This window comes from Hemitrygon akajei, chromosome 15 (assembly GCF_048418815.1).
Source record: "Hemitrygon akajei chromosome 15, sHemAka1.3, whole genome shotgun sequence".
Taxonomy (NCBI): Eukaryota; Metazoa; Chordata; class Chondrichthyes; order Myliobatiformes; family Dasyatidae; genus Hemitrygon; species Hemitrygon akajei.
Window position 1 is genome coordinate 55,912,692 of NC_133138.1, and position 121,896 is coordinate 56,034,587.

Here is a 121,896-nt window from a genome sequence, read left to right on the forward strand (position 1 = left end):
GTTTGTTGATGGGTAGATCTCCACAAGTAAAATATCAGAGGCAAATGCCTGATGCTTCTTGGTGGGAACCTGGTTCAGGGATGAGTAAGAGAAGGCATCTGATGCTTGCCATCTGGCATCTGCAAGGTAGTAATCAGTCCACCAGACAACAACAGCAGCACCCTTGTCAGTGGGTTTGGTGGTGAGTTTGGCATTACTTTGGAAAGAGTGAAGGGCAGTGCATTCAGAAAGTGTAAGGCCAGGATAGGTGAGGGGGGTGGTAAAATTGAGACAGTTAATGTCCTGTCAACTGTTAGAGATGAAAATATCCAGAGCAGGCAGAAGGCCAGACAAGAGTGTCCAAGAGGAAGAAGAGGATTTAAGGTGGGTCATCAGTAGAGGTGAGGAATGCTTGCCAAAAAGGTAGGCCTGGAGATGTAGGTGATGAATGAAGAACTTGGCATCATGGCTGGCACAGAAATCATTGTGGTGTGAGCACAGGCAAAGTAAGGCCCTTGTGAAAAACAGAGAGGGGATGATGAAGACATGGCAGCTGTTGGAGCTGGAGTCAGGGGAGGATAGTGTGACAAAAGGCCTAGGCAAGGATGGTAACGACCCAAATGCTGGAGTATCCAAGACAAGAATCGAGACACAATTTTGAGACTGAGACAAGAACAGAGTTCTTGACAGGACCATAGACAAGAACCTGACTAAACTAGACAAGAATCCAACAAGACAGAAATCCTAAACACAATCGCAGACTGAACCAAAGTTGAGCTGATGATTGAGCACCAAACCCAAGTTCAGGGGCTCTTTAAATATCCAAATCTTGATGCCAAAACATAGCCGCCAATTAGCAGAGCTGGCCAGAATCTTTAAAGGGACGGCAGCAGCTAATGACATTTCAGAGAATCGGAGCATAAACAGGTGCATACTGTAACAGACAGAGAACTGGGAGTGGGGGGAGGAGGGCAGGGAAAGTGGGGAAGAAGGGAGATTCAGGCATTGAGAAGTGTAGGAGGACAGGTTGAGGGACAGAGAAGCTTGAGAGACTCTCAGCCTGGAGGCAGTTGGGGCTGAGGTCAGAACCAGAGCCTCTAGTCTGTGTGTGTTGCTCCAAAATGCAGAGCATCTTGGAAAAAGCTAAACAGAATATCTACAATATCTGAAGCCTAAAGATAGCATCAGAGTGCAATTTCTCCCAGTTCATCCACAAAACAGCTTAAATTCCTCTCTTTAATGTATTTCATTTCCTTTTCATGGTGGCTGTGGTCCTGTCAGAGTCTGTGATCTACAGCTGCACTCAAATTGCAGTTCTTCATGACAATGGGTTCCCACACTTGGAGGTCACTGAGTGGCAATTCTCAATACCTCCAGGAGTGGCCTGGAAGATGTGTGCCTTTAGGGTGCAGCCTTGTGTGACCCAGTGAGCGACCAATTCCTTGCAGGTGTTGCCAACTGAAGCATTGTGGGAGATTAGAACATCAAGACAGTGGACATGGCTGTTGGAAGCCTCTGCACACAAGCAATTGCTATCTCTCTCTCTCTAGATGGTGAGAGAGAGTTTGCTGGTGACTCTTGAGTCAAGGAACTTGAAATAAAAGCATCGCTGTGTGGACTGTAACATTGAAACAGTGAGCTGGCAGTCTCTCCTCTCGCTGTGGCAGAAGAGCCTGTGGCATGTCGCACTGTTGGGTGAAGTGGTTTTTGATGGACTCTTTGGGAGATTTGATATTGTTTTCATGCCTGGTGGTGCGTGCTGATGCTTTTGCTGAGGCAGGTGGTGGTGGGGGGGGGGGGATGGTCGATGCTTTGCAGCTGCTTGTGCATGGGGTGGAGGGGGGGCTTTGGGTTTCTACAATTTTCCTGCCATTCATTCTTTGGAGTTTTTTTTAATTCTGGTTTTGTGGATGTCAGCAGAGAGTAAGAATTTCAAGTTGTATATTGTTTACATTCTCTAATATTAAATAGAAACACTGAACCTCCTTTAAAACTCTGGGATGTACTGTGGGTCAACAGGTTTTTGAGATTTATCAGAGTTCAGGCTCACCATCTAGTTCTATGTTTTATCAGTTCTCTAATTTATCTGGCAAGATTTCCATGAAGACTGATATAAAATCATTGCTTAATTTCCTTACTTCCCATTATAATTGCTCTGCACTGAGCCAATAATTGCACTTGCAAGTATATTATTTATTATGTATTTATAAAAGCATTTAAAACGCGTTTTTGCTTCTCACCTATCTATACTCACGTTCTTTCTTGGCCTTCCTGGTCCTTCTCTGTTGAGTTCTAAAATGCCCCCAATCACAGCTGATGACGAGTCAGCATATAGAAGAGATTGAAAATCTGATTGAATGGTATCACAACAACAACCTCTCACTGAACGTCAGCATAGCCAAAGAGATGTTTATTGACTTGAGTGGTGGATACAACCAGTCTATCACAGGTGAAGCCCTCCCCAAAAGTGAGCACATCTGCATAGAGTGCTAGCAGAAGAAAGCAGAACCCATCATCAAACTGCTCAATCCCATCACCTGGGCTATGTCCTCATCTCGCTTCTAGAAGTTCAGAAGCCTTAGACACCACAACACCAGTTATTACACTACAACCATCAAGCTCCTGGATAACTTCACTCACAACTCTGAACAGATTCTAAAGCCTACAGACTCACTTTCAAGGACTCTTTACAACTTCTGTTTTCAGTTTGTTTTATCTGCAAGATTTATCTTCTTGTCAACCTTTGTTTATGTATAATTTTTCATTAATTCCATTGTATTTATTTTTTCCAGTAAATGCCTGCAAGCAAATGAATTTCAAGATAGTATATGGTAACATATACCGCATGGACTTGATAATAAATTTTACATTGCTACTTCTGGCATCTTTGTAAGCCTCCTCTTTTTATTGAATATGATGTTTAATTTATTTTGTTAGCCATGTTGTATTGCCATTTCTTGTGTGTTTTTTGTTCTTTAAAAGATTTATTTTTGCAACTCGGGCAATAAGTCTGGTGTCCTCATTAATTTTGCATTCTCAATAAATGTGAATCAGGTTGTGATCTACTGTGTTACTTACATCGGTTATTCAAATAAGTAGTGGAGGCACCAGCACTGATCCTAGTCACACCCCACTAGTTACAACCTGTAAATGTGAAAATGACTCAATTATTCTGACTTGACTTTCATTAATCTCTCTAATCATGCTAATATCTCACAACCATCTCCCCCTCCCCACATGGCTGTCTATTTCACCTATATATATTTTTTTTTACAATATTTACTCAGTTGCTAAGATCTTGTTTCCATGGTGAAACTTCAAAACTTAACCAAAGCAGGCTGCTTAACCAGGACTTGTGATATGCATCAGCAACTCATATGACCATTTACTACCTGCTCCCATGACTTCATGTGACCCTAATTTGGGGTGGGGGGGGGGGAATTGCGTGGGGAGGACTAAGCAGCTGCTGCACCTTACCCAAGGTGCCATGCGCCTTACACCTCCTTTGGTGGAGACATATTTTCAGCCTGCCACCCCCTACATATAAATACATACTTCCATAATAAATTTACTTTTAACTTTATTTATGTGTTGCCTGCGTGTTGGCCTCTAGTCCACAAAAATAATTCCTTCTCTTTCCCTTTTTGGTGCCAGCACTCCGTTTGTTTTCTTAGTATACATACAGTATATTACAACACGTTGGGGTCTATAATATATTACCTTCTCACCTTTCTCATGTGCTACTTTTATGTGTTTATCTCAGACAAGCAAATCTGTTGCAAAATTTCAAACTGCTTTTCTCTGTTGGGGTTACATGGTGAACATCCAGCAATATAACAGCTAATTTTCTGATCTGTAATTACTGAAATCTTATACATTGGATGCATGACAGCTGTCACAGACTTTGCATGCCATTACTTTCTATAAGGTGAAACCAAACAACGTAAATGGCTGAGATGTTTCGCACCTTTTATGCACACTTTGAAAGGGAGGATAACACTGCATCTGTGCAAATCCCCACAGCATCTGGCTGTTCTGCCTCAGAGGCCAATATCAGAACATCCTTCAAGAGGATGAACCCTTGCAAAGTGTCAGGCCCCCAATGGCGTACCTGGCAGGGTACAGAAAACCTGTGCCGACCAACTGGCTGCAGGGTTCAAAGATATCTTCAACCTCTCACTATTGCAGTAGGAATTTTCCACCTGCATCAACAGAGCATAAATCACACCGAGAAGAGAAGGGTAAACTGTCTCAATGACCATCACCCGGTGGCACGCACATCTAATGTGATGAAGTGCTTTGAAAAATTGGTCACGGCTTGAATTAATTCTTGCCTGAACTAGGACCTGAACCTCCTATACAATATACCTACCACCACAACAGGTCTATAGCAGATGCAATATCACTGACCCTCTACTCAGATAACTGTAATACCTACGTATGTTAGACTGCTGTTCAACAATTACAGCTCAGCATTCAGCACCATCGAAGAGGCATGCTTAACCCACTGATCTACTCTCTCTACATTCATAATTGTGTGGTTAGGCACAGCTCAAGTGCCATCTATAAATTCACCAATGACACCACTGCTATTAGCAGAAACTCAGATGGGCAACAAGGAGACGTACTGGAGCAAAACAGATTGGCTGCCTAAGTGGGGTCACAACAACAATCTTGCACTCAATGTTAGAAAGAGTAAGAAACTAAATGTGGACTTCAAGAAGGGGAAGTCATGAGAAAACACACCAGTCCTTCCTCATTGAGGACTCAGTGGTGAGGGTGAGCAACTTCAGGTTTCTGTGCTTCAAGAAACTATCGTAGGTCCAGTATATTGATGCAATCACAAAGGGCTCACCAGTGGCTATACTTCAACAGGCATTTGAGGAGACTTGGTGTGTCACCAAAGACTAGCACATCTCCACATATGTACCATGGAGAGTATTATGAATGATTGCATCACCCCCTAGTGCAAAGGCTCCAATGCACAGGATCTTAAGAGGCTGCAGAGGGTTTCAGACACAGCCAGCTCCATTATGGGCACAGGCCTCCCCGCTATTGAAGTCATTTTCAAAAGATGGTGCCTCAAGAAGGCAGGACCCATCATTAAGGACCGTCACCATCCAGGACATGCCCTATTCTTATTAATACCATCAGAGAAGAGGTACAGGAGCCAAAGGACAAACACTCAATGTTTTAGGAACAGATTCTTCCCCTCTGTCACTAGATTTCTGAATGATCCGTTAACCCATTAACAATATCTCACTATTCCTCTTTTCTGCTATTCATTTATTTTATTTTTTTATTGTAATTTATAGTTTTTTATGTCCTGCACTGTACTGCTGCTACAAAATAACACATCTCTTGACATATATCAGCGGTAGTAAACCTGATTCTGATTCCGATTCATCCTTTTTATTATTCTTGATCAATAACAGTATCAAATGAAGTCTAATTATCATTCAAACCATACATGGACACAGTCGAACGAGACAGCGTTCCTCTGGAACCAAAGTGCAAAACTATACAACTGCATTCAAAATAGTGAGAAAGGGGAAAAAAGAATATATCACATAGTCACATTTTAAGTCAAGACCCTGAGCGACAAGTCCCACAAATTGATGATTCCTAGCAGACAGCCTGCAATTCCACTGATCCAATACTGGAGGGCAGCACCAACAGGAGTGGGCACCCCAACCACATCCTGATGTCATGCTACAAGCCCATGGCTTGAGCCTAGTCTTCACTACAACCGAGATGACACTGCTGCCTCATTGCCTGTCTTTCCACCAAATAAGGGAAGCAGACCTGTGGCAATCAATGCCCAACGGGGTCTTGCAATTGCAAAAGAAATGTCCAAGATAGTCCCCTCATAGGTTTCAATACATGTCACCTTTGCGCCAACTTGAAGGCACCAACTAGCGGGCAGCAGCTTGGACTGCACCCAAGTCAGCTCTTCCAAACCCAATCCAGAGAATCCCTCCACCCAACAGCCCGACTCTCCTTTTCTGAAATGCCGGCCAGCTCTTACGACACCCCAGCTGGATACTCCGAACAATGAACTGATGCGGTAGACCTACTGTATACAAAGTTATTGGAGTCAGGAATAGTCTCACTATATATAAAAACACATTTCACAAAGGGAAAAAGGCACCTTCAGTTGGCCCATGAGAGGCTGCAGAATGTATATATGGAGCCATCCAACTGGAAGCTCAACTATAGTTTCTTCATTGCTTTTGCCAAACACATTGCATTTAGCCTCCTTCTTTAAACTAGGCTTAAGTTACAGTAACTGAGTCATAATCCAGACTAACAACTTGCACTCATATTAATCACCCTCATTTGCAGATCTTAGATTAATGCACTTCCATTCAAGCACGCCAATTTACTCCGTTTGTTTCCACCTTCATCTGTACAGTTCCAAAGTCATTTTTAAGTTTGCTGAAGACACCACTGTTGTAGGCCAAATCAAAGTGGGAAAACTGAAAACCTGGCTGGACGGTAGCACAACAACAGCCTGTCACTCAATGTCAGCAAAACCGAAGAGCTGATTATGGACTACAGGAAAAAGAAACTGGAGGTCCTTGAGCTAGTCCTCATCAGGATATCAGAAGTGGAGACGGTCAGTCATGTTAAATTCCTCAATGTTATCATTTCAGAGGATATGTCCTGGGTCCAGCACGTAATTCCATTAGAAGTAAGGCACAGCAATGCCTTGACCTTGTTAGAAAGTTTGCAAAGATTTGGCTTGTTTCCTAAAATTTTGGCAAACTTCTATAGATGCATGGTGGAGAGTATACAATCTGGTTGCATCATAGCTTGGTACAGAAACACCAATGCCCTTGAAAAGCATTGAAAAATGCTGCAATAATTGACAAATTCAAAGCAGATCATGCATTGCTTACCTGACTGGTTACTTCTCTCCTATGTAACCTTTTGCTTGGGAACAATTAATCACTTGTATCTGGTTTCTGTCTTATTATGTGTAGAAGCCTAATAAAGTATTTGCTAGTCCTTTCAAAGAGCACATCTGGGCCAAAATAATCCCACCCTTCAATAACTTTTATTCATTTGGGTGGCTGGCAATAAAGCACCATCTTATTAAAGTGTTGACCATTGTGCTCTCTCTACCACTATTTCACAGGAATTACCCAACACAGCATTGGATAGAAACTAAAGAGCTTAAACTTTTGCAATACCATGAAAAGAAGCAGATAAGTAATACAAACTTAGATATGGATCCATGATTATCATGATTATTTCACACAACAAACAATATATAACAGTATATAATTATTATATTCATTAAAGGACTCTAAGGTGGATCCGGTGAATCATGACGACATGTTGTGAGCTGCTTACAAAACTTTGAAATGTACTTCTTCTGAATTACTCTCACCGTAACCTGTAGCCTCTAATTTCCCTTCGAGCAATGTACTTTTGACTCATCTTAATGAACTAGTGATTTTGCAGTCTTTTGAAGGACTGAGCAGATTTAACTCTCAATCGTGCAAGTACAGAACCTTTAATTGGATGAAGGTACCTCATTGTGGCCAGATTAAAGGGAGGGAGGACTCCAAACCAGACTGAATGGCCAAGCAATGGAAGCTCCGCCACCCAGCATCTTGTTAGCAGATGCACAGTTGCTGGAAAACAAGACTGAGGACCTAAGGGCAAGATTGCTGTATCAGAGGAAACTGAGGAATTACTTTGTCCTGTGTTTCATAAGGACATGGCTCACTCTGGATTTGTCAGTAAGACCCAAAGGCTTCTCCATTCACAGGATAGAATGGACTGCTAATTCAGAGAAGGAAAAAGGTGGGGGTACATGTTTCATAATAAGCTCATTATTGTGCTTGAGTGTCGCAGTTTTGTCACACTCTTGCTCCACTGAGCTGGAGCACCTAATGATTAAGTGCCAATCATTCCATTTACCAAGAGAGTTCTCCGTGATCCTGACTGTGGTTTACATAACCCCAAAAGCCAACGTTAATCAGGCGCTCAAGGTATTGAATGGTGCCACCACCAAACAAGATACAGCCCACCCTGACACATTCGCCACCAAACTATAATCAGCTTATAACCTGCAGCACCAGGGGTTCCAACAAATCCGATGACAACTACACCACAATAAGTAATGCCGGCTGTTCCATGCCGAGACCACACTTTGGGAAATATGATCACTTTGTGGTCCTTCTCTTACTTGCATACAGGAAGAGGCTAAAGAGCAAGGATCCAGAGATAAGGACAACAAAGGGGTGGCAGCAGAAGGCAGAGGAATAGCTATGGGATTGCTTCAAGTCAATGTTCAAGGACTCATCAGAGGATCTGAATGAATAAATCACAGTTGTCATAGACTGTTTATAAAGACTGTTGTCGATGAGTGTGTCCCCACATAATCATCCAGAGTCTTCCACAACCAGAAGCGTGAATACATCAGGATGCACTTTAACAATTACAGCTCGACATTCAAAACCATCATCCCCTCAACACTAATCAATAAGTTCCAAGACCTTGGCCTCAATACTACCTTATACAGTTGGATCCAAGGCTGATCCAAGTGCTTAGCCCCCTGCTCTACTCACTTTATACTTATGACTATGAAGCTAAGTACAGCTCCAATGCCATACTTAACTTTGCTGTCATTGGCCGAATCAGCACGAGGATGGAGATGGAAAACAACACACACAAAATGCTGGTGGAACGCAGCAGACCAGGCAGCATCTATAGGAAGAAGTACTGTCGAGGTTTCCGGCCGAGACCCTTCGTCAGGGAGATGGAAAATCTGGCTTGGCGATGCAACAACAACCCCTTACTCAGTATCAGCAGGAGCTAATTATTGACTTCAGGAGGAGGCAACTGGGGGTCCACTACCAGTCCTCATAGGAGGAATCAAGGAATCAGAGGTGGAGAGGGTCAGCAACTTTAACTTCCCCAGATTTATCATTTCAGAGGATCTGTCCTGGACCCAGCACATAAATGCTTTTATGAAGAAAGCACAGCAGCATCTTTATTTCCTTAGAAATTTGCAAAGATTTGGCATGGCATCTAAAATTTAGACTAATTTCTATAGATATGCAGTGGAAGTATGTTGACTATTTGCATCACAGTCTGGTATGGAAACACCAATGCCCTTGAACAGAAAATCTTACAAAAAGTAGTGGATACGGCCCAGTCCACCATGGTTAAAACCCTCCCCACCATTAAGCACATCTACACGGAGCACTTTTGCAGGAAAGCAGCAACCATCAAGGACCCCTCACCATCCTGGCCACACTCTTTTCTTGCCGCTGCCATCAGAAAGAATGTACAGAAGCCTCAGGGCCCACATCACCAGATTGAGGAACAATTATTACCCTCAGTTATCAGGGCCTTGAAACTTCACTCACCTCGTCACTGAACTCACCCCACAACCTATGCACTTACTTTCAAGGATTCTTCATCTCACGTTCTCAATATGTATTGCTTATTAATTTATATTATCATCTTGTTTTCTCTTAGCACAGTTTGTTGTCTTTTGCACATTGTTTTTTTTCTTCCATCCTGTTGGATGCAGTCTTTCATTGATTCTATTGTGTTTCTTGGACTTACTGCATATGCCCACAAGAAAATGAATCTCATTGTTGTATATAGTGACGTATGTACTTTGATAATAAATTAACTTTAAACTTTGAACTTAAAGGTAATTGTTATGTTTTAGAGAGAATGTAAGTGTTTTGCAATTCTCTGAGTTAGTTGACCTCACAAAGGCAACCTGACCTCATTAAACTTATCAAAAGCTTTTATTTGGGAGATACTCAACCTATAAAACTACTGTTCTCCCTCCCAGCATTTATCCAAGCAAGCGGCCAAAGTGCTACACCTGCCCTATCATCTCATGCCTCACCTCCATTCAGGGCTCCAAACAGTCCTTCCAGGTGAGGCAACACTTCACCCGCATATCTGTTGGGGTCGTCTATATGTCCCTTGCTCCCGATGTGGCCGCCTCCACATTGGTGAGACCCATTGTAAGTTGGAGGAATGCTTCATCGAACTCCTTCACTCCATCCACCAAAAGCAAAACCTCCCAGTGGCCAAACATTTTAATTCCGATTCCCAATCCCATGCCGACATGTCAGTCCATGGCCTCCTCTTGTACCTGACCTGATGGCATATTGAATTTTCCTTCTGGTTAAAAAAAACCCTCCCCCTCTCCTCTTCTCTATCCCCCACTAGCCTATCACCTCCCGCCAGGACCCTTCCTCCTTCCCTTTCTCTGATCAGATTCCTTCCTCTCCAGCACTTCACTTTTCCTACCCACTTGGCTACACCTGTCACCTCTTAACTATCCTCTAACCCCTCCCCCAAACTTTTTATCCTGGCATCTTCCCACTTCCTTTCCATTCCAGAAGCAGGGTCTCAACTCGAAATGCTGATTGGTTGCTTCCATGGATAGCTCCTGACCTGCTGAGTTCCTCCAGTGATTTGTATGTGTTGCTTTGCATTTTCAGCAGCTGCAGAATTTCTTGTGTTTATAATCAATTTTCTTTATATCTTATCGTTGTTTCACTTTCAAGAGCAGGGACATCAGTTTTTGGTCAAGATGCTGCTTACTCCAAGCACAGATTGTAATTTAAAGTAAATGTAAAGAATAGATGTGCTGAAAGCAGTTTGCAGAGCATCGACACACTCCAGCAACATTCTGGAAGACAAATCATCATCATCATGCTACTAAAAGTCAAAAATTCCATTCAGTAGCACAAACAATGCATGTGAGATAAACAACTTGTCCTTTTTCAAACTGTATTGTCTAGATAAGATACCACAAGTTTTTCAGTTAATCTCAGTCCAATATATAGAACATAATTAAATGCTTGGAATTTTCTCACCTCCATTTAAGATCTGAGCTGGTGCTTTTCAACAGCATTATGTAGTAAGCATTTGTTTAATGCGTAGCATGGTACGTGAGTATCTCATCTTGGATTACTAAAACTTGCCCGGAACTATTCAGTTCTGATTGATGGCATTAAAAATGTGACACAAACCATTATTCATATTTGTAGACTTCTTATATTTTATTTAAGCTCAAGAGCACAGCACATGACCATTTTTCAGGCACGTTAACTGAGTCAATCAAATTTTTGCGTTAGAGAATTTGTTAAAATGGCCTTCCCATTCCTTACTCCTATTGTCAGTGACAGGAATTTCAAGATGACTATTTGTTATCCCAAAATCAGATTCAGGTTTAATATTACCAGCATATGTTGTGAAATTTGTTAACTTTGCAGCAACAGTACAATGTTTCAGATTTCAGGATAATTGGGACCTCGTCTGCAGCAGGTGGGACCTGTACAAGAGAGACGGGTTACACCTGAACTACAAGGGGACCAATATCCTTGCAGGGAGGTTTGTTAGTGCTATTGGGGAGGATTTAAACTAGATTTGCAGGGGAATGGGAACCAGAGTGCCAGAGCAGATAGTGGAGCAGCAGTGGAAATAAATGATGTTTAAAGTTCATGCAAAGTTGGGTGTGGTGGTAATAATCTTCTGAGATGTGTCTATTTCAATGCAAGGAATATTGTGGAGAAGACTGACGAGCGGAGTGCGTGGATTCACACATGGAATTATGACATTATAGCCATTAGTGAAACTTGGCTACAGGTGGGGCAGGACCGGCAGCTTAATATTCCAGGGTTCCGATGTTTCAGACGTGATAGAGGCAGGGGGTTGAAGGGTGAGGGGGTGGCATTGCTGGTCAGGGAAAATGTTACAGCAGTGCTCAGACAGGACAGATTAGAGGGCTTGTCTACCGAGGCCATATGGGTGGAGCTGAGAAGCAGGAAAGGTATGACCACATTAATGGGGTTGTATTATAGACCACCCAATAGTCAGCGAGAATTGGAGGAGCAAATATGCATAGAGATAGCAGACAACTGCAGGAAACATAAAGTTGTGATAGTAGGGGTTTTTAATTTTCTGCATATTGATTGGGACTCCCATACTGTTAAAGTTCTAGACAGGTTAGAGTTTGTAAAATGTGTTCAGGAATGTTTTCTAGATAAATAGAGAGGATGCAATATTAGATCTTCTATTAGGAAACGAGTTAGGACAGGTGATGGAAATGTGTGTAGGGGAACACTTTGGTTCCAGTGATCATAATGCCATTAGTTTCAACTTGATCATAGATAAAGATAGATCTGGTCCTGGGGTTGAGGTTCTAAACTGGAAAAAGACTAAATTTGAAGAAATGAGAAAGGATCTAAAAACCGTGGATTGGGACAGGTTTTTCTGTGGCAAAGATATGATTGGTAAGTGGGAGGCCTTCAAAGGAGAAATTTTGAGAGTGCAGAGTTTGTATGTTCCTGTCAGGATTAAAGGCAAAGTGAATAAGAATAAGGAACCTTGGTTCTCAAGGGATATTGGAACTCTGATAAAGAAGAGAGAGATGTATGACATGTATAGGAAACAGGGAGCAAATAAGGTACTTGAAGAGTATAAAAAGTGCAAAAAATACTTAAGAAAGAAATCAGGAGGGCTAAAAGAAGATATGAGGTTGCTTTGGCAGTCAACGTGAAGGATAATCCAAAGAGCTTCTACAGGTATATTAAGAGCAAAAGGATAGTAAGGGATAAAATTGGTCCTCTTGAAGATCAGAGTGGTTGGCTATGTATGGAACCAAAAGAAATGGGGGAGATCTTAAATGGGTTTTTTGCATCTGTATTTACTAAGGAAACTAACATGGAGTCAATGGTAATAAGGCAACCTATACAGATTGAAGAGGAGGAGGTGCTTGCTATCTTGAGGCAAATCAGAGTAGATAAATCCCCAGGACCTGACAGGGTATTCCCTTGGACCTTGAAGGAGACTAGTGTTGAAATTGCAGGGGCCCTGGCAGATATATTTAAAATGCTGGTATATACGGGTGAGGTGTCGGAGGATTGTTGCTCATGTTGTTCCGTTGTTTAAAAAAGGCTATAAACATAATCCGGGAAATTATAGGCCAGTAAATTTGATGTTGGTAGTAGGTAAATTATTGGAAAGAGTACTAAGAGATAGGATCTACAAGTATTTGGATAGACAGGGACTTATTAGGGAAAGTCAACATGGCTTTGTGTGTGGTAGGTCATGTTTAACAAATCTATTAAGAGTTTTTTGAGGAGGTTACCAGGAACGTGGATGAAGGAAGGCAGTGGATGTTGTCTACATGGACTTCAGTAAGGCCTTTGAGAAGGTCCAGCATGGGAGGTTAGTTAGGAAGATTCAGTCACTAGGTATACATGGTGAGGTAGTAAATTGGATTAGACATTGGCTCAATGGGAGAAGCCAGAGAGCGGTAGTGGAGGATTGCTTCTCTGAGTGGAGGCCTGTGACTAGTGGTGTGCCACAGGGATCAGTGCTGAGTTCATTGTTATTTGTCATCTATATCAATGATCTGGATGATAATGTGCTAAATTGGATCAGCAAATTTGCTGATGATACAAAGATTGAAGGTGTAGTGGACAGTAAGGAAGGTTTTCAAAGCTTGCAGAGGGATTTGAACCAGCTGGAAAAATGGGCTGAAAAATGGCAGATGGAGATTAATACAGACAAGTGTGAGGTATTGCACTTTGGAAGGACAAACCAAGGTAGAACATACAAGGTTAATGGGTAGGGCACTGAGGGGTGCAGTAGAACAGAAGGATCTGGGAATACAGATACAAAATTCCCTAAAAGTGGCATCACAGGTAGATAGGGTCGTAAAGAGAGCTTTTGGTACATTGGCCTTTATAAATCAAAGTATTGAATATAAGAGTTGGAATGAGATGGTGAGGTTGTATAAGACATTGGTGAGGCCGAATTTGGAGTATTGTGTGCAGTTTTGGTCACCAAATTACAGGAAGGATATTAATAAGGTTGAAAGAGAAGGTTTACAAGGATGTTGCTGGGACTTGAGAAACTGAGGGGCTTCTTCACACAGATAGTGGTGGAAGTGTTGTATGAGCTGCCAGATGAAGTGATAAATACGGGCTCACTTTTAACATTTAAGAAAACCTTGGACAGGTACATGGATGAGAGGTGTATGGAGGGATATGGTCCAGGTGCAGATCAGTGGGACTAGGCAGAAAAATGGTTCGGCACAGCCAAGAAGGGCCAAAAGACCTGTTTCTGTGCTGTAATGTTCTATGGTTCTAATGCAATACATGATAACTATTGGGGTATAGAATTACAATAAGTATATTTGTATATTAAATAGTTAAAGATAAGTGGTGCAAAAACAGAAATTTAAAAGAAGTAGTGAACTAGTGTTCATACAAACTGTAGGTTCAATATCCATTTAGAAACTGGATGGCAGAGAGGAAGAAGCTGTTCCTGAATCACTGAGTGTGTGCCTTCAGGCTTCTGTACCTCATTCCTGATGGTAACAATGAGAAGAGGACATGTATGAATGTCATCATTTCAAATGCTTTTGACTTTAGAACACAGAATAGTACAGCACAGTACAGGCCCTTTGGCCCACAAGGTTGTGCCGACCCTTAAACCCTGCCTCCCATATATCCCCCCACATTAAATTCCTCCATATAAGTGTCTAGTAATCTCTTAAATTTCATTAGTGTATCTGCCTCCACCACAGACTCAGGCAGTGCATTCCACGCACCAACTACTCTCTGAGTTCAAAGAAGATTCACTAGGATGATTCCTGGAATGCAGAGACTAACATATTTGGAGTATTTATCGGCTCTTGGATTGTATTCATTAGAGTATAGAAGAATGAGAGGGGATCTCATAGAAACATTTCGAATATTGAAAGGGTTGGAGAGAGTAGGTGTGGAAAGGCTGTTTCCCTTGGTGGATGAGTCCAGGACAAGAGGACACAGTCTTAGAATTAGAGGGTACCCATTTAAAACAGAGATGAGGAGAATTTTTTTTAGCCAGAAGATCGTGGATTTATGGAATTTGTTGCCACATACAGCTGTGGAGGCCCAATCATTGAAGGTTTTTAAGGAGGAGATTGACAGGTATCTGATTAGTCAGGGTATTAAGGGATATGGGAAAAAAGCTGCTAATTGGAACTAGACGGGAGAATAGTTTAGCTCATGGTGGAGTGGTGGAGCAGACTCAATGGGCCGAATGGCCTACTTCTGCTCCAATGTCTTGTGATCTTGTGAGTAAAAAACCTTCCTCTAATATTCCCCTTGAACTTCCCACCCCTTACCTTAAAGCCATATCCTCTTGTATTGAGCAGTGGTGCCCTGGGGAAGATGTGCTGGCTGTCCACTCTATCTATTCCTCTTAATATCTTGTATACCTCTATCATGTCTCCTCTCATCCTCCTCCTCTCCAAAGAGTAAAGCCCTAGCTCCCTTAATCTCGGATCATAATGCATACTCTCTAAACCAGGCAGCATCCTGGTAGATCTCCTCTGTACCCTCTCCAATGTTTCCACATCCTTCCTATAGTGAGGCGACCAGAACTGGACACAGTACTCCAAGTGTGGCCTAACCAGAGTTTTCTAGAGCTGCATAATTACCCCACGACTCTTAAACTCTATTCCTCGACTTATGAAAGCTAACACCCCATAAGCTTTCTTAACTACCCTATCTACCTGTGAGGCAACTTTCAGGAATCTGTGGATATGTACCTCCAGATCCCTCTGCTCCTCCACACTACCAAGTATCCTGCCACTTACTTTGTACTCTGCCTTGGAGTTTGTCCTTCCAAAGTGTACCACCTCACACTTCTCCGGGTTTAACTCCATCTGCCACTTTTCAACACACTTCTGCATCCTATCAATGTTTCTCTGCAATCTTCAACAATCCTCTACACTATCCAGAACACCACCAACCTTTGTGTCATCTGCAAACTTGCCAACACACCCTTCTACCCCCACATCCAGGTCGTTAATAAAAATCATGAAAAGTAGAGGTCCCAGAACTGATCCTTGTGGGACACCAGTAGTCACAACCCTCCAATCTGAATGTACTCCCTCCACCACGACCCTCTGCCTTCTGCAGGCAAGCCAATTCTGAATCTACCTGGCCAAACCTCCCTGGATCCCATGCCTTCTGACTTTCTGAATAAGCCTACCATGTAGAACCTTATCAAATGTCTTACTAAAATCCATGTAGATCACATCCGCTGCATAAACCCTCATCTATATGCCTGGTCACCTCCTCAAAGAACTCTAACAGGCTTATTAGACACGCTCTGCCCTTCACAAAGCCATGCTGACCGTCCCTGATCAGACCATGATTCTCTAAATGCCCATAGATCCTATCTCTAATAATTGTTTCCAACAGCTTTCCCACCACAGACATAAGGCTCACTGGTCTGTAATTACCCGGACTAACCCTACTACCTTTTTTGAACAAGGGGAGAACATTTGCCTCCCTCCAATCCTCCAGTACCATTCCTGTGGACAGCGAGGACATAAAGTTCCTAGCCAGAGGCTCAGCAATCTCTTCCCTCGCCTCGTGGAGAAGCCTGAGGAATATTCCGTCAGGTCCTGAGGACTTATCCGTCCTAATGTCTTTTAACAACTCCAACACCGCCTCTCCCTTAATATTGTTATGAATATACCACAGCTCTGAGGGGCCGAAGGGTGCGGGACCAGCCCCCTCCTTCCGGAGAATCGCAAGATCGCTATTAATTCGGGTCTTGGACCCAGGAAATGAGAGACAATGCAACGGATTTGACCATTGTTCTTAGAGGCACCTGTGTGAATTGCAACTCTATAGTACATGCCAGCTATCAGGGACATGGACACCCTCGGACAATGTGGGGGTGGGGATTGTATCACCCTACCTTGATTGACATTTACAAATCTGCCAGTCATGATAAAAAGGAGACTGCAGGAGGCGGTACTCCAGCGACGTACCAGACGGAGACACCATCGCTCATCGTTCCCGTAAGAACGGGAAGCTGCTCGGGAGCCACATGTGATTTGGATCCCCTAGCTAAGGAATCGAGTGGCTAATAACCCCGAAAAGGATTCCCAACTGACAACGGGGAACTGCCGTTCCCGATTCCACGCTTCGAGTCCAGAAGGCTGGCAAGTTTATTTTCTCTCTCCAACCCGTGAAGACCCAGCGGTCCCTCAAACGGCTAAAAGCCTTCATGAACTGGCGAGACTTTTATATTTCCATCGGACAATAGTTTTACCCCTAGACAAACGATAGAGCTACTTCGAATTGTTGATTATTACTATACCCGTGCTTTAGATTGGGTATTGACAACGTATATTATCTGAATGTTTGTAATAACCTTACTTTTGTGCCCCTTTATAAATAAAAATGTTTAAAAAATGGTACCATCAGACTTCAGCGGACCTCTCTATCTTTGCTGGTAAGTGACCCAGTTATGGGGTTCATAACAATACCAACATGCTCCAGAACTTCAACCTCACTCATATTGTCCTGTCATCAGGTTCCTCTCATTGGTGAATATTGAAGAGAAGTATTCATTGAGGACCTCGCTCACTTCCACAGCCTCCAGGCACATCTTTCCACCTTTATCATTAATCGGTCCTACCTTCACTCCTGTCATCCTTTTATTCTTCACATAATTGAAGAATGCCTTGGGGTTTTCCTTTACCCTACTCACCAAGGCCTTCTCATGACCCTTCTTAAGCTCCTTTCTTGCTTCCCTATATTCCTCAATAGCTCCATCTGATCCTTGCTTCCTAAATCTCATGTATGCTGCCTTCTTCCACCTGACTAGATTTTACACCTGACTTGTCACCCATGGTTCCTTCACCCTACCATTCTTTTTCTTCCTCACTGGGACAAATTTATCCCTAACATCCTGCAAGAGATCCCTAAACATCGCCCACGTGTCCATGGTACATTTCCCTGCAAAAACATCATCCCAATTCACACCCGCAAGTTCTAGCCTTATAGCCTCATAATTTGCCCTTCCCCAATTCAAATTTTCCTGTCCTCTCTGATTCTATCCTTTTCCATAATAATGCTAAAGGCCAGGGAGCGGTGATCACTGTCCCCCAGATGCTCACCCACTGAGAGAACTGTGACCTGACCCAATTCGTTACCTAATACTAGATCCAGTACGACATTCCCCCTAGTCAGCCTATCAACATACTGTGACAGGAATCTGTCCTGGACACACTTAACAAACTCTGCCCCTTCTAAACCATTGGAACTAATCAGGTGCCAATCAATATTAAGGAAGTTAAAGTCACCCATGGTAACAACCCTGTTATTTTTGCACCCTTCCAAGACCTGCCTCTCAGTCTGCCTGCTACCAGGGGGCCTAAAGAATACTTCCAATAAAGTAACCGCTCCCTTCCTGTTCCTGACTGCCACCCATACTGACTCAAAAGAGGATCCTGCTACATTACCCACCCTTTCTGTAGCTGTAATAGTATCCTTGATCAGTAATGCCACCCCTCTATCCCTTTTAAAACACTGAAATAATCATACAATAAAACAATTTCAAGTGTTTGGGCAGGTCCAATTTAATGTGGAAGACAAAATGAAGAGAAAGAGAGTGGAAGATTTACAGCTTGAACAATGCAGCGTAATTCCATAGCATGCATGTGTAGAAGTGGAATAAAGCTACTGCTAATTTATCATGATATTGGTCTCTCTGAAACAAAAGATTTGTCTGTCCTGGTCTATTTTTCTAAAAATACATGATAGATGGATATAGCATAAATCCTTGATAGGTTATCCATAAAATATTCCTGTGTTCCTTTTTACTACATGATCACTGAAGATTTAAAACTCTATTCTCAAATGTTGAACTGAGAGTTTTGACTAATCCTATGGATCTTGAAATTCACTTTCAGAATAAAGCATTCCATTGCCTTTGTCAAATATATTACCTTTTGTTCATTGGACATTTGCCTGCTAATGCCACTGGAGTTCATTTAACCTAAATTACTTCACAGAGGAACTTGACCTAATTTCTCAAACCAAAGCCCTGCCACTGCATGAAATCTGAAGAGTTATACACTCAGTGCTGGGAAAACTGAGTGAGTTAGGAAGCAGCTGGGGAGAGAGAAACAGTGTCAGTGTTTCAGATCAGTGACTTCTTGACAGTGCCCAAAAGGGGTTCTTTTGCGTTTTTAATGCAATTTCACATCACTGTTACTAAAGTGAATTCCAATTTTATAAAAAGTAACTTGAAAAACAAATTTAAAGGTCAAATTTGACTCTTTGATTATGCACTTCAGCTACCACCAATTAAAAAAACATGCAAATCCATCCTGCTGATGGATGGGTGGATCTGAAAAGCCTCAGTCTAACTAATTTATTAAATAAAACTTTGGAACATTTTTAAACAGTATGTTTCAGTGTGAAAGGTTCCACAGAGCATACTTGGATTCAAGCACTGTGAAAATCAGTTAAATGAAACCAAAAGAAACAGAAGCAAGAGAAGGCCTCCCGGGCAGTCAAATCTTCTCCACAATGCAATATGGTTATGGCTGATCTGATTTGGGTATCAGCTCCACTTTTCTGCATGTCCCCCATAACCCCCCAGTTACTCATACAGCAAAGATTTGTCTACGTCAATCTTGAATGTTGGACTGATTTCAAAAGCTCTCTTAACTTTCCAAAATTTCATAACCCAACAAGAGAAAATATTCTTCAATGAATTTTGCTTAATTAGATAGCCCCAATTTCCAAATCAATTACCCCTAATTTTAAATCCCTGGTGAGGGAAAACATCCTTTCAGTATAATAGACAAAATGCTGGAGGAACTCAGCAAATCAGGCTGCATCTATAGAGGGGAATAAACAATCAACATTTCAGGGCAAGCCCCTGTTTATCCTCTCAGCATTTACTTGTCGTACCCCCTCAGAATCTGTTTCAATGAGACCATATCACATTCTTCTAAATTTCAGTGAGTCCAGAATCAGTCTATCTAACCTCAAACCGAGTGGACAATTGTTAATTTTTTTTCCATTGTCTTAATCTTTTGTGGTGAACCTATTTAAGATAAAATCAAAAAAGTAGCAGCAAAGGTATGTGAGGGAACTCACAGAGGAGCAAAGATAGGCCAATCAGCCCATCAAGTCTCCTCTGTCATTCCATCATGGCTGATCCCAGATCCCACTCAACCCCATACACCTGTCTTCTTGCCATTTCCTTTGATGCCCTGACCGAACAGGAAACGATCAACTTCTCCTTTAAATATATGCACAGACTTGGCCTCCACCACAGGCTGTGGCAGAGCAATCCACAGATTTACTTCTCCCTGGTTAAAAAAATTCCCCCTTACCTCTGATCTAAAGGGTTGCCCCTCAATCATGAGGCTGTGCCTTCTAGTTCTGGAAACCCCACCATAGGTAATGTCCTTTCTTCATCCACCCTATCTAGTCTTATCAACATTCAGTAGCTTTCAATGAGAGCTCCCCGCATTCTTCTAAATTCCGGTGAGTACAGGCCTAAAGTTGCCAAAAGCTCCACATATGTTAACCCCTTCATTCCTGGAATCATCCTCATGAACCTCCCTGGATTCTCTCCAATATGAACACATCCTTTCTGAGATACGGGGCCCAAAACTGTTGACAATACTCCTGACTAGTGTCTTATAATAGGTCAGCATTAGCTCTTAGTTCATCCCATGTTCTGGAACACAGGTGTTGGGAAATATATGATAATGCATTTTGGAGAAGGACTATTATCTAAATGGGGAGAAAATTCAAACATCAGAGAGACAGAGGGCCCTAGGAGTCCTTGTGCAAGACTCCCAAAAGATTAATTCACAGGTTGAGTCTGTGGTAAAGGCAGCAAATTCAATGTTGCCATTTATTTCAAGGGAAATTAAATATAAAGACAAGAAGACTGAGGCTTTAAAAGACACCAGTCACTAGTTTGGTGAGTTGTAATCCAGTAACTCCTGAAAATTCAATAAAAGTGAGCTACAAAGATGAATGAATGAAAATTAAAATTGCATATGCTGAAAATCTGCGCTAGCAGAAAGTGCTAGAAAGACTCAGATGAGGCCACATCTGCAGAAAAACGATGTCCAAGTACTTACTTAAAACTAAAAACAATTTACTAAAAGTACATACTAAAAATAATTCTTGGTTAGAATTGGAAATAAAGAATACAAATCTATTAGTAAGGAGGTAGCGGCAGGGTAGGTAGAATATAGAGACATCTCAAACCATGAAACCAAATGAGTTAGCGAGCAGTTAGATTCACATTACACTTCCGATGAATGAGTGTGACTCCCGACTGATTCTAAGCTACCTGTTATATAATTAAAAAACTGGAAAAAATAGGAGCATGAAAAGATCAATCATACCTTAGAGCCTGCTCCCATACAGTACCATTATGGATGATCCCATGACCCATTGCTGCTCTCCCCTTATATCCATTGGAGTCAAAGTCGAGTTTATTACCATATACACAAGCACATGTATACACAGGTGAAATTAAAAACTTGCAGCAGCATTACTGGCATATGGCATCATAGAAGTAGCATTAAAAAAAAGCATACAGTAAATTCAAGACTGCAATTAGGGCACAAGTCAGATTTCTGGATCATTGGGACCTCTTTTGGGGCAGGAGTGACCTGTACAAAGGACGGGTTGCACTTGAAACACAATATCCTGGCGGGGAGGTTTGCTAAGGCTGTTGAGGAGAGTTTAAAATAGGATTCCTGGGGGTTGGGAACCAAACTGAAGAGACGGAGGAAGAGGCAGTTGGCTTACAAATAGAGAAAGCTTGGAGACTGTGCGAGAGGGAGGATAGGCAGGTGATAGAGAAGGGATGTTCTTAGACCAATGGTTTGAGATGTGTCTATTTTAATACAAGGGGTATTTATTATGAACAAACTGGATGAGCTTAGAGCGTGGATCAGTACTTGGAGCTATGAAGTTGTGGCCATTTCAGAGACTTGGATGGCTCAGGGGCAGGAATAGTTTCTTAGAGTGCCAGGCTTTAGATGTTTCAGAAAGGACTGGGAGGGAGGCAAAAGAGATGGGGTGTGACACTGCAGATCAGAGATAGTGTCTTGACTGCAGAAAAGGAGGAAGTTATTGGAGGGATTGTCCACTGAGTCCCTGTGGGTGGAAGTTAGGAACTGGAAGGGGTCAATAACTCTACTGGGTGTTTTTTTATAGACCACCCAATAGTAACAGGGATATCGAGGAGCAGATAGGGAGGCAGATTCTGGAAAGGTGTAATAACAACAGGGTTGTTGTAGTGGGAGATTTTAATTTCCCAATTATCAATTGGTACGCCACTAGAGCAAGGGGTTTAGATGGGGTGGAATTCGTTAGGTGCATTCAAGAAGGTTGTAGATAAGCCTACAAGAGGAGAGGCTGTACTTGATCTGGTATTGAGAAATGAACGTGCTCAGGTGTCAGATCTCTCTGTGGGAGAGCACTTTGGAGATAGTGATCACAACTTTATCTCCTTTACCATAGCACTGGAGAGGCATAGGAACGGACAAGTTAGAAAAGCGTTTAATTGGAATAAGGGGAAATGTGAGGCTATCCGGCAGGAACTTTGAAGCATAAATTGGGAACGGATGTTCTCAGGGAAATGTACGGAAAAAATGTGGCAAATGATCAGCGGATATTTGCGTGGAGTTCTGCATTGGTACGTTCCAATGAGACAGGGAAAGGGTGGTAGGGTACAGGAACCATGGTGTACAAAGGCTGGTGTAAATCTAGTCAAGAAGAAAAGAAGAGCTTATGAAAGGTTCAAAAAGCTAAGTAATGATAGAGAGCTAGAAGATTATAAGGCTAACAGGAAGGTGCTCAAGAAAGTAATTAGGAGAGCCAGAAAGGGCCATGAGAAGGCCTTGGTGGCCAGGATCAAGGAAAACCCCAAGGCATTCTACAAGTATGTTAAGAGCAAGAGGATAAGATGTGAGTGAACAGGACCAATCAAGTGTGACAGTGGAAAAGTGTGTATGGAACCGAAGGAAACAGCAGAGGTACTTAATGAGTACTTTGCTTCAGGATTCACTACGGAAAAGGATCTTGGCAATTGTAGGGATGACTTACAGCGAACTGAAAAGTTTGAGCATGTAGATATTAAGAAAGAGAATGTTCAGGAACTTTTGGAAACCATCAAGTTGGATAAATCACCGGGACCGGACAAATGTACCACAGGCTACTGTGGGAGGCAAGGGAGGAGATTGCTGAACCTCTGGCGATGATCTATGCATCATCAATGGGGACAGGAGAGGTCACAGAGGACTGGAGGGTTTGGATGTTGTTCTATTATTCAAGAAAGGGAATAGAGATAGCCCAGGAAATTATAGACCAGTGAGTCTTACTTCAGTGGTTGGTAAGTTGATGGAGACGATCCTGAGAGGCAGGATTTATGAACATTTAGGAAGGCATAATATGATTCAGAATTGTCAGGATGGCTTTGTCAAGGGCAGGTTGTGCCTTACAAGCCTGATTGAATTCTTTGAGGATGTGACTAAACACATTGATGATGGTAGTGCAGTAAATGCAGTGTATATGGATTTCAGCAAGGCATTTGATAAGGTACCCCATTGCAAGGCTTATTGAGAAAGTATGGAGGCATGGGATCCAAAGAGAAATTGCTTTGTGGATCCAGAACTGGCCTGCCCACAGAAGGCAAAGACTGGTTGTAGACGGGTCATATTCTGCATGGAGGTTGGTCTCCAGTGGTGTGCCTTAGAGATCTGTTCTGGGATCCCTGCTCTTCATGATTTTTATAAATGACCTGGATGAAGAAGTGGAGGGATGCATTAGTAAATTTGCTGATGACACAAAAGTTGAAGGTGTTCTGGATAATGTCAAGAGCTGTCAGAGGTTACAGCAGGACATTAATAGGATGCAAAATTGAGCTGAGAAGTGGCAGATGGAGTTCAACCCAGATAAGTATGAGGTGATTCATTTTGGTAGGTCAAGTATGATGACAGAATATAGTATTAATGTGAAGACTCTTGGAAGTTTGGAGGATCAGAGGATCTTGGGGTCCGAGCCCATAGGACACTCAAATCTGCTGTGCAGTTTGACACTGTGGTTGAGAAAGCATATGGTGCATTGACCTTCATCAATTGTGGGACTGAGTTTAGAAGCCGAGAAGTAATGTTGCTGCTATATAGGACCCTGGTCAGACCCCATTTGGAGTACAGTGCTCAGTTCTGGTCATCTCACTACAGGAAGGATGTGGAAACCATAGAAAGGGTGCAGAGGAGATTGACAAGTATGTTACCTAGATTGGGGAGCATGGCTTATGAGATTAGGTTGAGTGAACTTAGTCTTTTTTCATTGGATCAACAGAGGATGAGAGGTGACTTGATAGAGGTGTATAAGATGATGAGAGGCATTGATTGTGTGGATAGTCAGAGGCTTTTTTCCCAGGGCTGAAATAGCTAGCATGAGAGGGCATGCTTTTAAAGTGCTTGGAAGTAGGTACAGAGAAGATATCAGGAGTATTTTTTTTTTACGCAAAGAGTTTTGGGTGCATGGAATGGGCTGCCAGCGACAGTGGTAGCGGCAGATACGATAGGGTCTTTTAAGAGATTCCTGGACAGGTACATGGAGCTCAGAAAAATAGAGGGCTATGGGTAGCCCTTGGTAATTTCTCAGGTAAGGACGTGTTCGGCACAGCTTTGTGCACTGAAGGGCCTGTATTGTGCTGTAGGTTTTCATTGAATTCTAAAAAGTCCATTTAGTGCAAAGTGATCAATGTAGTTCTGTTGCCAAAGTGTAGTGGGTAGGGTTGCACCACTTAGTTCAATAACTGAATGATTGGAAGGAAATAGCTTTTTTATGGGATTTCATACTTCTGTACCTCCTGCCTAATGGTAGCTACTAGAAAACGTGGGGATCTTTGATGATAAATAAACATACTCAGTAAACTGCCTTCTAATCTTTTGTGGTAGAGAATTCCACAAGATCACTATTCTCTAAGCAAAGAAATTTCTGATCCCAAACCTAACTTCCTTACTTTGTATCCTGGAGTAATGCTGTGATTTCTGGCTTGAAAAACTGCTGACTTTTCTGCCAGGGGAAAGCATTCGTCCTATATCCAGCCTGACAAGCCCTGAAAGAATTATCTACATTTCAATGATATCACTTGTTCTTAACCCTAGTGAATGCAAGCTTCATCAACCCAATGTCACCTCATCTGCAAGTCCTGCATTCCCAGGCATCAGTGTGATAAACCTTTCCTCCACATCCTCCAAGGAAAGGATAGGCTTTCTCCAGGCAAGGAGACTAAAGGAACACACAATACTCCAGATGTGGTCTCACCAAGACTCTCCACAATTCCAGCAAGTTATCTTTCCTCCTGCTCTTAAAACCTCCTACAGTAAAGTTTAGCATCAATTTGTCTGATTCATGATATTTTCCATTTGCATGCTTGTTTTCAGTGAGTAATGTGCAAGAAAATCCAGTCACTTTGCACATCAATATTTCCCAAGCTAATACTATTTAAATAATATTGTACATTTCTTTTTTTCCTCTCTATCAAAGTAACTTCACATTGAATGGCGTAAAAACTTGCATCTGCAATGTTTTTGGAAACTGAAATGAACTTAACTAAATCTTGAATCCTCTTTGCACCTTCCTTATAGCTCAAAATCCAATCAGTTCCATGTCATCTGTAAATGTAGAGCTGTTATATCACCATAGAATTTAGGAGCAGAATCAGGACACTTGGTCTATTTAGTCTGCTCTGGCATTTCATCATGGCTGATCCAATTTGCCTCTCAGACCCAATTTCCTGCCTTCTCTCTGTATCCCTTCATGCCCTGACTAATCAAAAAGCTAACAACTTCTCTCTTAAATACATCCAAAGACTTGGCCCCCACCGACCCCTGTGGCAACAAATTCCACATGTTACAACACACACTAAATGCTGGTGGAACACAGCAGGCCAGGCAGCATCTATAGGGAGAAGCACTGTCAACGTTTCGGGCTGAGACCCTTCATCAGGAATTCCACAGGTTCACCACTCTATTGGCAAAAGGAGTTCTTCCTTATCTCTGTTCTAAAAGCACATCCCTCTACTCTGAGGTTCGGTCCTCTGGTCTTAAGACTCTCCCACCACAGGAAACATCCACTCTATCAAGATCTTTCAACATTTGATAAGTTTCAATGAGGTCATGCCTCATTCTTCTGAATTCCAATGAGTAGAGGCGCAGAGCAATCAAACGCTCCTCATATGATAAGCCTTTCAATCCTGGACCACTTTCATGAACTTCCTTTGAACCCTCTCCACTATCAGCATATTATTTCTCAAATAAAGTCCAAAACTGCTCTTAATACTCCAAGTGAGGCCTCACCAGCATTTTAAAGTCTCAACATTACATCCTTGCTTTTATTTCTAGTTCTCTAGAAATGAATACTAACATCACATTTGTCTTCCTCACTACTTACTCAACCCATACCTTAACCCTTAAGGAATCCTGCTTGAAGACTTGCAAGTCCCTTTGCACATCAGTTTTTTTTTAAATTTTCTCTCTATTTAAAAAAAAGTCTTCCAATCAATTTTGGCCAGCTCCTCTCTCATGCCTCTGTAACTCTCTTTACTCCACTGCAATATTGATATATCTGACTTTAGCTTCTCCTTCTCAAACTGTAGGGAGAATTCTGTCATATTATGAACATGGGTTTCTTTACTTTAAGCTTGCTAATCAATTCTGGTTCATTGCACAACACCCAATCCAGAATAACTGATCCTCTAGTGGGCTCAACCATGAACTGCTCTAAAAAGCCATCTCATAAGCATTCTAGAAAATCCCCCCCTCTTGGGATCCAGCACCAACAAGTTTTTCCCCAATCTACTTGCACATTGAAGACCCCCAAGACTATTGTAACACTGCCCTTTTGCATTTTCTATCTCCTGTTGTAATTTATATACCACATCTTTACAACCATATGGAGTTCTGTATACAACTCCCATCAGGGTCTTTTCACCTTTACAGTTTCTTAGCTCCATCCACAACAATTCTGCACCTTCCAATCCTGTGTCATCTCTTTCCAATGATTTAATTTCACTTTACCAACAGAGCCACCCCACCTTCTGCCTATCCTTTTGATACAATGTGTACCCTTGGACGTTAAGCTCCCAGCTACAATCTTCTTTCAGCCATGATTCAATGATGCCCACAATAACATAGAAACATAGAAACCCTACAACACAATACAGGCCCTTCGGTCCATAAAGTTGTGCCGAACATGTCCCTACCTTAGAAATTACTAGGCTTTCCTAAAGCCCTCTATTTTACTAAGCTCCATGTACCTATGTAAAGTCCTCTTAAAAGACCCTATCGAATCTGCCTCCACCACTGTTGCTGGCAGCCCATTCCACGCACTCACCACTCTGAGTAAAAATCTTACCCCTGACATCTCCTCTGTAACTACTCCCCAGCACCTTAAACCTGTGTCCTCTTGTGGCAAACATTTCAGCCCTGGGAAAAAGCCTCTGACTATCCACACATTCAATGCCTCTCATCATCTTATACATCTCTATCAGGTCACCTCTCATCCTCCTTCACTCCAAGGAGAAAAGGCCGAGTTCACTCAACCTATTCTCATAAGGCATGCTCCCCAATCCAGGCAACATCCTTGTAAATCTCCTCTGCACCCTTTCTATGGCTTCCACATCCTTCCTGTAATGAGGCAACCAGAACTGAGCACAGTACTCCAAGTGGGGTCTGACCAGGGTCCTCTATAGCTCCAACATTACCTCTCGGCTCCTAAATTCAATTCCACAATTGATGAAGGCCAGTACACCATACGCCTTCTTAAGCACTAAGTCAACCTGCGCAGCTGCTTTGAGTGTCCTATGGACTCGGACCCCAAGATTCCTCTGATCCTCCACACTGCCAAGAGTCTTACCATTAATACTATAATTTGCCATCATATTTGACCTACCAAAATGAACCCACTTCACACTCATTTGGGTTGAACTCCATCTGCCACATCTCAGCCCAGTTTTGCATCCTATCAATGTCCCGCTGTAACCTCTGACAGCCCTCCACACTATTCATCACACCTCCAACCTTTGTGTCATCAGCAAACTTACTAACCCATCTCTCCACTTCCTCATCCAGGTCATTTATAAAAATCACAAAGAATAAGGGTTCCAGAACAGATCCCTGAGGCCCTCCACTGGTGACCAACCTCCATGCAGAATATGACCCATCTACAACCACTCTTTGCCTTCTGTGGGCAAGCCAGTTCTGGATCCACAAAGCAATGTCCCCTTGGATCCCATGCCTCCCATGGCGTACCTTATCAAATGCCTTGCTGAAATCCATATACACTACATCTACTGCTCTTCCTTCATCAATGTGTTTAGTCACATCCTCAAAAAATTCAATCAGGCTCATAAAACACGACCTGCCCTTGACAAAGCCATGCTGACTACTCCTACTCCTAATCATATTATAAGTCTCCAAATATTCATAAATCCTGCCTCTCAGGATCTTCTCCATCAACTTACCAACCACTGAGGTAAGACTCACTGATCTATAATTTCCTAGGCTATCTCTACTCCCCTTCTTGAATAAAAGAACAACATCTGCAACCCTCCAATCTTCCAGAACCTCTCCCATTCCCATTGATGATGCAAAGATCATCGCCAGAGGCTCAGCAATCTCCTTCCTTGCCTCCCACAGTAGCCTGGGGTACATTTTGTCCGGTCCTGGCGACTTATCCAACTTGAAGGCTTCCAAAAGCTACAGTACATCCTCTTTCTTAATATCTGCATCCTCAAGCTTTCTAGTCTGCTGCAAGTCATCACTACAATCACTGAGATCCCTTTCCATAGTGAATACTGAAGTTAAGTACCTCTGCTAACTCCTCCGGTTCCATACACACTTTCCCACTATCGCACTTGATAGGTCATATATGCCAATCTGTAACAGTGCTACAAATTCATTTACCTTATTCCAGATACTGTGTGCATTCAAATGTAATACCTTCAATTTTGTATTCACCATTTTCGATTTGATCCGCCTTATTGCATCCTGTTGACTGCAATTTTGCCATATCATCAGCCTCTCCTTGCTAGCAGTCTCTCTACACACTCTCAACCACCCCATCCTGAGCACTATCACTCTGGTTCCCAACCCTTTGCCATATTAGTTTAAACCCTCCTGAAAAGCTCTAGCAAGGCTGTCCACAAGGATATTGGTACCCCTTGAGTTCAGGTGTGACCCATCCCTTTTGTACAGGTCACATCTTCCCCAGAAGAGATCCCAATGGTCCATAAATCTGACACACTGCCCCCGCATCAGTTCCTTAATCATGCATTCATTTGCCAAATCATCCTATTCTTGCCCTCACTGGCACGTGACGTGGGCAGCAATCCAGAGATTACTACCTTGGAAGTCTTGGTTTTCAGCTATTACCCAACTCCCTAAAATCTATCTTCTGGACCTTCTCACCTTTCCAATGTTATTGGTGCCAATATGTTCCAAGATTTCTGACTGCTCATCCTCCCCCTTTAGAATGCCATGGACTCAGTCTGATATTTCCCTGACCCTGGCTCCTGGGAGACAACACACCATCCAAGTGTCTCTATCGCACCCACAGAATCCCATCTCTCTTTCTCTGACTACAGAATCTTCTATCACCACTGCAGTCTGCTTTAGCTCTCTTCTCTTCTGAGTCACAGCACCAGACTCAGTGCCAGAGACCGAGTCACTTCAGCTCACGCGAGTAAGTAAGTAAGTCATCCCCCTCAACAGTATCCAAAGTGGTATATTTATTATTGAGGGGAACAGCCACTCTGCACTGGCTACCCATTTCCCTTCCCTCTCCTGACAGTCACCTGCCTCCTGCAACCCAGGGGTGACTATTTCCCTTTAGCTCCTATTTATCACTTCCTCTGTGCGCTTCATGAGCCAAAGATCATTGAGCAGCAGCTGCAGTTCCTTAATACATTTGCTGAGGAGCTGCAGCTTGGCTCACCTGGTGTAGCTATGGTGATCCAGCAGGCTGGCGATCCCTCAGAATTACCACATCTCACTTATACAACAACACTGCACCTGGAACCATTCTCACTGCACTAACTGTGCCCTAACAGTCAAGGAATGAAGAAGAATGAAAAAAACTTACCAGAAATCTACTTTGCCCAAGCTTGATCCTGCCAAAGGCTGATGAGCCAAAGCTTCCCCAGTCTAACACTTGTCCGCTCAGAACAATGGCCACTCCGCTTGCCACTGCCTTATTTTTATTCGCCCTTTCCAATGAATCCCACTCACCGATTGGGCACAGTCCAAATCCGAAAAACTGCTAAGTGCTGCCTTTTCAATCCTTTGAGTACAACAGAGTGAAAACGTAGCTCTCTTCTTGTGCTCCCACTCATTTAATGGGCACGGTCCAAATCCGAAAACATCCAACACATCATTTTGATGTGCATTAATCATATGAAAGACTATTTTGTTTCCATTCTTCAGTCTGTTAAAGCAAATAATCTACGGGCATTAGCATTCTATTGATGTGAACAGATCTGTGTGCAGTGTATTCCTGGAGACATAACAGATTCCGTGCATTATTTTAGGAACAACTACATATGCTGTAATTATCTTTAACAGAAGCATGGCGGTTTTAGGAAAGAAAATCTCTACCCTTGCTCTGCACTCAAAATCATAGCAACTTGCTGAGTGAAAATAGACTAATTGCCATTTTTTTGTTTTCAATTTGTGAAAAATTTACAGTACTGTGCAAAAGTCTTAGGTACATATATATATAACTAGGATGCCTAATGTATAGTAATGTAGTTATTTTATGTATTGTACTTTACTGCTAAAAACAATAATCATGACATATGTAAATGATGATAAACCTGATTATGATATGGGTCTCTATTGTGGACTGAGAATGAGAAAGGGGGCAGGGAGAGAGAAATCATGGTTGGAAAAAGGAGGGTATGGGAGAATTTCTTAATTGTGTAAGACAGATTTCCTTACTTTCACCTAACTGATGTAATATATACCAGCTACAATTTGATTGCCATTGGAACTTTCAATACGATGACAAAATTGTCAGGCATTATTGCATGTGTTTATTTACCCCATCTGCCCTATCTTTAGAGGTTGTATTAAACTACTTAGCTTCCTCTTTCTTCTGAGAAGGAAAGAGCAGCACATACAGAGCTGGGGTCAGAGACAGAATAACATCCAATTTATCACCGTATATCAATTGTACTACCATTTCCAAACTGTAGATGAGCTTTCTTATTGTGAGCACAGTCACATTTCTGCTCACAGTATCCTTACTACTGCTCTGCGAAAACCTCAATGTTCAAGGTTAATTTTATCCATATGCACACAAACTATACATAAGGTTAATAGTGCATCAGCTAACTCATCCCAAGTTGTTAAGAAGCGGTATGTCCCAGGAGCAGTACTGTGAGAATGCTGCATTATCAGAGAACTGGTACTAACTGAATAATTGATATTCTTCCACTGGAAGCAGTGCAGTGATTCCCTGATTTTCCAAAAAAAAGTTAAGTGATCTTACTGAAACACGTTTGATTCTGATGGACATTGACAGGATAGGTGTTGAGAAGATATCTTACCTAGTGTGGGTATCTAGAACCAGGGGTCGTAATTCGAGAATTAAGGATTACCAATTTAAGATAGAAATGTGAAAGATTATTTTCCTCTCTGGAGCACATAATGCCCTGCAAGTCCCTCTCCCGGATCTGTAGCTCTGGAGTTGTTGACCATATTCAAAGTGGAAGCTAGATTTGAGCTGCAGGAGAATCAAGAGATATGAAGAAGAGAGCAGCAAAATGGAGCTGAGCTCAGAATTGGATCAACCATGATCCTGATGAAAGATGAGGCAGGCCGGCCCCACTACTGCTTCCTATGTTCATTCAAACTGACTTGATTCCACATACGTGAATACTTGAATGCCCTTCTTATAGGAGATTCACACTCTCTAATTAATGTGCTTTTAAAACTAAATAATTTGCACCATTTAAAGTAATAGAATTCCTAGTGATTATCAATCATGGACAATATTTACTCTAGATGGCTCTTACTTGTTGTTGTGAAGGGGAAAAAGCTCAATTTCTACCAGAAAAGCTCATTAAAATTCTATTCAGTGAAAGACTCTGATGCTGAGAAGTGTTACCATCTGTCAAGCTGCTAAACCATGTCTTCAGTAAAGTGTTTTGTCATTTTTGACTGGGCTTGACATCATTTTCATTCCAACATTTTGGTTTTGCATAAGGAACATCAGGATTCTAAATTTAGTATTTCAAGAAACAAAAAATAAATCACAGAACTAAAAGCATAGTTATCATACACAATAAGAATTATGCATCATGGTAGTAAATTGTGCTTTCTTCAGACAGATCTTTCTAAATGTTGTGCTCAGTGAAATACAGGATAACGGCATTATACATTGAAAGGTTTTCCTACTAAACGTTGATTAACAGCATCAGACGTTTTTGAATCACAAATAACTCAGCTCAGTTGCAATCTAGAACTCACTCTTGTAATGTGCTTGCACAACCTCAACAGTAAGTCTATTTGCAGGAAATATATAAGAGTATAATGCAAGTCAAGTGAACATTGAATTCTCCAACTTCCGGTAATTCCCTCCCCCTCCCTTCCCCATCCCAGTTTCACTCTGCCGCCTCCTCTAGCTGCCTATCACCTCCCTCATGGTTCTGCCTTCTTCTACTACCCATAGTGCTTTCCCCTTACATTCCTTCTTCACCTTTCCTGCCTATCCCCTCCCCGCTTCCCCTCCCCTTGATCTTTCCCCTTACTGATTCTTTACCTGGCATCTACCAGCCTTCTCCTTCCCACCCTCCCCCCACCTCCTTTATGGGGCTCCTGTCCCCTCCCTCTTCAGTCCTGACGAAGGGTCTCAACCCGAAACATTGACTGTTCATTTCCACGGATGCTGCCCAACCTGCTGAGTTCCTCCAGCTTGTTGTGTTTGTTGACATGATGAAGGTGATGTTCATGGGATACTCAATTAAAACATTCTAGATCTGCAAATGTAACTTAGTTTAATATAAATTATATTTGAATAACAGCAAGAATGTTTGATTGTTAAGTGTCTGAATCTGAATCAGATATGGTATCACATGATATTTCTTGTTTTGCAGTAGCAGTACTGTGTAAAGACAAAAATCTATAACTTACAAAAAGAACATTGTGTAAAAATGAAAGGAATAACAAGGTAACATTCATGGGCCATTCAGAAAACTGATGGCAGAATGGAAGAAGCTGTTCTGAAATTACTGAGTATGGATCTTGAGGCTCATGCACCTCCTCCCTGATGGTAGCAACAAGAGAATGCGAGTTTGCAAGTCTGTTGGGGGTCATCTGTTGTATCTGATGTGGCCTCCTTTACATCGGTGAGATCCGACAGACAGCTTCATTGGAAACCTTCACTCCATCTGCCACAAATTGTGGGCTTTTCCCTAGTGGCCACCCATTTTAATTCTACTTCCCAATTCCATTCTGTCATGTCAGTCTATGGCCTCCTCTACTGGCACGATGAGGCCACTCTCAGGTTGGAGGAGCAACATCTCAAATTCCATCTGAGTAGCCTCCAACCTGACTGCATAAACAACAATTTCACCCCCTCTCTCCCTTTTTCCTTTCCCTATCTGGCTCTCCCCTTACACCTTCTCCTCTCTTCACCTGTCCATCACTTGCCTCTCCTCTACTTCCCTTTCTCCCATGGTCCACCTCCCTTTCTTATTAGATTCCTTCTTCTTCAGCCATTTACCTTTTGCATCTATCCCAGCTTCTCACTTCATTCCCTCTCCCTCACCAAATATACCTTCCCTCCCAGCTGGCTTTATCTATCACATGCCATTTTGTACTCCTTCCACTCCTCCTATATTCCTATTCTGGCTCCTTCGAATTTCCTTTCTTATCCTGATGAAGGGTTTGGCCCAAAACATCAACTGTTTCTTCCTCTCCATAGATACTGCCTGGCCTGCTGTGCTTCTCCAGCATTTTGTTATTTATTGCTCTGCATTTCCAGCATCTGCAGAATCGCTTGCCTTTAAGAAAAGGACATCTCCCAAGGATGAGCATCCTTAATAATGGATGCCACCTTCTTGAGGCACTAGCACTCGAAGGTGGCGAGGTTTGTTTGTGATGGAACTGGCTAAGACTATAACCCCTGCAGCTTCTCGCAATCCTACATATTGGAGACTCCACACCAGGCTGTGATGTAACCACAATATTCTCCAACTGTACATCTATAAAAAAATTGTAAGAGGTTTTTGTGGCATACGAAGTCTCCTGAAACTCCTGTGCAGTGTTGGAATCACCTCACTGCAATTCATTTACTTGTAAGTTAAATTCCCACAAATTTAAATATATTGTTTATTACTTCTATGTTGAGGATGAAATCATTCTGTTTCCCTCATAATGAATTTATTTCCATGAATGCAGAATTTAATTAATCACATTTGTATTTGTTAGCACAAAAAGGAAATTTTTTGACTATTCCAACACACTGAGTTGATCTTCAAACTTCTGCACTTCATAAATTTAAACTCTGCCACCAAATTCCCATTCATCTGTACTCACTGATGTATATTAGTTTGACTTAAGAACTCAAAATGTTGTTTCCACGTTCCTCTAAAACTTAGTCCTTTCTTATCTCTTTAAGCTATTAAAGCCGCACATTCACTGAGGTCTCAACATTCCCCTAAGTTTGCCTTCTTGTATATCCCCAATTGTAATTATTCTACCACTTGTCACCTTCAGCTATCAACGTCCTAGGCTTTCCAAATGTCATCACCTTTCAGCACTTTCCTCCAAAAGGATGTTCCTTAAAACACAATTTAATCTTCCTTTATGAAATAATATCAAACTTAACTTGATAATAATTCCATGAAATGTCCTGGGATGTTCTACTACATTAAAGAGCTGCATATATGTAAAATAATTGCATTATATCTAATTGAAAAATGCAGGTCAGTATGTATCAACAAAATATTAAATCTCAGACAATAAAAACAAAAGAACAGAGGTTAGTGTGGTGTCTTCTAAAAATGCTGTTGCTTCATAAAAATATCAACTGCTTGTATAATAGGCATCCCATGCTTATTAAACTGGAAGATGCATGTTTATTGTAATTTTATGAAAATCCATGTGCAATGTCCTTCAGAATTTATGGGAATTTCCTGTTGATTTCCACCATCTTGCCATCTTACAAGGTGTTACATTAATTCAAATTAATAGATGGAAGTTTATTTCCCTGAATTTCTTGCTGCTCTTTTATACTTTGCCTACCTGACAAGTATTCATGTTTACAAACAGGCTGTAAAGGAATATCAAGCCATTCTATCACCCAAATGTACACTTTTAAAGGCTGCCTGATAACAATTGAAAACAGAAACCCTGATAGATTTTCCCTCCCCATATTAAAAGCTAGAATCATTATATATCTCCTCCCGTATTTCATTACAAGACATGAATGATAATTATTTCACCCCTGGTGCAGACTTAATTCTACAGATTTATTTGCATGCAGGTTTTGTTTCTTACGGTGAAATGCTGATCCCTAAGCTTAGGGATACATTGGTTTTTACTTGACATGGCAGATCTTATTTTAAAGGAATTCTATTTTCAGTGAATCAAATGCACAGCTGACAGGAGCATCAGGACATGTTCTAAAAAGCAATATTGGAGGGGGAGAAGCCTACCTTCAAACTCTTTCAATGGCTGTTTCCATGGCACCTCAAGACAATTCTAAAGATTCAGCAAGCAATCTATAAAATAAAACATGGTAACAGATTCATGCAGCACGCAATTAGACTTTGTCAGTTTTTGAGGAAGTAAAGGAATACTTGCAGCCGAATGCTAAGAATATAAAAGTTGGGCAGCTTGCTCACTCCAGAGCTTCGATAATTGTAATTTTTCTTATTTTAACAAAGGGTGTGAGAGGTTATCAGCAGCAGTTGACATTTTTTTTCTGGTGCAGCTAAGCAAGGTACTTTTCATTCCTTTTCTCTTGCCTGCCCTAGTAATGACACAAACGTTTTTGCAGGAAAGAGCTGCGAAATGCATACTGGTTTCACCAGCGGACAGCTTATTAGCCCGAAACACGATTTAGCAAAAATAACTGGAAATAACTCTCCAAATGTAAATCAGAACAATGGGAGAGATTCAGTGATGAGTGAACATTCAAATAAAATATGTATTAAATACAGAGAGAGAATTCTCAAATCCAGACTCTCTAGAGATTTTAGTATACAAAATAAGTTAAGCAAAAAGAATTGAGAGCTCAACACTACAGGATGCTATGAGATGAAAATACAATGAAAATTCAGAAGGAAAAGAATATAACAAATATTGGTAGGTTGAAGGAAATTCCTAATGTGCTTTACAGACACAGAAGAAAATAGAATAACAAAGGAAATAATAGAGCCAATTAAAGGCCAAAACAGAAACTTGATAGTGGAGGGTGAAGACGTGTGTTCAGTTCCAAATGAATACTAGCAATTGCCTTCGCAGAACAGGGAGATAATACTGTCATCAATTTAAGGAGGAACAAAAGCGAACATGATTAATTTAGTACTGGGGAGGGTGTTATTGTAATAGAGGGAAGATTATATAGCCTAACACCTTTAAAAGCGAATACATCAGCTAGTTCAGATAAAATGTATCTCAGGCTCTTTAGAGAGGCAAGGAAGAAAACAGTGGTGACTCTAATCCATTTTGGCTGCAGTCTAAAGTTGTATAGAAGTAAGAAAGGGATGACTAATTGCAAGCCAGTCACCCCAGTTAGGCAAAATATTCATCAAGGTCTGGATAAATCAACATGAAGAGAGATAGTTTAATCAAGGTCAGTACAGATCTGTTGAGGAAAATTTGCTTCCTTTTAACTTGAGCAACATACACAAAGGGCTGGAGGAACTCAGCACATTAGGCAGCATATATGGAGGAACATGAACAGTTGGCTGTTCATTTTCTGTGTGCTGCTCAAGATTTTCAGCATTTACAGAATCTTTTGTGTCTCTTTCCAAATTGTTTCAATATTTTGAGGAAGTAAAGAATTGATGAGTGTTAAGCATTTGATATAATTCATATGTATTGACAACAACGTAGCCATGCAGGGTTCAGAATCATCTCATTGTAAAAATGTAAAGGGGCATGTTTACATGCCCATTCCAGACCCGAGATTCTCTTCATAAACTTCAACAAGTAGAGGGCTGATAAAAAATTTTGCAGATAATACCAAAATTGACAAAGATAAAAAGAGAGAATGTTGTAGGCTGCTAGAGGAAATTAATAAACTGAATAGGTTGACTCAAAAGTATCAAATTAAATTTCATTCAGAAGCATCTTGTAATATACATGGGAAGGACAAACAAGACAAAGAAATATTAAACGAATAGTAGAATACTACACCATACTATGTGTAGAAAAACAAAGATATGTTGGAATACATAGACAAATCTGTGTAGATAGCAGAACAAGTAGGTAATTTCATTAAGGTGCAGGGAGATCATTGTACAACTCCATAAATGACTAGTTATATAGATTATAGCACTGTACTGTGTCAATCTGCAGTCAACACACTACTGTACATGGGTATGATAGGATGGAAGAAATCCAAGATGATTGATAAAGATATTGTCAGAGTGTAGATTTATGGTTATGAGGATTGAATGGTTCTCTCTTTGGAACAAGAGACAGGAAATTTGATTGATGTGTACAGCACTGTGAGAGGCACTTTAAAAATGAATGAAAAAGGCACATTTCCTTTAATAGAGTGCTCATTGACTAGAAGACTTCAATATGTTAAACTTTGTAAGAATTAAAGTAAAAGAAATTCACCCAAAGAGTACAAGGAGCATGTGGGTGTTGGGTGAATGAGTTGGGGGTAGCAATGGGTAACCTTGAGCACAAGACTATGGATTGAGTGCTAAAGTGGGGACTTACATAAATAGCTACCTTGTGGACTGGCTAAAGATCTTCTTTCCTTTGATGTAATTTTCTATGATTTGCAATATACCCTTCACTCCTCTATTGATTTGTTTTTTTATAAATTACAAATTTCATGGCATAGTTTTATCAGAACTCCCCTGCAATAGAAGGTCCACAATGGCTACCAACAAACATTAACGAAACTTCCACATTTGCCCATTTCCCAAAGGACATTTGCAGCAATATGGAGAAGTACTGTGATAAAGTTCAAAAAATATTATTCTGCCTTTGGATTTAACTATTGATGCAAGTAAAGTTGACAGGTTGCAAGCATTTTAATTAAGATTGGTATTAATTTGCCTTCTTTAAGAAGCAAGTCTGCTGCAAAAACAAAATGCTCTGATCTTATGAATTTCAATCATTCAGGAAGCTGGTTTAGACAAGGCAAGGTATATCACAGTACTTTATTGGGAGTCAAAATATGCATCGGTATCAGCTCTTATTGAAATTGAGCATTGCAATGCTTACAATCTGTCCAATCCTTTCTCCAATAAATATTCTCATACCTTGATTAAATAACTTTGTGGCTTGGCATGTAATCACCAAAGGAACCAGTTATTGCTTTCTGTAAAATAGATAGATGCTTTATTATTCAACTGATCCAGCCTACTTAGAATACTAGAAGATTGGCTAAAATAAAGCAGAAAATGAAAATGTCACAATAACCTGGCTCTGATTTCCCCAAAAAGAAATTATTGCAAATAAATAAATAAATGCTAAAATCAATACAGTTAGTTTACAAGAACTCCTTTTGACAGTGAAGCACAGAAGGATTTTATATTCTTCTTTGATAGAAGAATTAACAAATAAAATATGACAATATTTTAAGGTAGACAAGCAAACCACAAGGAAAGCGGTGTATCATTCAGAAAAGGATTAAGCAGGGAAATTGTTCGATGAAGGTACGGCTGTCAATATTGGAGAGATTAAAAATGGGAAATACCTTTAGAAATTTTAAAACAAGAATTAGTATTTTAAAATTGAGTTCATACTTAACAAAGAGTAAAGTTGGGACAGTGAGTACAAGTTTAATAGCTGAAAAGAGTTTGGTGCAAGTTAAATCAAAGATGAAAAGCAGCAACTTCTATTAATGTCACATAATTCACATGACACAAACTCAAGATGGCACAATTTTTAAAAATGACTTTGAGCTCCATTAGAAAAGACCATAGATTCCAGTTAATTGTTCCATCAGTTAATGAAGGAAAACTAATCAAGTAAATTGCTGGGAATCCCTTCATTTATTTGGAATATTATGCTGCTTAATTGGTACAGGAGACTATTACTGAACAGTTTCTAACAGTGTTGGTGGTGTGAACTTATGTGGCTGCTAGAAACTATTAGAAACAACACCATACTTAAAGCATAGAGTTCTGAAAGTAGCATTAGTTGTATGTGTTTGTGTTCAAAAAGCTGCTAGTTGCTGAAAGATAAGCATAAAGAAAATTTAGAATTGTTTTGCTCATTGCGGTTTCAAGCAATCAGGTTTGGATGTGCAAGAAAGAGTTGGGAGCAAAAATAAAATGATTTCACTACTCCTACAAGTTATGATCTACGAAGAATTTGAAGGTATCGACAATCAGCTTTAATGTTACAATGAAAATAAAGATTTGGAGTTTGTAATCTTCAAAAGCGCTGCATGAAGGCAATGCATTATGTGCACGAGGGGTCTGCACTAATTTTGTTCATTCAGTCAATCAAAAGAACATGGCAACATGTTGGTTGTCTAACAAATCCAATGATGACAGAGAAATCTGTGTGGGAGAATTGTTGCGTGTGGATAACCACAACTTCTGTGCCTTACTATGCCTTTCACTCTCCATGAAGCATTGCAGAACTACATTTTTGGCCATTAGATCTTACTGTTGATCTCATCCACCCAGTCTGACGTTTACCCTTCAGCAGGTTAGCCCACTTGTCGAGGTGGTGTAACAGGTTGTGGCCGCTGTCGCATGCAAACAACTGCTTGGAACGGCGGGTGAGAGTTGAGTGTCTAGTGGGGATCACAGGTGAATGAGCTGCCCCAGAATGGACATGACACCAGAAGTGCACCCCTCCCTGAACACCGGATGAATTTCACTGTGGGTAACTATTAGGAAGTAATACAGTTTTATAGTTTTATGTAATACAGTTTTGACAGCTGAGATCAGCCCCGTGGTTTGTTCATCCTGCTGCATGTGGGAAATCAGGGATACTTCAAGTGTCCCTGACGACTATGTGTGCAGGAAGTGTGTCCAACTGCAGCTTCTGGCAGACTGCATTGAGCGTCTGGAGCTGCGATTGGATTCATACTGGAGCATCCACGATGCTGAGAAAGTCGTGAATAGCACATTCAGTGAGTTGGCCACACCGCAGGTAAAGGCTACACAGGAAGAAAGGGAAGTGGTGGCCACTATTCAGCGTAGCAGTAGGTAGGTAGTGCAGGAGTCCCCTGAGGTCATCTCCCTCCTAAACAGATATACTGTTTTGGATACTGTTGGGGGAGATGTCTCATCGGGGAAGGCAGCAGCAGCCGAGTTCATTGCACCATGGGTGGCTCTGCGGCACAGGAGGGAAGGAAAAGGAGTGGGAGAGCTATAGTGATAGGGGATTCAATTGTAAGGGGAATAGATAGGCGTTTCTGTGGCCGCAAACAAGACTCCAGGATGGTATGTTGCCTCCCTGGTGCAAGGGTCAAGGATATTTCTGAGCGGCTGCAGGACATTCTGGAATGGGAGGGTGAACAGCCAGTGGTCGTGGTGCACATAGGTACCAACGATATAGGTAAAAAACGGGATGAGGTCCTACAAGGTGAATTTAGGGATTTAGGAGGTAAACTAAAAAGTAGGACCACAAAGGTAATAATCTCTGGATTACTACCAGTGCCACGTGCTAGTCAGAGTAGAAATAGGAGGATATTTCAGATGAATACATGGCTTGAAAAATGGTGCAAGGGGGAGGGATTCAAATTTCTGGGGCATTGGAACCAGTTCTGGGAGAGGTGGGACCGGTATAAACAGGACGGTCTGCACCTGGAACCAATGTCCTAGGGGGAGCGTTTGCTACTGCTGTTCAGAAGGATTTAAACTAATGAGGCAGGGGGATGGGAACAAGTGCAGAGAGACAGAGGGGTGTAAAATGAGGGTAGAAGCAAAAAGTAGTAAGGTGAAAAGTAAAAGAGGCAGGCAGGCAAATCCAGGGCAAAAAGCAAAAAGAGCCACTTTTCAACATAATTGTATAAGGACTAAGAATGTTGTAAAAACAAACCTGAAGACTTTGTGCGTCAATGCGAGGAGCATTCGTAACAAGGTGGATGAATTGAATGTGCAGATAGTTATTAATGAATATGATATAGTTGGGATCACAGAGAGATGGCTCCAGGGTGACCAAGGATGGGAGCTCAACATCCAGGGATATTCAATATTCAGGAGGGATAGACAGGAAAGAAAAGCAGGTGGGGTAGCATTGCTGGTTAGAGAGGAGATTAACGTAATAGAAAGGAAGGACATTAGCCTGGAGGATGTGGAATCGATATGGGTAGAGCTGCATAACACTAAGGGGCAGAAAACATTGGTGGGAGTTGTGTACAGGCCACCTAACAGTGGTAGTGAGGTTGGGGATGGCATTAAACAGGAAATTAGAAATGCGTACAATAAAGGAACAGTAGTTATAATGGGTGACTTCAATCTACATATAGATTGGGTGAACCAAATTGGTAAGGGTGCTGAGAAAGAGGATTTCTTGGAATGTATGCGGGATGGTTTTCTGAACCAACATGTCGAGGAACCAACTAGAGAGCAGGCCATTCTAGATTGGGTATTGAGCAATGAGGAAGGGTTAGTGAACAATCTTGTCATGCGAGGCCCCTTGGGTAAGAGTGACCATAATATGGTGGAATTCTTCATTAAGATGGAGAGTGACATAGTTAATTCAGAAACAAAGGTTCTCAACTTAAAGAAGGGTAACTTTGAAGGTACGAGACGTGATTAGCTAAGATAGACTGGCAAATGATACTTAAAGGGTTGACGGTGGATATGCAATGGCAAGCATTTAAAGATCGCATGGATGAACTACAACAATTGTTCATCTCAGTTTGGCAAAAGAATAAACCAGGGAAGGTAGTGCACCCGTGGTTGACAAGGGAAATTAGGGATAGTATCAAGTCCAAAGAAGAAACATATAAATTAGCAAAAAAAAGCGGCACACCTGAGGACTGGGAGAAATTCAGAGATCAGCAGAGGAGGACAAAGGGCTTAATTAGGAAAGGGGGAAAAGATTATGAGAAAAAGCTGATAGGGAACATAAAAACTGACTGTAAAAGCTTTTATAGATATGTGAAAAGAAAAAGATTGGTCAAGACAAATGTAGGTCCTTTACAGTCAGAAACAGGTGAATTGATCATAGGGAACAAAGACATGGCAGACTAATTGAATAACTACTTTGGTTCTGTCTTCACTAAGGAGGACATAAATAATCTTCCGGAAATAGTAAGGGACCGAGGATCCAGTGAGATGGAGGGACTGAGGGAAATACATGTTAGTAGGGAAGTAGTGTTAGGTAAATTGAAGAGATTAAAGGCAGATAAATCCCCAAGGCCAGATGGTCAACATCCCAGAGTGCTTAAGGAAGTAGTCCAAGAAATAGTGGATGCATTAGTGATAATTTTTCAAAACTCCTTAGATTCTGGATTCGTTCCTGAGGATTGGAGGGTGGCTAATGTAACCCCACTTTTTAAAAAAGGGAGAGAGAAATGGGGGAATTATAGACTGGTGAGTCTGACGTCAGTGGTGGGGAAAATGCTAGAGTCGGTTATCAAAGATGTGATAACAGCACATTTGGAAAGAGGTGAAATCATCGGACAAAGTCAGCATGGATTTGTGAAAGGAAAATCATGTCTGACGAATCTTATAGAATTTTTTGAAGATGTAACTAGTAGAGTGGATAGGGGAAAGCCAGTGGATGTGGTATATTTAGATTTTCAAAAGGCTTTTGACAAGGTCCCACACAGGAGATTAGTGTGCAAACTTAAAGCACACAGTATTGGGGTATGGTATTGATGTGGATAGAGAATTGGTTGGCCAACAGGAAGCAAAGAGTGGGAGTAAACGGGACCTTTTCAGAATGACAGGCAGTGACTAGTGGGGTACCGCAAGGCTCAGTGCTGGGACCCCAGTTGTTTACAATATATATTAACGATTTAGACGAGGGAATTAAATGCAACATCTCCAAGTTTGCGGATGACACGAAGCTGGGCGGCAGTGTCAGCTGTGAGGAGGATGCTAAGAGGATGCAGGGTGACTTGGATAGGTTAGGTGAGTGGGCAAATTCATGGCAGTTGCAATTTAATGTGGATAAATGTGAGGTTATCCACTTTGGTTGCAAGAACAGGAAAACAGTTTATTATCTGAACGGTGGCCGATTAGGAAAAGGGGAGGTGCAACGAGACCTGGGTGTCATTGTACACCAGTCATTGAAGGTGGGCATGCAGGTACAGCAGGCGGTGAAAAAGGCAAATGGTATGTTGGCATTCATAGCAAAAGGATTTGAGTACAGGAGCAGGGAGGTTCTACTGCAGTTGTACAAGGCCTTGGTGAGACCGCACCTAGAAAGTTGTGTGCAGTTTTGGTCCCCTAATCTGAGGAAAGACATTCTTGCCATAGAGGCAGTACAAAGAAGGTTCACCAGATTGATTCCTGGGATGGCAGGACTTTCATATGAAGTAAGACTGGATCGACTAGGCTTATACTCGCTGGAATTTAGAAGATTGAGAGGGGATCTTATTGAAACATATAAAATTCTAAAGGAATTGGACAGGCTAGATGCAGGAAGATTGTTTCCGATGTTGGGGAAGTCCAGAACGAGGGGTCACAGTTTAAGGATAAAGGGGAAGCCTTTTAGGACCGAGATGAGGAAAAACTTCTTCACACAGAGAGTGGTGAATCTGTGGAATTCTCTGCCATAGGAAACAGTTGAGGCCGGTTCATTGGCTATACTTAAGAGGAAGTTAAGATACGGTCCTTGTGGCTAAAGGGATCAGGGGTATGGAGAGAAAGCAGGTACAGGGTTCTGAGTTGGATGATCAGCCATGATCATACTGAATGGCGGTGCAGGCTCGAATGGCCTACTCCTGCACCTATTTTCTATGTTTCTATAGCACTGTAGTAGGAGTGATAGTCTTCTAATCTGTTGAAATTTCATTTCAGTACATAATTCAAGATTCAAAGATTTAAGATTCAGTTATTATCAAAGAATGCGTAAATTATACAACCTTGCTCACGGGTAGCAGCAAAGTTAGAAACCTGAAAGAACCCAATTAAAGAAAAACTTAATGAAAATAAAAATAAAAGACCAACACTTGATGTGCAAGAGGAAAAAAAAGCCTTGCAAACAATTCAAGCGAACAACAGCATTCTGAACTAAAATTGAGTCCACAGATCTGAACCCCGAAGCAGGCCTAAAGCTTTGCTCATCAGCACATTATATTAGCAGGCAGGGAGCACAGCAGCCAGTGCAGTCTTCATAGCCTCAACACCATAGAGATTTGTGTGGTGAACTAGATATACCTGTCTGACTGCTCCTGTGGCTCCTCCCACAGACCCTGCTGACTGCTCCTGTGGCTCCTCCCAAAGACCCCTGTATAAAGGCGACTGTGGTCTGCTGCTCTCCCTCATTTTCCCAGGATGTAGTGTTGTTCTTCCAGTCAATTAAAGCCGATATCTCACTTCCTAAGTCTCAGCGTGAGTTATTGATGGTGCATCAATTTGTTACTCAGTTAATCTGTAGTATGCCTTTTTTTTAATATATACCCTCTTAACTATTGCCATGAAATTTCAGCTAATTGGGGCAGCTGCCTAAATGAGCCAAAATGTACTGGTCCTGATAAGCAGAATCCACTGTATTAGGAAATGGCTAAAAACTTGGTTACAGAGATCAGCTTAAAACAAAGAAGGCTTGGAAGATCAGATAGGTTTAGGGAGTGAATTCTAGAGCTTTAAACACAAAGTACACTGCAGATGCTGTGGTCAAATCAGCACGTACAAACAAACTGGAGGAACTCGTTTATACGTCTAGAGCTTTAAGTCGGGTGGCTGAAGGACCTTGCAGTAATGTGCAGCAGTTCTGCCTTCTCAACATTCAGCTAATTTTGTTTAACATTAGGTGAAGGTCATTTCTTTTCGATGTCAGTCATGAGGTCTTACGGTAAGCAGAGTTACTGATTACATCAATATTATTAACCATCATAACTAGCAATACCACCCTTCAGCTTTTGATGCATCGCTCCCTTAAAAACAGTGTTTTAAAAAGTAAGTTACTGTATAAGATAGTCACAATAGAAGATATAATTGGCATACAATTGAAGATCAAAAAACAATCGCACTATGGAACCAAGAAAACTGATGAATACTGCTGAAGTCCAATGAAACTCTTACAATGAATGAGAAACAGACAACATTCAATATAACAAATTAGTTGTAGTAAATCAATAACTTGGTTGAGTGGTGAAACATTGGTATATAGCATATTTTCAATGTTAAAATATAGTAGTCGTAAGTAGACACTACTATTTAAGCAATGAAACAAAGAGCCCTTAAAAAGCTTGAAGACATCCAAAATCAACAAGAGACAAGTTTGTTTAATTCTGTTGGATGTAGCAGAGGGGTTAAGGTTCAGTGATGAAAAAACCTCAGATTCTAATACCACTGAAGACACCTTCAAAAGGCTGTGCCTCAAGAAGGCAACATTAATCATTAAGGACCTTCACCATTCGGGACACATCCTCGTCTTATTATTACCAATGGGAAGGAAGTACAGGAGCCTGAAGACTCACATTCAACGTTTTAGAAACAGCTTCTGTGTGGTATAGAAACTGCAAGGCATCGAAGCACAAAATGCTATAGAGGACAGTATAATCTGCCGAGAGGATCACCAGGGTCTCCATCCCCCCCAACCTTTGCGTCATTTATCAGAGTGCTGTAGGCAAAGGGTCCAAAGGATTGTCAAGGAACTCTACCACTCATCCCCCAATCGTTCTGAGTACTCGTATCTTTCAGTACCATGACTGTCAGGAAGGAGGTAGAGAAGAATCAGGACTAGAACTACCAGACAATGTAAGGACTTCTTCCTTCAGGTTATGAGGCTAATGAATACCCTGCCACCACCAATGTCTCAGCACCAAGACAACGAGCTGTTAATTGTACACTTTACAACATGCATTTTTAATCATATGTGATTAACTTACAGCATAATATTGTGTTTTATGTGTGTGTGACACATGTTGTGTGGGTGTACCATGATCCAGAGGAACATTATTTTGTTTAGTTGTATATATGTAGAGTCAGATTACAAACTTGAACTTCTTCACCTCTGCAATCAGATTTCCTCTTTTGAACCGTTTCTTTTTCGGTAACGTAATAGTAATTTTAACTTTTGTAATGAACTGCTGGTACAAAATAACAAATTTCATAACATATGTCAGGGAAAATAAACCAGAATCTCATTCTGGAATCACTGTAACTTTAATTGAATATTAGTAAGTAATGAATTAAGGAGTCACTGGCCTGCACAATATTTTTTTTTAAAGTACACATTTGAAAACCTGTCACTCCTTCATGAGGAATCTGGATTACATTTAGTTTGAATAGTTAGAATAAAATCCTCCATTATGCCTCTTTGAAAAAGTTCTTGGGTTTCATTGGTGAAATGATTTCTGTCAGTATTAATCCTGTCTTCGGTAGATGTCATTTTACAGTGGAAACTCTCCCATATTTACCGTTACCTTAGCACACAAATACCTAGAAACAACTAAACGGATACACCAGTTCAAATAAAAGGAAACACAAATTCTTTATCTGAAAGTCCAGTTATTCAGTTAACTGTAATATATGCAAACAATATTTCAGGTGGGTGAGGCAGTTTTGAAAGGCAAAACCATTTCATACAATAATAGCAGCTGGCAAAGTATAGTAATGGTGTTATATTTTACCTTGATGAATGCGAAGAATAAATTTATAATGTTTGTCTCAGCCTCAGATTTTTGCCTAATAAAGCACAGTCCAAAATACTTCCAAAATGGTTCAAAGATCCTACAGCACAATATGAACTTGTATTATAAAATGTAACCATTCTAATAGAAGGATTAAGTGCAAACATGGCAAAAGGAAATTACAACTAGAAGACAGATGTAGTAAAACGTCTTTGAATCCTTCAAGTAGTAAGACAAATTAAACCTGCAACATAGTAAAGATCCATTGTGATGGTAACAAATGTGAATAAAACATCACTAACAAATACACAAATAACTTTCTAACTTTAATATAACATGACTGCCCTATGAGATTGCTGTTTGATTGAAACAAAAACCTAATTTAGAATGATAATTTGGTTGTCTCCAAATGAAACTCAAATATATTTAATTAACCTCCTTAATGTAATTTAGGACTTAAAACCACTTAGACATGTTTGTTAATCTAAAACCTTAATAACATTGTGCAATACAGTTAATTCGATTAGCTTCAGACCTTTCACAAGGATTTAAAAAATAAAAAGAAATAAACTCTTAGTTCAATCTATTCTCTCTTGACACTACAAGATGCAAATTTTGAAATAACTTGGGTTCTGGGGCCATCTGTTGGACATGGCAGAGAGTACACAAGCTTTCTCATGAAACATAACCACATTAATGAGAAGGATTTTTGAGACATGGATAAGTGGTTTCCCCCCACAAAGTAGTCACTAAGAAATTTACCATAAGAGATGACTGGGTCAGCTAAATTTGTGTTAGCTTTTTGCCAGAACGATCTATTGAGACCCTTGAATTTCCTGTAGCTCAGCATATACTGATTTCATATTTTATCCTTGAGCTGCAGTTATCCTAACTGTACATTACAATTTTCCAAAAATATAATCATTTTATAAACCATCGCCACTCCCTTTTGAAAAATGATCTCAACAGATGACTACCATCTCAAAGAAAAAAATTATTTCTTATTCATAATTATTGCAATAAAGGATGGTACAGAAATTTCCTAACTTGTATGCTGCAACAACATCAATCATAGCATCTCATTGTTTGTCCTAAACATGATTTCTTATCTCTAGTTCTAATTTTCTTTGGGAATACATTTTTAAACACATTCAAAAATCTTTTTTCATTTAAGGTATTTAATAAAAATTATGCTCATTTAAGATCATTTGATTTCTATTGGTAAAATTACAGTGAAAGAACCCAAGATAATGCATAGGACAATTCAATGTAGTTTTTATTCTATATTTTCACATAAACATTGGGTTGTTATTCAAGTGAAATAAATCTTACAATTTTAAGACACTTTCACCATTAATTGTGCAGCTAATGATAAATTATGACTTTTAGATGAAGTTTCAAAAATGTTAAAACTTGAATTAAAAAAGTATCAGTGTTGTGCAACTGAGGAATTTGTCTTCTGGAGTATAAACAGACCTTTTTTTAAATCAATTTTAAATGCAATATAAATTTTCATAAGGTGATTTAAGATGAAAACTTGGAAATAATAAAAATAGTCCTTCATCTTTTTATTTTGCTTAGATAGCTCAAAAGGTAAGTGTTTTGTTAATCAAAATTGGATGGCGCCAGTTTGGAGTCAATCAGCCCATGACGCAAGGAAGTAGGGCTACTTTTCTAAACAATGTTTTTTCTTTGCATTTCCCTGGGCAATTCACTCCATGCTTGGGCCACATTGAGTGAGTGGCAGTTGCACTTTGGAAGCTGCACCACATGGATTATCTCTAAGGTGTGCAACTGTGGAACAGAACTGGCACGATGACTTTTCCTCACCTGACTGGAAATATGATGCCAGCAAAGTTGCAAAATAGCTAAGAATAATGGAAAACCCAACCAACTTTTTCTGCTTTAATCCAGGGTCATAGAAGACAAACTTTGGAACTCATGTGCTGCAAGATCTAAAATCATTTGGCTCAATAAAGAACAGGGATGAAACTTAGGATCTTCTTCATCTGGATAATTAACTAGTAAAAATCATTGTAACTGCTGATAAAACACAAAGGAAAATATAACTAGCCAGGATATTTTGCATATTATTTTTGATTTTAGTCTGTTATTTATTATTGTCACAAGGTGTAAATTTCATAATTTTTAAAGTACTTTTTGATTGGTGTCTTTTCCAGTTTCTCCTTTTATGCTGTAATTAAATTGCTCTTTCCATTCACGTCGCTGTCTGTGATATTCCTGCTGGTAGGCATAAAAGATTCAACTGCTCTCATCTTCATCTAATACACAAGATTCATCCTGCCCATGTACATTAATTTAACTGTGATAGCTCATAGGAAAGAGCTTGTACTGTAATATTTCCACCAATTGAAATTGCATGACAAAAGCTGATAATTATTCATTGTTTAAAACCCAGAAAGTGATAGCACAGGTTTCACCAGCATCAGCTCCACTCCTCCCATTACTACTTTTTTTTTGCTATTTCTTCACTTACAGGATAAAGGAAATAGCAAGAGCTGCTTCAATAATCACTAAACAGATTAAGAACAGATGCACATATTCATATTGTGCTTATCAACGCAGCCCTCCAGAAATGGTGAACTTCAAATTCTGACCTTACTTTTTTTTTTACATACATTATTTTCCACTATTTTAGGATTTTGCTCAGATGTAATGTTCATGTTTCCCCATTTTTTGTGCATTCAAATGTATTCACAATCATAACTGCATCATTCCACTCCCAGAAAAATGCCTTTACTCCCCTGAAGCAGGTCCACATTTAGCAATAAACGTCCAATATCTCTATTACTGATGGAGTTCAATTTTGCCCTTTTTAAAAATCAGGTACACTATTTAATGAAATTGGTACAGTAGGCAATGGAAAGAATAAGAATATTATATATTATCTGTATCAGTATTCTTTTGAGATTAAGAAAATATCCAACTGAAAATCGCCAATGAGGTCCAACCATGGATCAGCAAACTTTGCAGGTACTTGCATCCAGTACATAGTTTCAATTCTTTAGCTGCTTTTTAATAGACCAGTATTTACTTTGATCGCATCTTAATGAGAATATCACTATACGACATTGTAGTTTTAATCTAGTGCCTTTTATACCCAAGAACAACTATAATGACACTTGAGGTATCCAAAGTCTACATATGAAATCAGTATTTACAGGTATTTCCAGCTGGTTTCAGCTGTTGAACACATGGCTTAGCTCATATCTTACAATGATGTATTGCATCTTAAGTACAAGAGAGTTACTGGTGAGGTTACACCTCCACAAAGTGTTAATTGCAAATAAAACTTCTTCCATCTGTTCAATTTTAAATAATGTTCTAGCATTTAATTAATTTGCATCTATTGGAATTGAAATTGCTTATTTCTCCATTTTTTTATGCTTAGGTTATTCACGTACAATTCTTTTCAGTGGGTGAAGAAAATTTATACTGGACCAGTCACTGGTTCTGATTCACTGTTCAGACTCTCTGCCTCTAGTCCTTACTCATTCAGACTCAGCTTTTACAAATGAAAAGGGCTAAATAAGGCAGTGCAGGCACGATACAATGAGGAGAGAAGCAGTGAACAATTGAGGTTCCACCAAATAATGTCTTGCCCCCTTTGACAGTTTGCTATATTACAAGCTTCTGTACCATTTTAAATACCTGATTCTCAGAGACAATTAAAGACTATTTAAATCAGCTAATATTTTTAGAAAAAGATGAACAATCGTAAAATAAATTTAATTTCAAACATTCTATGAAACTAAAAATAAAGTGCAATTAAAAGTAATTCAAACACTCTGCCATGAATTCATTGTGTTAATGTCAGTCAACCCTGGGATAAAAGCAAGAGATCAGATTATCAATGGTCTGACCGAATAGCGAGTCCAGGTGCATTATCTGACCTACAAACCACCAGCTGCCAGTCAGTTCATTTCAGCCCAGTACTCTGTGAAATAATCATGGAATAAAACTGAGTAGTGCAAAATGAGTGCCAATGAGAATGCCAGTAATACAAAATTTACAGGATCTGCCATCCAGTTTGTGCTTGGCTAGAAAAGAGTGCACATGAATGGACCTTAACCCCATCAAATGGCTCAAATTATTTTCAAGCTTTTTATATGAAATATTGGATTGGATGAAGGGGGAAAGAGAATGACAGGCAAAAAAGAAAGATAAAGCTGTTGTCAATTTGTCACAACAGAATCTGGCAAAGCTCCACTCCCATTATGAGAGGTTTAAACGGAAATAATAAGACAGTAGAAGTGAAAACAAACCCTTTCTTTCCCTACCGAAACTCTTTAAACTTGTAACATTTGTAAATTGCAGTGCATTGAAGAGTGGTAGCGTTATTCAGATTGTAACAGAGGCCAATGTTGTACGGTATGCTCTTACAAGGCATCTTAGGAATTCAAATTCTAGCATTATACACTATAAATTACCTGATAGAAGTGCAACTTTGATGCTTCCTGTGATGAAGTGACTCATTTGGCTATGTTTGTAACAGTGCAAGCAGTATACATCACTCCTCAAAAACTGTGGAATCCAACACAATTTCAAGATTCATTCTCACAATACTTCCTGTGTGGAATAATTAATAGGACTGAATTAAATCCAACATTTAACTTTACCTTAATAACAGATTATTTCTTTGATGCCCAACTACCATAAAAACTTGCATTTATTTAACACCTTATCAAAAAAATATTGCAAGACACTTTGGGATAGGCCCCAATCTTACACAAAATACATATATTCACCTAAGTGACCAATTAAAGTGCATAATCACATGATTACTATTTTGAACCAAGATAAATCTGAAATTTTTCAACTGAAAATGATAAAAACTTTACCATAAATATTTAATCGCGTTAAATATAAATAGTTAAAATCAGCTTCAACATTGACTAAACCTTACAGTGAATAGCCTTTTACCCAATCACTCAAAATTCACAGCATTAAATATTACTTCAAGGTATATACCCCGTACTTCGTCAGCATTTTCAAAATAAAAGGTAGTCTCCTTAAAAGAAAAATACAAAAAGAGCTGAGTTTGGTGAAAGCCTTTGTTTCTCACTGAAACAATCTTGGATGTGCACCATCTCGGATCCAAAGACCCTGCAGTGGATAGTGAGGTCAGCTGAGAAGATCATTGGGGTCTCTCTTCCCGCCATTACAGACATTTACATCACACGCTGCATCCACAAAGCAAAGGCATTATGAAAGACCCCACGCACTCCTCATACAAACTCTTCTCCCTCCTGCCATCTGGGAAAAGGCACCGAAACATTCGGGCTCTCACAACCAGACTACGCAACAGTTTCTTCCCCCAAGCCATTAGACTCCTCAATACCCAGAGCCTGGGCTGACACCAACTTACTGCCCTCTAGCCATGCCTATTGTCTTGTTTATTATGTATTGTAATGCCTGCACTGTTTTATGCACTTTATGCAGTCCTGGGTAGGTCTGTAGTCTAGTGTAGTTTTTTTTGTGTTGTTTTTACGTAGTTCAGTGTGGGTTTTTGTACTGTTTCATGTAGCACCATGGTCCTGAAAAATGTTGTCTCGTTTTTACTGTGTACTGTACCAGCAGTTATGGTTGAAATGACAATAAAAGGTGACTTGACTTGACTTGAAATAAGTGATCCTTCAGAAGGTCAGGTTCGAAATACTAGAGAATTATTACTTGAAAAGTAATGCACTAACTGATGAATTCCTGATCAGCGAATCAGAATATTCTTGCATTTCTCCTGCTGAATAGATTCAGATGCACCGAAAAGGTAAAAGAAAACCATTAAACAAAACACGATCCACAAATTAATCAACCTCCTAGAGCACAAACTTTAACTGCAGAAGTTACAGAAAACCACAAAATACTTTCAATAATCTCAACTATAACTCATCTATCTTCTATAATTTGAGACAAACCCTGTCTCAAACTCATCCAGCTACTTGTTCTATTTAAAAATAAAAGGATTTTGCCATTGGAATTAAAAAATGATGGAAAATATCTACGTCTATTAAGATTCTTTCAATGGTTCAAGCTGACAGGAAGACAATAGTAACTCTAATAACCATGTGTTACAACAGTGGTGTACAGAAGAGCATCTCCAAATGCACAAAACATTGAACCTTGAAATGGATGGACAATGAACATACACTCAGCCGTCACTTTATTAGGTACCTCCTGTGTTTTAACAGTTGGAAAGCAGCACTGTGGAGACCAAAAGATAACAAACTAGCTCACTTCTGACAAAGTTTCATAGATGTCATTTGTTCATTTCTCTCAATACACATTGAGAGAATACACTAACTGATGAATTCCTGATCAATGCACAAATCACACTGCTGACTTCCAGCACTTTGTATATGTTGCCTTAAATTTCTAGATCTGCAGTTTCTCATGTCCCCTTGTAGGCAATATTCATTTCCCAGTTTGTCCAGTAGGTGGTGCAACCTCAATCACATACTTACAATTACCCTTTGTTCACTACTTTCAATGTCAAAGTGTTTGCTTAAAGCAATCAGGCTATGTCTCAGGGATGTCCACAAGGGTTCGAACCTTACTGTCCTGAACTTCTCACTGAGGAATGGAAATTGCTGTACATGATTACTTTTATTGTAGGGTTACCATTGAAAGTCATGCCAGGTGGCAGATTGGAGACCAGGTTCTACTGTCTGAACGTCAACAAGCACACATTCACCCTCAAATACTTGCTTCCTTCAGATCTCCTCCTCCCAATCATTAAAGCACCTCCCTCACATTTTCACCTATTTGTACTACTCCTATCCCTGGTCAGAGCACTCCTACTGCAAACTTGGTGATTAGCATATTCAACTAGATTAAATTCACCCATATTAGTTGCAGTATGCATAAAGGAATACACCCATAAAAGATTTCGACCAGCTTTGTTGTAGAACTCAAGCCATGAGCGGAGATGCTTTACCTTCAATCACTTGCATTAAAGTAAATTTTTTCTGAAATAATTTTTCATGGTCCTGAAGTTCCTTCTGTTAAAAGTTTGAACTCTTTATTGCAGGGGTTCCCAAACTGGGGCTCATGGACCCCTCAGTTAATGGTAGGGGTCCATGTCATTATAAAAAGGTTGGGAACCCCTGCTTTATAGGGTGAATGGCCCAGAACTGAGAGGCAGACAGACCATCAAAGTGCAGCAGAAATCAAATGATTTATTGAAGGCTCTGCTTGTGGGAAATATAATGGCACCCATGGCCCAAGCAATTAAGCACTAATGAACAAGCCTTACTTACAGAAAGGTCATTCCTTTAAGTGCATTGACACTGGAGAGCTCGCAAAGGAATCTGTTAAGTTGCTGGAGATGGCAGGTTGCAAACCATGGGGAAAGAGAAGCACTGGAGTTAGCAAACAGAGAGTGGTGGGCAAGGGCTAGATATTCAAAGCTCATTGAGCTGAGCCAAAGGTGAATGGGACATTAAGTTGGCCAAGAGGTCAGAGCAAGGGTAGTTTGATAGGAGTAAGGAGAGTGGCAGTCATTTCTGCAAGACTCTATCAAGTCACCAGATAAGTGCTGAGGGTTGGGGGAGAAGCTGTGGAATTCCAAGCTTTCCAGGAATATACTTATCTATTTCTCCCTGGGTCCTGAACATGCTCGATATATTCCTCAAGGAGACATATACAAGGGAGGTTTATAGCAAGAAATTCCACTGGCTGGTTCATACCTCCACAGGTCCCCTTTGAGTATTACTAAAGAAAGACTTCACAAGCAGCATCATTTCCTACTTTAACTAATGACAGCACAGACCATCCATGGACATAGAACCTAGATATGGCATCCCAGGTGATGCCTACATGACAATGAGTGGCACTCCACATCTAGATTCCTGCATCAGATCGACAGGAGCAAAAGGAAATTTTATGAACCACACAGCTCAGTTAGGCCCCGATTTTCCTCTTGCCTTTTATTGTCACTCTCTCAAGGCAACCAAGTTTCATCATGCAAACTTCAAAGTAGTTTTCTGCATTGAATATGATAACAGTGAGATCAGTTCCATGATTTTCTCATATGCAATTAACTAATCTGCCTCTTAAACAAATCTAGAACTTCTATTGTTTAGCTAAACTAAAGCCTTTGCTTTATTGCATAGAAGATGCACTTGCACAGTTTGCTTTCTGGCAAAGATGTACCCGGTAAGTGGGAGGCCTGCAGAACTGAAATTTTGAGAGTACTGAATTTGTAAATTCCTGTCAGAATAAAAGGTAAGGCTTGGTTCTTGAGAGATATTGGAGGAGGCACATACCAGGTTTGGGCAGCAAAGAACAAACGAGGTACAAAAAATGCAAAAAAAACAAGGGAAGTGAGGAGGGCTAGAAGAAATGAGGGTGCTTTAACAGACTAAGTGAAGGAGGATCACAAGGGCTTTTACAGATATATTAAGAGCAAAAGGATAGCAAAGGACAAAATTGGTCCTTTTAAAGATCGGCGTGGTCATTGCTGCATACAGCCAAAAGAGATCAGGGAGATCTTAAATGGATTCTTTGTATCTGTATTTACTTGGGAAATAGACACAAAGTCTACAGAACTGAGGCAAAACAGCAGTGAGGTCATAGACTGCATATGACTTACAGAGGAATAAGTGCTTTCTGTTTTGAGGCAAATTAGAGTGGATAAATCCTCAGTGTCTGATAAGATGTTCCCTCAGATCTTGTCGGAGGATAGTCCAGTTAATTCCAGGGGCCCTAGCAGAAGTTTTTGAAATATCCTTAACGGCAGACGAGATGCCAAAGGACAGCTAATGTTGTTCCTAAGGGACCAGATATACAATTATTTGGATAGACGGGACTAATTAGGTATAGTCTATTTGGCTTTATGCATGGTAGGTCACGTTGAACCAGTCTTATCTAGGTGACCAGGAAAGACCATGGATGTTGTCTACATGGATTTTAGCAAGGCCTTTGACAAGGTCTTGTATGGGAGTTTTGTCAAGAAATTTGTCACTTGGTATTTAGAATGAGGTAGCAAATTAGATTTGATATTGAATACGTACACAACGCTGGAAGAACTCAGCAGGTCAGGCAGCATCCCTGAGAAAAGAGTAGCCAACATTTCGGGCCAAGACCCTTCATCAGGAACATTGGCTACTCTTTTCTCACGGATACTGCCTGACCTGCTGATTTCTTCTAGTGTTGTGTACGTATTTTCTGATCCACGGCATCTGCAGTTGTATTTTTGTGTTTAGATTTGATATTAGTTTCGCAGAAGCTAGTCTGACTGGAGGACTGTGACTCGTGGTGTGCCGCAGGGATTGGAGCTGGGTCTGTTGTTGTTTATCAGCTACAATAATAACCTGGATAATAGTGTAGTAAACTGGATCAGCAAAGTGGTGGATGGCCCCAAGATTGGCTATAGTGGACAGTGAGGAAGGCTGAAGACTGGATCTGGACCAGCTGGAAAAATAAGTTGAAACATGGTAGATGAAATCTAACACAAATGAGCATTAGATGTTGCAATTTGGAAGAACAAACAGGGTAGGAATTACAGAGAATGGTGGGACATTGAGAAGCGTGGTACACCAGAGGGATCTGGAAATATAGATCCATAATTCCCTGAAGGTGGTGCATCAGGTAGACAGGGTCATAAAGAGAGCTCTTGGCACATTGGCCTTCATTACAGAAGTTGGGGTGTTATGTTGAAGTTAAGTAAGAAATTGGTGAGACCTAATTTGGAGTATTGTGTGCTGTTCTGGTCACCTACCTAAAGGAAATATGTCAGTAAGATTGAAAGAGTACAGAGAAAATTTATAAGGATGTTGCCAGGAATTGAGAACCTGAGTTATAGGGAAAGGTTGAATTGGTTAGGACTTTATTTCCTTGACTGGAGGAGAACAAGGGGAGATTTGATAGGATGATAAATTATTGGGGCATGACTATCACAATAACCTGACTTATCTCTTGGTTTTGCTTTGACATTTTTGAATTTCAGAAAATAATTTGCTCAAAATAACAGCTATAGAAAAAGTATTCATTTTCTGTGTGTGGCTTATTTACAGGTCATCTATCAACTTACCACCACTTAAAACTGGATGTAAAATGTCTCCCTCTTCAGGCAAATGACAGCAAGAGTTTATAAAACATTGTTTGTTAGGTCTGTTCATTTTATACATTGAGTGAAGACATACAAATGATATTCTGTATTGTTTTTCCCTCAGATCTATAACAAAACACTCAGTGATGCCAGCAGAGCCACAGCCTGAAGCAGCAGAGACCCAGGTTCGATCCTGGCCTGGGGTGGTGCCTGCACCTTGAGACCGCATGGGTTTTCTCCAACATCCCAAAAGTTGTGTGGGTTGCTAGGCTGTTTATATTTCCGCTAGTGTTAGGTGACTGGTAAAATCTGTGGGGAGATTAAAAATCAGTTAAGTATTAGTGAAAGTAGGTGGTTAATGTTCAGCATGACTTTGGTAGGCAGAAAGCTGTTTCCACACTATAACCTCTCGATGGTTAACTTAACAGTTTTACTACATTGGCCTTCACTTCTCTGAAAATAAAAGTAAATGCAAATTTCGAGGCCGGAAAAACATAAATAAATGTGCTCCTCAGCATCCTGCAACTTTTAAAAATAACACAAAAGTGCTAAAAGTGTAAAGGCTGAATTATATTTCTGTGTAGGCTCTACGCCCTAGCCTACGCAAGTGGCCTATGCCATTGTGAGTATTTATACTTCTGCGTTGGTGTGTCTGCATCGCTCTGCAATTCACCACCAAAATGCTGGTTGGCGGTGGGGTTTCTATGCCAGTGTTGAGTTTTTCTGTGTACTTCAAACAATGGCAACTGAAACTGAGCGCATTATGTTGGAGTTGGAGCTAATAAATTTTGAACAAGTGTCACTTTTATCGAAATTACTGCAACGCAGAAAAGAAAGAAGCCAGAGGAGATGGTTTGTACGACCATTGAATAGATTGAGGCAGAAGGAGGGTGTATTTTCTGTGCTTGTCCGGCCACTGAGAGACATGGACGAGGAAATGCATTTCAAATATTTTCGGATATCGGCAGGTAGATTTGACTATTTGGTTCATCGTTCAGAAGCAACCGGAAATGCATAGGAGGAAATGTGATTCGACCAAGCTGATCAATCACAGTTGCTGTGGTCTGTGTCGCCGTGATGTGTAGTTACATTTTTGGGGAGGTGTGTGACAGGCTACAGCATAGGGTACGCAGCTAGGCCGTACCTACAGTGTAGATTCGACGCAGAAGTACAAATTGGCCTTAAGGTAACAGCTGAGTTGGGAGCCAGCCTGGGCTGGGAAGAGGTTTCACCTGCCAGATATTGGAGGAGAGACATAGCTAATTTACTTGACCAGTAGGCCTGGTCAAACCACTGGTGTCATTTTTGTTTGAAAACAGTACTGTAAAATCACTTGAATCAAAGATTCAATCCTCAGACCTTATCTGCCAGATTTCCTGAGTGCATACAATCCTAATTAAATTTACCCACCACAGAAAATTTCCAGGGCAGGAAAATACCTTAGACGCAAATTACCTATCCGTCCAAGCTGTTCTAGCACATGTAAAAACAAGAGATAACAATAAATTTCTTTGAGAGATCACCTCGACAATACCAATGCCTGTCAGGATGTAGTTTATTGACTACAGCTCAGCGTTTTACACCACTACAACTCTGATCAAAAAACTCCAGAACCTGGGTCTCTGTACTTCCCTTTGCAACTGGATCCTCGATTTTCTAACCAGAAGACCACAATCTGTGCAGATTGGAAGTAACATCTCCACCTTGCTGGCAGCCAACACTGGGACATCTCAGAGATGTGTGCTGAGCCTACTGCTCTAATCTCTCTATGCCCATGACTATATGGCTAGGCACAGCTCAAACAGTATAAATTTTCTGACAATACAACCGTTGTTGGCAGAATCTCAGATGGTGATGAGAGGGCATATACCAGCTAGTTGAGTGGTGTCACAGCAATAACTTTGCACTCAAATTCTATAAGATCAAAGAGCTGATTGTGGACTTCAGAAAGGGCAAGGCAAGGGAACCAGTCCTCACAGAAAGATCAGGTGGAAAGAATGAGCAATATCCCTCAGGACCTAACCTGGACTCAACATATTGAAGCAGCCAAAAAGAAGGCATGACTGCAGCCATGTTTCATTAGGAGTTTGTGGAGATTTGGCATGTCACCTACAACACTTGCAACAAAGGCACCGTGAAGAGCATTCTAACTGTTTGCATCATCGTCCAGTATGGGGGAGGGGGCATTACTGTACAGGATCAAAGCAAGCTGCAAACAGTTGTAAACCTAAGTAGCCTCCATAGTATGCAGCTCATCTTAGAGGAGTGATGCCTTAAAAAGGTGCCATCCATTAAGGATCCTTATCACCCAGGACATGCCCATTGCTACCATCAGGAAGAAGGTACAGAAGCCTGAAGGTACACACTTATTGATTCAGGAACAGCTTCTTCCCCTCTGCCATCCGATTCCTAAATGGACATTGAAGCTCTGGATACTACCTCACTACTTTTTTTTAAATATCTATGTTTGCACTGCTTATTTTAACTAATTGGAGAGGGGCAGATATACAACCACTGACACACTCAAAACAACTTGCCAGCCTGAGCAGCTGATCATACTCAACATCTATATCATCCATTTTGGATACAGAAGGCTAACCAAATGAAGTCCCTAGCAAAAAGACATTTTTCAAGGCAAAACAGAAATGAGGCCTGGAACTCTTGCAAAAGAAGCAAAGTGCTTCTTGTTTAATTTACAAGCTCATTTTTCCCCATCACATAATCTTCGTTAAAGTAATTGGAAATGAGCCAAGAGCCCTTTGTAGCATTCTTGTTATCTTTGCCACTTAACTTTCATAACAATATTAGTTTCAGAAACCGTTAGCAATCATACCTTCGATATATTTAAATGGTGAAGCCCCAGTACTGACCCATCATACACTGATTACATAATGCTTTCCAGAAAAATAATCATTAATATTTACTCTTCATTTCCTGTTGCCATCCACTCTAATACATTACCAACTACTGAATTAATTTTAATTTCCTTAATTACCTCTTTTTAAGAGCACCTTATCAAATTTCTCTGGAATATTTATACCTTACATCCACTGTTTCTCGACATCTGCAGCTTTATTTAGACATAGAACAGCACAGCCCTTTGGCCCACAATTTTGTGCCATCTTTTATTGATATTCTCACGACCCTCCATTGTTTTCTTACATCCATGTACCCAAGAGCTTCTCAAACGTCCCATTCTATCAGCATCTACTACCCCCCATCGTTGTGTTCCAGACATCCAAGACCCTTAAAAAAAAACCTCAACATTTCCCTCAGGTTTTCCTCCATACATGGATGTTTCTCTGTCATCACCACCTGCGGAAAAGCTGCTGGCTGTCCACTCTGTGCTTCTTATTATCTTACACGTCTTTATCGAGTCACCTCTCATAGAGCTGTAGCATAACCTCAGAGCTCCGAAACTCAGTCCACTAATTAACATAGGCCAGTACACCATATGCCTTCTTAACCACCCCATCAACTTGTGCTTCAACATTGAGGGATCTGGTGACATGGATCACAAGATTCCTCAATTCCTCCACATTTTTATGAATCATGCCATTTACCTTGCATTCCACTTCCAAGCTTGAACTTCCAGTGTGCATCACCCCAGTTTTCCAAATTGAACTGCCATCTGCCACTTCTCCACCCAACTCCACATCTTGTCTATATTCTGTTGTAATGCACAACCATCACCAAAGCCATTCACAACACCTCCAGCCTTTGTGCCATCTGTAAACTTGGGAATCCACCCTTCCACTTCCTCATTCAAATCATAGAACACTACAGCACAGAAACAGGCCCTTTGGTCCTTTTTTTTTTAAATGACTATCTACCTCTGACACCACTTTCAAGGAATTGTGGATCTGTATTCCCATATCCCTGTTTTACCACACTCCTCAGTGCCCTACTGTTCACCATATAAGATCTAAACTGGTTGGTCCTCCCAAAGTGCAAAATTTCAGACTTATCTTGGTTAAACTCCACCTGCCATTTTTCAGCCTATTTTTCCAGCTGGTCTACATACCTCTGCAAGCTTTGATATTCTCCCTTCTTCACTGAAGCCAATGTCTAATCCAATTTACGACCTTTGACTACCAAGCAACTGAACCTTCTCCACCAACCACACAAGCAGGACCTTATCAAAAGCTTTGCTGAAGTTCATGTAGTCAACATCCACTGCACTGCCTTCATCACCTTTCCTGGTAACTTCTTTGAAAAACACTATAAGATTAGTTAGATACAACTTACAACTCAAAAAGCCATATTGACTAATCCTAATCATTTCCTGTCTATCCAAATACTTATATATCCCAGTCCCTTAGAATTCTTCCAAAAACTTTCCCAGTACTAATGTCAGGCTCACCAGCCTATAATTTCCTGGTTTATTCTTAAGGCCTTTCTTAGTAACTGAACAATATTTGCTATACTCCAATCCTCCAGCACCTCACCCCTGGCTAAAGCTGTTTTAAATATCTCTGCTAGAGCCTCTGCCATTTGTGCACGAGCCTCACACAAGGTCCAAGGGAACACCTTGTCAGGCCCTGGGGACTTATCCTCCCTAATTTGCCTCAAGACAGCAAACACCATTTCATCTAATTTGTATAGGGTTCATGACCTCGCTACTGCATTTCCTCACATCTGTGGATTGTGTTGGTCACCTGGGTAAACACAGATGCAAAAAAAATCCATTTAAGTTCTCTCCCATCGTTTTCAGTTCCATGCCTAGATTACCACTCTGATCTTCCAGAGGAGCTATTGTATCCCTTGCTTTCCTTTTGTTCTTAATATATCTGTAGGAGCCCTCAAGATTCACATTCACTTTGTCCACTAGAGCAACCTCATGTCTTTAGTCCTCCTGATTTTCTTCTCAGGTGCTCTCTTGCTTTTCATATACTCAAGAACCTCATTTGTTCCTGCTTGCCTATACCTCTTTCGTACCTCCTCCTTTTTTCTTAATCAAGACCTCAAAAGCCAATGTTTTCTAAACCTGTTATCCTTGCCTTTTATTCTGACAGGAACATACAAACACTACTTCAAAATTTCACTTTCGAAGGCCTCCCATTTATTAAATATACCTTTGCCAGAAAGCAGTGAATCCCAATCCACCCTTGCCAGATACTTTCTGATACCATCAAAATTGGCTTTTCTCCTATTTAGAATCTCAATCCTAGCTCCAAACCTATCCTTTTCCATGATTACAGTTAAATTAATGTTTACTAATTTTTAAATGTTTAATGAAAACTAATTTAGTTTAACTGTAATCATGATCACTAGATGCAAAGTGTGTCTCTACACAAACATCTGCAACCTGCCCTGTCTCATTCACTAATAGGAGATCTAGTATAGCATTCTCTCTGTTGGGGCTTTTGTGTACTGATTAAGGAAGCTTTTAGTGATCATATTTGACAAATTCTTTCCCATCCAGCCCTTTTACAGTATGGGAGACCCAGTCTATAAGCGGAAAGTTAAAAGCACCTACTATAACAATCTTATGTTTCATGTAACAGTCTATGATCTCTCTACAAATTTGCTCCTCTAAATCCTATGGACTGCTGGGTGGTCTATAACCTCATTACAGTGATCATACCTTTCTTATTCCTCAATTCTTCCCATAAAGCCTTACTGTATGAGCTCTCCAGCCTGATTTGACTAAGCACTGCCATGATATTTTCCCTAACTAGTAATACCACACTTCCCGCTCTATCATGTCTAAAGCAACAGAAGTCTGAAGCACTGAGCCGCCAGCCCTGCCCCTCCTACAAGCAAGTCCCACTAATGGCTATAATGGCATAATTCCACATGCTGATCCATGTCCCAAGCTCATCCGCCTTTTCTACAATACTCCTTGCATTGAAACATATGCAGGTCAGAACATTAGTCCCACCATGCTCAATCTTTCGATTCCCAACCCTGTATGGAGGCTTAACATCATCTTTCTCCACAACCTCTTCGCTACCTGTACTGGCATTCTGGTTCCCATACTCTTGCAACTCTAGTTTAACACCACCACCCTCCCCACCCCCGTCCCCCATTTGCGGCACTAGCAAAGCTTCCCACTGGAATATCAGCCATCCTCCAGCTTGGTGCAAGCTATCCCTTCATTACAAATCCTACCATCAATGGAAGAGAGCCCAATAATCCAAAAATCTGAATCCCTCCCTCTCCTGCACCAGCACCTTAGCCTGTATGATTTTCCTATTTCTGGCCTCACTAGCACATGGCACTCGTAAAGAAACCTTCCGCAAGGACATCGGTGCCTCTCGAGTTCACGTATAACCCGCCCCTTTGTACAGATCTAGAAGAGATCCCAATGATCCACAGATCTGAAACTATGCAACTCCCCTCCAACTAACTCTTCAGCCAGTCATTCATCTGTCATATTCTTTTCCTCAATGGCAGTTGCACAGGAAGCAATCCATAGATTACTGCCCTTCAGGTTGTGCTGCTTAGCTTCCTTCCCAACTCCCTATATTCCCTCTTCAGGACCTCATTTCTTATCCTATCTAGGTCAGTGAAAGCAATGTGTACCAGAACTTTGGCTGCTCACACTCCCCTTCAGGATGCTGTGAACTCAGACATCTCTGACACTGGCATCTAGGAGGCAACTTAGCATCTGGGAATCATGTTCATATTCACAGAATCTCATCCATTCCCCTTTAAGTAAAGCTGTATCATTACCACTGTTTTCTTCCTTCTGAGCTAGAGCCTAACTCAGTGTTAGAGGCTTGACCACTGTAGCTTTCCTCTCCTAGGCTGTTCACTCCACCCTCCTCCCCCTGCCCCCCACACAACACTATCCAAAATTATACACTTGTCATTGAGGGGAATGGGGAAAGGCCACAGAGGTAACCTGCACTGATGGTCTATTCCCCTTCCTCTCCTGACAGTCGTCAGTGTCCCGCAACTTAGGATCCTGAGTTTATCCAGATCCAACATGGTCTGTACTTCTCACAGGTGTAGTCATCAGGGACACCAAAGTTCTCCCTGACTTCCACTGCCCTGTCTGCCATTTCACAGCTCTAACTTTGAAATAAGCAAAAAAAAATACAAAGAGGCCTTACCTTGGCTTTTGCTCACTGAAACCTTTTGAACTAAACCAAAGGCAACACAAAATAAAACCCTACTTGTGCCTCGTCTCTGAAGCCTTTTTTACCCCCTGAACAGCTGCTCTCAGGCCACTTATTCCACCTCCTCACACTGAAGCCTCAAGCTCTCCACTCTAATTACTGGTCCATTGTGGGAATGGCCACCTTACTTGACCTTATCTTTTTACGGGTTGCTGCCAAATAAGTAATTAACCAATCAAATATCATTTAATAATTTACAAATGTGCCTCCTTTAGTATCCTGCTTAACAGAAGTACAATAAATTGATGAAAGTTTTGGTTTCACAAAACCATAGTTACTTTGCTTAATCACCTTGAATGTTTTTAGTGCCCTACTTTAACATCTTTAATTATACTTCCAACATTATCTATATTAGCAAATGTTAAGCAAATTGGCCTGCAGTTACCCGCTTTGTCTCCTTTTTGACTTGGAGTTTTATTTCAGAGTTGATTTCTTTTTTAATTCAACTGAACTTTTCTATTAATCGGTGGAATCTGGAAAATGAAAACAAATGCAATTATTCTGTTAATCACTTTTAAGATCCTAAGGTGAAGCTCATCAGATTTTCCTTCCCAAATCTCACTCATAAAGCTTACAATTCATCTGTATAATTTGAAGCTTCAGCTTCAATGGAAAATGTCAACACTGGGTGTTCCTTAATGAAATACCTCATCCAATCATCCTGTTTTGCATCTTTTATATGTTAGCGCACTGAAAGGCCAACTCTCAAACAAAAATATCCAATTAAATTTTGACTTTCACCAATATTAGCATTATCAATATTTCACAAATGTCAAACTTCATACCCGTAACTTTTGATATTTTCATTCTTATGTGATTCACTGTTAAGTGTCTGTGACTGGATTTTTAAACAAAATATTAATTCAAATCAGTGTATTTTTTTAGTCCATACAAAGGACAGATTTCCCAGTTATTATTCTGGAATCAATTATCAGAAGCAAACTTGAAGTATATTCCCAGTATAGAAGGAACAAGAGCATGAGATATAAATGGGAAGTTAGAACAATTTTTCATCAAGTCAAGTGAAGTCACTTTTTATTTTCATTTCGACCATAACTGCTGGTACGGTACATAGTAAAAACGAGACAATGGTTTTCAGGACCATGGTGCTACATGAAACAATACAAAAACCACACTGAACTATGTAAAACAACACAAAAACTACACTGGACTACAGACCTACCCAGGACTGCATAAAGTGCACAAAACAGTGCAGGCATTACAATAAATAATAAACAAGACAATAGGCACAGTAGAGGGCAGTAAGTTGGTGACAGTCCAGACTCTGGGTATTGAGGAGTCTGATGACTTAGGGGAAGAAACTGTCACATAGTGGTTGTGAAAGCCCAAATGCTTCGGTGCCTTTACCCAGATGGCAGGAGGGAGAAGGGATTGTATGAGGGATGCGTGGGGTCCTTCATAATGCTGAGCGCTTTGAGGATGCAGCGTGTGATGTAAATGTCTGTAATGGCGGGAAGAGACCCCGATGATCTTCTCAGCTGACCTCACTATCCGCTGCAGGGTCTTGCAATCCGAGATGATGCATTTTCCAAAACAGGCAGTAGGCAGTGATGCAGCTGCTCAGGATGCTGTCAATACAACCTTTGTAGAATGTGATGCAGAATTGGGTGTGTGGGGGGGGGGGGGGGGGGGGGGGGAGAGAATGGACTTTCCTCAGCCTTCGCAAATTTATACTCTTAGCAAATTGTAACACTTCCAATCTAATATGCCAAAGCTGCCAAAAATAAAATCTGTTAAATACTGTGATCAGAGTTTTTCCAATATGGACACATATTCTGGGTGTGGAGCTAAAAATAGTGCCAGAGGGCAACAGAGGGCAGATGGCGCCAGTTCACCCGGCGAACAGTTAAATTCTTCCTATTCTAGTTTCTCTATTTTACTTTTCAGGGTGGCTGGGAGCCTTTCAGTATCTTTGATCTACAATGGCACTCAAACTGCAGTTCTGCACTCAATATTCTTTGAGTTTGCCTATCGGCCACGTTTCAGTATGCCCAGGTCTGGCTTGAAGTCAGCGACTTTGAAGCGCTGCCAAGCCCCACGGATACAACTTCTCACTGGTGTTGCAAACTAAAGAGTAGCAGGAGCCGGAGCATCGTAAACAGTGAGAGTAGCTGTCAGAGAGCTCTGCACTCAGTAATCGATCAATCCATCTTTCTCTCAATGGTGAGGAAGAGTTTGCTGTTGATACTGTAACAACAAAATAGCAAATGTCAAAAGAGATTGCAAAAATGTTGGAGTGAAGAGCTAGTTTTCGATGTATTTAGATAATGGTCTCTCTTTGGGAGCTTTGTTGTTGTTTGCACAGTGGGTGGTGGTAATATGCCTTACACTGGAATAAGTGGGGAAGTGGGAGGGTTTGATGCTGCTTGTGCATGGGAGGGGGTATGAAGCTTTGGGGTTCTGTAAGTTTTTTTTCCTGTCATTCATTCTTTGGAGTTGTTCTTCTGTTTTGAGGATGTCTGCAGGCAGTGAGAATTTCAGGTTGTATATTGTACACATTCTCTGATATTACATGGAACTATTGAACTATAATGGCTTAAAAGACTCTAGTATTAAACACCAATTAGTAATTAGAGAAGCCATGTCATAGTTCTTGTAAGTCAGCTTTTTCTCTGTAATGGATTTTACTGCTGCCCCAAAATCAACAAATTTCATGACATAAGCCAGTGATATTAAACCTGATTCTGATTGGAGTACCAAAGGTAAAACACTGAGACTTTAGTGGTTAGAGTGACAAGTCAAATCAATATTAAAAATCAAACTTGAATGGTATACTAATTAGGGAAGGTTAATTACAGTATTGCAGAATCAGAGATTGCTAGAGAAGTACTCATTACATTCTAATGGGAAATTACAGAAAATGATTTATCTTCTCAATGCCCATATTTTAAGTTTAACCAAGTACCAAGAAAAGACACAAAGATGGTTAGCAATAACACAAAGTAAATAATAACAGAACTTTATTGTAATCCTGATACCTCAATGATCACAAACAATGTGCAATGCATGTTTACAACTCTGATTTTCAAAAAGTTTAATACTGTGCAAAAACAATGTAACACAGCTATTTGCAAATCACACGTTGAGATCTACTTAAATCAGACAACCTTTGAAATAATTTATCTGGATACTCCACACAAAATAAGAATGGACAACATAAACACTGCTTACAGAATTAATTTCTGTGAGAAAAAAAGCCAAAATCTTGCAATTATTAGAAGTTTTCTGAAAGCCTCAAAAATCAATACTTTGAACAAAATGTACATCACATGGAAATACCCAAAGTAACCAGCAAAAAAAGAGAACAACTGCATTGGATTCTGTTTACTGACTACAACCATTTTAACTCAATTTGACTCAAGTACCAATTAGAATGTAAAATGAAAACAAAGTTGTAGAAAAAAAAATTACACTCCATAAATTTACCACTTAGAAATCCAGGTATACAATATTCCAAAGGGACTCTGAGGCAGCTCTAGCAAACTGCATTAACATCATCAACACTGAGTCAGAGTACATTCTACAATGATTGTGAAAAGTGCAAGTATGAAGACTAATCTTGCAAAAGAGTAATAGCAAGGTTTTGCCACAGAAGAGCAAACAGCATGTTTTGGTCTGATTTACTTGTAATATTGCTGTGATGTATATAAAACTGAAAATTTTACCATCATAAAAAGTTTTTTAAACAGTAGTTGTAAAGTAGAAAGAGCTTAAAAATTACAACTAGGTTCAAAACCTGAAATGAATTGGCACAAGTTATTTCCACTTATAATCTATTCATGAAAAAGAATATCAATTTACATCAATTTTAGAAGATAGTTGTAATAGCTTTAAACAAATCTTGGATAACATGAAATGTATGGTGGAACAGTGCATGTTATTTTACTTCATGTCAGAATAATGACAGCTTATAATAATGTAAAATCATGTATTTAGTAGTGTATTTAAAATAATCTATTTACATTTAGACTAAATCAATTGGGTTTAATCTCTACTGGACTGCATGGCAATGAACAAAACGTACCAGTGCAGAAATGTTCCATAAATATTTGATGCAATGAGACTGACCATGAGAAAGCATAACATATGATATACAAATCGCAGTATTGTCATAGCATTAGTTTAAAATTCCAGCACATAACACTGAGTAAATTCATACAGAAATGAATATAAAAGGCATGTTCAAATTAATCAATTACTTTTGTCAAAAAAAACCCCAGACTGAGGAAATTTCCTATATTAATATCTAATCTGGTTTGGTTTTAAACGTATATCCAAAATGTAAAGTACATGGAACCAGTTATTTTTGTGACTAATGTGCATGAATTATGGTTTGATGGATAAGACATTAGCTTTCGTGTCTAAAGTAATTAACTAATAACAAATTAGTCAATGAATACCTCATCAATATTTGCCCACATCACAACCACACCCCCAAGTTTTTTTAAACAGATTTTACTTCCCAGCATTTACTCAGGAGAAGTTTAGGAATAGTCATAGACTAATCAAATTCTGTCTCTACATACCAAAACTAAAAGCTTGTAGTGACAGCAACAAGAAATGTTCTTACAAGTTAAAGGCCAGTTGTTAAAAATAGCAGCAGACCAGTGTTTGCATATTCACCCCTTTGCAGTCTTGTGAAACTAAATACAACCGTGCAGCATTTAATAACGTACTAAATAAAACAGTAAATTTCCTGAGTTTACCAGTTTGCACCACCAATTTAAATGACATTTTAGTGCAATAAACGTGTTAATGTTATTTAAAGAAACAAAGTAACACTTACATATTTACCACCTATAAATTTATTTTACAAGCACTTGACACTGTTGACTTTCTCACAGTCTTTCTTCAAAATAAGCAAGTTATGTCAGAACTTGAGGAAATAAAAAAATCTGTAATAACCCAAGTTGGAGCACTGCCATGATAAACGACTCTTTTTTTTTCTCTATCAAAGAGGCATCATTAAAAGTGTTGCCATTTATGTTCACTGTCTGAAATACATATAAACATGTCAATCTGTATTCATTAATCTAATCTTTAGATCTGCATATACTAATTACTATCTTTTTAATACTAATATCACAAAGATTCCAAATTTTCTGCAAAGTAGCCAGGGCTAGACTACTTAATAGCCCAAAACTATTTAGTTATTTTCAAGTGGGTCAGCAGTTGTAGCAAATCATTTTTCCTCCCCTTAGAAAACATTTTAATCACACCATCTTTAACAGTAAGAAACTTTACATTCATGGTACTTTACATCAAAGACATGCAACTTTTCAAAATACTCATTAACTAAAAATTGTTCAAGTTCCCTTTAAAATAATGGAGCTTCAAATTTTGTTTACTTACTGTCATTGTAAAAAAAATTCAACTGCTTAATAGCAGCCACATAGTTAATATCCACAGGTCTTGGAGCATTAAGAGATTAACAAATACTCTACAGGTGACATTCATCCAATGTGCTTTTTACAAATGTGCTTTCAACAGCTCTATCAATCAAACATAATTAACTTCAGTGAAATTTTACCAATTGGCTTTGACAGCTTTAATGTCAGTGACCAGATTCTGTGCCAGGCAAATTCCAAATATCTGCAAAAGGAAAATAAATTTGTGAACTTTAAACACATTTGTAATACTATTAAAACAGATTTGACCAACATACTCTGATACATAAAATGTTTGTACACCAAGATTAAAAAAAACAAAAACTGTTGAAAACATTCACTGTTAAAACTATAAGCTGATCTTTGCTGAATAACCAGTCATATACTCTTCTGTGTCTTTCATTTTTCCATACTGATTTTGTTTGGATTTGGCATTTTCTATATAAATTGCTTACCTGCAGTAAAGCAATAGCAATGAAAATTCCAGCAACCACAATCAAATTTTCCTGCAGCCACTTCTCAAACTGGCCAACGCATCCTTTGGTATATATATAATCTTGTTGATCTATTTCCTAAAACAATCAGGAATTTTATTTACTGATTTTTATAAAACAGACCAAGCTTCATTGCCATTACAAGACAGTCCATTTTGCAAGTAATCAGAATAGGATTGAAGAGAATTATGGATGTATTTTGCTCAATTTCTATGAGTTAGAAATGACACCATTTTATATAATTAACATTTAGCTAGATGGCATAGATTAGAATCCATTGTAAACATCGCATTATAGATCAATAAAATCCACCACCACACATGAACATTAACTGCTGGCCATAATCTATAATTCGTGCCACTACAAGTCTGTAATATTGTGAACAGAAACGCAAAAATCTGAACATGTTTTGCAATCAAAAAATGTTCATTACAAAATTCACATTTTAGTTTTACATATTCCACGATTGTTGTAAATGAGTCATTTCAATTTAATTCTTGAAATCTTTTCAGCATACTCGCACCAGTCTTCTTGCATCAGTCATCACAGAGGGAGGCACCAGAGGCACGCCAGGAATTTCAGCGTGTCGGGCAGAAGTGAGTGCAATCATTATTACTAAGGAGGTGTTTGGGAAGCTGAAAGGTCTGAAGGTAGATAAATCATACAACCAGATGGGCTCCTCCCCAGGGTTCCAAAAGAGATAGCTGAAGAAATTCTGGAGGCATTAGTAACGATCTTCCAAGTATCACTAGCTCCTGGAATAGTTTGAGGACTGGAACACTGCAATTGTCACTCCAAGAAGGGAAGGAAGTGAGTAACAGGAAGTAGGCTAGTTAGCTTGAATTCAGTGGTTGGCTAGATGTACATTATTGAAGATGAGGTTTTGGGGTACTTGGAGGCATGTGACAAAACAGGCCAAAGTCAGTATGGTTTCCTTAAGGGGAAATTTTGCCTGACATATCTGTTAGCATACTTTGAGGAAGTATAGACGAAGAAGAGTCAGTGGATGCTGTTTACTTGTATTTTCAGAAGATCTTTGACAAGGTAGTGCACATGAGGCTGATAAACAACACAAGAGCCCATGGTACAACAGGAAAGAAACTAGCATAGACAGAAGATTGGTTAACTGTCAGGAAGCAAAGAGTGGGAATACAGGGGGGTTTGTTCGCTGGCTGCTGGTGACTCATGGTATTCCACAGGGGTCAGTGTAACGATGTTTTTCTTCATATTATATGTCAATGATCTGGAAGATGGAATTGATGGTTTTGTGGCCAAGTTTGTGGATGATATGAAGATTGCTGGAGAGACAGTTGGTGTTAAGGAGGCAGGGAGTCTACAGAAGGATTTGGACAGATTAGGAGAATGAGAAAAGGAATGTCAGATGGAATAAAGTGTAGGGAAGTGCATGGTCATGCAGTTTGGTAAAAGAAATAAAAGGCATAGACTATTTTCTAAATGGGAAGCTTATTCAGAAATTAGAAGTACAAAAGGAACTTGGTAGTCCTAACGCAGGATTCCCTAAAGGTAACTTGCAAGTTAAGTCAGTAGTAAGGAAGATAAATACAATGTTAATATTCATTTTGAGGGGACTAGGATATAAAAGGATGTAATGCTGAGGCTTGAGAGATATTCAGACCACATTTTTGGGTCCCTTATCCCCAAGAAAGGGTGTGCTGGCATTGGAGAGCATCCAGAGGTGGTTTACGAGAATCATCCTGGAAATGAAAGGGTTAATGCATTAGGAGCATTTAATAGCTCTGGGCCTGTACTCACTGGGGTTCAGAAGTACAAAGGGGGGAATCTCTTCAAAACCTATCAAATACTGAAAGGCCTAGATAAGAGTGGACATGGAGAAGATGTTTCCTATAGTGGGGGAATCTAGGATGCATCCTCAGAATACACAGATTGAGAACAGAGTTGAAAAGAAATTTCTTTAGCCAGATGGCAACGAACTTGTGGAACATTCCCACAAATGAATATGGAGGACAAGTCAATGGGTATATTTAAAGTTTTCTTAATTAGTAATGGTATCAAAGGTCACGGGGAGAAGGTAGGGAGTGGGGTTGAGACGAGTAATAAATCAGCTATGATCAAATGGCAGAGCAGACTCAATTGGCTGAATTGCCCAAGTCTGCTCCTATGTCTTATGGTCTAAAAACTTATAAATATAATAAAACCTGAGTCTGCTTAGAAGAATAAGTTATTTATATACAATGAGCCAAGACCAAAAATTCTTCCTGTAAAGCTAAAACAACGTAGGCATCAGGTTCTCCAAATATCAAGAAATACCGTTTATTCAACTGCAATAATAGCAACAGCAAATTACACCCTCTCTTCCTTCAACAAGCAATGAATTATTTACACTTACCATTTTCGACCTGACATCATATCCACACTGTGTGTTAATGACATCCTCCTGCAAAAAAAAAGGTGACATATCAAAGTAAAGCATTCAGCCACAATATTCCTAAAGTAACGAGTTTCATACATTCATTCTAAAACTTAGTGATAAGTTTACAATGGCAACAAACTTCACCCATTAGGTGCTGAATATAGGTTGCCCAATAAAAGAAGGCATTAATCTCAAATATCTGAAGCAGGAATTGCCTGCAATGGTGCAATTCATGTCATAATTTACTGCAACCAGTTTGACAGATTTGCCAGAATTCCCTGACAATCTTATTTACATTTAACATTTTAAAAAAAGGCACAAGGCAAATGTAATGTTAAGCAATCGGAGCTCTAACAGAAGTGCCAAAATAAACAAATTTTGCTTTTTTAAAAATCTCCTAACAACAGTAATATGACTGGAAGCACTTAAGAATAAATTCGCAATCCTTTCAGAATTACTTCACTCATGAATTTCATGCTACATATTGGGATTGAATAGATATGATAATCATTGAAAGTTGGTAATACAATGGCAGTTAAGTGAGCAGTAGAGGATTCTGCCACAGGTTACACAGATTCAAAATAAAGAACTTCAGGCAGTATTTATATAGAATCAGAATATGAAAATCAGGTTTAATATCACGGGCAATATGTTGAGAAATTTGTTATTTGCAGCAACAGCACATTGCAATACATAATAAAAAAAACTAAATTTATATAGATGTAATAACCTAAGTATTCCAAAAGGAGGGGGGGAAAAGTAAAGTAGTGTTCACAGATTCATTGTCCATTCAGAAATCTGATGTCAGAGGGGAAGAAGCCATTCCTAAAATAATGAGTCTCTCTCTTCCGGCCACTGTACCTCCTCCCTGATGGTAGCAATGAGAAGAGAGAATATACTGGGAGATGGGGGTCATTAATGATGGATGCCATCTTTTTGAGGCATTGTCTTTTGAAAATGTCTATGATGCTGGGGAGGCTAGGAGCCCATGATGGAGCTGAGTTTACAACTTTCTGCAGCAACCCCTCCATAACATGTGGTGATTCGACTAGTTAGAATGCTCTCTACAGTACATCTTTAGAAATTTGCAAGAGTCTTTGATAACATGTAATTGTGTCAATATGCTGGGCCCAGGGTAGATCTTCAAGTTCCTGGGTGTCAACATCTTTGAAACTGCTCACCTTGCCTGATCCCTCGATATATGTCTTCCCTCGACTTCCCCTTCCTGAAATCCACAATCAATTCTTTGGTCTTACTGACATTGAATGCAAGATTGTTTTTGCAACACCACTCAACCAGCAAACCTATCTCACTCCTGCAAACATCCCTGTCACCATCTGAAATTCTGCAAATAGTTGTGTAATCAGCAAATTTATAGATGCCATTTAAGTTGTGTCTCGGCACAGTCATGGGTGCAGAGAGAGTAGAACAGTGGGCTAACCATGCATCCTTCAGGTGCGCCAGTGCTGACTGTCAGCGAGAAGTTATTTCCAATCTGCACTGACTGTGCTCTCCCAGTGAGAAAGTAAGGATCCAGTTACAGAGGGAGGTATAGAGGCCCAGGCTTTGGAGGCTGTTGATTAGAACTGAAGGTATGATGGTGTTGAATGCTGAACTGTAATCAATAAGCAGCAGCCTGATGTAGGTATTGCTATTGTCAAGGTGATCCAAGGCCAAAAGCAGAGCCAGTGAGATTGCAGCAGCTCCAGATCGTTGCTTGGGCAGAAGTTGATACTGGCCGGGACCAATCTCACAATGAACTTCATCACAGTAGAGCGAGTGCAACTGGATGATAGTTGTTGAGGCAGCTGATCCTGCTCTTCTTAGACACTGGTGTGATTTTCACCCTTTGAAGTGTGTGGGAACCTCCGACTGCAGCAGTGAGAGATTGAAGATGCCTTTAAACACACCCACCAGTTGGTTGACAAAGTTTTTCAGTGCCCTACCCCAGATACACCATCATGGCCTGATGCCTTGAGAGGGGTTCACTCTCTTAAAAGATATTCTGATGTTAGCCTCCGAGTAAAAGATCCCAGGTGCTGCAGGGATTCGCACAAGGTTACTTTTTATTCTCCCTTTCAAAGCGTGCATAAAAGGCATTGAGCTCATCTGGGAGTGAAGCATCACTGCCATTTATGATGTTAGGTTTAGTTTTGTAGGAAATAATGACCTGCAAACCCTGCCAGAGATGACATGCATCCGATTCTATCTCTACCTTCAATCACAGTTATTTTTTCACTCTTAAAATACCCTTCCATGGGTCATACCTGGGCTTCTTGTAAAGTTCTAGATCACGGGTCTTGAATGCTAAAGATCTAGCCCCCAGCAGACTATAAATCTCCTGGTCCATCCAAGACTTTTGGTTTGAGTACGTCTAGTATGTTCTCATAGGAACACACTCATCCTCACAGATCTTGATGAAGTCAGTGACAATCTGGCATATTCATTCAGATTTGAAGATGAATCCCAGAATTGTCCAGTCCACTGGCTCAAAGCAGTCCTGTAAGCGCTTCTCTACTCATTTGACAATACCTTCTTGGTCCTCAGCACTGGTGTTGCGGTCTTTAGTCTCTGCCTATATGTTAGGAGTAGAGGCACAACTAGGTGATCGGATAAAGTGTGGGTGTGGGATAGCACAGTAAGCATGTTTGATGGTGGTTCATGTCAAAATACTTCTTCAAACTGACCCGATTGAAGTCCCCCACAATGATAGGGAAGGCAGCAGGAAACACTGTTTTGTGATTGCTGATCATGATGCTCAGTACCTCCAGTGCCTGTCTGACATTGGCCTGAGGTGGAATGTACACCAATACCAAGATGATGGTGGAAAATCCCCTCGGCAGATAAAATGGATGACCTTTGACTGCTAAATGTTTCATGCACAGGCAAGCGGAATTGAGACAACTGCCACATCTGTGCACAATGATGAGTTAATCATAAAGCATATTCCACCTCATCTAGCTTTAAAAGACTGAGCTGTCCTGTCCTTGCACTGAAGTCATCAGGCTGCTGCGCTGCATCCAGTATGGGGGGTCCTGGACGTCTCCCCTGTACTGCCATCTTGCTCTGAGGTCTTCAATTTTATTTTCCAGACACTGTATATTTGCCAGCAGGATAGTCAGGAATGGGAGTCCAAATCCTCTGTGTTTCCATTGTACCTGTGGATCTGTACATCTTCCTGCATTTATTTCCTTAAAGTGGAACAGCACTCATGACTCGAGTCTGTCATCTGGAATCTACCGATTTTGAGTATTGATAGAACTTTTAAAAATTTTTTTTAAATAAAAGTCTTAAACCAATATTGCTTTCTGATATACCCATGGCTGTGACTGTGAATTTCAGCTTTGAGTAGTCCTGAACAGGAACAATCGATTGCCATCTGACCTGCTCGCAAAGCATTGCCACTATCGGTGCCAAATAACACAAGCTTTGAAAAATATCCTATTTGCTGATTAGCCAAACACACTTCACAATGCTATTCCTTCACATGAATAATTTTGTCTAACTTGAAACTTTGTTAAGAGCTAAACAGATTATAATATATTAAAAATGTGTGCTATTACCCTAACAAATTACATCACATATCAGCTTGAGGAGACTGAAGAAAAATTGAATTTTATCAAACAGGGCACTTCTACCTAAATATTTGACAGCGACCGTTTCACCAGTTAAAGCTTCACCAGTTTATATTTTATTCCTGATTGGAGCTATTCAAATTGAGTCCTTAAAAACACCAAAACAAAATTGGTAGCCTTCTTTCCAGTACTTAAGCTCCAAAAAAAAAATCAAAATGGTTAGAGAATATAAAATACACTAATACAGAATCTTGTCAGCAACAAAACATTTCAGAATATTATCAAAATGTATGCATATAAGAGAAAATAGAAGGTAACAACATCAAGAGGTGAAATAAGTATGTTAGTCAGAAACATTTTGTCACAGAAGATGTTAAGTCCACCTTGGATGAAAGTTAACGAGTAATCAAAGAAAACATTAGTCAAAGCGATGTCTAGCTCTCAAACAATAACCATCCTGCACGAAAGGGTAAAATTCAACAAAGGCACACAAAAAGTGTAATGCATTAATAAACTGAGATATTGATCCAATTTGCATGAAGATTAATCAAGCTGGAAAGTTAGATCTACGAACAAATGCACAGAAAGCATTCAGGGTAGATGTCTTTAGCACTCCATTATGGAGTCAATGAACCAGCACTCTTGGTGAAAGGTTTAACAAATGACCTCAATAAATTAGGAAAATTATTGCGGAAAAAGTAACAGAGAAAAATAACTGACAATAAGAATTTTTTTATAAGTAACTGGAAAGAGGTCCAAGTGAACATTGGCTTGCTAGAGAATGAAGAAGAGAATGGTAATGGGAACAAAGAAATAACTAAAGAGTTGAACTCATATTTCATATCAGTCTTTATGACAATAAATACTTTGAACATCACATTGATAAGAAGTAATGCTGGAGAGAAATTAAGCATTACCACCACGGAGAACTAATACTAGTACACTAATGGGGAATCCTAAAAGTTGTTACTAAGATTCACTATAATCGTCCAAGAATGTTTTAGCTCTGGAGAAGTGCCAGCCCACTGGAAAACAACCAACGTGACACATCTGGTTTAAAAAAAAAATCATCTTCAGCTCAGCATCTCCTACTGGAACGATGTCTTAGAATCAATTATTAAATAATAGCACAGATGGAATATTGTAATTAAATCAGGCAGAGTCAGTATGCCATTATGATGGGAAAATCGTGTCTGATTGGTATTTTCTTTAGGAAAGTCTTGACCAAAACCTTAGGCTTATTATTATTTGATTTGACAATACCATTCAAGTTGCTTCTCATTGGTCAAGTCACATAGCGTTGGAGACAGCAATGTGGCTTACACACACCCAACAGACTGGAAGCAGCAAATAGGAATAAGGGGTGAGAATTTCAAGGTGACAATCTTTGATCAATAGTAAGCTACCAAAATATGGGCTGGGACCATGACTGTTTATAGTATTGATAACTTGAAGGAAGAGGATATATTGTAGTTTCATTTACAGAAAACAAAAGTGGATGGAACGTAAAGTTGTGAGAATACAAATTGCTTGAAAGGTTAAGAAAGCAGTAATAAATTGTTAAATAGGGCATATTGTGAGAAAATATAAAGTGGTTCACTTTGGACAGAACAAAAAACTGAACAGCTGCACACAAATGGGTTCAGGCATCCTTGAGCTTGAACAACAGAAAGCACATGTGTAGTAGGTTCTAGGAAAGACTAATGGAATATTGGCTTTTATTTCAAGAGACTGGAGCATAAAGATACGGAAGTTTTACTGCAGTTGTATTAATCAATAATGAAACTAGTACTATGAGCAATTTTGGCACCTGTTTAATGAAACATTATTTAATTCAAAGCAGTTTGGAGAATGATTCAGAGCAAGAAGGGGTTGTCCTACAAGGAAAAGTTAAACAGACTGGGATGTCACTTACTGGATTTAAGAAAGACACACTTATTGAAACACAAGATTATTAGGGGGTAGATAATGTTATTAAGATACTTCTTCAGAAGACAATCTCAGCAAAAAAAAGAGATAGACATAGAAGGAAGAACTTCTCAGAGGATTTAGGTTCTTTGGAATTCTTTGACAGAGCTGTAGGAAGTTTTGCATATATTTCAGAGTGGTTTTGACCGATTTCGAATCGGCAAGAGATCCATTATTGGGAGAAGTTAGGAAAGAGCTCAGAGCTGTCACATCAGCCATAACCACAAGAATGGGGAAAGCAGACTCAAGAATAGGCTATTTTTATTCCTACTTCATATGGCCTCACTCACATCCCATAATCAACTTTCAAAGTCAGAGTTCTCAAGCTTACATCATGTAAAAATATTTTGTCTCTAGTTGTATTCCAATTCAAGGAAGCAAAGTCTACTCAATTAAAGTTATAATGTACATGTAAAAGATTTAATTTATAAAGTATATTCATACCGCAGGGTCTTTTATACAGCAAGAAAATGGAACACCACATCGCTCTCGGCTTGGGTTGAAATCTGTACAGTTGAAGTAAATATTTAGGTCCCAGTCGATGGGCCCTCGAGCACCACAGCACAACCACTGTTATAATAAAAAAACAACAAAAATATCAGAGCTATGCAAACACAGACTATAACACCATCACCTTTCATGTAATATTAAAATGCAGATGCAAGATAAATAAACCTTTGTAAATTTTAACAAACACAAGGGCTGACTCAGACAGAAAATATTTTTCTAGGAAAAAGTTGCTCCAAAATATTTGGTGCTCCTCACTCTACGGTAGAGAATTGCTTCAAGATGTTTCACATTCACAGAGTCAAATAAAATCCAATTATATTATGTCATCATTGTACAAAAGGATAATGCCACATGCAAAGTGTGGACATAAAAGATATTTCAATTAAAAGTAATATTAACAAAGTTAGCTAGTGCTCAAACTCTTCAATATACATAAAGGATACACATCATTTAAAATCCAATGTAGTGCAGGCAGCAGGTGGCACTCTTCAAGAAATCTTACTCTTCACTTGCACAATAGCTAACTTATAAAGGTCAAGGGATCCTATTTCCATCTCTCTAACAACGTCACTTGAAGTACAGATATCTGAATACGGAGCAGGCTGATTGTTGCTGCAAAGTCCCAACTCTATTCACCAACTTTTACCATAGTTAATGCTGTAATTAATGTAGAAATTCATGATGCAGAATATTGTTTTCAGAGTGCTGATACCAACATGTTCCAGCAGCCCTTTACCAGAGTGCTTTTGTTTACAAGTAAAAGAATCTGAATTAAAAAGTTACACACCACTCTTGCTCAAAATACCTCATCTTCAGTGTAGTAAATTATACATACAAGCATCTTCAACTCCAAAAGAAAACTCCATCAAGACTTTTTGTCAGGTACTAATGTCAAATCCAGGAACAGATCACATCAGTGAATGTGAAAGCATGACTATCAAAAGGAAAAACTAATGCTACATTCTCCCTCACCACTAAGAACCATCTTGAAGAAACATGAAATACATCTTATAAACTACTAAATGTCCCATGCTCTGTCTGTCTGTGACCTCCAATTAGTGCAAACTGTGCATTACAGAGGCAAATTTGGCTAAGTCGACTTAAAATGCACTAACTTACAGAATGCAGGCAAAGTTCAGGGTTATATATTCCTATAAAATTGCTCACTCGCCATAATCAACCCCAGCTTTCACCTGAGAGCCGACCCAACATCATGGAAATCATGACGAGATGACGCATGCGCACGGCCAGCCTCAGCAGCAACACCAACCGGAGCAGAACAGGGCAGCTCTATTTCGAGCGGTCACATATCACCATCAGAATGTGCATGATTGGGACAGATCTAACTGCCACCCAACAGCAAGAGATCATTAAATCTTATTGTAATGACGTACTTCAAGACACCCATAAAACCCTTTGCTGCAGTCAAAGGACAGCGGTGACTATATCACGTCCATTTAGGAGAGCGCCAACCACATCATCAAGAATAATCAGCTTCCTGGAGGCTTTGGTGTTACTGCTTCATATCTTCTATCCAGCATTAGGGTAAAAACAAATATGGTCAGCCTCATTTTGCCATGTGGAAAGAGAAGGGGGAAATTATGGTCAAGAGATGACACCAAACATTAGATCAGTTAGATCTGTCCCAATCCTCCACATGCTGATGGTGATTAGCAGAATGTGACCACTCATTGCCTTGCTACGCGTCTTTCTTCATTAATAAACTGAGTTTTTCTTCTTCAATTTCCAAAGCAAAGCAATACCAATAGCATTCAGGAAAATTTAATGTTCATTCTGGTCACATCAGGCTGCACTACCTTTCTCTCAAAAGGTGCCCCAACGGTTCACCCCATTGTCTAGTTCTATTATAAATACCATGTTCCTGAACAAAGTCTGACTAAATACCTAACCCAGATTCCCAATATTACAGAATGATTAATATGTGGATCTACAGATACAGAGAACAAGAACTTTGTGGACTAACGAGTGAACTAGATGGCGATCTGTTAGGATTTTAAAACAATCAGAAACCAGATTCGGAGCTTTACTTTTGTTTAAAGTTGCTTGCCCAATTATATCTAGAATTGTAAGGAAATACTACGTACCAAAGCTCAGCACACCCTTTCACCTTCTTGCAAACTACTGCACTGCATTGATATTTACAGAAGATATCTAAACATTGCTTGTAAAATAATATTCTTGCCCTTGTAATGCAAATGCTTCTGACACTTCCAAACTCGCTCCTTGTTAAACACATAAAGCTCCATCACATTTATACTGTGATCTGCAGAACCAAATCAATTTCAATTCTACAACAAACGGTTATTTAAAAAAGGAGTTTTTAGATGTCTAAGAGAAATATAACCCTCAAGGCTTTAAGAGATTTATCCTAGGATGCAATAAAAGATATGGGAGGAAAATACTGGTGTTCTGACAGATATTTTCAAGTCTATACTGGCCACAGAAGAGGCGCCACTTGACGAGAGGACAACAAATATGGTACCTTTACTTCAGTGCATTATGCAACTATGAGCTGTTAAGTCTAATAAACTAATAGGTTTGACAGTCAAGATTAAGTAATTAGGAAAAATATTGAGGGAACGGATCAATCTGCACTGATCAGGCACTTAAGAAAATTTGCCTCTTAACTACTTTAAGCCTTCCACCTCATCTTAAAGCTATAATATTCAATACTTCCACCCAAGGAAACAGATTAGATAGTTCAGCCAATCTTCTCATGACCTTATAAACTTCTATCAGATCTCTCCCCAGCAACTGAAAGCACTAATGGAAAAAAAAATCCAATTTACTCAACCACTCCATATAGCTATTACTGTGAACTCCTTCTGCACCCTCTCCAAAGCCTCCACTTCCTTTCTGTAACAGAGCAATCAGAACTGCACAAGGTACTGCGAATATGCCCTAATCAATTTTTTTTATATATAAAGTTGCAACGTAACTTCTTGACTTTTACACTCAATTACTTGATCAATGAAGGAAAGCATACTGTATGCCATTTTTACTACCCACATTACACTTATTTCATATTTCACTATACCCTGTAATGACAAATTCCTAAAAGATCCCATAAAACAAATTAAAATTAAAATAGAAAAATAAAAAGTATTATTTGAGAAGTATTGACTGCCATCTGGGAGAATGAGGATGTAAAACAGTAACTCCACTTAATATTGCTAAACTATTTTATTCCACCAAAACATATATTTCACTACCATTAGCCATGAAAATGCATCTGGGATCACCCAGTTTTAATAGATTAAAAGTGGATTAATAATTTACTCAAGGAAATAAGAAAAACTTTTTGCTTTTAAAACAGCTGATGTTCACAAGTATACATTTTTAGTCAATTTCTTTAAGATTTTTGCGTTAGATATTCCCTGAATTGTCAAGGATATACTTCCAGATCAAGACAGTGTGGATTAAAGGCAAATTAAAGCTTCCTCTACATTATCCAAGGCACATTAAGCCAGTTCCAAAAGAGTACCAGTATCGTTCTTTTGCCATCTTCCACACAATACACCCAGACCTCTTACAATAGTAATGCATATTCACAACTGAATAGCTTTCGATTGCCTAAGTGAATAAAAATAAATCAACTCTGAACTCATACTGCCCATTGAAGTGCATGGATAGTGATTGGCTGGTTGTCTAAGAACACACCTATTTCATCCAACATTAAAGACATTACTATGAAATGGTAAAAACTGCAATAGTACAGCACAATCAGTTCCAATAATTACTTTTGAACTGTATTTATTATTTAGATTTGCAGATGGAATGAGTAATCAAAACACTTTAAGGATAATCATTCTTGAATAATCACATTACTGCATTATACTGGAATAAATAACCTCCTCCATACATTATATCAAATAGAACTTCCAAGGTTTGGTTGAATTTACGTAGTACACCTTGTTACTTACATACTCTTGTGCAAAATCAATAAGGTTTTGAAGATCTATGTCATCCCTATAAGCTTGAACATTCTTGTTGATAAATAAGTTGAGTTGATCCTTGATCCAGTCCTTGAAGACAAATGCTAGTATCCCAGTTGTCAACTCCATGAAGAAAATTAGACCCAGAAATACTGAAAACTGAAAAATAAAACTCATTACCAATGTATCTTGCACCAAAATATAATAATAGCTCACGCGTGGGATGTTTTCTCAACTGGTGGATTTTCACCATAGAATGTTCAAAATGTCAGAACATCTGGATTCAATTTTCCAAATAATTTACTTAAGTATTTGATATACTACTCAAAAGTTTAAAAAAAATAGCATGTCGTAATTACCCCAGACTTCGCACACTATACAAAGCAAATGATCTTGAAATAGTATCCCCCAAAAAAGTGACCTTCAAAGTCCCAGGGAAATTTTAAATCTCAATTATAAATATCATTTTAATAACAGTTTTATGTACAGCAACAGACACAAAATGCTGCAGAAATTCAGCAGGTCAGGAAGCATCTATAGAAATGAGTAGACAGTCAACGTTTCAGGATGAGACCGTGACTGGAAAGGAAGGGGGGAAATGCCAGAATAAGGTGGGGAAGAGAAAGGATTACAAGCTGGAATGTGATAGATGACATGTGGGTGGGGGGGAGGGGATGAAGTAGGAAGCTGGGAGCTGATAGATAGAAATGGTAAGGGACTGAAAGAGAAACCTGATAGAAGAGGAGAGTCAACCTATCACCTTCGAGCTTTTTTTCCCCATTTCAAATGGCAGGTCTTGGTCCGAAATGTCAACTGTTTATTAATTTCCGTAAACAGTGCCTGACCTGCTGAAATCCTCCAGCATTTTTTGTGTTACTTTGGATATGCAGCACCCACAAAATGTCGTGTTTATAGTTCTAGGAAAGGCACTTCACAGTAATAATATGCCATATCACTCCATATTACAATGATATGGCCCTGGATAACCTTTATCAAAAAACATTGCTACTCATTATAGTCAGCACATAAGTAATAATCTTCTGTGTTTTAAAACAAGAACTTCAAAATGGACCATTGAAAATACTATATAACGCATTAGTGCATCCACGGATCATTAGGATGTCTGAAAAAATTTCCCTTTCTTGATTTAAAGTACATTTCTACAACTTTTTATATTGCATCTCTTCTAATTCAATTCAGTCAACCTTTGTATTTTGATTCTAACTGGTATGGCTGAGCAATTAGGAAGCAAATTAACTTGAAGATTAACTTTGATATATATGGAACTTATATATATCGTAGAAAATATATTAAATGTTATACATGAGTAAGGGCATAGAAATACATTAAAATTTTTAAAGATCAGCTTTGCAGAACAATGTTTACAAAATAGTGGGATTTCTTTCAGGTACTGAGGTATCAGAAAAATCCAAAATTAATTCAAGTCTGAAAGGGGACATGTCCAAGCCACAGACAGCTGTATAACTGTTCTAGTTTTCTTTTGAAGACCATGGAGGGGAGACACAGGAGAGACAGAGATATCAAATCAGACTCCAGTAAGGATGAAACCAGAGATTACAGCAATCAGGAAAAACTGAACTAGCTGAAGCATTCCTTCTTGAGGAAACAGCAATTATCAAAGTTCTTTAACATTATGAATGAACTGGAGAGTGAAGATGTTAAAAGACCATTTCCAATCACTGGAGTACCCAATACCACTGGTATAAATACAGATGACATTCAAATCCAAATTGTAAGTAGTAAACACCTGAATTCAAAGTAGTTAGAATGCAAAATACTTAACTGCAGAAGGTAAAAAACACAGATGATTCAGAAGGCTAGAAGAGTACATGAAAGAAAAAGAAAAAAAGACTTGGAGGAAGAATGACAGAAAAGTTCAGATAATTTAAGATTATTTTAGAAGACCCAAAACTACCACACAACAAGTTATTATATAAAATTAGAGCACCTTAGCTTAAGGGTAATATACTGGCTTGGATTAAGGATTGGTTAACAGATGACAAACAGCTGGAATAAATAGGACATTTTCATTTGGAAGATTGTAGATAGTGGGTTTCCAGAGGAATCAGTGCCAATGCTTAAGCTGCTCACAATCTAAAGTAATGATTTGATGAAGGGAACTAAGTGCAATATGTCCAAGATTTCTCATTCCCAAAGTTGTATCGCAATGGGAATTATGAGCAAGTCACAGAGGTTCAGGAGAATATAAAGCACTGTGTAAAATTCTTAGGCGCCCTAGATTTCTTTTTAAATATAAGGTTTCAGATGTTATGGCCTCCACAGAGCCCTGATCTCAACATTATTGAACTGTCTTGGCTTCCCTGGAGAGACAGAAACAAGTGAGACAGCCGAAGTCTGCAGCAGAACTATGGCAAGTTCTTCAAGACGCTTGAAACAACCTACCAGCCAGTTCTTATATAACTGTATGACAATGTAGCTAAGAGAATTGATGCAGTTTGAAAAGCAAAGGGTGGTCACATCAAATATTGATTTGATTTTTACTGTTTACTGTTCCTTACAGTAATTTTTTTGATATTTAGAAACTTTTCATTGTATTATTTTTGAAAGCATCTTCGCTTTACAGATTTTTTTTAAACATGTGCCTACGACTTTTACACAGTAGACAACATGAAAAATTCTGTGAACATCCACATGGTAGAAATAATAGAAAAAGCAGACTGTTTTCTAAATAGCAAAACTTGGAAAGGTGATGATGCTCTGTAGGATTTAGGTGTTCCCATAAATGAATCACTAAGAAATAATACGTAGGTTCAACAGCAATTAGGAGGACAAACTACACATTAGTTATTTTGGAAAATAGTTTGATTACAAGTGTAAAGGTGTCTTACAATTACATTAGGACCCAAGAAAAGAAATAGCTATGATAGATGCAGTGCAAAGTAACATCTCTAGATTTTGGAAGAACGAGAGGATATCACACAAACAGCATGACATTCTTTCAGAGCTTAAAAACACTGATGCAGGGAAAATGCTTTCCCCCTTGATGGGGGATTTAGAACCAACAGTCATTTAAAAATAAGGTGTGAAAAGAACTTCAATATGAGGGCACTGAACCTTTGAAATTCCCTATCCAAACTTTCTTTAGCAACATGGCAACTGCTGGAATAGAAGGTGATCATGTCTTTATGACACTGGTTGAAGAGCTAACTCACCAAAGAAAATCAGAGCAGACCTTCTAAACTTCCCAATGCTAGATTTTGATTTCACATCACTTACATTTAAAAAGGAACATCATATACACAAGGAACCAACAGTTTACAGGAAGTTTAGATCATATTCCACTAAGCTTGCCACACTGCTGGGGTAAATTCAGTAGGGGAATTTGAGCTGCAGTTGGTTATTATTTGTAAAACATTTTAAACAGCAATTAAAAGTGCATCAGTAACATTTTTTTGCCAAAATTATTTCAGTTTAAACTAATTAACATGGTGATTTCCTCACAGAGAAAATCAAATATAGTTGTGTTAACCCATTGATACATCAGATTTTAATATTTACAACTATAATGGCCAATTCCCATCAATTCATACTTGCCATCAAAACAATTTTGATCTTAATCTGTTTCTTAGAAGTTTTTTCTTTAAACAAATTTTCTATTTTTATCACCAGCTATTCCAAGCTATTTATAAATAATGGTCAAATATGGATAAGTGAAAAAGTTTGAAGTAGCTTAATAAATATTTGGAATTTTTTTAAAAATCTGAGTTTACCCATGTTATGTTTACCAACTTAAATTTAAAGTAAAAACTAAACTTTCTTAAAAGTTGAAAAGCAATTTAAGCAGTTATTTCAAAACCTCTTAATGCTACAACTTTATAACATCTATAAGAATACCAATCACTCTATAGATGAGTGACAACGTAGACTTACAAATTTCAATAGGAAAGTGTTCTCACGCAGTGCACCAATACAGCCAGCAAATCCAAGAATGAACATGACTCCACCAACAACAATGAACAACCAGACTGGGTCAAATCCTCCCAGGTCTGTGATAGAAGAGATATTAGAAAGCACACCCTGAAAAAGAGTATTACATGTGATTATCATTTAAACAGGTGCACTAAACGTCCTAATATCTCTATTTCCAATGAATTTCAAATTCAGAGTGAAAAATAGTCTAATTTTCCCAAACACTACAAAGACCTAACATTAATAATCAATTCTGTCCTATAACAGAAACTGGTCAATGCATAAAAGATAACAATTGATGTCACTAAGAAGGCATTTTTTATTGTAAAAATCTTTTACAGACAGATTAGAGAATCAAGGAACAGTCAAGGGGCTTCAGATTTGTTTTGCAATGCAAATCTAAGTGAATACCCATATCTTAGTAAAGGTTTTAAATAGCTAATCAGTCTTCACACTTCTGAACATAGACAAGTTACCAACAGAGAAATGTGTAGATGACATGAGAATAGTAAGGGACAAAATACATGACAATGTTCTAGCAAGTGATCTTTCCCAGAGCTGGAATGGCTAGCATGAGAGGGCACAGTTTTAAGGAGCTTGGAAGTAGGTACAGAGGAGATGTCAAGGTTAAGTCGTCATTGTTGTTTTTTTTTTAAAACACAGAGAGTAGCTAGTACGTGGAATGGACTGCCGGCGACTATGGCAGAGGCAGATGCAATAGGGTCTTTTAAGAGCCTCCTGGACAGGTACATGGAGCTCAGAAAAATAGAGGACTATGGGTAACCTTAGGTAATTTCTAAGGTAAGGACATGCTCAGCACAGCTTTGTGGGCCAAAGGGCCTGTATTGTGCTGTAGGTTTTCTATGTTTCTAATTTAATTCAATAAGCAGAAAGATGCATCCAATCAGAGTAGGTGGCTGAGTCAGACAGAATTCTCACAGGAATGCATAAAGAAATGGAATCCTTGCTCATATACCTGATCATTTGCTAAATCAGAGCTGTTTAGACTAAGATTAATACTTTGAGATTAGCTTGTTAGCATGACTTCAATTACAGAAACTGATAACAAGTCTCTAAATCACCCTCCTTTCAGAGCAATGTGGTTAAAATATTAGAACTTAATGTAACTATTACTTCAAAGAATTAAAGATGAAGCTGTGTGGCAGTATGCAAGTAATATATAGGATGGGTGAAGTTGCCAGTGTAGAAACTATACTGGTACCAAATGAGAAAGCATCACAGAAAACCTTCTGAAGATGAATTACCAATTAAAAATACACCACATAATGTTACTTGGCTAAAACAAAATCTTATTTCAGTAGATAATTACATTTTATTAATAAATGGTATAAAAATGCACTGAAATAAGATTGAGTTCATAGCAGAAGTTAGTTTGGGTATGTATACAGTGGCACTATGAAGTTTGTGAACCTTTCGAATTTTCTCTATTTCTGCATAAATATGACTTAAAATGTGATCAGATCTTCATGCAAGGCCTAAAATGAAATAAAGAGAACCCAATTAAATAAATAAACACAAAAAACATTCGTGTTCATTTATTTATTGAGAAAATTACATGTATTTGTTGGAAAAGTACGTGAACCTTTGCTTTCGGTAACTGGTGTGACCCCTTGTATTGCAATAACTTCAACCAAACGTTTCCAGTAACCATTGATTAGTCCTGCACATCAGCTTGGAGGAATGTTAGACCATTCCTCCATACAAAACTCTTTCAGTTCATCAATATTCCTGGGATACCTTCCATAACAGCCCTCTTCAGGTTATGCCATAGCGTCTCAACTGGGTTAAGATCTGAACTCTGACTTGGCCATTCCAAAACACGAATTCTCTTCTTTTTAAACCATTCTGTTGTTGATATACACTTGCTGCATCATCCAACTTCTATTAAGCTTCAGATGACAGACACTACCCTGACATTCTCCTGTAAAATGTCTTGATACAAATATTCAATTCATTGTTCTCTCAACAAGTTGCAAGCTGTCCAGGCCCTGAGGCAGCAAAGCAGCCCCAAGCCATGATGTTCCTTCCATGATGCTTCACAGCTGTTATGACATCTTGGTTTTGGTGCCCTTTTTCCTCCAAACATGGTAGTGTACATTTCTGTTAAAATGGTCAACTTTTGCCTCATCTATCCACAGAATATTGTCCCAGAACCACTGTGGAACATCCAGGTGGTCTTTGCAAACTTGAGACATATAGCATTTTTTTGGGGGGGAGAGCAGTGGCTTCCTCCATGTTGTGCTTCTAGTGATTTCTGCAGGTTTTTTGCTGTTACCCTTGGGTTCTTTTTCACCTCCTTCTGCATTGTACATTGTGCTCTTGGTGTGATCTTCGCAGGACATCCACTTCTAGGGTGAGTAGCAACGGTACTGAATTTTCGCCTGTCAGGTCTTTAGAAATGCTTTTGTAGCCTTTTCCAACTTCATGCATCTCTACAATTCTTCTTCTAAGGTCCTCTGAAGGTAGTTTTGATCGAAACATGGTGCATATAAAGAGATCTTTATTGAGAAGCGCATTCTCTGTCAGTAACCTAACTTTGTGTGGCTTTTGTAAAGGGCAGGGTCCCTCTACAACCCACACCTCCAATCTCATCTCATTGATTGGAACAGCTGACTCCAAACAGCTTTTGTAGAATGCATTACCCCAGAGGTTTATGTACATTTTTGAACCTCGCTGTGATTGTTTAAATGGTGTACTTCGTAATGACAAGCAGTAGTACAATTGTTTGTGTGTTACTAGTTTAGGCAGATTATGTTTGTCTATTATTGTGACTTAGATAAAGATATGACCACATTTTTTATAAGTAATTAATGCAGAAAACCAGTTAATTGCAAAGGGTTCATAAACTTTCTCTTACAACTGTAAATATATGGAAATATAATGTACATTTGTTTGGAAGTATAAATTCCAAAACAGTTTTGAAAAATAGAAAATTACTATATTCTGAATCAGAAAGAAAATGGAAATCTTCATCAGGTAAGTCAGCATCTACAGATAGAAAAACAGACTAATGAACTTTCAAAGGATCTTACAAAATGAAACCAGCAGGTGCTCCAAGGACATTTACAGTGTTACGTAAATTCATTACTTTGTTTCTTCTTAAAATACTTAAGTGAACATATTTACTTAATATGAACCAAACTTAAATTGAGTGATTAAATTCTTAAATAAACATTCAAACATTCCATACCATACTACCACTTCTCAAGAATAGATTAAGATGATAAAAATTAAGTTAATCAGCTTCAAGTGTATGCATAAACAAAATACCTTCTCGGCCCAAGCCCAGAGGCCTATTCCTAGGAATGCAGCTCCCAGCAACTGCAAAAGAAAACAGAATACAACAAAACATTAGGTATGCATATGCACAGCTACCATACATCAGACAATCTAAAACTTACCATTCTGTAACTTATCTGTAACAATCTCCCACCTTTTGAAATATCAGTCTGTGTACATTGTAGCAAAATGGGTTTTCCTCGTGGTAACTTTGGTTCTTTTGCTAACCTTCATTCTGCGTTTTCTACACATTGAAGGATCAACCAATGGTAACTGAAGGGTTTATGTCAGTAAGGGCGAACAAGGGGTGTGGAAAAGGAACTAACATTCAATGTGCAGTACTCTGTTCACTAAAGGCCAACCCCAACACTGGCGAAAAGCAGTACTTGAGAGCTATCTACTTTGGAGAGGCAGAAGGACAGTTCTAAGACACTTCCTCTTACCTCTTTGTGAACCATAGTCCCACTATGGAATATTAGTCCCACTCTACAAATGACTGAACTCTCTTTCAAATCCATTCATTTATATAAATATATGACTATGGGGGCTCTTATGGAGCTAGCCTAAACCCATCTCTCTGGGAGAGACATACACAAGCCCGAGCTTCAGTCCTATACAGGACACTTCCCTCAATTACTTCTCCCCAATATACTGATGACTGTATTGATGATACTTCCTGCATGCTTGATACACAAAAATTCCATTACACATGCTACCAAGTTCTATAGCATCTCTATATTTGCATGGTTGATGGAATCAGATTTATACAGCACAGAAGGCGGCCCTTCAGACAACATATCTATGCTGAAGACACCAAGAGCTTTCTTAATGTCACTACTTTCAGTCATGTATCCTGTAAAGATTTAATTCCATTCTCCCAGTTTCTTTGCCTCCATTATAGTTGCTTTCTCGACTTTCGATATCAATGCCTTTGAGATGTCTTCCCTTCTCCATAACCTTGTTTACTCCTCCACATAACAGATATGGTTTTCAACTGTATCCTTATATTTCCTATTGTTCCCCTTTCAACTGCCCTCCTCCCAGCTGGCCCAAGGACAGGGTTCCCCTCATCCTCGCATTCCATGCCCAGAATATAAACATTTTCACAACATTTTATCCTTACTACTTATCAGCACATTATCAGTTATCATTCATTTACAACCTTAAATAGTCCATGGCATTTTAATGCAAATCTAAAGACGACAGGAGGGCCCCAAACTGACGTAAAGGATGGGTGTGGAGATTTTGCCTCAGAAAGTTAATTTTAGTTGGATTATTTAAAGTCACTTGTTCTTGCAGAACACCTGTGATCACAAAACAGTTAGTAATCTGCACCAATTATCATCATAGCCTTGCAAGAAAATACAGTGGATCCATTGGGGAAGCTTCACGAGCAAAGTGATTGAACAGAATGCCTCAGAACCAACATTGTCAAAGCACCAAGGTTTTGGCTGTCAGTGAGAAAGGCTTTCCAATTCAACCTTTCCTCCAAGGTTGATGTATTGGCCACACATCTCCCTGCACCTGTCATGGCTGCACTGGAGATAGATCACTGCCAATCTCCTTAGAGACCACATCTTTGCCAGGAAAGTCTGGGAAGAAGTACAATATGCATTTATTAAGATTTATCGTGAAAAGCTGTACGACACAGTACACTTTTGTGCAGAGACAAGAGAATACCAATGCTGAAATTTAGAGCAAATAAAATTGCTGGAGTAACTCAGCAGTACAGGAACAGGGATTGTCAATGTTTCAGACCCGGACCCTACATAAGAAATTTGCTGAATGGGCTGCTTCCAGGGGCAGATGCTGAAACAAGTGTCAACTGTCTTTGGGAAACAATAAAACAGTTTAAGACATCCCCTGGTATGCCCAAATCTTGCTGATGTTCTAGAAAAAGGTATTCTCTATGACCGAGTGGTGCAAATTTGCATGTTCAAAGGTCCAAAGATACTGGGCACGCTCAGGTGGCTGCTGGCATTGCAAGGGTTCTAAACGGAAGGGCCATAGTTTTTGTGTAATCCTGTAATTTGTGTCTAATTCTGCAATTACATACAAATTAGTTGAAATCTGTGTTACAAAACTCATGAACCATTTGCTTTAGGATTGTTAATGATAACTAATAACATGATCACTAATAATAAGTATTGAACTGATCACTGTTGGATACATTTGAATTTTTGTCTGAATAAAGTATATTTTGAAATAAACATTGCAACTGATCAGAGGAATATGGAAACTGAATATTACTACTGACACCCAAGTTACTGTGAAGCCCAAGAGGGAGCAGGTCAAAGAATCATGAAACCCTTGGTTTTACGAATGGGATAATGGAGATCAAACAACAGCAGCAATCTGCTGGACGAACTCTGTGGATCAAGCACCATCTGTGGGGGTGGTGGGGGAAGAGTGTAAGAAACTGTCAACATTTTAAGTTGAATCAGTACAGACCCCACCTAAACATTTAAGTTCCTTTATCACCACTGATATTGTTCAATTCACTTGAGTTCCTTCAGCAGATTGTTTATTGGTCCAGATCCCAGCATTGACAGCGTCTTGTGTCTCCATAAACATCGAGATTTTACATCCTCAAGGGTTCTTTAGAAAGCAAGAAAATTGGAAGGTGTCACTTTAACTCAATAAACTACATTCAGTTAAGGCAAAGAGCTCATAAGAATCCAGACATACTTAGAGACAGTTGAACTTATACTGTTAAAGCTTAAAATTGTGATCTTCACTGAAGCAGGATGCTCAACGTCCATTGCCTGCTTGCTCATCTCAAGTAATTTTAGAAAAAAAACTGAAATAAATTATTTAACAAAATTATACACCAAATAATTTTCCTCCAAAAAGTAAACAAAACATTGGCAATTAATCTGCAAAGGACAAATACCATTCCTGATGTTTCTTATTTCAATCACAAGCTGAGAGTTCTACACGTGTCCCTCCTTTCTTACCATGAGCAATATTAATCATCAGCACAAATACTAATGATCGCAGTGTGAAAAAAATGTTTCTCTGATGTGTTTGTAGTAATGTCTTTAAAGTTGGAAATACTTTTAGAAAGCATTACATCTCCAAAAACCTAACTCTTCGTTAATAGCAAATTAAGACTATAACTAAACTGTGTATTTATATGTTAAAAGATCCTTATCTGGAATTCTCAAATTAATATATCTGAACAGATTATTCTTTACTACAATTTTTTTTGCCAGAAGTGGTCCACTTAATATGGTTAAATGCATTAGGCCATTCATTAACAGACTACAGATGCAAACATAGGTAAGACAAAATACTGAATTTCCGGAATTAAAAATTTTGGCACCTTTATAGGGCCACATCCCAACACAGATGGTGCTGGTCAAACCAAAAAGAACTTAAAAACACGCAGGAATATGTTTCAGTCTGTACAGGTTGAATTTCCAATGAAAGTACACTCATGTCCCAACACATCAGGAAACAAGGAAAGCAGGCTCTGAAATGACCCTGCCTCTGACCCACATGTATTATTTATTCCATGTAGACTTGATCTCACTGAAAACTATCCAACTCAATCCACCATAACTCAAATCCATCAGTTCTACTATGACTAATCTAATTCGATATCCTTTGTTTCAACTTTAAAATATATTATATATATTTATATATAAAAATGCTTGCATCTGTAACTTCATCCTATTCTACAATCCACAAGCAGATATGCTCCTCCAGTTTGAAACATCACAAACGCTTCACCTTTTACTGAGCATTTCTCATCTCAAACCCGAGTTGCCATGCTGATGCCTCATTTCCTTTCCTTCTTTAAAACCTTCCTATTTGACCAACATTCAAGCCATCCACCCCAACACACACTTGTGCAACTGTATATCACAACACTGCTTTGAACTCTCATGATATCTCATGTTAAATATGAAATATTATTACAAGATGTGGGAAAGAGAAGCCTGAAGGTTGATCCACCCACCACATCACTTGATAGGATAGCCACTATTACATTTAAAAAGTAACTGAAAACATCTGCATGAAACTAGCCTGTAAGATTATGGACATTTACAGACATTCATTTTAGAGCTTGATGCAGCTCCTAACCTGCCAAAGCTGCTTTCCAGCTCTTTATTTTTTGGCTTCAAGTTTAAAAATCTACTTACAATTATACTTTAAATGTATTGAGCATTTCCATCTGTATTACTTAGCTAGAGACACATGCATTCCAAATGGAAAACTCTTCGTTAACATCTCCAAATGTGACCCCAGATTCTATAAGGGAAGAATGTGCATCAACCCAAAATAAGCCTGTGTTTTTTTTGGTTTTTTTTTTACAGTGACCCTGACCTTAGCCTCCTCTTTTCCTTAAGTAATAAGCCTTGCCTATTCAATGTTTCCTTGGAGAAATAATTTCAGCAGCGTATTCCATGGCAGTTCCCTTCACCCCAAAAAGTAGCTCAAAAAGATAAAACACAAGAAAGGAGCAGGACAGAGCAATGAAGAGGAAGCATGGTAGGAGTGAGTGAGGAAAAGTGCCCCAGAGAGTGGCTGCATGTGCTGAAGAAGGAAAAAGTGCAAGGGCTGAAGCGATGATGTCTGTGGGGATGCAGAATATAAGGGTGAGGAGGGGATTCAGCCATAGAGATCGTGGGGTTGAGAACGTTTAAGGAGTAGCATAAATAGCGTGTAAAGCCAACTTGCAAGGGGCAGTACAAGAGGTTAATGCAACCCTATACAATGCCTGCTGTAAAATCAGTTAGATTCCTGCCGCTATCTGTAAGGAGTTTGTAAGTTCTCCCTGTAACCGCACCACGAGTTTCCTCTGGGTGCTCCGCTTTCTTCCCACATTCCAAGGACTTATAGTTAGGGTCAGTGAGCTGTGGGCATGCGGCATTCGAGTTGGAAGCATGGCAACACTTGAGGGATGCCCAGTACAATCTTGAATGATTTAATGCAAATAACACATTTCCCTGTGTGCTTTGATGAACATATGACAAATAAGGCTAATCTTTAATCTTTTCATCTTTAATCTTGTGCACTAATTTCTTTGTATTCTGCCAATGTATAAAAATAACCATATCTTTATACAGTAAGTGATTATATTGTTTAAAATTGTCCATTGCTGCCTTTTAAATTCCATATATTTAATTAACATCAATTATACAAGCAGACTTGGTATTAGTTAAAATTACATCATTACAGGGCAGTGAGCAATGTTCAGAAGTTACACTGCCCTCTAAATATTTTTGTAAAGTTACACCTACTTGAAAAATAGTGATCATTACTCTAGATTAATGACTCCTTTTTCTATACTGTGACCAACTCTGTACAGTACTCCAGCTGTGGTCTATTATATTACACAATTCCAGCTTAATCCTGCATTTATTCAGCCAATAAAATACGATGTATGCTTTCTCAACTACCTTTCACACTACCAACATGGTTTTTCAAACCTTATTTAATATAAGGCAAGAAATCACGCAGCGTTGGTGCATCAAGAATTTTAATCGATAATTCAAAGTTTTTAATAAAAATATTTTCCAATGATATGTGCACAAAGTTACAAAATTAACAATGACACCCTTTCCAACCACCTGCCTTTCCGTATTAAAATCAAACAAAAGCAGCTCTTGAATAACATGCACAAAGGGGAAAACAGAAACTCAAAACTAAGATACAATTGCAACAACGTTGCTTCTTTCTCAATAACCCTGATCAGGTTCTTTTTCAGCTTTTATCACACTTCAGCAATGAAGCCAAAGGAGGGAGTTTCCTAGACGCCCACCACCTAACCTTACCCCTTACAGGTTCCAATTATAAAATACTGTACTCCACATTGTTTCTCCGGCTACAGGGAGTTTTGTATAAACGGGTTGCAAGTACAGTGGCTTGTTGAAGAAGTTTTTTTTTTGTTCTGGCCGCTGTTGCCAATGCTGCGGATCAGAAGAGACTCCGCGAGCACGACTCGGACAAAAGACTTTGCATTAACACCCGACGCCGGCGTCCCCACTCACCCAGAACACGATATTGAAGCCGAACAGCACATATTTGACGCAGCAACTAACTTCGGGTCCCTTGAAGTGTTTCCCGGACATGGTGAGCGGGAAGACGGGAGGAGGCGGACGGTGGAACAGGGAACGCCAGAGCCGACGGACGCCTTCATTCAGGATCAACACCCAACAAGAGAAGCCAGGCGCCAAGGCCCGCCCAGCCACCTCATCAAGATACCGTATGATCAAACATCGGGCTGCGTGCGCTCAACAGCCGATCAATGGGACGAGTCTGATCCAGCTCACAGCTCCATCCCGTTAACGGCCGCCCGGCCATCCATCACCCGTTTCCATGCACCTTAATCGACACTGCGCAAGTGCCCCTCGCACCCAGCGCATGCACAACTCTGTCCAGCAGGCGAGTGGGGCAAGTTTCTCGTCCCAATGAACCAGTCCGGGATCCGCCTGCAGATCACCGTAGCCAATGGTTCATTCCTTGGAGCTGCCACTCTCGTGACGCAAGATAAACCCAACAATCCCAATCAGCCTCATTGGTCCCACAAACATGCATTATATGAAGAACGCCTGATTATTACTTCCCTCTGAAGTTAAACAAGCTGATATGCAGTTACAAGGGGCTTCTGCATGGTTTACTTTTATGGAATAAGAGGTAGCAATGTTTCAGTCAACAAGCACGACTTTCAAGAGAAAGCAGAAAAGGGAAAAAGCATATTACTGCCATAAGGAGGCTAACCCAAGAATCAAGCTGATTACAGAAAGCTCAGTAAAGGGAGTAAATAGGATACAAGGGAGGATGAGAAAAGATCAACAACCAACAAAGAGAATCCAAAAATACGATATTCGCATGAGAGGAAGAGCTGATCAGAGACCCAAACGAAACTCTAGCCAGAGACAGAGGCCCCTAGGTGAGGTACGGAATAAACACATCAGATTTCACCACAGAAGGAAACACCCTTGTAGTCTTGGCAATTGGCCGTAGCAGCTGGATAGAGTACTGATTGAGAAGGGAGTGGCAAAAGTTTGTTCTTCCCTTTCTCCCGCCCCCCCCCCCACCCCCCATTACGGGAGGGAAATTTACGGAGGCGTTCTGCCAGGATCAGTACTAGGGTTCAACACTTTACTGCATGTTAAAGATTTGGACGCGATGTACATGATAATTTTTCAGATGTCCATACTTAAGAGGTGTAGACTACATGCTAAGGAGAGTAATATTTCAAAGGAGATATAGAAAGTTTGATAAATTAAGCAGAGAGGTTGAAATGGGATTTGCAATTGTGTTACTTTGGGTAGGAAGAAACAGAAAAAGGATACTACAAAAGAGATCTTTTGATTTAATGGAATTTTATTTTCATTGAAAGTATCAGGGCAAGTTGAGAAAGTAGTTTAAGACGACATACAGGATCTTGGTCAATCCAAATCCAACCAAGCAGCAGCAGAGGTTGCAATAAAAAGTGGTTCACATTGCAAGGAAGCCAAAGTTGATTCACAGTTTTTTTCCCCCATTCTGGGCAACACAATTTTAGAAGAGAGGTTAAGTTATTGGAAAGGAGGCAGCAAGGATTCGAGAAAGCAATACCTGGTATTCCTTAAATTTGACACATTCACTAGTGTATCTGCAAAGTAAATTTATTATCAAAGTATGTATGTTACCATTTACTACAGGAGATTCATCTTCCAGGCATTTATAGGAAAAAGCACACTAAAATTTACAAACTATTCATAGAGGAAACAACCAATGTGCAAAAAAAAAAAAACTGAGAACGAGTTGTAAAGAATCCTTGAAAGCCATAGCAGTTTCTTCATAGAAGATTCTGGAGGAAATGAAAGAGGTGAGTGAAGAGATAAGACACTATTCCCATTGGTGGAGGGGTCAAGTTAAAAGTTTCAAAGTCTGTCCCAAGCCTTATAGACTCATCAGGCCGGTGCTTATGCCAGTTTCCGTGGTGTGAAGTGACTGAGAGTACGAGACTTCCCCCCCCCCCCCCCAGATAATAAAGTGGTAATAACATCTTAAAACCAGAAAAAAAAAGGCAAAAAGATAGGCCAAGGCTGGTAAAAGTTAGTAATATGGTGCAATATCTTATTATATGAGACCATATAGCTTAATTGATTAATCCCAATTGCACTTTTCAAATCACTTTGGAGATCAGATCAAGGCTAGATACAGTCAAATCTATATCAGTTTGTTTCTAGACTTCAAAAGAGATCATGCATCATTACTCTTAGGCTTCAGACAAGTGATATTATAAATTCAACTGCAATGGCACATGTTAATATTAGAAATCTAGTGTCCACAACACTGTTTTGGTTTTAAGAAATATCTAAATCATTTTTACATAGTTGCTTTGCACAACACTTTGTATCCAATTACCTTTTGTTTTCACATTAAAGCACAAAACAACCCTTCCAAACACTAGCAAAGCATTTGGTTAAATCAAGAACCAGAATGAAAAATGGATACAAAAAAAAATACATTGGGAGCACAGATTATTCAGCATAGAAGGACATGTACATGCCCATCACATATCAATCCAGACTTATTCCGTATATCAGCAGTTGGTCCATAGTTTTCCATACCTTAGTGATTCAAATTCTTTAAATATTGAGATAGTACCCATCATCATCCACTTGGGCAGTGTATTCAAAATTCCAACTACAATCAGAGTGAAGGTTCTTCCTCACATTTCACACAAGCCTCTAGCTTTTCCTCTTATATCCCACTTCCCCCAAATCAAATCCAGTAATCTATGCGATTTCTCTTCATAGAAGATGGACTCCATACCATGTGGCTTATGGGTGAATCTCCCCTGCACCCTTTCAAATACATTCATATCCTTAAAGCTGGTTTAAAATTAACACAAGGAAGCAAAATCTGAAATAAATGCTTTATTTCAAATAAGTTTACATCTTTGAAAAGCATGCTGAATTTAGATACTATATTGAAAGTGATTCAAACTCTTATATTTATTCTTAATTATAGGAAATGTACAAAAGTAATTGTCATGTTATATTATAATGTAAAGAATCATTTTCCATTACCCTCAGTATTAGAGGAATAGTAGAAACTGCAAGTAAAATACAATTACATACCCAGGACTATTTGCAGTCTTTGTTGCTTTAACATTAACTATATGTGAAAGAAAGAAAACTCTAAATCTCATAATTTAAACAAAAATAACTTGTAGCATTCATGTGTTGTCCAAAGTGACAAGTAAAAGCCATACAGTTGAGTATCAACCGATTGCTATGTTAAATCCAGTCAGCAACAGCTATGGTTTTAATAGTTTAATTTAGTCTAGATCTAAATACTGATTAAGTACTCCCAAAATTTATATAAAACTCGTAGTTTTACAATTAAAGATCTTCACACAATGAATTTGTTTTTAACTCCCACTCCACTCTTGGTAGCTGTATCTGCATGAGCTTGATAACCAATCACAACCTTAACAGGAAGGCCAAGTCTTTCCTTGTAGATTTTTCTGCACAAGAGAAAAAACAAAACAAATAAATTATGTTATATTGTTTTAAACAAATGTAGTATCCCAGGGTTCTGTAATTTATATTCATGGTCCAATTAAAAATGCATCTAAATATTCAGCCAATTAAGTAACACATTTTGAAAAATGTTGTTCTGCTATTGATAGACATGCTTTCAACCATCTTGGCACCAAGGTAAAGAATGGAATTTCACACCAAACTATTACCCTCATATTTGGTCCAAGATTTCAGTCCCTTAATTCACATATGTGACCTGGAGTTAAAATTTCACTTAAATGCTCATTCAACACCTTGGGATGGATTGGCATACAAAAATGTTAACTAATTTTTTCTTTCTTTAAAAAGTGAAAATATTTGGTCTAAATTCCAGACAATTGTCTTTCCTGTATTGCTGTCAAGGCTGATTTTTTAAAAAATTCTTATGCAGTAGTTTCAGGTTCTTCTGCATTTGACACATTAGTGTTAAAGTTTGCCTTTTACTGATATTTTAAATATATAGGTAATTGCAAGATTTAAATTGCTGATTCAGCATGATTAATACTTTATAACCATACAGCAAAATGGTAGAAGTGAGGTAGCTCTGCATTGTTTGTGATACACACTATATTAAAAACATTGAGTTGGAGGAATACAAATTCAGCTCATACAGGAAAATTAAAGTTACAAGCAAATTTATACTATCTTAGTTAGTGGATATATTAAGCTTTGTCCTTGAGCTATTAAATTTTTCATGATTCACTGAAAAAGAATCAGCTTTTGTTCACATGAACAACCATCTCTAGGAGCACTAATTTTTGATCTCCTTAAAAAATATAGAATAATATATCCTCCAAAAATCAAATGAAGAACAAGGAAAACAAATTGAGATAAATATGGAATATGGCATCTGAAAAAGATGAAGGATCAAAGAAAAAGATGGCAAGAGACACCATACAATTCTGATTGACAAGATATTGTATACAAGTTGAAAGGTTCAAAGTACATTATTAAAGTATGTACTATACTACCTTGAGATTCATCTCTTTACAGGCAGCCACAAAGGAACCTAATAGAACCCATTTTTTTTTTAAATGACCAAATACCCAATGTGCAGGAAAAAATTTGTGCAAACAATAAAAGCAAACATTCAGAACTGAAGCTCATGAAAGTGAGTTCACAGCCACGAAGCCAGTTACAGCCCCATTCCAGACCATTAGTTATAGGCCAAAGCCTTACCTGAGCACAGAGACAAGTAAACCACACAAACAGCAAGCTGAACATAGTCCCATCCCTCTTCTCTGGCCCCAACACCCTGACCATTTCAATCTGGCATGGTACTAAATTGGCCAAACAGTGGGGCGTTCTTTACTCTTGGACCCGGGCCCTGCCACTTCGATACACTTAGGCCCCAGCTCTGCCACCTTGAATCACTTTCAAGTCTGCTCCAGAAATGACCATGCATTGGCTCACTCCCCGCTCTCTGACCCAGGCCCTGCCACCTCAATTCAGCAGGTATACGCCACAACCATCCTGCACCTTTGAAACTCAGTTCACACTGCAAAAGATGCAGGGTTGTATAGGCGGTTCAAAACCTCAACTCTGAAAAGGAAGTTACAGGCTATTGAATGCAGTGATAATTTTCAAGAAAGATAAAAGTGATTAATAAAGTAGTTTTGTTTGCTACCTAAAGTTGTCACTGTGCTTCACCAGCACCAACTTAAATTGGAAATATCTGTTTGAAATTTGTTTGAACAGATTGCTCGGGTCTTCTAAAGCTTCAGAATTAAAAACACAGGAAATAGATTAAAAAGGGGGCTTTGTAAGTTTTGCAACCATTAAAATTATAAAATGATTTCCAAATTTAGTTCTCAAATTGGTTTGCACTAAAGCTCATTTAGTCCAATGAATAAAAATCAGAAGAGCTGCAGATGCTGGAAATAAATATGAAAGGTGAGAAATCTCAACAGGTGAGGTAACTTCCAAGACCCTTCATCAGAACCTTTAACCCTTTGTTGTGTATCATGCACTACAATTTGACAATGTTTTTCTAGTAAGACTCAAGATAAAGCTACCCAAAATAAAACCAATTCAAGTATTTAAAATAGTTATACTACCTTAAAGCAAGGGAGTGAAATAATGGGGCTATTTACTGCATCTTCAAGAAAAACCCATTAACTGTAGAAGAGATAGCATACCAATTATTACATACCTCATAGCAGGGTAAAATTGACATGGAAGAACTAAACAAACAGATTTGAACATTGACAAGGCAAACAGCTGACAAATCTTCCATTGCTCAGGTTTTAAATGAATAGCCAAACATCAGCTTACCCTATATGCAAAACAGCTGCTTCATTTTCAGTGTCACAGGTCCAGATTGCTATTTTATCTCCTTTTGCTCGTACATTAATTACAGCACCACAAACATCATTGCTATATTCATCAAAAGCTTCTCCAATAAGGCACAACAACTAGAAAAATATTAAATACAAAAGATTTATTTAATTTGTTTGCACTTTGAAAGGGTTGAGTGCATTTCTCACTGAATTACAGCATCTTTTTAAAGATTAGAAGATCTTAATTCAATCCAACAACTAAAATGAGAGTTTTTAATAATCTAATTGGTCTTAGAATACCACAGCACTTCACAATTAAGCAGACTAGTATTAAACAAGACAACTAATTTGTCCACAGCAACTTCCCACAAAACAGACGATTATGATCAAATAACCATGCTAGAATGGATAGGCATCAGAACAAAAGATGGCTAGGAATAGCTTTCCTGCTTTTTAAAATGTTACAACCAATCTCATATCCACTCAGGAAAGGAGCTACTTTGGTTTCTTTAAGACTGTACTGGGAACAGTCCTGAACCTCTTCAATATGGTACAGGCCAAGGGTCAAGATTTTTACATCAAATCCCTGAAGCACAGCTTAAAACTACAACTTTGACTTGGAGGCAGACAATTTCTAATAATGAAAGGGTCTTTACAATCACAAGTGCACTATGTTGTCACAAAATTACCTCTACTTTGAGTTGTCCACAAATATTTCAAATTCAGATATATCAACTCATAGCACAATGCAAGAGGAAAATTAATAATAGTTAAACAAGGGATTGTTTTCTCTTAATGGAATGATTATAGGAGATCCTAGACAAAAAAAAGTAGTTTGAAGGGAAGTAGATGTGCACTGCTCAAAAATAAAGTAACACGATACAGGTTTAACTCACTGTTTCCAGCCAGAATTGATCTAGTTCCAGCATCCTTTGCTGTTTTGACAGAGTAATTAACCACCTTCCACCACATTTGTTTTTGCTGTCCTCCCACATTGGTTCAATACCATCCTACAGGGTAAAAAAAAAATCAAAAGTTCAAAAAAAATTAGTAAGGCCAGTTTCAAGATTCAGATCTTAAACTCTCTGCAATTTGTAGATTTCCACAGCCCTCTTCTGAATGAAAATTAGGATGTTGATATTAAGCCAAATACAAGTACATTTACCTACTTTAATAATCCTGACTGCACCAGTGGCCAACTATAATCATGCAACTGAGATACTGCAAGATGCCATCACTAAACAATAAACAGTCCATCCCAATGCAGTTCAAATCGTAGTCAGAGACTTCAACCAAGCTTGTTTGAAGAAAACCCTGCCAAATTGCCATCAGCATATAACCTGTAGCTCCAGAGGTCTTAACATAGTAGAGCACTGTTATATAAGGAATGCCTACAGTATCATTACCAGGCTGCATATCAGTAAATCTGATCACGTGGCTGTCCTTCTACCTGCATACAGGCACAGGAGAAAGAGCAAGGCTCCAGAGATGAGGACATCAAAGAGTGGTCACAGGAGGCAGAGGAGCAGCTAGGAGATTGCTTTGAGTCGGTGGACTAGGTCATGTTTAAGGACTCATCTGTGGATCTGAGTGAGCACACCATGGTTGTCACAGATTTTATATAAACAGTTGTATAGGATTGTGTCCCCACAAAATCAGAGTCTTCTCCAATCAGAACCCTAGATGAACCATGAGATCCACAATCTGCTGAGGGCCAAATCAGAAGCATTCAAGTCTGGCAATCAAGTTACAAGAGGGCTAGGTGCGCTCTCCAGAAAGTCACCTCATGGGCAAAATGGCAATTCCAGACTATAATCAACAAAGAATGCTTGACATTTGTGGCAGGGCTTGAATGTTCTCACTTCTTACAAGGTAAAATCAAGCAACATAGACAACAGGAGGGCTTCGCTTCCAGAAGTGCTCAATGTCTTCTACACACACTTTGACCACAAAAACATGGAGAAACCATCAGAAACTCCCAGAGCCCCCAATGATCCTGTGATTTCAGTCTCTGACACCGATGTGCGAGTCTTCAGCAGGGTGAACCCATGAAAAGCATCCAACCCAGATGGAGTACCTGGCCAAGTACCAATTAACTCTGCTGATCAACTGGTTGCAGTGTTCACTGAGATCTTTAACCTCCCACTTCAGCAGTCTGAGGTACACACCTGCTTCAAGCAGGCTAAAATGATACTGGTGCCCCAGAAGAAAGACATGACCTGCTTCAATGACCATCATCCAGTAGCACTTCAATCCACAATGAAGTGTTTTGTGAGGTAGGTGATGAAACACATTAACTCCTGCCAGAGAAGCCACTTGGATCTGCTCCAATTTGCCTACCAGAACAACAGGTCCACAACAGGTGCCATCCCATTGGCTGTTCACTCAACACTGGAACACGGACAGCAAAGGTGCATAGATCAGGATGCTCCTTATCGACTGCAGCTCAGCACTCAACATCATGCTCTCTAAACTAATCAATAAGCCCAAGACCTTATCCTCAATACCACCATGTTCAATTGAATCCTCAATTTCCTCATGGAACTGACTGGGCTCATAAATAAGACCATAAAACATAGGAGCAGAAAAAATGCTATTCAGTCAATCGAGTCTGCTCCACCATTCCATCATGGCTGATCCCAGATGCCACTCAACCCCACACACCTGCCTTTGCTATATCCTTTGATGCCCTGATTAGGAAATTACCAACTTCTACCTAAAATACACACACCAACTTGGCCTCCATCATGGTCTGTGGCAGAGCATCCTACATATTTACTAAGCACTGACTAAAAAAAAACTTAATCTTTAACTCTATTCTAAAGGGTCGCCCCTCAATTTTGAGGCTGTGCCCTCTAGTTCTCGATACTCCCACCAGAGGAAACATCCTCTCCACATTGTCTATCAAAGTTTGGTAGGTATCAATGAGATCCTTTAGCATTCTTCTAAATTCTACTGAATTTAGGCCCAAAGCTGCCAAATGCTCCTCATATGTTAACCCCTTCATTCCCAGAATAATCCTCATGAGCTTCCTGTGGACTCTCTCCAATGAGAACACATCCTTTGAGATATGGGGCTCAAAACAGTTGACAATATTCCAAGTGCAGCCAGGCTAGTGTCTTATAAAGGCTCAGCATCATCTCCTTGTTTTGAAATTCTATTCCCCTTTAAATAAATGCTAACATTGCATTTGCCTTCTTCAGCCACACATCCCCCCTCCCCCCTCTGGGGGTCTTGCATGAAGACGCCCAAGTCCCTCTGCATCTCTGGTATTTGAACCTTCTTCCCATTTAGATAATTGTCTGCACTATTGTTCCTTTTGCCAAAATGCATCATCATATATTTCTCAACAGTGTATTCCATCTGCCACCTTTTTGCCCATTCTTCCAATTTGTCTCCAGTCCAACTGCAATCACATTGCTTCCTCAGCACTACCTACCCCTCTACTTATCTTCACATTATCTGCAAAATCACTGACAATGTGAAAAGCAGCAATCCCAGTAGTGACCCGAGGAACACCACTAGTTACTGGCAGCCAACCAGAAAAAGCCACTCACTGCCTCCTGCCTGCCAGTCATTCTGCTATCCATGCCAGTATACGTTCTGTAATGCCATAGAATTTTATCTTGTTAAACAGTCTCTTCATGTGTGGCACCTTACCAAACACCTTCTGAAAATCCAAGTAAATGACATGCAATGCCACTCCTGCTTGTTACTTCCACAAAGATCTCTAACAGATTTGTCAGGCAAGATTTCCCTTTACAGAAACTAGGCTGACTTTGACTTATTTAAAGTACCTTGAAACCTCATTCTTAACAATAAACTCCAACACTTTCCCAACCACTGAGGTTTGGCTAACTGGCCTATAATTTCCTTCCTTTTTGCCTTCCTCCCTTCTTAAAGAGTGAAGTGACATTTGCAATGCTCCAATCGTCTATGCTAGAATCAAGTGATTCTTGAAAGATCATAAGCAATACATCTGTTATCTCTTCAGCAATCTCTCTCAGGACTCTGCAATGTAGTCCATCTGGCTCAGTTGACTTATCCGCCTTAAGACCTTTCAGTTTGCCTTGCATTTTCTCCTTTGTAATAGAAATGGCACTCATTCCTGCCTGACACCCCCAAACCTCTGGCACACTGCTAGCAGATTCCACAATGAAGACAGATGCAAAGCACCCATTAAGTTTATCTGCCACTTCTTTGTCCCCTATTACTACCCGACCCGAATCAATTTCCCGTGGTCCCATATCAACTGTAACCTTCTTTTATATAACTGAAAGAAACATTCTGGTATCCTGTTTTAATGGCTAGCCTGCCCTCATATTTCATCTCTTCCCATTTTGGAACTTTCATATTTGCCTTTTGTTGGAATTTAAATGCTTCCCAGTCATCCAACTTCCCATTCACTTTTGCTACGTTATGCTCTTTCCTTTACTTTTATGCAGTCCTTAACTTTGTCAACTATGATTGCCTACCCCGCTATTTGAGAACTTCTTCCTCTGTCAGACATATCTACCCTGCACATTCCGAATTTCGGCCATCTCTTCTGCCATCATCCCCACCATAACTCTCCTCCAATCCACCTGGACAAGCTCCTCTCTCATGCCTCTCATTCCCTTATGGGAGTCTTGCTTGGAGGGATCAGAAGTGAAGAGATTGAACAATTTCAAGTTCCTGTATGTCAAGATCCAAGGATCTAATCTGGTTCAAAATATAAATGCAGCTACAAAGTCAAGACAGTGGCTATATCTCATTAGGAGTTTGAAGAGATTTGTTTTTCACCTAAAATACAAACTTCTACTGATGTAACATGGAGAGCATTCCAACAGGCTACATCACCATCTGGTATGCAGGCGTGGCTACTGAAAGGACCGAAAGCTACAGAAAGTTGTAAATTAGTCAGCTTTATCTTGGGTACTAGCATCCATGGTATCTGAGACATTTTCAAGGTGCGATGCCCAAGAAAGGAGATAGCCTTTCTTAAGGACACCCGTCACCAAGACATGCTCTGTTCTCATTGTTACTGTCAGGAAGGAGGTGCAGAGGCCTGAAGGCACACACTCAGTGATTCAGGAACAGCTTCTTCGCCTCTGCCATCTGATTCCTAAATGGACATTGAACCTGTGAACACACTTTTTTTGATAAAAAGTATTATTTCTGTTCTTGCACTATTTTTATTCTATTTAATATATATATATATATCTTTCTGTAATTCATTTACTTAATTTTTTCTTTCTGTATTACCAGGTATTGCATTGAATTGCTATTGCTAAGTTAACAAATTGCACAATAGATGCCGGTGATGATAAACCAGATTCTGATTTCCATCAGTGTAGGTGCGCCACAAGGCTGTGTTGTTAGCTGCCTGCCTCACTTCACATTTGTGACTGTGTGGCTAAGGACAAATATTCACAAATTTGCTAATGACACTACTATGGTAGGTCTAATCAGAGGTGGTGATCAATCAGCATTTAGGAAGGAGACTGAAAAATCTGGCTGAGCAGTGCCATAACAACCTCTTACTCAATGTCAGCAAGACCAAGGGGCTAATTGACCTCAGGAGGAGAGACCCAGAGGCCTATGAGCCAGTCCTCAGAGGATCAGAGGTGGAGAGGGTCAGTAACTTTAAATTTCTTTAAATGTCCTGAGAACATTGTAAATGCAATTATGAAGAAGGCACAGCAGCACCTCCACTTCCCAAGGAGTTCGCAAAAATTCAGCATGACATCTAAAATGTTGATAAGCTTGTATAAATATGTAGAGAATATTGACTGGCTGCATCACAGCCTGGTATGGAAACACCAATGCCCTTGAATGGAAAATCTTACAAAAGTATTGGATATAGCCAAGTCCATCAAAGCATAGGCCTCCCCAAAATATCTACACAAAACTGTCACAGGAAAACAGCAACCATCATGAGGAACGTCCACCACCCGGGGCATGCTCTTTTCTCAATACTGCCATCAGGAAGGTGCTACATGAACCTCAGAACTCACCACCAGGTTCAAGAACATCTATTAGCCTTCAGGTTCTAGAACCATACGGGATAGCTTCACTTGCCCCATTACTGAAATGTTCCCACAACTTACTGACCCACTTTCAAGGACTCATTAGATGTTTGACATTATTGCTCATTTATTATCATCTCTTTTTTTTGTACTTGCACTTTGTCTTTTGCACGCTGGTTGAAAACCCAACTGGTGTTGTCTTTCATTGATTCTGTTATTGTTATTGAGTTTATTGAGTATGCACACAAGAAAATGAATCTCAAGGTTGTATACAGTGACAAGCATGTACCTAGATAACAAATTTACTTTGAACTTTGATTTATCTTTCTCATACAATCACGTGTGCACATTGAGTTTAATTCTCAGACTCTGCAACTAGCTTTTGCATAATAAAATCAAAAAGGTTTCTAATTTCAATAGTAAAATTGACTACTTTAGAGCAGGTATCATTTTGCAAGGGAGGCATAGCAAAAAATGAACTTTGTTCAAGTGAATTTTCAAACAAGCAGTCTTGATCATGGAATATTGGTCGAAGGTTATTTACATGTACAATGTAGTAGTTCAGGCAGAACCCTAACTTGTTGAAAGCAATTCAAATTATTTTCCACTCACTTTTAGATCTCCCCCATGCTGCACTTTAAACTACATACTTCATGAATATAATTAAGGTATCTAATAATATACAATTTACACAAGTCCATACATTTTCCTTTGGAACCAGGACCAAGGTTTGCTTAAGAAATATCAACGTTTACAAACCTTAAAGAGTGAGTAGTCACAACCTGATGTCAGCCTACTGGCAACTTGAATATGATTGTATAATCTATTAAAACAGAAATAGAAGAAAAACTAAATTATAGAAAGAAAGGAATCAAATTCAAAACTGAAGCAAACCCTATTTGAACATTTAACTCAGAAGACTAAGGCACTGCAAGTAAAAATAAATATAATCAAATGCCAATCAGGTAGAAAAGCTTTGTTAGGACACAATTTGTCCTTACCAAGTACCTCAAGTAATCTGAGCAAAAGGAAGACTGAATGTGAAAGATATAATATGGAATGATAATTAAAAATTATTAATATATCTTTAAAATATAAAGCAGTAGAAAAATCAATGTTAAAATGCACTAAAGATCAACACAAGTAAAAGTTAGACAAACCAAAATCTGCTCACTGACTGGTATCCTAAAATTTATAAACCACTATCAATATAGTTAGAAATAATCTGCATTGCCACAGATGTAGCAGGTTAGGTCAGTTTAGCAATAAAGCACGAAACTTGCATTGCAAAGTACACATTAACTATGAAGATCTGACACCAATTGTGAAAGAACACAACCAGTTCCTTTGTTCTACATATACAAATCAACTTTCAGTAGCTTTATTCCCCTCCCACCGAAATATCTTACTGGAAAGGATTGCAAAACATTTATAATAAAAATGAAGCACTCTAATTAATTACTAATCTATTGTTTGAAACAACTAGCACCAAGCAGGAAAATAAATGGAATAATTTTAATGATTATGCTCCCAAAAGTATATCAGAACAAGTTATTAATTTCCACTAGTTATGTTCTTCTTGCACTTAAAGCTTGATGCTGCACGGGAAATGCATCAAGTGATTGCCTGCAGGGCCACAATTAAAGCAATTCTGAGGCAAGAATCAACACATCGGTTTCTCTTAATACATTTCCTTCTATAGAATCCACCCATCACTGCACCTTCCCAACCCTTTTAGACTTCCAGGGAGAAAAGAATTTTGTCTCATTCTATCAAATTAGGTACTGTAATATTAGCCAACAAGATAAGCTGCTTTAATTAATTCAGCATCCAGATAAGCTTCATCTCCATAGCTGTCCTGAGTACCAGCACAATATCAAAAGTTTTAAATTTTAATGAAACATTTTCCACTTTATTAAAGTTCTTCTATTTAAAATATTAATACATACGCCCAAAAATCCTCCACAGTGTCAAATTTAGTAACCAGACGAAGATTTGCCTGCCAGGGTTTGCTTTTATCATTTTTGAAAAACCAGAGTGTCCACCTGCATTTGGAACAAAAACACAAAATATGCAGAAAACTAATACTAATAAACCAGGTAATACTACTGAGCTCATTTTGAAAATTAATATGCAAATACAAGTTTACTATTTTGCAACACCATAAAATATCATCACCTTAAAATGGTATAGTGGTTTAATATTGTTAGATGTACTGAGGTACAGTGGAAAAACCTGCCTTGCGTACCATCCAGGCAGACCAATTCATTACAGTGCATTTAGGTAGTACAAGGGAAAACACTGCAGAATAAAGGGTTACAGTACAGAGAAAGGGCAGTTCAAATGGATAGCAAGGTGCAAAGTCACAATGAGGTAGATTTTGTGATAGAAAGCTCATCTTACTGTTCTAGAGAAGCAGTCTTATAACTTAATACAGTAGCAGTCCTTGAGCCATGCTTTCAAGATTTTGTATCTTCTGCCCAATGGGAGGGAGAGAAAAGAAGTGAGATCTTTGATTGTGCTAGCTGCTGCATTCAAGCAGCAGAAAGTGCAGGCAGAATCAATGGAGGAGAATAACATAGGGATATCAAATGCTGTGGACAAAAATGTTACAGTAAATGGACAAATATTGGTTTAAACAATAAACAAGCACAGTCAAGATTAAATAACTGAAACTCAGGTTAGCATATGAAAATTATTTTCTCCATGTGGTGAAAAACTATTCATTCTGAGCCAATGAGGTAAAACAAAAATCAGGATCATAAAATCTTGTATCCAACACTTTATCTGTCAGCAGCCTAGAACGGTAAGTGAAATTTCTCGGAAAGGTACTTGAGCAGCAATTTTTGGCTGTTGAAGTATGGCTACATCTAAAATATAGTTCCAAATTTTGGACCTCCACCCCTTGTTAGCAGGATAGAATGACCATGAAGACAGTCCAGAAGTTATTCATTCAAATGAATTCATTTCTATGCACCAATCAGCATGGCATTTGGCTCCCAAAGAAACAGTTATCAATATATTCAAAATAAACAAAATTACATTTGAACATACTGTTCTGATTAGCATCAATAAAATACAAAAATCACAAAGTGTACATATGCTTGATTAAAAGATGGAAAACCTGTGTATCTGCCACGATAACTTATTCTGCAATCAAATGAATGATATTTTACCCAAGTTTACATTTGATCTTGCTTGCAGTTGTGCAACGATACTCACCAATTATCCATATTTAAAGAGTGAAGCAAACAGTTGTAAAATATTATATATTTTTAAAAATAGGGGCAAATATCAAACCTCAATTTCTTTCAATAAGTAAAAATAACAAAGGAACTTGGTATATTAGACAACATGGATGATGAGAAATGGAAATTCAATGTTACAGGTCAAGACCCTTCACCTGGACTGGATTTACCACAAGACATAGGAGTAGAATTAGGCCATTTGGCCCATCGAGCCTGCTCCACCATTCATCATGCATGATCCTTCACCCCCCCCCCCTTCCCCCCAGCCCCACTCCCTGGCCTTTTCTCCTCTGACTAGTGGCAGAGGAACACCTTTATGGCCTCAGCACCACATTCTTGCTCTTGTATTCTAGAACTCTTGAAATGATTGCTAACATTGCATTTTCCTTTCTCACCACCGACTTAACCTGCAAGTTAACCTTTAGGGTGTTCTGCACAAGGATTCCCAAGTCCCTTTGCACTGCAGATATTTGGATTCTCACCTCATTTACAAAATAGTCTGTATATTTATTCTACCAAAGTGCATGAAGATGCATTTTCCAACATTGTATTTGCCACTTTCTTGCCCATTCTCCTAATGAGTCCAAGTCCTCTGCAGCTTACCCGCTTCCTCAAATCTTCATATCTTCTGCAAACATGGCAACAAAGCCATCTATTCCATCATCTAAGTCATTGATAAACAGCATAAAAAGCAGTCCCAACACCAAACTTTGCGGATCACCACTAGTCACTGGCAGCCAACCAGAAAAGGATCCTTTTATTCCTACTTATTTCCACCTACCAATCAGCCAATGCTCTAACTATGCCAGTAACTTTCCTGTAATACCATGGAATCTTAACTTGGTAAGCAGGCTCATGTGTGAAAGCCCAAATATACAACATCCACTGCATCCCCTTTATTTTTTGAACTTGTAATCTCTTCAAAGAATTCCAACAAGTTTGCCAGGCATGATTTTCCCTCAAGGAAACTAAGTGAATGTCTCATCTTGTCCTGTGTCAACAAGTACTCCATAACCTCATCCTTAACAACTGACTCCAACATCTTCCAAACAACTCAGGCCAGGCTAACTGGTCTACAATTATTCTTTAAAAACACCAGACTTCAATATCTAGTCTCTCACATGTCCTTTTTCTTCAAATAATAAATTTTACAGCAAAAAAATTCACAGTTGTAAAGATAGTACCTGTTCTGTAAAGGATGTTTCATACAAGGCTGAATAATCTCTTTCCGAGGGGATTTTGTTTTCTCAGATTTTCGAACTGTCATGTGAACCTTTAGAGATGAATAAGAGAAATGGTACATTTGTAATACAAACTGCATACAAAAATTTCATAAATGCAAGATAGAAAACAAAATGCTGCGATATCTTACTAAACAAGTTGGGAGAACAACTGCAAGGCAGGAATGGTTTCCATTCAATCTGGTGGCCCAACATCATTGTAGTAGTTACTTGAAAAACAAATCAAAACCCCTGAGACTAAGTGAGGGAACTAACTCGGATGCACTTCCAATCAACTGAGTTCCAAGTCAAAAAGAGTACATTCAATCCTTTATTATGGAGCCAACAAAGACAATCAAAAATAACAACAAAAACTAGTGTAGCAATCGTGGAATTAGCAATCAACAAAAATTATCCATTCCCTACTCCATCCAACAGCACAAAGTAGTAATGACTACACTCATTACTTCTACCACGCCAAAACCCACAAGACAAGTTACCGTAACAAATAAAAACACCCAAAACATAATAGACAGAAAATAGATACAGGGCTCCTGCATTCTGGAAATTAAAAAAAATTCTCAACAGCATCCTCCATAGTACATAAAACATAACCATGCTTAGAAACTAGTAGGTAGGCAAATACATACACACTATATTTTATATTATATATACACACACAAACTAAACTGATTAACTTAACAGAAATGGTGTAGAAGGAATCAAACTGAGTGAAGGACAACCAAATTAAAAGGTGAGGGTGTGTCAAATGTGACAGCTTAACCTTCAAACCCTCAATTCTTACACCATGGCAAAAGTGAGCATAGCAACAAGACATGCTGCTTTAGTAAGGAGAGATTTTATCGCAGTCAGGAATTTCAAGATGCTGTCCCTACTCTGAAAAGGCACAAAGAAACAGGCAATGTTGAGGACCAGAAATGCAGTAGTCAGCCACAGAAACTAAGTACAGCAGATGAGAGATATCAAACTGACATCCTTTCTAAATCGGAAGAAGTCTGGCACTGCTTATCAGCTCTGAACTCAGAAACCACTTGAACCCAAGAGCACCCCTCGGTAGTCCAGAGAAATCTTGGCAGAAGTGGTCTTCAAGGAAGAGTTGCTGCCAAAAAGCCATTCCTCAGAAGTGGAAACAAAGTCAAGGGAGTCACCTACACACAAAAATACAAGGATTGGGGTGCTGAATAAAGGCAGTAAGTGCATTGGACTGACAAGACAAAATTTGAAAATGTTGGCTCAAACAGGGGGCAGTTTGTCCGTAAAAAATCTGTCCTGATGGAAAGTCTCGGCCCAAAAGTGACTGATTATTTCTTACATAAATGCTGCCTGACCTGCTGAGTTCTCCAGCATTGTACGTGTTGCCTTGTCCATAGAAGAGTGGAGAGTGCTGCATGGATAAGTACTTGCAGCCAACTATGAAGCATGGTGGAGGTTTCCTGCAAGTTTGGGGGTGTGTTTTTGCAAATGCAGTTGATGATCTGGTCAGAATTAACAGAATCCTCAATGCTGAGAAGTACAAGCAGATTCTCATCTATCAGGGAGACATCTGATCAGTCCCAACTTCATTCTGCAACAGGACAGTGATCCCGAGCCCACGTGGCCAAGGTTATAAAGAACCATCTTCAGTGAAAAGAACAAAGTTCTACAACAGATGGTACAAACTCCACAGAGCCCTGATCACAATGAGGCTGCCTGGGATTATCTGGAGAGACAGCCAAAGTCTGCAGAAGAATTCTGCCAAGTTCTCCAGGATGCTTGAAACAACCTACCAGATGATTTTCTTACAAAACTGCACAACCATGAAGGTGAGAGAATTAGTACTGTTTTAAAAAGGCAAAAGGTGCTCACACCAAATATTTATTTGATTTAGTTTTTTTTAATTACTGCTCTTTATAGTATTTTTGATATTCAGAAGCTTTTCATTTTATTGTTTTTGAACACATCTTCACTTTACAGATTTTTTTTTCAAATCATGCACTGAGACATTTGCACAGTATATATCCAAGATCTAAGGAAAGTTGCTCCACAAAGCATGCAAAAGATCCAGGAAAAGCTGATAAAATAGCAAGTGACTTTTGAACCACAATTTTATGACAATGTGACATTAACATCTACAAGTCCCTTCATCACCAAAATCCTTGGGGGTGGGAGCAAGGGGAGGATACTATTTAGCTAGAAATTTAACAGGATCACTAATAAACCTGTTGTATACAGCAGCTACAACAGGTTGGAAACTAGGCATCTCATGGTAAATCACTTGCCACAACTTCCCAAACTGCTTCTACCATCCAAAAGCAAAGGACACAGGGTACTTTGAGACTAATGACAAAATAAGTCAAGGTCAGCATAGTTTCTGTGAAGGGAGGTCTTGCCTGACAAATCTGTTGAGTTCATCAAGGAAATAACAGAGTGGACAAAGAGGCAATGGATATCATTTACTTGGATTTTCAGAAGGCATTTCATAAGGTACCATGCATGAGGCTGCTTAACAAGATAAAAATCCTATAACATTAGAGAAAAGATACTGTAATGGATAGTGGAATGGCTCACAGGTAGGAGGCAGGTAGTGGGAATAAAGGGGGCCTTTTCTAGTTGGCTGCCAGTGACTAGTGGTGTTCCTCAAGGGTCAGTATTGGGACTGCTACTTTTCACATTGTCTGTCAATGATTTGGATAACAGAATTGATGGTTTTGTGGCAAAGTTTGCAGAAGATACAAAGATAAGTGGAGGGGTAGGTAATGCTGAGGAAGCAATGCTATTGCAGCAGGACTTAGACAAATACAAAAAAAGAGCAAAAAAATGGCAGATGGAATAGTAAACACGAGGAAATCTGCAGATGCTGGAAATTCAAACAACAACACACACAAAATGCTGGTAAAACACAGCAGGTTAGGTAGCATCTATAGGGAGAAGCGATGTCGACGTTTCGGGCCGAGACCCTTCGTCAGGACTAACCGAAAGGAAAGATAGTAAGAGATTTGAAAGTAGTGGGAGGGAGAGGGAAATGCGAAATGATAGGAGAAGACCGGAGGGGGTGGGATGAAGCTAAGAGCTGGAAAGGTGATTGGCAAAATTGATACAGAGCTGGAGAAGGGAAAGGATCATGGGACAGGAGGCCTCAGGAGAAAGAAGGGGGGGAGGGGAGCACCAGAGGGAGATGGAGAACAGGCAAACAACTAAATACGTCAGGGATGGGGTAAGAAGGGGAGGAGGGGCATTAACGGAAGTTAGAGAAGTCAATGTTCAATGATGGAATAGTGTTGGGAAATGTATGATATGCATTTTGGTAAAAGGAACAACATGTCAGACTTATTTAAATGGTGAGAAGGTTCAAACATCAGAGGTGCAGAGAAGCTTAGGAGTCCTCGTGCAAGACTCCCAGAAGGTGAATTTACAGGTTGAGTGTGTGGTAAAGGAGGCAAATACAATGTTGGCACTTATTTCAAGGAGAATAGAATACAAAAGCAAGGAGATAATGTTGAGCCTTTATAAGACTCTAGTCAGGCTGCACTTTGAGTATTGTCAACAGTTTTGGGCCCCATATATCAAAGGTTGGGTTAACATCGGAGAGAGTCCAGTCAGTGAACAAGAATGATTCCAGGAATGAAGGAGTTAACATACAAGGAGCATTTGGCAGTTTTGGGCCTGTACTCACTAGAATTTAGAAGAATGTGGAAGAATCTCATTGAAATCTACCAAATTTTGAAAGGACTAGATAGGCTGAATGTGGAGAGGATGTTTCTTATGGTGGGGTCATCCAGAACCAGAGGGCACAGCCTCAAAATTGAGGGGCAACCCTTTAGAACAGAGGCAAGGAGAATTTTTTTTAAGCCAGAAAGTAGCAAATCTGTGGAATACTCTGCCACAGACTGCATTGGAGGCCAAGTCCGTGCATATATTTAAGACAGAAGTTGATTATTTCCTGATCGGTCAGGACATCGAAGGATACGGCAAGAAGGCAGGTGTATAGGGTGAAGTGGGATCCGGGATCAGCCATGATGAAATGGCAGAGCAGACTCAATTGGCTGACATTACTAACCTATTTCAACATACCTCATCTACAAAATACATGGTTATTTGTCAAACCTACTCCTGTAGGATTTTGTAAATAAAATATGCAAGAATTGTTAAATGTTCAAATGCCACAACCCATTACCAACAAACCAAGAGCAGTCACCTTACACTGACATCATTATAGACAGTCTCTTAAAGTGAACAGAACTCAATGATGGTGTTTGTGAATTATGTACAACAGTCTCTATTATGAGCAATATGCGTGCCACTCCCATTTCTCTCCCACCCCTCCCCCCAAAGCTTGTGGAGGGTAACATAATAGAACACAGAAATCTACAACACATTACAGGCCCTTCAGCCCACAATGTTGTGCCAACCAAGTAACCTATTCTAGAAACCACCTAGAATTTCCCCACTGCCTAGCCCTCTGTTTTTCTAAGCTCCATGTACCTATCTAAGAGTCTCTTAAAAGACCCCATTATATCCACCTCTATCACCGTCACTGGCAGTGCATTCCATGCCACCACTCTGACATCCCCTTGTATCTACTTCCAAGCACTTTAAAACTAGTGGGTCACATGACACATATTGGTCACAATAGAAACTTCTACACAATTCACCTGAACAGGCATTGAGAATCTGTCTGGAGCTCTCTGCCTTATATCAACGGGCAATGCTGGCAGCATATTCACTTGTATGCCCGTGTGACGCACGAAGCATCACTTTTGATAGGTGCCCATATGAACAATAGACTGGAACCCAAAGTGTTCACAGACCTCCGATGTCCCGATGCACTGGCACTGTCGAAGCTGCATGACGGTTGGCACTTCTTGGCAGTCGTGCTTAAGTGTGATAGTAGAAATATGAACCCAGCGTTCGGTGGTCCTGAGCCATGGGTGGGAGTCTGCTGGAGGCTCTGGACAAGGCTCATTAAAACAGGAAAAGGAGGAGGAATGATGCACCTCTGCCTGACTGAGTGTAGACTATCAGCCATTTTAGCAAGCTCCCTATAATCCTTTACAGGGGTATTAGTAGGGATTCGTGAACTTGATCAGGCATTTGTTGCAGAAAGACTTCTTTAAAAATAAGGATAGTGATTGCCCAGTAGAGATAGCTTGTGGTCCATTAGCTCTGAAGTTCAAAGTTCAAAATAAATTGATTATCAGTACATATCTGTAACCACATACAGCCTTGAAGTTGTTATTCAACAGGCATACTTAGCAAATCTATACAAGAGTAACTAAACATCAGGAACTGTAAACAAACTGCAAATGCAGATATAAATAAATGGCAATAAATAACAAGAATGAAATAATAATGAGTCCTTAAATAAGTGTAGTTATCCCCTTTTATTCAAAAGCCTGATGGTTCAGGGGTGGGAACCGTTCTTGAACCCGGTGGCACGAGTCCTGAAGCTCTTGTACCTTCTATCTGATGGCAGCTATGAGGAAAGCGTATCGCCTAGGTGGTAAGGATTTTGATGATGGGTGCCACTTTTCTATGGCAATGTTTCATGTAGATGTGCTCACTGGTTGGAAAGGTTTTATCTGTGATGCACTGAGCTGAATCCTCCACCTTCTGTAGGATTTTCCATCAAAGGCATTGCTATGCACATACCAGGCTGTAATGCAGCCAGTTAGCACACTTTCCACCATACATCTATAGAAACTTACCAAGATTTTGATGACATGACAAATCTCTGCAGTCCTGAGGAAATAATGGCAGCATCATGCTTTCTGGGCAATAGTATTTATACGCTGGGTCCAGGACAGTTCTCTTTGAAGTAGTGACTCACAGGAATTTAAAGTTACTGACCCTCTCCACCTCTGATAATTACTAACTCATGGATTTCTGGTTTTTCTCTCTCCTGAAGTCTACAATCAGCTTCTTGGTTTTGTTGAAACTGAGTGACAGATTGTTAATATTACACCACGCAGCCAAATTTGTAAACTACCTCCTGTATGCTGATTCATCACCACCTTTGATACAGCCCACAACAGTTGTGTCATTAGCTAACTTGCATATGGTGCTGGGGCTGTACTTAGCCTCACAGTTAGAGGTGTAAAGCGGATAGAGAAGAGGGCTAAGCACACACCCCTGCAGTACTCCTGCGCTGATGAGATTGTGGAATGTTTTTGCCATCCAGACTGACGGAGGACAAGTGAAGAAATCCAGGATCGAATTGCACAAGTGGGCTTTGAGGCCTAGGTCCTGGAGTTTACTAATTAGTTTTGAGGGGATGATGGTGTTAAATGCTGAGCTGTAATCATAGAGCATCCTGATGTATGCATCTTTGCTGACCACATATTCCAGGGTTGTGAAAAAAGCTAACAAGATAGCATCTCCTGTAGACCTGTTGCTTTGGTAGGCAAATTGGAACAGATCCAAGTCACCATTCAGACAAGCACTGATGTGCTTTAATACCAACCTCTCAAAACACTTCATCACAGTGGATGCAAGTGCCACTGGGCAACAGTCATTGACAGGTTACCACACACTTCTTGGGCACCAGCATGATTGAAGCAGTTGGGTACCACACATTGCCGGAGTGAGAAGGTTGAAGATATCTGAATACACCAGACAGTTAGTCAGTACAGGTCTCCAGTACTCAGCCTGGATCAGACGCTTTCCTTGGATTCACTCTCTTGAAGGCAGCCTGCATGCCATCTTCAGACACCGAGACCAAATGATCATTGGGAGACGTGTGTGGGGGTGCGATGGTTCCTCCCTGTTCTGCTGGTCAAAGCAAGCATAGAAGACACCGAGCTCATCTGGAAGCGGAGCTCTGCTGAACCCCTTGTCACAAGATTTAATTTTAAGACGTTTTAGCACTTAAACCCTGCCACAGCTGTCAAGCATCCTTCATTGTCTAGTCCGTAAGCTCCACTTCACCTCAGAGATGGCCTTCCAAAGATCATATCTGCACCTCCTGTAGCATTCTTTCTAGACTTAAAGGGCCTCTGATCTGACTCTCACCAGGTTCCAGATTTCATTCTTCATCCAGGACTCCTGACTGAGGAAAAGCCTGAACGATTGCATGGGGACACCCTCAATCACAGCTGTTGTAATAAAGTCTGTAACTACACTGCTGTAGTCATTCAGATCATCGGACGAGTTCTTGAACACAGCCCAGTCCACTGACTCAAGGCAATCCTGTAACCGCTCTTCAGCCTCCCGCGACCACCTCTTGGTTGTTTAGACTTCTGGAGCCTTGTTGTTTAAGCTCTATGTGCAGGTTGTGGAGTACCGCCGGAAGATTGAACTTGCCAAGATGTAGCCTCGTGGGGGGTGGGGGGGGGGTAGGGAATATATATTCCTTATCATAATTCATCAGTGATCTAGTGTGCTGGGACCTCTGGTGCAACAAGTTACGTGTTGGAGAGTTTTCTTCAAACAGGCCTGGTTAAAGTCACCGACTACAATTTGAAATGCGTCAGGATAGGCTTTTTCTTATTTACAGACAACATCGTGCACTTCCGGGAGTGCTTGCTTATAATCGACCGCTGGTGGTATGTAAACTGCAGTCAGCATCTGAAATGCAAGTAGAATACTCTACATTTAACCATTAGCTGTCCTAAGTCAGGGGGAGAGAAGTCGACATAACTCCAATGTCCATGCACCAAAAAAGCATGCGCCACCACTTTGTTCCCTTGCCAGAATTCGAGGATCGATGCATTCTAAAAATCATAAACACTTCTGGTCGGAGAGCTGCTTCATCCTGTTGGCCATTAACAAAGTCTCAGTGGAAATGAACAATTGAGACCTGCCTCGTCTGCCACTGATAAGAGCAGCCTTGCCCTGAGATCGTCAGTCTCATTTCTGAGTGACTGTACATTCCCTAACAAGATGGAAGGCAAAGGAGGCCTCATACTGTGCTTCAGCCTGGTTCGAATCCCACCTCTCCTGCCTTGTTCTCAGCCTTGACTTTGGTGTTGACTTTTAAAGGCTCTTTACATGGGTCTTTAAAACCATTGAATACTCTGCATTTAACGGTGGAACGTGAGATCTTAAGATCAGTAATGTAATTTGGTGGTCTGTTGTTAAGAGGAAATTTACATGAAGGGCTAGCGTCACCTAGGCCAGGAAATGAGAGCAGATAAACACAAAGTATACTGCAGATGCTGTGGTCAAATCAAGACATACAAACAAGCTGGATGAACTCAGCAGGTCAGGCAGCATCCGTTGAGATGAGCCAAATGAGAGCAAAGAAATTAGAGATGTTTGCGCGCTCAGACTCAGTCCAAGAGTCTGTAACGGGAGTTTTCAGAGTCTTCAGGCAGGCGGGTTTTCTAGTAGACTTACTACCCTGGCAACAACTTAGTACAAACGTAATAAATTTTGGTATTGTCCAGTGATTTCTTACAGTGCGAGCTGGGCTTGTGCCTGTGCAAACCGCGTGGTAGTATGTTGCTGACAAACCTCCAGCGGTCGCAAAGCAACTTTGTCTGGCGAACTCTGAAACCGTCCAAGAGCGTCAGGGTCACTGATTTAGGATTTTATGAATAAAACATGAGACAGTCATTTCATGTGCAAAACACAAGCCTTAGCCCTTTATTCCCATTATCAACAAACCACCTTACATTAACTTCATTACGACAGCCACCATCCCTTAAAGTGAACACAAAACTCAATAACGATGTTTGTGAATTACATAAACAGTTTCTATCATGAACAGTATGTCACTGTCACCCGTTACTTTACCCAACACTCCATTTCCAAACAGCAAAGGAGTACAAGGCAGTTACACTGGGGAACACAATCACCAGTTTCCCCTTACAAGCCAAACACCATTCCAACTCAAACTATTAACTTCCCTTCACAATACAAAAATGCCAATCTGCCATCACTATCAACATACTTTCTCCAAAAGAAATCACATCACCTTTTCAAGCACAATAGGGGCAGTAACACCTATTACCTTTAAACAAAATTTAGAGTGCAACATAAGCTGGAAAATATTTTTAGTGCAAGTGATAAAATATTCCTCAACTTAATCAAGCTGAATGCATTAAACAGAAACAAACAGCATAACACATTATGGTCATTATAATCTAACATCATCCATATAAAGATCAAGTTGAATTAATTTCATCTACCTAACTTCTCTGTGATTATATTTCCTATAAACATGCAAATTATTTAAATGCATGCTTCATTTTAAACACCTTTTCTTCAATTCAATAATTCAAAGGTTGAATTCATAACATAATTATAGCATTAGCCTATTCAGAAGCTTCAAGAGAAACCTCATGGATCTGATATTAAGAGTGGCTACATTTTTCTAATGGGCGGTTACCTTGCATATCCATACCTTCTCTCTTTTTACATTGTGATAATGATCAATTGGATTAGGACGAGTCTATGCCAGAATTAAATGTTTACAACACTAAAAATTGTATACAGCAGTCTACAGGAAGGAAGAATATCAATTAAAGTGAATAAAAGGCAGCTTTTTCAGCTTACTACACGTACCCCGTGTGGAAAAAAACTATTTCTGTAATGAAAAAGACAAAGAAATATAATGAAAAACTGGTGGTGTTAGATTCTCCGATCAAGAACTACTAATCCAATCGTTCTTTGCATTTTTCCTTAGTTATCATATGAAATAGTTCAATAATTTGAGTGAAAGAAGCTACATAACCACTTCCTCGGAATGGTTTCCACAAGCAGTCAAATGCTTATTTTCAGCCACCACCACCACCCGACCGACCGACAAACCCTCCCCCAAATGGAGAAGCCGCAAACGGGTTTACCGGCTGTGCGACCGCCATACTGAATCGTGGAGCCTCCAAGTTATCTTATCAATCCCCTTTTAAGGAGTTAATTGATCACCTGTTAACCATTCTGCTCCAACCAGATTTGCTTTTTGAGAAGGGCAATGCAACTCTCAACTTCCCCTGATGACGACAAGTCATCAGAAGCTTAAATTCTTCCTTTTGTTTGTGATTTACTTGAAGGAAACCTCGCTCCGAAAGTAAAAAGTTTGTCAGAAGATGACATTGTAAACAGTTAGTTCGGAGTATACACCTAAAG

At 39.5% G+C, this 121,896-nt stretch overlaps 2 protein-coding genes across 8 annotated transcripts; both read right to left on the minus strand.

Annotated features, from left to right (window-relative positions):
• Positions 1–51,346: 51,346 nt before the first annotated feature.
• tspan17 (tetraspanin 17) lies at positions 51,347–95,975 on the minus strand. Of its 5 annotated transcripts, none has more exons than XM_073067592.1 (9): positions 95,546–95,975; positions 89,538–89,588; positions 86,208–86,354; positions 82,284–82,454; positions 78,274–78,399; positions 72,263–72,310; positions 69,856–69,972; positions 69,544–69,605; positions 51,347–51,386 (listed from the first exon to the last, which is right to left on the minus strand). In XM_073067592.1, exons 1-9 carry the CDS (start codon positions 95,624–95,626, stop codon positions 51,362–51,364), a joined length of 828 nt encoding a protein of 275 aa, XP_072923693.1. In that variant the 5' UTR covers positions 95,627–95,975; the 3' UTR covers positions 51,347–51,361. The 5 variants fall into 5 exon arrangements, with proteins under 5 accessions (XP_072923693.1, XP_072923696.1, XP_072923695.1 ...); XM_073067595.1 differs by lacking the exon at positions 51,347–51,386 and adding an exon at positions 57,157–57,174; XM_073067594.1 differs by lacking the exon at positions 51,347–51,386 and adding an exon at positions 64,447–64,465.
• Positions 95,976–98,415: 2,440 nt separating this feature from the next.
• On the minus strand, positions 98,416–121,652 carry LOC140739599 (eukaryotic translation initiation factor 4E-like). Of its 3 annotated transcripts, none has more exons than XM_073067998.1 (7): positions 121,617–121,652; positions 111,796–111,884; positions 109,313–109,408; positions 108,123–108,186; positions 102,252–102,365; positions 101,351–101,490; positions 98,416–99,021 (listed from the first exon to the last, which is right to left on the minus strand). In XM_073067998.1, exons 1-7 carry the CDS (start codon positions 121,632–121,634, stop codon positions 98,907–98,909), a joined length of 636 nt encoding a protein of 211 aa, XP_072924099.1. In that variant the 5' UTR covers positions 121,635–121,652; the 3' UTR covers positions 98,416–98,906. The 3 variants fall into 3 exon arrangements, with proteins under 3 accessions (XP_072924099.1, XP_072924100.1, XP_072924101.1); XM_073067999.1 differs by lacking the exon at positions 121,617–121,652 and adding an exon at positions 121,336–121,383; XM_073068000.1 differs by lacking the exon at positions 109,313–109,408.
• Between the last annotated feature and the right edge of the window lie 244 nt (positions 121,653–121,896).

Coding starts and splice junctions, on each gene's coding strand:
- tspan17 (XM_073067591.1), bottom strand. CDS start 95,626: ATGTCCGGGAAACACTTCAAGGGACCCGAAGTTAGTTGCTGCGTCAAA. Junction 72,311..78,273: donor GCTGTATAAAAGACCCTGCG/GTATGAATATAC, acceptor TTTTTTTTGCAG/GAGGATGTCATTAACACACA. Junction 69,606..69,855: donor TTGCTATTGCTTTACTGCAG/GTAAGCAATTTA, acceptor TTCCTTTTGCAG/ATATTTGGAATTTGCCTGGC.
- LOC140739599 (XM_073067998.1), bottom strand. Junction 108,187..109,312: donor ACTGTGGAGGATTTTTGGGC/GTATGTATTAAT, acceptor CTGTTTTAATAG/ATTATACAATCATATTCAAG. Junction 101,491..102,251: donor ATCAATTCTGGCTGGAAACA/GTGAGTTAAACC, acceptor ATATTTTTCTAG/TTGTTGTGCCTTATTGGAGA.